This window comes from Thunnus maccoyii, chromosome 1, assembly GCF_910596095.1.
Source record: "Thunnus maccoyii chromosome 1, fThuMac1.1, whole genome shotgun sequence".
Classification (NCBI taxonomy): Eukaryota; Metazoa; Chordata; class Actinopteri; order Scombriformes; family Scombridae; genus Thunnus; species Thunnus maccoyii.
In genome coordinates this window covers 34,799,236-34,927,961 of record NC_056533.1, presented here as the reverse complement: position 1 = coordinate 34,927,961, position 128,726 = coordinate 34,799,236, and the positions used below count along the sequence as shown (strand labels likewise).

Genomic DNA, 128,726 nt, shown 5'->3' with positions numbered 1-128,726 from the left:
TTTATGGCACGTTTACTGTTTGGTTCAGTCTCAGTGTTCCAATAAACCTCATTTCCAGCAGCAGGCAAACCCGCTGTGCACCACCTGTCCACCACCAAACGACAAAGTTAGTGACTAGTGGAACATTTAGCAGCCGGATATTCATCTCAGGAGTTTGTAGAGACCAAACCAGAGCTAAAAGGAGAGTAACTATTGAATTTGAAATAGAAAATCATCACCCTTTTCCTTTAATCATACCAAAGTTGCCATGTACAGATACTGTAGAAAGCAAGAACTTTAAAAAAAAAAGATGTCACTGAATGTAATCCGGGATTTTACAGAATCGTCCAATATCGACATTCTCATCTGGCGATAGGATTGTCCTTTTTCAGTCAGGAGAAATCAGTTGCTGTTAATAAGTTCAAACTTGTGAAGTTGAACATGTTTATGAGATGAGGTTTTATGCATTTTTGACTTTTCCCAGGAAATACCAAATCATTAATGACTGCAATAGTTTTCACAGAATAAAGTTGTTATGGCTAACAAGTCCAAGAGGGAGTGATATATAGCACAACAAGTTCCCGTGCATTGCAGCTCTGTAATTATGTCACAAAATTAAAATTGCAAAGATTTAAAAGATACTGAAAACATGGACCATGAAACCCTTTTATTGATTCAGACATTTTTGAGTCGTCAAACCAGGAAAAGCACAGGTGGGATTAATAACTTAAATGTTTTTGGTCTCTGGAGAGTAGTTCTGTGTAAGGCAGGCGCCACTGAACATGTGCAGGGACACGGTTTCATTTACAGAGCTTTGCTAGCTTGTTGTGCCACATATCACAACCTCTTGACTATGTATTACATAATAACTGTAGAGTCTGACTTACACAGAACTACTCTCCAGAGAATGAAAACATGATTAGTTATTAGTCTTTGAAGCCGTTTCTAAACAAACTAACACAACCAAACTCTTCACATGTCACCCACTGCAGCTCATTGATGTGTTTTTGGAAAAACAATGGAGGAACAACAGAGGAATAAGATATATCAGAACACACACAATACTTGTAAGTAGATAAATTCATTGTTGGTTTGGCTCTGCCAATGAGATTTGTTGACAATAAGAAAAATCTAGAAAATTATCAGCCTTATCCTTTGAGATTGAGCAAATATCATGGTTATGGCAAGAACTCTGGTTTTTAGTGGGATTGCATATAGTTGCCATCAGAATAATTTGTTAAGTAAGTTAGTAATAACAGATTTATTCATACAGCACTTTTCAGTACAAAAGATACAAAGTGCTTTGCATGAAAAGCACCAAGCAAAGCATTAGCTACTGTCCAAAAATCTAATTATCAATCCAGAATACAAATGTTTAGTGAGAAAATAATGCAATAGAGCAAAGATGGAATTTCTCTCATTTGTTAGAGGGCATCAGGAAACTGTTTATTATCACTGTTTCCACTCTTGACTCACCCTCAGCTGTTTGCATCTGTCATCACAGCAGCAGCGACTTCACCATCTCTACTGCTGCTGGAGCTCAGAGTGTGTTGAGCTTGGAGGCGATTGGGATGTTTCTGGTAGCAGCAGTTTATTCTTTGACGAAACCAGGTGTCAACAAAGCTTTTATCTTTTCTCTCACGGTTCTCGTTACATTTAAAACAGTCTGGTTTCTCTGCTTTTTGGTGGCTTGATCAGCAAGAATCAAACATTTATTAAACTAAATGACCTGATCAAAAAATATATCAATAGATTACCCGAATGGACTCTAAAAAAAGCCCGTCCACTGGAAAAAAAAATTGTGTTGAAGTAATATAGTCCAATAACATTTACATATCATTATAGCTTGGAAAATATCAATGTTTATAGGGCAAATTTACCACATCCTAAAGATCATATCACATGTAATGATGCATATCACTGAGTCTGTTTTTAATTGTGTTGCAGTTTAACATTTGATCTGATGTTTTTTCACTAAATGAAGGGCTTATAGTTAAATGCAAGTTTGTAAGGACTCCTTTGTTCACTATAATATAGTATATTGCAGTATTTAGGTGTTTTGAAAATACATGCATGCTCTCCTTACATATAACATGGTCCCGAAGCTCTGTCATTTATTAAACTAAATAACCTGACCATTTTTCACTATTTAAGGCTATCACCAAGATAAAAATATATATCAAAACATTACCCAAATGTATTTGTGTAAAAGTAATATAGTCTGTGATATCCAATAACATTTACATATCATTATAGCTTGTAAAATATCAACATTTATAAGGCAAATTTACCACATCCTAAAGATCATATCACATGTAATGATGCATATCACTGAGTCTGTTTTTTCACTAAATGAAGGGCTTATAGTTAAATGCACATTTGTCAGGACTTCTTTGTTCGCTATAATATAGTATATTGTAGTATGTAGGTTAATGAAAATGCATGCATGCTCTTTGTCTTGCATATCACATGGTCCCCCACCGTGAGGATGCACACCTGATGCTCTGTCGTGCCGGTAAACTCCCCCGCTGCCATCAGCACGTCTATGAGCAGAAGCTACAAGCTGTTAATCACCACTAAAACCATTACCTATACTGTATATGTTGGCAGCAGGTGGTTATCTCCCATCTGTAATCTGCAGGCCAGTAGTCATCAGCATGTTGAAGATATAAAGAGATAGTAAGCTAGAGATGATGATTACTGTCCCCAGGTGGTAGATGTTTCAACCTTTAAAAAAATTACTATTACAGGAATGTAAAATAAGAGGGAATCAGCTTTAATGTTGTTTGATCTGATGAATTTTGTTGCCATCTGCTCAGAAAAAGGCTGGAGGTGCAGAACAGGAAGCAGGAACATTTACTTCTATTCACACAAACTTGTAAAAACAATTTTGCATATACTCCAAGAACAATATTTCCTCCTTAAAAGTTACTAAAACTGCATTGCTGGTGTCAATCCTGGATATATTTCAAGTGTTATTTCACATAAAGCCGTTACACGTGTACCATAGTGCAGGAACTGTGTTTGTTAGCTGTGTCCAGTAGATGGCAGCAGTGAGATGTGACTGAACTCTGGCTGATGAATGACACCAAAAGGTTTTTATCCTCTTAAATGCTGACAGAGTTAGATATGTGATTAGCTCTGCCCATATGTTTATTCTTTAATATACTGTCATTCGTTAAATGGCTTTAAAGACTGTTGTGTCGTGTTTTAAAGCTGCAGCTTCACAAAAATGCTTTAAAATGCACATTTTTAACATTATAATACCCACATTACAAATAATCTCATAGCATAATGCAGGATATTAAATAATCACAGGATGAAAGGAACTTTTGATTTGACATTCACTCATTCTCAAAGTCTTAAGTCTTAAATGACCCTTTTTCATCAAGGATAAAAAGGGGTAGAATAAAGAACTTTGAGGGATAAAACAAATGAATTTGATCCATAAATGACCATTAAGTGAAACATTAAATGTTGTTTATGATCATCAGTCTGCTCTTACATTAATGATTATGTCATAGGGATCCTAATTTAAGATTTATTAAAGGAACCTCTCTTCAATCTTGGAGATTAAAGGACATTACAGGCGTTAATTTCTCAGATTTTCAACATGTTGTCGTTATAAATAATTCATAAAGATGATGATAATGAGCAGTTACTGACAGCACAGAGTTAAACTGTTGAAGATAAAAACTATAAAACATCACCAAAAATGGTGCTTGCACTCTTGGCTTATTAGAGTCTTGAAAGATATGCAATAAATATTCACATTTTGGTTTATTTTTGATAAAAAAAAGAACCACATATGGTCATGCACTGTAAATCTGAACATAATTCAAACAGGAAAAGTCAGGAAACAATCATCATGCAGCCTCAGTTGCACTAGAGCGAAGCAGCTGCTGTGAAGTCATTATGCTCGTGTGCAAAACAAAGCAAAACAACTTCAAATATGTAGTTCAGCTGGTGAGAGTCTGGAAAGAGGCATCGGTTGTTGTGTATAGAAAAACCCGCCTCCCAAAAAACAGCCTCCAACTAAACTTCACACATTCACTTTTTTTGGCCACTTAGCTGCTTTACCCCCTATTTATGCACTTACAACTTCTGAAAAACAAGGGGCAATCAAAAATTCATAAGAGCTGTTTTTGTGCATAGCTAACTTAGGAAAACAACAAACAAAACGCACATTTTAAAGGATTTATGACTCTGCATGACTGTGTGGGAATACTTTGCCAGCTCTCCACCTCCACTGACCGAGAACAAACCTCACACCTACTCATAACCGAGCTGTTTCTACCAGTTTCATCATATATTCTACACTTCGACACAAAGTAAAAGTTGAAACTGGATTTGTTCATCCTGAAAAACGAGCTGCTAGGTAAAAACAACCTGTAAATGAGGTGTCAGTTACAATCGATGGAGTAATTCAGTACAGATCAAGATGGAAGCTGCTTATATTGTTCATTCATTCATCATGTTCCATTCCCATTTATTCTTTTGAACACATACAGGGGGAGTTAGAGCCAGTCCCAGCATGCAATGGGGGGGGGGGCAAGGAAGGAAAGAAAACACTTGTGCACTGCAGGGTGACCACATTGCATCTTTAAAACTCTTCAATCCACCTGCGCTGTGTGTCTTTGAAGTTTGAAAAAAAAGGCCAACAGAAGGACAAATGCCTGCAGAAAAGACCAGAATAAACTCAGTACTCTGTAAAGTGAGTAAACCACCCACAGCCTTCATGTTTATACTAAAGCCAATAATGATTGAAAATGTGTCTCTTAGTTTTTTTGCTCAGTTTTTGAAGAGAAAAAACAAATCATTAGCACACATTTTGAATTTTGGGTGCAGCAGATCTTAAACATGGGTATTTTATATTATCTGTTCGACATCCCCTGATCAAGAAATAACGCTAATAGTGCTGCATTTCTTTTCTCGTACTCTGCTGACTGCTCTGACCACAACAGCACAGCGTTACAATCAGCTTCTTCCTCATTGGTCATCTTTTAGACATCTCTATTGGGTAGTTCAGGTGCTTTTTGAGTTTATTTGGGTTTTGCTCTTTCAGTTCACGTCCAAAAACGCAGAGGCCATTAAACACCTACTTACTGTTGTTACTGTATCTAGTTTGCATTAAGATTGGTCTCACACACTGAATAAATGAATATTTATGACCAATTGATGCTATATTGTCATCTGAGTCACCTATTTGTCTGAACATTTAAAGCTAAAAACATTAGCATTTTTACATTTACATTTTTATATGAATGAATGACAACCCACAGAGAAAATTCAGATTTCTTAGCAGGCTGCAAGAAACCTCTGTTAAACCCACTACTATATTTTCCCAGCACCAAGTTAGCGATTAGCTGGTGAAGAAAACGGAGCATTTAGCAGTTTAGGAGCGAGATATTTCCCTCTATTTGACATCTTTTAACTCATCTTCATGTGGGTAGTTCAGGTGCTTTTTGAGTTTATTTGGGTTTTGATCTTTCAGTTCATGTCCAAACTACATACTGTTGTTACTGTATCTAGTTTTATATTTAGATCAGTGTCTAAACGTTAGCACGTTAGCCATATCAAAGTGTTTCATCTACTAGAAATTGGACAAATAAGCCATTGCTACATTGTCATCTGGGTCACCTATTTGTCTGGACATTTAAAGCTAAAAACATTTTTATATTTATATTTTTATATGAATGGATGACAACCCACAGAGAAATATCAATTCTTAGCATCTTTTAGCAGGCAACAAGAAAGCTCTGTTTAACCCACTATATGCTAAGTTAGCAGCTAGCTGGTGAAGAAAATGGAGCATTTAGCAGCTTAGGAGCGAGATATTTCCCTCAGGAGTTGGTGGAGACCAAAATGGAGCTAAAAGAAGAGCGATTTCTGTCCTTACATTTGTCAGATGGACATAAACAAGACTTTTAATTAATGCTCTAATGTCTCTGCTGGATGTGTAAAATGGGGAACTGTTTGCTAACACATTCACCATTTTTTATGAGGTGATAATATATTAGACGCTTGTGTTTTTCAGCTTCTTACAGCGTTTTCATCACCTTGAATCCTTTGAAATGATGACATGACTCTGACAGTTTTCTACTTCAATTAGCTGAACTACAGAAGAATTATTTTTCATGTTCCCATATAGATTATTTGAGTACAGTCTCAAATTTTCAAAGACATCCTCTTTAATAACTTCCTCTTTTCCCCTCACTCACACCTGCACTCTGCCAGTAATATTATCATTACCACCATCAGGATTATTACACTTTCTGTTGCTCGTGATTTATGCCATTATGTTTTGTTCCATTTCTCTCTCTTCTGGATCTGATGAGAGAAGTAAAAGCATTTTTATGTTTTTACTTCTCTGTAGAAATGAAAGGATTTTATTAAGTCCCATATGATTCTCAACCCAAGACGTGATTTCATGTCTTCTCTTTTCATCTTTCAAGTGTTTTTGATTTTTTTTTATCCTTTGTGAAATGAGTTTAGCATCTTGGGGGAAAAGTAACGGGCACACAGTTTTTCATTTTCTTCAAAATATTTTATCTTATCTGAATCATTCAGTTTAATTAAATAATTTCAAGGATTAAAAAGTTCATTATTTATACAAATCAACAAATAAATTATCATGATTTCACATTGTGAAGATTCTCAGGCTGCCACAAATGTTTGTATTTTTTTGTCATTGCTGGAAAATTGATCAAATCTTTACTTGAAACTCATGTGAGCTGAACATTACAAGTCGCCCTAGAGATGTTCTTTATAATGCTTTCTGTTACCAAGTTTCTGTTGATGCAAACACGTCTGGCAGCATGTTAACATGTTGTAACACAGGCCTCATATCTAACACATACAACAGTACATGCTAAAAACACTGGCAGCAAAGAACAAAAGAAGCACAGATAAATTTTCCCACCGTGGCACAGCTTCAAAAATGACATAGCTCATTTTTTTGAGTGGGATTTTTTGGATGAGATCCTATCTCATACTTTCATTTCTTGGAGATCAAATGCAATTTGCTCCTCACTAATGATCTCTATGACATCTATTAATAACCTAAAGTGTCAGGTAGACCAGTATCTCTTCCAACTTTCCCCTTTTCAGCCTCCATATGATGTATTCTCTTATGGAGGTCGATCTGGGTCACAATGTATGGATGCAATGTGTTAAAATGTTCTTGCAGCGTCACTTTTGAAATTTTTTGTGCATTGCAGAGCCCTTTGTACTTTTATTTTTGCTTGAAATAACTATACATCATCATCATATACCCATTCTCTTACCCATTGTGACTCAACTGTCAAGGAAATTGCACACAAACCTTCATTTAAAGTCATTACTGCACAGAAACTAACACATTCTTTTTAAAAACTCTCTATGAAAATGTGCATTATGAAACAAAATGCAGCCCTATAAAGCACACTGATGCTGGAGCAGCACCTACTTTATGATATCAGGGATCCAGGCTGATACTAAAAATGCTGAAAGCTCACATTCAGAGAGGAAACAGCAGCTTAGAGAGCTGAATGTGGAGGCAGTTGCCTGGTCTGCTTAAGGTGTGGTCAGACTGTTTGATTGCAGTGGATGCAAATTTTTCCTGGACTGCATCAAACGACAATCATGGTTAAACAATCATGTTTAAAGAAGCTTCATTATTCCTCCACAGAATGAAAATCAGTAGATTTTTTGGCCTCTTGGGGACAGAAAAACTCCACAACAAGCTGAAAAACACAGATCTCTGATATATGATCATCTTATAAAGGTACTACAGCTAAAGACATGAAGAAATGCATCTTTTTCATTTGGATTCAGCCAAAAAAATATGTTTTTTAGTCTGTATTGTTTTACGATGCTGTTGGTACATGTGGTATTTGGTCCATTGTCCAGTCTGAGCCATTGATTTAAGTCGGTATACTGTAAGTGGAACATCCCATTTTGTGTGGGCCGAATTGTATGCGGAGTGGAAACCATGTCCAATCGGCTGCTGGCATTGTGTCGGTCAGATTTCACAGAGTATCCAACCAGTTTGAATTAGTGTCAGTGTAAAAAATGCCACTTATGAGCTGACTTTTATTAAAAAAAGGACATTTTGAAAATACATTTGCTGTGATGAAAGACCAACTTTAACCATAAAATTCTAAATAATCATAAAAAACAGATGATATCATTGGTACATTTTTACATTTTCTGTCCCTTCGGAACTCACAAAACAATCGTTTGAAGAGAAAGTTCGTACAGAGGAGAAAAATAGGATTAATTGCAAATCATAAAGCATTTATTTGTGGATAAAAAAAAACAGCATGCAAGTCGAAAGCGTGTTCATCTTGTTGGTTTATAGTGAACTGTATTACAGAATGACTGTTTATCATAATCAGAGTGAGAAACAGGTTTGTTGAGTTGGTGTTGTGGTGCAAAACAATCAAAAAACAGAAGGTAAAAGAAAACACAAGCACCTATTCTATCCAACGTAAGAAAAAATACAACAACCACAAAAGTCAGGTGATCATAAATAATATAAATAAAATGTTTACAATAAATGAATATGTAAAAATATTTTATATATAGTAAATATATGAGTGAAAAGAGCTGTTGATGCTTCAGTATTAACAACCTAATGATGTCATACATAATAATATATCAGTCATATCTTTTACTGTAATACTTTAACTACATTTTGCTGCTAATACTTTCTAATACTAGTACTTTCATGCAGGACTTTTACTTATAATGGAGTATTTTTTTTTTTTTTTTTACATTGCTGTATTGGTACTTTAATGAAGTAAAGGATCTTCCACTACTGAATATAATAATAGAGAGTAGTGTCAGCATCAGGTGGATTATAAAGGACCCATCCTGTTGGAAGAGGCTGGCTGTGATGTAAAACTGCCACACACACACACACACACACACACACACACACACACACATATGTATATGTGTGTGTGTGTGTGTGTGTGTGTGTGTGTGTCTGCGGGGGACGGCGGACTCCCATCACAACCAAGATGGCGGCGGAGCGGACAGCCGGCTCGGCTCGATGACTGACAGAAGACGCCTCGCCTGGTTGAACAGCTAACGGTCACATTCAGAGAGAGCGAGAGAGAGACGGAGAGAGAGAAAAATAATAATAATATTAAGAAGAAATAAAAACAACAAAATCGCACACAGACAGACTGACAGGGTCACCTCACCTCCTTCTGGGCGCTGTAATGCAACAACACCGGTAGTCGAAGTTGTGTGTGTGTGTGTGAGAGAGAGGACTAATTTACCGTTCACAACCGGGGGTAAGTACGAAATGATGAACCGTTACTAGTGACTGACCGCCTGGTCGGGGAGGGATTTACCGGCTAGAACAAGCCAGAAATCCCCGTGTGTGCTAGCTCTGTCACCGTTATGTGTGCTGTCGTGTTTGTTTACATTTGTTTTGTGGTAACAAATTACCGCTAATGACAATTCTGACCTCGTCGCATTTGTTTGTTGTTTTTTTTTTTAACAGCTCATTCCTGCAGCTAAGTATGTGCTACAGGTTGTTTGCAATCAACGCTAATTTGTGTATATTTGACCACCTGTCCTGTGTGTAAATGTGTCACTAGTCACACCACATTAAAGCCTCTCGGGTCACCCGGTGATATATACATGTCTGTTTTATCCACTAGCTCTAAACTAGTCATTTAAGAGCTATAAATAACTCAAAACACTACCCTTCTCTCCGTATACAACCCCTTGCTTGCCTGAGGATATTTTAGGTTTGTTCAGTTAACCTTTCAGCAATGACACAATACATGTCTTTGTTTTGTGACTGTAAGGCTGTCAGTGCTTTTCATGGGTTTTTTTTTTTTTTTTTTTTTTTTAAAGCTGTCTGGTGGTGATGGTGGCGGTGTAGCAGCTCAGGGCAGAGAGTTCGTCACTAGGGGAGGGAAGGGGGGGGGAAGATGTTGAGTGTGTGCTAATCCAGCCTTGCATAAATGATATCCAAATTTGAAGGAATCTGTTCATGGTATTGTCATGCATCACTGCAGATATGTCTGAGAAATACTGCCAGTGCAAGGCTGAATAAGCTGAGCTGCAGGGGGGAGTTAAGGGATTGATACAGACAGTGCTTATCTGTTTTCTTATCAATATTCCTGCTTAATTTTAATGGGGTTATGTTTATAATTATGTGCAAAAGTGCTTAAAGGATAAAGGCTGGTGATTTTTCTATGTTTTTTCTTATTGTCAACTAATCTCATGTGCAGAGCCAAACCAACAATGAATTGATCTACTTGTAAGTATTGTTTGTGTATCCAAAGCCTGATATATCTTATTCCTCTGTGCTGTAATCCTCAGTTGTTGTCCAAAAACTAACGTCAGTGAACCACACAGCTGCACTGGGTGACATGTTCCTTTTGTTACAAAGAGTTTGGCTACATTAGTTTGTGTAGAAATGGCTCCAAAGATCAATAACAAACATGTTTACAGTCTCCTGAGAGTAGTTCTGTGTAAGGCAGAAATCTTAAATGTACAATGTAGTGCAAAGTTAAGAAGATGTGGCGCAACAAGCTAGCGAAGCACTGTAAACAGAACCACATTCCCACACATGCTCAGTAGAGTCTGTCTTACATAGAACTACTCTCCAGAGACTGAAAACATGATCGCTGTTAAAAGTCTTTGAAGCTGTTTCTAAACAAACTAACGTGCCTGTAATCTTCATGGAGCATGTCACTGAGTGCAGCTGTTTGGCTCATCGATGTGTTTTTAATAGTTTCTGGACAACAACAGAGGTCCACAACACAGAGGAATAAGCTGTATCAGGCTGTGGATACACACGCAATACTTAGTAGTAAGAAAGCAGGATCAAGTCATTGTTGGAGATTTGTTGTCCATAAGAAGGACATAGAAATTCGCCAGCCATTTCCTTTAATGAGCTTTTAGATTATTTATTTTTAGTAAGGTTATAATGGAATAGGCTACTGTTGATTCACCAGGAGGAAGCGAGAATAATCTAGACTCGTCTATCTTACACGTGGTTGATACAGGAAAAACAACAATCCTTCCTCCCCCAGACGGAGGCTCATGTGTTGAGAGCAGTGACTCAATAAATGTGTGCAGGGAGTTAGCTGCTTCAAAAGCAGGTATCACATCAGATGTAATAACGCATGACGCTAGTTAAAGCCAACATTTGTGTTTAAACATTTTAAGGCCGACGCGTTGCCTTATTCAGGGCACGTTCTCTAAACTCGACCACGGGTGAGTGAACTAACTACCAATGAAGCAGCAGAAAATCCAAAACACTGCCTATATATATATGTGGCATATTGTTCCAGTCGGTCAGCAGAGTCATCTCTGTTACACTCAAAAAGCTTTATCTGTGTGTTTTGTTTTGCTTTGGTACAGTTAGCCCACTCTGTAGAGCATGTCTGCTACACAGTCCCCAGAATGTAAACACACCCACGAATATAATTGCACACCACTAATGAGTGCATCATCACTAGAGGACAGCTACATGTAGGAAAAAGAGTTCATCTAACAGTAGGTGAAGTGAAAATACCTCATACGTCAAAGTAATTAATGACTTTCCTATAAAGAGAGCAGCTACAGACTGCTGCAGGAGCTCATCAGTATGCCGGTTCTGACCAATCAGGAGCCGGTACCAATTCAGTACACATTCATAGAGGGTGTGAACATACCAGCAGTCAAGCCATGGCTGCAGTGGGGAGATTTACTTTCCAAAAATTCCCCTCATATCATTTAGTGGTGTCGCACAGGACAGGCAAGTCTGGTCAAATCACACATGTGACAGAAATACTTTCAAGCCTGTCATTTGAAAAACCGCAGCTCTACATACCAGAAAGGTAACCTGCACTGTAACTTCATACATCCTCTGCCTGCTCTGTTGCTTTTTTTTTCATTCAAGTATTTCACATATCATAGAGTTTCTCATGTCCAGAGACCTGAGATGTGTTGTTGTGTACATGATGGACGGTATGTTTGTGTTTTGTCTTATTGCCTTGTCTGTTCTTGTTCGGAGGGCAGATGAGCCGCTGTGTTGGAATGCCAGAGAGGAAAAAGAGTCGAAACGAAGGCACTGTCGTCTCGCTAAATGTGAGCCAGGCTTTTGGGGAGGGTGGGGAGGGGGGGCTAGGGTTGGGATGTGTAGTCTTGTGCAGGTCCAAGAAGAGGATTTACGGCAGGGAGTAAAAGATGAAAGCACTAGACAGCTCGGTGGTGGCTGCTTAGCTGATTGAAGACTTCAGGTACACTCAGTAACCCTGGTTCCTCTTATCCCGACACCAGCCTCAGGGTTAATGCTTACAGTCCACATATAACCGAGACCGAGTGTCCCCCCTTCCCATAGCAGTGATGGTTTTAATACCTGAGGCATAAGGTGCATGGTATTCCCATCATCTTGTGTTTAGTGAGTCCCGCTTCATAGAGCCGTCACCCTTCTCATGCTTGAGGAATGATCATGTATTTCTGCAGAACATTCACTTAAACTTCTTTAATGTTTCATTGTTTCCTTCCAAAGTATTTCTCTGGTTTTTGGAGCTAACTAGGGATGATCCTGGAGATTCACTGGGCACTTCCAACTCTCAGTTAAGCTAGTCTGGTGTTCACATAACATAAAGGAAAAAAACACTGCTTAGTTCATCTCTTTTTTTGTAATGAAGCTGTAGTAAAGATGTGAAGACACTGATTTTTTTCCCTTTTTTTTTTTTTTTGCTCTCACTAGCAGTGATGCAGGTTGAAGTGTTTTGATGTGGAGGCTGCAGGCTACAGCAGCTTACAGCCTATTCCAGCTGTCATAAAGATTAGGTTACACTATAGCCAAGCTAATGATAAGGAATGTTATCACCTCATTTAAATTCTTTTTGTACCTCCGTCTCTATCTATCTCTGTGTACCTCCATTCCTCCAAGGACATGGAACAACAATTTTTACACTGATGCTTTATTCGTGTCTGCAGGTTATTAATGATTCCTTATATTTGAACATAATACTTTTCAACAACAATGTGCGCTGATTTATACAAAGGAGGGGAGTAATAGAGATGATGACAGCACAGAAAAACAACACAGCAGCAAGAGGATGTAGCTGCTGGAAATGAGTGACAGCGACGCTCTTTGGCATCTATTTCCTGCTCTCGTGAGTGATCAGATAGGTCCGTGTGTGTTTCTCTGATTTCTGTACGGTTGTTGAAAGATGCTCTATCTGTTTGAGTCTGATGGACTAATACCATTCTTTGTTTTACATCAGTGAAACATTTTTTGTTAAACTTCAATAGCTGGAGACTCTTGGACATGATGTAACATTAATTACATCGAGTCAATATACAAACAAAATATGCCCAGAACATCATCAGTACATGCTTTTATGTTGCTCTTTTTTTTCCTTTAGGGATATGAATAATAAACAACTTGGGTGTTGTTTTTCTTGTCTTTAGTTGAGATTTGTTCACATAGAAATATTTATACTGAAATGTTCGAGCCCACTTGAATCACATATTTGGATCCAGCTGACAGTTGCTTTTTTAAAGCCTTTTGGGTATATCTCCGCTCAGATACTTTGGTTTCAGTACAAACACTAAAAGAAAAAAAAAAAAAAACAACAAAAACTTTCTGTACTTAGTATGAGTTTAAATAATCTTTTCCATGAAAACCTTCTTCTCTGTTTTACAAGTCAAACTTCTCAAATGCTTCATTGTTTGATGTTTTTTTGTACACTGTGTACAGGAAACCTTGCTTAAATTAAAGTATAAATTACCAGAATTATGATACATGTCGCTACAGGCATGACTATAATGATACTAGAAGTACTGAGGCTTGATACCTAGTTCTCCTTCACTGCAGATTAAGCCATAAATTTAATATTTTAGTAGCAAGATTTGTTGGATACAGATCTGATTATGTATGGCGGCTGGAAAAGGAGAACAAAGTAAGAATTTCACTGTACAGAGCGACCGACTGTTCTCTGCGCATATGTCAATAAAGATTTAATGTTTCAGTGATGCGAAGAATTCTTCCATAAAAGCAGGACTTTGTGTCAGACTGAAGGTTACAGCACAGCGTCGTCTCTGTTTTTTATGCAAAACGCGGCCAAAAGAAGAAGAAGAAGAAGACGCTGTACTACTAGAAAAAGAAAAAGCTGCTATAGATTTGCATGCAGAACAACGGAGAACGGGATTACATGTTCCCAGGGAAGACTATCCACAAACACTAATTAGCTGTAAGCTCAGAGTATTGCCTCCAGAGAGAAAGAAAGGCAGGATGTCTCCACAGTTGGTGGGTGGCATCTGGTGTTCGAAAAAAAAAAAAAAAAGACGAATTTGGGCGTTGGGGAACTGATGTCATCATCTAAAGTGAGATTCATAGCACCTAGCAAAGTCATCTGTCAGAAGACAAAAACACATTTTGGGTTGTGTTGTTAGTGCTGCAGGGAAATAATGCAGCAGTATGCAATATGTATGAATAGAGAAAATAAAGTTTGGGGGGTAGTGGAGTAGGTTTAAGAATTGTTTGACCCTTTGGACAGTCGGACAGGCTGCTATTGGTACCATTGTTTCGGATTCAGAGGAGAATACTTAAGCAATGAAATTGGCACTATGGGTAAATAGTGCATGACTCAACAAGTGCATAATTTGATTAAAATTGCAGGAAAACTACATAGAGGACAGTCTAGCAATTTACAGTAAAACAAACAAACAAAAACACATGTTATTAATATTTAATTGGAGGTTTGGTAGCTTGGAGGTGCTCTTTTTTTGCTAACACATCAGCTAAAATTTGACCTATAAACCCGCCAGAAACACAGCAACACTGGTGCCAGACTGTCAAATGGAAGTCAGATACATTCAGGTTTGGCTCAACAATCTATGAAATAAATAAGAACCAAAACAGAACTAAAAGGAGATTGAATATTGGACATACGGTAGGTTTGTCAGGTGGTCAAAAACAAGGACTGAGTCCACTGATGTGTAAATAGGCAACTGTTGCCATGATAACTTAATTAGGTGATAATTTGTAAGTGTTGTGTTTACACTGTGTTGTTCTGCTGCCCAAAAAAAGACATGAAAAAAAGAAGTAAACCAACTAAATCAGGTTTTTGAGTGATATGGATGTAACTTCAATCATGTGCGCTGAAATATAAAAGCATTATTTCAAGGATAAATTAGACTAAAGTCTGATTTTCCGCTCTGTTCCACTTTGAGGAAACTTTAAGTACATCAGATTTAACTTAAACCCCGTTGTATATGGGCTTGCCACAGCCGAGGCTTCACTTGTAAAGGCTGTAATTGTCTGATTCTCACATCTCTCTGTTGCTGCTGCTGTGTGGTCTACCAGGTTCACAAGGGTAAAGGATAATTCCCCACCGTCTCTCCTTTCTTCTCATCGCTCAGACGGAAATTGGCTCTTTAAGACGTCACTAAATCAAAACTGCCAGACTTCAAAGTTAACAAGCTATACAGATAAAAAAAAAAAGAGGTCACACAGGAAAACAAATGTGTGTTTTGGTACAAATCACTTTGTCTGACTTGAAGGCACAACAAGCAGCCTTAAGAACATTTTTCTGCCAACGAGGGAATTAAAAGATCAGACTGGAAAGAGAAGGCAGGTCGGTTAGATCGGGTTTCCTGGAGACATGGTATTAATTCCCACAGGGCTCTGTGTTAGCACTTCTCTGCGCTAATGCACAGAGCCAGGACGGTAACATCTTATGTACTGTTGAAGACCAGGAATTATGATCCCGGTATTAACCTGGATATGTGTTTACTGAAATATGACTTAGTAACATTTTTCCACCGTGTAGCTGTTTCCTCCAATTACTTTTCTGGTGGCTCACAGTTGTCAGCATAAATATCACCGAGACGGAGGGCTAAATCTGTGAATGAAAGGTATGCAGGAGGTTAAACAAATGACTTAGTCTAGCCTTTATGCTAACATCAGACTGCAGAGGAGCGTTCAGCAGCAACATCAAGTGCAGAAAAAAAGATGTAATGTTAGCACAAACAAATAGTCTTAGGACAACACTCCTGTACCTCAAACCACCAAAACAACTGGATCAGACCACCATATTGATCTATATCAGCCTTAAAAACCCAGTATTGGTCGGGCTATGCTTTATATTTGTCTCCCTGAGTCGTGTTGTTTAAATGGAAGCTCATTTGTTTGCAAGCAGCAGCTACAACGGCTTGAGGCTGAAGCCAATACGGATGTACCTTAAAGTGTAATACCACTGACAGCTGCTACATGCTCCCGTTCAAAAAGCATCATCTTCTCTCTAGAAATACTAAGTCAGCCATTTTTTTCAAGGAGTCATTCTGGCCTCAATCGCTAAATTCAAGTCCTCTAATACGTGTGCAGGTGGTCATTTTGGGAATTATTGCTCCGCTAATAAGATTTGAAGACTTATAGTAGCTTTGATGTCTGCTGTGTGGGCGTTGATTGACAGTTCGTTGGCCTGCTGCTCTCCTTGGCTCTGGGACTCGAACTGAGTTGGACTGTTGCCCAGAGCTGCGACTAATGATTATTGTGATTATTGATTAATCTTCTTTTTGTCAAATAAACGTCAAAAAACAGTGAAAAATGTCCATCACAGTTTGCTAGAGCCCAAGGTGGCGTCATTAAATGTCTTATTTTGTCAATAATACAAAACTCAAAGATATTCCATTTACTATCATGTAAGACAAAAGAAAGAAACCGTCAGATATTTGGCATTTTTGACCTAAACAATGAATATATTATCAAAATCGTTGCTGATTAATTTTCTGTCAGTCAACTAATCGATTAATCGTTGCTTCTCTACTATTGTCGAAACATTTCTGTAAGTTTATTGATACTTGATTACGATACCTGTCGTGTTAGTACAGTTTAGCTGAAATAGCTAACGTGTGCGCTGTTTCCTGGTAAGCTAACGTTAGCTTGGGTCAGAGGTAGCGAGGCGTTTTTTCCAGAGCGTGAAAGGCAACATCCCTCACTCCTTATTGGAAGATCTTGGCCCCAAACGGCAAAGACGGTGCCAACAATCAGCAGCACCTCTGGGCTTCAAACCGGCTCCGAGGCAAACCGATAACTACGTCTCCTTGAGACGGAGGCGTCAAACGTTGGCGGTGAATATTTCCCCTTAGACTTCACCCACCTCTTCCTCTTTTTTTTATTTTTGGTTTGTTTATTTTTCTCGCTGTAATCAGAGTGATGTTAATAGGATCACTTCTGGCAGGTGAAGTCTGTCACCGCTCCGTCTCGTGCTGCTGCGTAACCATCCATCATGGTTTGTGCTTAATTAACCATAACAAACACATCACAGTCTCCCACTCGCGCCAAGAGAGGAAAAAAAAGGCTTAAACTTGAGTTGAATTTCAAAACATCTTTTGATATTTCAGTCAAGAACTCGTACAAAGTTATTCAAAGCACTTTGTATGCTCACTAATGCTTTTCTACTGAAGCACCTTACAGCGTTATTAGCATATTCATGTTTGGTATAGGTTAATCCCAGTAGGTTATTTCTACGGTCTTCCCATTGATCCTGCTTTCTGCGTGGTTAAAATCATTGTGATCTGTTACATTAGTGAGTGTTAACGGATGAAACCCTGGCGTTTGACCCTGAGCGTCCTCCTCCTGCTTTGACAAGTGCTAAACTTTGAAGCTTTAATTTGAAATCATAAATTATTCCAGAGTCAGAAATAAGTGAGCCTCTAGAGTGGAAATAGAGAGAGAAAAAATATATATATATAATGCTTCTGTGGTGTAAGATATTTGTTTCCCGAAGGCATTTTCTTAACTTTATGAAGCAGGAAACATAGTCAGTGTCAACACCCCCCCTTGAGATGTTGTTGATAATTAGTACTATCTCCAAATTCTGAAGTAAACCCTTCATCTCGCAGCATTAGTTCTCCCGTAACTTTTATGTTATATAACACCAAACATGCCTACGTTTATCCGAGCCGAGGTAAACAATCTCAGGATCTTGAAATGAATCTCTTGTAAATATAAACTGCTTACCGTAAGTCTGCTGACACCCTGCAAACAGAAAGAAAACAGCTTCTTCTTCTTTTATTTCATCATGCAGGTTGCCAGTCACACATGACTTTCTATCAGTGTTGCCAGGCGCATGATAATTATTGCATTTATATGATAATTTACCTCTTTGCCCCCTGTCTCATTTTTTTTTATACATTAATTAAAGGTTATCTCTAATGAACCTTGTTTAAACCGACTGTATTTGACAACTTTCATTCGGTAAGTGTCAAAGTGTTTTTGTTTGTTATGGTTTATGCCTGCCTGTAATCTATTAGCTGACACGCATATAACACTGCATATTTGCATATTGTCATAACAAAAGCCGGCCCGTAGTCGGAGCCCGTCGCAGTCAACCTGCTGAACTCATTCGATGTGTCGTGACCTTTAGCACAGATCCGTGTAAGTTTGAAAGCTTGTGTGCCGCAGTCCTGGGTTTAAATGTACAATAATCTGCTCTGAAATATGATAATTCTGGAGTATTTGCACAGTTATTTGGTTTTCACACCCGGTAACACTGAGGTCAAACATTATTTTCTGATGAGCAGTAAATGTGATGTTGTTTATGGGCAGGCAACTTCATTTTTCATAACGACTAAAGGACTCGCATCAACGTCCAAGTTTTAACTAATTTATTATGTGTCTGCGGATCTGGCTTCCCTTTTTTTTTGTCCATTTATCAATCTGTCTTTTATATCTGGCATCTTAGAAGGAGTCGACTGAAATTTGACATAATTGCATAATTGCATCTGAGTGCTTTGCTCTGGAATTTTACACATTGCTTTGTACCTGAAAACTAAAAAAAAAACAAAACACCAGTATACACCCACTGTACAAGTCTATTTTCTTTGTGACATTGATTGGCTGCTGTTATATAACAAGTACTGACTGACTCAGAAGAGGAATGCATGATTTTAATTTGTAGGAGACATCGTTTATATTGTTTCCCCTGTTAGAAAAAGGAAACACCAACTTAATGATGGCTGGTTGTAAGATATAATTATTATGATTATTACTCCCTGAGGGTAAATATGTCTCACACTATGAACGAGTCAAGTCAAGTCAATTTTATTTACTTTGTATAGCACCAAATCACAACAGAAGCTATCTAAGGACACTTTCCACATAGAGCAGGTCTAGACTATACCTTTTTAAAATTTACAGAGACCTAACAGTCCCCCATGAGGAAGCACTTGGCGATAGCAGCGAGGAAAAACTCCCCTTTTAATGGGAAGAAACCTCAAGCAGAACGGGGCTGTAGGGGGGGCGGCCATCTGCCTTGACCGGCTGGGTTGAGAGAGAGAGGGAGGGAGAGGGAGAGTGACACAGAGAAGCATAACAACAATAACAACAACAGTAATAATAATAGAAATATGACTAATAATAATAGCAGCGGCGGCGGCGGTGGGCGTCAAGCTGGACAGCAGTCGGTCGGCAGCTGAAGGTCTCCTGCGAGATGAGAAAGCACAAAACTAAGATGCTAAGTTAGTAACGTGTATTAATGGTACATGAATGTGTACAGATGGAGAGGAGGAGGAGGAGGAGGAGGAGGAGAAGAGAGGAGCTCAGTGCATCACAGGAAGTCCCCTGGCAGTCTAGACCTATAGGTGCATAAATAGGGGCCGGTCCAAGGCGAGCACGGGTCGGCCCTTACTATAAACTTTATTATAAAGGAAAGTTTTTAGCCTATTGTTAAATGTAGAGAGGGTGTCTGACCCCCCCTCCCTCCCCCCTCCCGGACCCAAACTGGAATGAGAGCTGATAGCTGAAGGATTTGACTCCCATTCTACTTTTAGAGACTCCAGGAACCACAAGTAAGCCTGCAGCACTGACGCCTAAGAAAGCAAACACACAAAAAAAACAAACTGACAGCAACAAATGGTCACATAACTAATTAAAAATACAAGTTCTGTTGACTAAAGTTAATGTATTCTAACTAAACCTTATGCATACTGTTTCCTGGGGACACACACACACACACATACACTGTGACTCATTTTCAAAGCAATTAAAGTACATGTTTAGTGCTCGCTGTTGTGTAATTTGGTTGGCAAATAAGTTACACAACAAAGTGGCCAAAGTGGCTGGTAGTAGATACACTGAGCTGGCAGTCTGAAGCTTGTTACCAGTTCTTCTGTGGATATTCTGTACAGCTTCCCTTCATGTCTGTGCTTATAAAAGACAAATAATCTGCAAATATTTTGAGACTCTGTTAACTTTTTTTGGTCTTTTTTTTTTTTTTTCAAGCAAAAATGCCAAACAGTCTTTGGTTCCAGCTCATTAAATTCAAGAATTTGCTACCTTTTTTTTTTTCCCCCATGTATGATAATTAACTGGATATCTTTGGTATTTGGACTGACAAGCAAAACAAGATATCACTTGGGAGAAGTTTTTCAGAACTTTTTTGACACTTTATCAACTAAAGGACTAATCAATAAATTGAGAAAATAAGCAACAGACTGATTGATTATGAAAATGATCTTTAATTGCAGCCTTCATTCTTTAGATTGTTGTTTTGGGAGCTGAGAGTTTGTAAGTCGCAGCTACAGCTCGTCAGGACCAGCAGTGACATTTCACTCAGGTGTGTTTGGCTGCAGAAACGTGAAACACCTCGACTCGAGTTTCTCTCAACATTTGGTTAGTTAAATAACAAGTCAGGTGTACAGATTCATTTCTCCGAGGGGTCATCTTTACTCCGAGATGTTATGTGACCTGACTGGTGTCGAGAGGCACCGGAGCCAAACGCCCACTCCTCTTGGCTAACTAGAAGCAGATGCTTGGCTAGTGAGGCTTCCTACTGGCTTGTGTTTATGTTCTTGAGCACATTCCTTTTCACCTCCTCCACGTGTCTGCCCTGCTGTGGCTGTCTCCCGACTTCAATGTCTATACAGCTGGAGCCCAGAGCCAACGACCGGGCCATCGGAGCCTAGGACCAGAGTCTGTTTGGTGAGTTTCGTTGGCCCCCGGTTCTCCTTAACTGGAGACAGCTGGAAGTCGTTCCCCTGTCACGTTGTCTTAAACAAGCCCCTTGTGGAAGCGACTGAGGGTCTGGACATCTTATCGAACTCCTCCCTGAGTTCCTGCTGTGGTTATAAGTCAGCGAGTTTGGGCTGGGAAGCTTTGTCTACAGCTCTGGCACCCGGCCCTTCATGTGGCCTAGTTTCAGGTTTCTGGGCCTGTGGTGCTTTTCCATCAACTCTGTTTCTTTTGCTTCTCTTGCTCCCACCCCGGCTCTCCTCTACCTATCTGTACTGTAGAGTGTCAGACAGAGCCCGGATAATCCGTGCATGTTAACCGCATCATATAATGCGCTCCATAGGCAAAAGATTTCTACTTCACAAAGACACTCTGCAAAAATCTCGGGGAAAATGATATCTTAAGGCATTTGTGCTGAATGAACACACATCATAAATGATTCAGAAACACATAAATATTTTCTGTAGTGCCTGAGGACCACTGTGAAGAGCTCCATAGTGACCTTTTAAAGAGGCTTTTGGCCCGAGCACACCCCCCCCCCCCCCCCCTCTTAAACATTCACAGCTTTTTTTTTTATGCTGAGAGGAATAAATCGTGACTCCTCTTTGGGCGTTTACCTCCAAAAACCAAGGCGAGACTTCCCTTCCAGGTCAGTCTGCCAGAGGCCGGGGGAGGTAGGGGAAGCCAGAAAATTAAGATATTTGGATTTAGACCACTTAAGATGTCATGCAGGTTTTCATTCTTATGTGTCAGGCACGGCGTGAGTCACCGCTCTGCATGTTTTGGATGCGGTTCCTAGGAGGGAATCCAGTGATGATCTGTGCTTGAAAATAGTCCTGTTGTGCCTTCTCAGCATATTTGACGCATCAAAAATTCAAGGCTGATCTGGATAAAGGATGTTTCTGCTAAATTTGTTAACTGTTAGCTGCACGGATCGAGCCTCTTTTTTTATTTACATGAAGTTAATATTTTTTAGTATCACAGCAATGCAGCATAAGCTTTTGTGGTGTGACCTATAAATCCTCACCTCGCTATCACCTTCAGATTCACCGATGGCTGTGAGCTGTGAGATATAGAATTCATTTTTCATCCTGCCAACTTGATAATGTTGAATTTTATATATACTTGAAATATAGGGCAGGCAAAGAGAGCAGCATAAAGACAAGAAAGGCGGATTGATATCAGTGGGAGTTCAGGATTGTCCTACATATACAGTTTATATATGTAATCCTTATGTAATGTGTGCCACAGTACCACCCCGGTTTGGTTTGCTTTGTATTTTTAGCAAGCTGACAGCATGGCGTGGATGAGTGTCATTCTTCGGCCTGTCATGTGACTCTGTAGCCAGCCTAACGAGGAGGAGGAGGAGGAGGAGGGGGGGTTTGAGAGAGGGTGACACTGCTTTGCTTTGCATCCGTGGGACTGCAATAAATTAGGTCAACATCTTTTTTTTGTTATGGGGTTTGTGCTAAGTGAGGAGTTAACTGTACTTACTGTGCGTCCTATGAAACAAACACCCGAGTCAGTCGAGACTCAAAATGCAAAATCCCTCTCCGGGTCAATAAAGCTGCAGTCATTTGCAAGACGGGAGATAGCCGCCAGCCGACACCCGGCGCAATTCCATCCTTCCTCTCATTATAGGTTGCATATGATATTATAGTTAATTTTAAACATAGACTCTGTGAGATTTGAGTGTTTTGCAAATGAAAAACAATAGAACATGACTTTGTCCTGGCGCTGACAAAACCACACGTGTTGACCATGTTGGTTTCTGCCTTTCATTATGTCTGTGAAATACAGGAATGTGACCTCAGGACCTTGTGCTCACTCTCTCTCTCACACACACACACACACACACACACATATACACACACACACTGTCATGCTGTCTGTCAGCCTGTCAGGCTTTTCTAGACACATGCTCACATGCAGGCTTTTAATGGCAGAGTGTTATGAGCAGACGTGAAGGTGCAATGACGGCAATGTGTGTGCATCTGTCCCACAACTTTGAGCCGGCCTTGCGTGTAATTTTCTTTCTTTTTTTTTTTTTTACACGTGCTGTTGTTTTCCACGTGCCTCAGTTGTTCGGATTGGTATGATGATGTGTTTGGACCCGTTTTTAGCTCTCTGTTGCATTTTCATATTGTGTTAAATTCCCATGTAAACATTTCTGAAAGAGAAATGAGCACGTGTCCAACATCCTGTCCTTCGGGTGTTAAACTGATGTGTTGTAATACGAGCGTCCCGGGGACGTTCATGAACCTGCTCTATGTGTTGGACAGGAAGTGGAGAGCAGGACGGTGGTCCTGGACTCAGGACGCCGTGCAGATGTGTGGCCCTCAGAACTCCCGCGGTCACTCTTAGTTTAACCAATTATCCTCCAGCTGATAACTAGAAGAGCGCTGCCAGAATCAAGGTTGATGTAAGATGTGGGATTAAGACTGAATGGCCCGGGTCCACCTCACAACTTCTGCCTTATCACAGCTGCCCAGACATCACTTGGCAAAGAGAAATAACTCAGCGAACTGAGCACCGACAGTCTTCTCATCAGTTTCTAGCAGGAAGGGAAGCGATGAGGTGAGATGCATCTGTAACCCGAGCGTAAGAGCCAGAACACGGTGAACCAGCGTTTTTCTCACCGTCTGTCAATAGCTGGAAATGACAACAGAAAGGAACACAAATTGCTGTTTATTTGTATGTAAGCTTGGCTCATTGACCTCGCAAAGATCATTTCATTATGCCACCAGGCTTTTATGTAAACAAAACCTTTTCTTTCTCCACTAAATGTTGTGTCTAAAACTGCTAATTATCACTCATTACATCACACAACAAAACTGTTAATGAAGAAATGCGGTTCTGTTACATCTGCTGAAGCCTGCAGCCTTTAAGACAGTCTGCAGGATCTTGATACTGAAGACAAACTTTGGCATCAAAGCTCCTCAAAGACAAAGACCAGAAATCCCAAATGCGCAGATGGAAGGACATTCGCTGGTACAGGTCAAAACAGAGAAATATTTAGTTCCTTTGGTGTCTTCTTGACTTACAACAGCCTCCTATAAAAGGAGGCTCTAGCAGCGGTCTGTGTAGCCTCGGTAGCAGCTGGAGTCTTGCTAGTATAGCATCACATAGACCGGAGTTGGCAGCGTCTTCACCTTCCTCCCTGAGCCAACACATTTAGCTTAGCTAACACGCCCTCCTTGTTAAACCTCTCTCCCCCACACCCTCTTACTGCATACGCTTGGAATCACAGGCCTCGTCCAGTGGAATTGTTCAGAATTAAATTGAGCAGGAACAAATCTGGTTGTAATGAAACGGCTATCCGGGTGAGAAAATTCTAGCTGACTGTGACTCGCTCGTGTTTTTCAAAGAGATAAATCAGCTTTGTCCAGAAAAGGTCTCACATCCTCTACGGTATTTACAATCTGTGCATAACTGTGTTTTATGTAAAAACCTGAAGACACGTTCGAGTCGTGCGTGTCTCTCACACTTCCTGATTTCAGCTGTAATGAACCCGACGTGTCGTTCTGCGTCTGCATGACTGACCAGGAGAAGGGCGAGAGAAGCGGTTGGGGGTGGGGGGGGGGGGGTGGGGAGGGAGGTCAAGTTTCATTTTAACTCACAGAGACACACTCATGTCTCTAAGGCTCAAGTGTCAAGAGGTTGAGTGATGAATTTGGTCACTGAGGCAGATTGACTCAACACCACCACACCCAGAGGCTGCAAAAGGATAAAAAAAAAGCAGAACTGACTTACAGTATTTCTTTGTTCTTCAGCACTTTAGCATCGAGCAAGACTGTTTAAAGTGCATATGTGAATATTATGTAACATCTCTTTACCCACACGCTGTCACATCAGGCTTAAGACAGTAATGCCTGTATATGTTATTGTAGAAGAATAATTGGGTAAAAATGGCGACAGTAATAAGGAGAAACAGTCTTTTCTTCTTGAGGTGTGACGGATACAAATGTGTTCTTGTGTGTAGGTGATCTTGTGAGCTCATTTATTTTTTTGTGCTCTTGGAGAGAAAACTTGAGCATTTCTTTGATCATGAGGGAACTGAACACACTCATAATTTAAACAAACCTCCCCTTAAAAGAAAGCAGCAACACAAATTTAGCAGCGACACTTGTTGAGCATGTTGCCACAGTTTCTCCCTCACACCATTAGTTTTGTTCACAGTTGTGTCTTTGGCCTAAATTCTTTTTTTTCATTCATCGTTTTTGTCTCAGACTCTGACCTCAGCGGTCTTCGTCTCCTCTGTTTTCTTGAAACGGCGCTGTGATCACGACACGGCAAACAATCAGTGCTGAAGTGCCGTGTCGCATCAAAGTAACGCTGATCTTGAAAAGTCACTGTTATCCTCAGAGAGCTGCCAATGTTGGGTCTCTCTCCTGTGTCTGAAACAGAAAATGTCCTCCCTGTTGTTTGGAGATTCACTAAAAAGTGACATTTCGTGTGTTTCCGTACTTTTAGCACGTTTAACCGGCCGTGTCGGTTTACCTTTCAGTGTGTGTGCCTCTCTGGTGAGTGTGTATGTGATGTTGTGCAGTCAGGACATGCCCTTCTTTGGATAGATTAAGGAAACTACTGTTTGGGTTTTATTACTCTGCTTAATAGGCTTCATGATATCACAAGCCTTCTAATCAGCAGGTTTTTATGTGGGACCGGCCTGCAATTAAGGCAGAATGTCAAGTGTGAAGAAACACCTCATTGCTCCCTTTTTAAAATGCACACTCAGGTCTGTGCAGGCAGCCGGGCTTTAACTGTGGGGTTTTTCACATTTTAGAATCAGAGAAAGGTTCAAAACCCTCAACATCAACAATGTTCTGTCCACTTCAGAGCTGCATGTTCTTTCTCAGTGTCCTTGAGCCGGGACACTGAACCTTTCTAGCTGGTCATGTGATCTGAAGCCAGTCTGGTCAAAGACTAACTGTCTAAACTGTAAATGGCTACCTGGCACATAACGGAAGCCCCTCTCCTCTTCACATTTTTACCCCCGCTTTTTAAATTTGCCCTTCTACCGGCCTCCCCTTCAGTAAGATTTATGACTGTCAGATTTTCTTATTTCACTGCCAAAGCAAAGGCGCAAGAACCGTCTGTACCTGCTTCCACAACGAAAATTAATCTCCCTTTCCCCTCTCTCTCTTTCTCTCTCTCTCTTTCTTTCTCTTCCTGTCTGTGTCTCCGTGTCTGTCTTCCTCCTTTCCTTTCCTTTCCTTTCCTCGGCTACCGTGCAGGCAGTCGGCTGGGATGGAAGATGATGGAGGACAAAGGCCCTCGTGTAGCCGACTACTTCGTGGTGGCAGGTCTGACGGACCCGTCCAAGCCGCTGGACCAGGAGATCCACTTTGACGACGTCTGCCATAAGACGGCCAAGCCTAAGGCGCCCATCACCGACGTGGCGCTGGTGATCCGCTCGATGGGCGAGGAGGTGCCGCCGGGGTTCACCTGCATAGAGACGACGCCGACAGGCCATTCGGCCGATCTGAACAACGGCGGCCTCATGGCGCCCCAGATCTTCCTGTGCTACAGGCGAGGACGCGACAAGCCGCCGCTAACTGACCTGGGGTAAGTTATGAAGGAGTCTTAAAGGTGGGCTGTTGGACTTGTTATGTTAAATCAATCCTTATAAATAAGAAGCTGAAACGAGAGAATAAAAAGTTATTGATAAGAATGTATATATTCTTTACAATCAGCTGCTGCTATCAGCAAATATTCTGGTTGCTGTTGTTTCTACTTTCATCTTTCTGCTCATGAATCTTTGTCCTGCTGTCTCTTGCTATTGTGAGTGAGGTGTACAGTTACAGTCTTAAAGGTAGTCCATACTTTGAAAAGCTAAAGTGCTCTGCTCTGCCTGAAAATTCCTCCTGTGCAGCAGTTTTCCACAGCAGCTACTTTCTGCCGGCTTTGCAGTCGTTCCCTCATTGTGATCTCTCGACAAAAAAAAAAGTGAAAAGAGTGTTGTGAAGCACGGTTACAGGTGTCCTCCTCATCTTTTGAACTGGAGGGATTCAATAGGGTTTGTTGAGTCCTCTCTCACCTCTTGGCTGGCTGAGGCAGGTGGTGACAATGCTAAGGAGGCCAATACTGGCCTCTGACACTACAGAGTGCAGTGCTTATCAGGCACTGACACAGAGGCTCTGCTTAGACCGTATCAGCAGCCTTTGCGTGCTGAAAGACCAGAGGGGTTGCACTTTTCAGACACTGGTAGGACTAATGGGAAGCTGAGTGTGTGTGTGTGTGTGTGTGTGCACACAAGTGTACCCATCATTTATATCCATTTTCCCTTATTGCTCTGTGTGATAGTGAATCGTTGCTCAGCCTGCAGAGGAAATAATTAGTATTATCTGTGACCATCTGTGATCGTATAAACAGCAATTTTGTTCAATACTGAGGACTAGAGAGGAACACAAGGAGCAGCACTGTCACTTCCACTGTTTCCACCAGGATTAAATATGGCATTTTCTGTATGAGATAGCTCCTCTGCTCTTTTTTTTTTCCTGAGGGTTTTATTTCAAATGTCTTTTAATATTTTATTATGCAATTTTCTAGCAGAAATCACCTGAAATAAAGCTCCTTTAAAAAAAATACTGTGCAAAATCTCCTCACACAACTTCAGCTGTCTGGAGAAGTAGAAGCAAAGTCTAATTTAGCTAAACAAGTGAGTAATGAGTGAAAAAGCATAAAAATGATTTACAGCATTTGCGCTGCCTCTAAATACAACACCATACAATATGTATCCACCCAGCTTTTATGTCAAACACTGGCTTTTCATAGCAAAGTCATCTTTTTTTTTTAAGGCAGTGATTACTTCACCACAAGACCTGGCTGACAGTTGTAGTTTGAAGGCAGCTGGAGCTCCTCACTCGATGACACTAGTTTCCCTGTGATGTGTGTTTATGTGCTGGCATGTTATTGTTATTTGAAGTGGAAAATGGTGCATGCGGCGCTGTCTTTCTTTAACCAGCAGGTATCATTATAATGTGTTACAAATTTTCCCTTCAGTCTTTACTTATGTCTCATAAACCTTTGCTTAATAACAACTCCAGCTCTCTGTGAGTTTAGTTTGGCTTATTTGCCACCTCCAAGGCTCATAAATCTGACTGTTTTATCATAAATTGCATAAAATATTGCTTCACAGGTCATGAGGTGCAAAGCAGACGTTTAGTTTGATCAGCTTCGTCTTGTCAACCCTTAAAAAAAAAGTTGGAGAAACGTCCAATTTTATGCTTAAACTCGGAGCTCCACCTAATTGGGCCAGTGAGATCATAACTGCATGTTGTGTTCATCACTTCTACGCTCGAATCACACGCCGATGTGGAGTTTTGTTTGGCTGACCGTTGTGCTCTGCCTCACCCCGCAGCGTTCTGTACGAGTGGAAGGAGAGGCTGAAGCAGGGCTGCCACATAATCCAGACCACACCCTCCGGTCGACCGGCCAACATCAGCGGCAATTCCTCCCAGCGCATCTACGTCACCTACCGCCGGGCGCCCGAGAGCCAGCCGCACGCCGCCCTGGCAGTCACCGACATCTGCATCATCATCCCGAGCAAGGGGGAGACGCCTCCACACACCTTCTGCAAGGTGGAGAAGAATCTCAACAGCAGCATGGTGAGAGAGTCTCTCCAACACTGAAACACTACTGACGGTGCACTTTTTACATCCCAGCTCCACGTTTAAGGTGTCAGACTATCAAAACGAGGGCTTCTCTCTCTACCGCCACCGGTTTTGCTTTGACATTCTGCAACAGTTTTCAACAATCATACAAGGAGAAATGTGTTGCAGAAGAGGTCAAGACATCAATTTCTAAACCCAAAGCAGCAGGATGGATATACGAGAGCGCAGCGCCGACACCTTGCAAACTATACTTTAGTGCCTATATGCCAAACTTGAATTGATCTTGTGGTTTCTTTTACAAGGAATTCTGGAAAATATAGGAAACTTTAGTAGTCAGGTTGAAGAGAAGTGGGAACCCCAAAAAATGTCAAATACTTCATCACGGAATAAGTCTTTGAATGTGTGGAACATAACAAGGTATTAACATAACGTATGAGGGTGGGTGTCATGACATTTTTAATTTATTGCTCGTCTCGTCAGAGAATTCAAAATGTCAAGATGTGCTTAAGTTATAAGACTCCACTCTGATGCCTCACTTCCCCCCAAATCCTTCTTCACACGTTTTAAAGGAGAGATTTTAACTTTAACTTTAACTAGTGAGCAACATGAGATGATACTGAGCCTTATTGCAATGACTATGAGGAAGCTTTTCTCAGGTAAACAATCTGAAATGATAAATTGTTTTGGAAAAAAAGTCTCAACCTTAAACATATCGTTGAGTCGTGCAGGACAGAGAGTATGAAAATAGACTCACAGCTCACATTTTTTTGAGTTAATTGTGGTTTTTTTCAGTAGCTCAGAGAGATTTCAGCTCCCAGGTGAGGTTCTCGAGCTCGCTAATGCATCCAATTATGGAAAAATTCTGTAAAACCTTCCTCTGTTGCCTCAGGAAGTTTTCTAAATGCCGTGAGTGTGTGTCTATGTGTTTTTTTTAAATTCACCATTTAGTGCAGTATGGACAAAATAACAAGTAGAGAGACGACATGAGATGATATCGGTTTACAAAACATAAAAGGACACAGACTGCTAACAGGGGACGGCATGTGAAGAAAATAAAAAAAACCAAAACAATAAAAACAAAATAATTCAAAGAAATAAAACTAAACAAGCAGAGATTGTGATCTGTTTGGGTTTGGATGCATTTCAGGCCAGTTTTTGCAGGATGCCTTTGGTTTATTAATTCTTTCTGTGCACACATACACATTCACACATACATCCTTTCCCTTCCCCCTCAGTTACATGCTTATATATTTACATTTATGCTTGTGTTGTGGCGTTAACGCGTGTGTTTATGTTATTTCAGTCTTGTTTCTTTTGGAGGAGAGAAGCAGATTCTTGAGCTTTATGGCTTCTACTCCTGTGTTTAGTTTCCTCTTCACTCTCTCTTTCTCTCTCTCTTTCTCTTTATCCACCTCTGGCCTGTCGTGTTCTCTTCATCTCTCTTCCACCCACCTACACACACACACGCACACACATACACACACAGATATATTACAATACTGTAGATATCCTCGCTCTGTCAGTTTGCTCTACATTTGTTGTTTCATAGCAGAGGCGAACCCACAACTTTTTATGTGTTTGTGTGGTTGCACATGTGTCTTAAAATCTCTGCAAGCAAGAGAGAAAGTGTGCCAGGAAGGATTTTAGAGGTTGTATATAAATCTACAGAGACTTGTGGGGCATGAAGAAGAAAATTGAGGCGCCTACAATAAAAGTGGGATTTAGCTACTAGCTGCTATTCAGCTAATTTTTCAAGCTGCCTTATGTGGGAGCTCTGAGGACCATTTTAATATATCAGTACAGCACTTGAAGCATACTTCATGTCATGTTTCTTCGTGCTGTGGAAGATTGAATGCAAATAGACCAGATTTCTCACAGTGACTTATTGTCACAAATAGGATGTGTTTATTTGATGTATCGTTGCTTCTCTAATAGTTTAGTTACTAGATGAAAATGCCTGGGGGGGAGGTGGGGTCTTGGTTGGGATCGGATACATCTTTGTGCTGTATGCTCCTGTTTATTAATTGTTACATTGACTGGCTTCAAAGGGAGGTTTATAATAGAGGTTTACATTTTCACCCCTGCTGCATTTTTGTTCAATATATTTCAAAGAAGTCATTTATTTTACTACTGTGTTTTGGTTTTTGAAGGACCACACTGGCGACTTTTTGATAATCATGTTTCAAATCAAACTTTAATTTTGTAGATTCATTTTTTTTTGTAGCTTTCAGGCAGCTGTTGGTTTCCTTTCATTCTAGTGAAGTATAGAAATGATTATGGCTGTAAGTTAGTCAACCAAAGAAAATCTTGGTCGACTGAAATCGTACATAAATTCCACTGATCGATTAGTCGCGGGGAGGTTGGATGTAACGGGACAGAGTGCACATTTCTCCGTTCTCTATTTCTCTGTTTAGCGTCTTCAGGTTAGGCTAACTCATTGTTGCTAACTTTGGAGCTAACCTTCACTTTTCCAGCACTTGGGGAAACAACAGACGTGACTTTTTTAGCATTTATTAACTGACACACTGTAGTTTGTCCTGTACATTTACTGCCAGACTGACAACTTACCGCTAACCTTTTCCTCTGCTCCGCTCGCATCCACCGTCTCTTCCCCACTCCTCACTCTCCCACTCGCTACGCAAACATACTACGCAATGACGTATTCCTTAACGAAGTTACGCTACCAACAGTTTCCCAGGCAACGACACGGAGGTTGACTCACGTACCGGAACAGCGCTGCACAGAGACTCCCAAACGCTATTGATTCCCGAATGATTGGATATTTGGCGTTATTTTTGGTATAAAAAATATTTTCTGGGCCTGGCAGGAGTTCTCATTGTTATAATTATAGGAGAAACACTGATTCAGTAAACGTTCAGTAAACATTGAGTACAGTTAGACCCAGCAGGCGCCATTAGGTTGGGCGAATTCAAAGTTGTGAAAACAACGGGGGTGTTTTGAATACACCCCCGCTTTTACAGGTAATTTGTTAGTCTGTTCCTCCCGCTGCAGGAAATAATGGATTAATCCTGGAAGGCTACTGATGTAGCACTTTTCTCCTTATGAAAGGAACACAGAGATTATTCGACCAATGAGAATTTGGTCGGACGAGAGCATATCGACTAGTTAACTAATCGACCAGTTGACCAGGAGACTACAGCCCTAGAAATGATCTCACAGTGGCCTGAAACTTGTTCTTGATACGTGGTTCATCACAGTGAACATTACATGACACTTCTGTTTTCAAAATGTCATTTTTTTGTTGCATAATAATGTTGCAAGCAGAAAAAAAAAAATCAAAATCTCTCCTTGGTGGTGCATTCAAGTTCAACCACACTTTAATAATCAAAATTTCAATGTTTGCTACTAAAAGCATTGCATTCAAACAAACATAATCAGAGATCAAGGCACAGATGACAAAAAATAAGCAAACACGGACTATAAAATGAATTTGGTTTGTTGTTGTTATGCAGCAGCTGACTCATCTCTCAAATACTCGTTCCTCCCCAAATGCATCAACAAGCAGAAATTTCAAAACAAGATTCTGCTCAACAGACTTTAACCTGGTATTAAGTCATTATTGGGCGTAAACATTTTAAAGCCACTCGACTAATCCTGTATAAACTAGTCTGATTTTGCTGCTCAAGAATTTATCTTTGTAACAAACTGGACAACTGGTCCAAGTTTAATGGAACATGGGATGATGAATTTTTCCTCTCACTGGTCCTGACAGCGGGTGTGTGCATCACTGATAGAAGACAATATGCTTACTTTTTCTATTATGCTCTTGTTTTCAGTGGGGTTCCTCTGTCTACTTGTGTTATAAGAAGTCTGTGGCCAAAACCAACACAATAGCCTACAAAGCAGGTAAGCCTTCCTAATCCCATAACTGCCGGTGCACACAGCTCCAAATACTGATGTGTATACCTCCCGTTCCCGGTGACACATGATATCAAATAACCATGTTTGTCTGTAAATACTTTCTCTCCTTCGTCAGTACTTCTCAGATCACTTTATGTGTGAGAAAAACTGAAAAGTGACAGATTTAGGGTCATTTAGATAAATTTGGAATGTTATTTGCGGTTTTCCAATCGGACCAGTTGCAGTTAAAATGATCCACAGTGGATTTTGAAGTGGTAAATATTTATTGCATTGAACTTTTTTCCTCTCTATCACATCTGTGTGGTGTTGCAGAAATGTCTCTAGAGAGGAGGGTCTGTTGCAGGCTGCAGTTGTGCTCACATGTTCAAGCTTGTTGAAGCATGTTGATGCTTCAGATTTTGAGTGATGTGATAACTGTCTCTGCAGCAATGTTCTTCCCTTTTTTAAAAAAAAAAGAAAAAGTTTAAATGGTTGCCATATTGTTAATAGTAATACAAGGCTCATTTGACATTAAATTCATTTGCCCGTTTAGTGCCAAAAAAACCGACAAGAAGATTGTCATTTTCTGATAACACTGTTGGCTCAGCGAGGCTGTCTTTGGCTCAGCCTTAGATTGGCTGGCTGATGTTTTGTTGTACATGTCTTGAATATGCAGCAGACTGTGAATGGAGCGATCCTATCTGTGTCTCACTAATGCTTTAGATGAGTCAGCTCTGCAAGCAAAGTTTATTTTCAACATTTCAGGCCAGGAAAAAAAAAATCCAGCACGCAGTTTTGAAAACAGACATGTTTTTGCAACATCTGACTTCATAGATTGATGCAGAGCTGAGTGAGTTAACTTTGTTTAGTTGGTGGATTTTTAAAAACTAAATTTTCTCTGTATTAAGGTGAAACTGACAGAAGTATATGGTATCCATTATTCTTTATTTCACATTGAATATAACTGAAACTTTGCTTTTGATTTACAACTTAACATATTATTTAATACAATAAAACAAAATAATATTGGTTCCCATAACTTATTTTCTTGTTGCACAACCTTTGGAGGCAATAACTGCAGTCAAGCACTTTCTGTAACTTTGAATAAGGTTTCTACACGTCTCCACTGGTAGTTCGACCTCTTCTTGAGCAAACTGCTCCAGTTCTCTCAGGTTTGATGGGTGCTGTCTCCCAAATGCAGGTTTCAGCTCTTTCCACAGATGTTCAATGGGATTCAGATGAGAATTCATAGCAGGCCACTTCAGAACGGTCCAACATTTTCTTCCCATCCACTCTTGGGTGCTTTCTGATGTATGTTTTGGGGTCATTATCCTGCTGGAAGACCCATGACCTGTGACTAAGACACAGCTTTCTGGCACTGGGCTGTATGTTCAGCTCCAAAATGCCTTGATAGTCTTCTGATTTCATTGCGCCCTGCACAGATTCAAGGCGCCCAGTGCCTGAGGCAGCCAAGCAACCTCATCACATCACTGAGCCTCCTCCATGTTTCATTGTGTTCTTTTCTTTGAAGGCTTCATTTTTTCTTCTGTAAACATAGAGTTGGTGTGATTTACCAAAAAAGCTCTAATTTAGTTTCATCTGTCCAAAGCACATTCTCCCAGAAGAACTGTGGCTTGTCAACATGCATTTTGGCAAAGTCCAGTCTGGCTTTTTTGTGTCTCCCTCTTAGAAGTGGGGTCCTCCTGGATCTTCTACCACGGAGCCTATTTTCAGTCAGGCAGTGACGGATGGTCCGACTTCAAACTATTGTACCTTGAACTTGAAGATCAGCTTGGATCTGTACTGAAGTTTTTCTTGGTTCTTTCTCGACCATTTGAGCAATCCTTCTGTTTAATCTCGCCAATTTTCCTCTTGTGACCACACCCAGAGATGTTGGCTGCAGTTCCATGAGCCTTAAACTTCTTAATAATATTGGCAACAGTGGCCGCAGAAACATGAAGCTCTTTGGAGATGGTCTTGTATCCTTTACATTGACCATGCTTGGCTGTTACCTTTTCTCTAATGTCTTCAGACTCTCTAGTTTTCCTTCTGTTTTCCATGTTCAGTGTGATGCACACAGTGGCACAAAACAGCAGAGTGAGTAATTTTCTCCTTTTAAACTGGCTGCATGAGTGATTATAAGATTGAAAACACCTGTGATACTAATTAAAACACACTAGTCTGCTTAAACTATCACTACAAATCAGTTACTTCTTACAACTTCTAAAGAGTACCAATAATTTTATCCAGGCATGAAAGCATGAATTCAGTCATTTTCACAACTTTTTTTGTTTTGTTCCACTGCAAACTAAACATAGACATGCATTTATCAGGGCGAATGGTGCATTATTTTCATAAAATGCAAGGGTACCAATAACTTCCATGTCGGTATGGTAATATGATAAATGTAAATTTCCTCATAGAGCAGTGTATATACAGGATATTCCCCAGTGTGTACAATATAGTAGGCTTATTTTAGTAAGGAGAATTGGCTGGGACCTTTATATACTGTAAACTCAAATTCCTACATGTAATATGAAAGGGGCCACTTGCAGTTATGAACCTACTAAGAATTATCAGCAACTCTCAGCAGCTTTATGGAGCTTTTTCACCTCTTTTAGCTCATTCACAGTCTACAGTCTCACTTCTCTCATCAGCTCCGTTTCCAGCGACAGCAGGCAGCTGTTTTTAGCAAACAAGCTCACCAGAACCGCACCAAACAGCAGACAGACAAAGATAGCAACTAGGTGGTGAAGAAAGTGGAACATCTAGCAACTAAGGAGCCAATTTTTTTTTTTTTTTCTCAGTCGTAGACCAAAACAGAGCTAAAATTAGATTGACTGTTGTACTTACATTCATTAGGTGGAAACATATTGCCTTTTCATAGCTACTTCTTACTATAGTACAACAGTTGATTGACACTTGATACTGACCCAGTGTGTTTTGGCCTACGTAATTCATTTTTCCGGAGTCGGTCAAACAAAAACAGCAAGTTGCCTCCATTTCTCACGGAGTTATTCTCACGCTATGCTCGTGACTTGCTGGTCTACTGCATTTTCAAAATAAGAACATTAAAACAATCTGGGTTGTTAAATTGCTTCAAGTCAAGTCGATTTTATTTGTATACCCCAATATGATATCATAAATAACAAATTTGCCTCCAAGGGGGGCTTTAGAGTCTGTACAGCATACAGATCTTACAACATCCTCTATCCTCAGACCTTCGGTTCGGATAAAGAAAAATCCCCAAAACAACCGTTTTAATGGGGAAAAAATGGAATAGACTTCAGGACAGATAGACATGTAGTAGATGTTGTGTGTACAGAAAAGAGCAGATAGAAATACAGCCTGGATAAACAGGATGACAAAATTATAGATGGATACATAACTAATCAGAATTGTCAAAGGTGGAACTAAAGTGTGTTAATCCCACTGGTGCTGTTAAAAAATAAAGTGCTAAAGTGGATCAAAATGATGCTGGCGAAACATTTTATGCATTTTTAATAACTCGTGTTGTGCAAAATTCAACCTCTTGACAAGATTTTCCATCACTGTCATGTATCTTATTACTGTAGCCAGTCCAACCCCCCCCCCACCCACCACCCCACCACCCCACCTCCCTCAAAAAAACAGACCAAACACATGAATCATTTTTTCCTCCCATCTAAGTCTGAACATTTGTTCTTCAACATCGGTGGAAATCACTTATCACAATGGTACAAACTATCATAGTTTGAATTGCTCGCCAAGTCTTGATGACACAGCAGTTTTTGATGAGTTATTCCCTCAGGCGAGCTATAATTTAACTGCATACTTGCAGATGATATAATGAATAATTGTGTCAGATAATTTTAGTAAAGTGTTTAACGATACAGCATCTTGGAAGAAATGTTTATCACTTATCCCCTCGGTATGTAAACGTGTACTTTAAAGTGTACATTTAACTTACATATATAGAGAACAAACCTTTTATAAAACATCATGGTTGGCTTGAAGGTAAGGTTGGAGTTTCTTTAACTGTACAAAGTATTTTCCAGAAGCTTTTCTTGTGTGCAGAAAATAAAATCACTAATTCATTGTTTCTCATTTGTGTCTATTGACAGTGACTAATTACCCAAAGGCGCGATCCTCAAGCACTGATTACTTATTACAAAGCCAAGCGTTTCTACAGAAACACTGACTCTAAATTGTGCATTATCACAGTGATTATAATAGATTTGTTTTGTTTCATTTTAAGCTTATTGGAAAGGCATCTACATTAGCTCTTAATTGCTAATCACAGGGGAGAAGTTGCACTTAGCAGCTCTCTAAATTGACTTCTCTCATTTGTTTGGTTTTTTTTTTTTTTGTTTGTTTTTTCCTGTTAGGTTTATTCAGCAGATATCCAGAGGAGGACTATGAGTCATTCCCGCTGCCAGAGTCTGTTCCTCTCTTCTGCCTTCCCATGGGGGCCACAATTGAGTGCTGGCCAGCTAACACCAAATACTCCCTCCCTGTTTTTTCTACCTTCGTCCTGACCGGAGCCTCCGGAGAGAAGGTAAGATGGATGAAGGGATAGATTCGCTCTTCTACTCCTTTTTTTCTTTCTCTTTCTCTCAAACATATCAGTAGCATCATCAGACACACACACACACACACACACAAAAAAAAAAATGCTGCCAGTGACTGTTGGAGCCCATCAACAGACTGTAACTGCCATCTACACAGCTGACACGACCACAGACCGAAGCACTACAACGGGGCACAAGGAAAACCACAATGCTCTGCACTCCAGAAGGGGAAGTGGGTCATGCATGCATGTTGCAGTTGTCAGGTGAAAACATTGTAACTCCACATTTATTGGTTTTCTGTGGTCCAACTGAATATATATGATGTAATATGGATTTAGCGAGATGCGACGTCACTTCTTTTGGTTGGCGTTGGAGCCATTTGGAGCCAGGAATAAGGAATGCAGGATGTTGTCTTTCACACTTTGGAAAAATTCCCCACCACCTCGGATCGAAGCGAACACTAGCACTTATGCTGTCGTTAGCTACTTTAGCTTAATTGTGCTCACAGGGCAGGTATTATAAGTATCAAGTAACAGCAGCAGGTGAGCCGACTGCCAATCACAGCTGTCAATCAACACCTACACTGCAGATGTCAACGCTACGCTATTAACGGAGCAATAATTTCCCAAAAAGACCACCTGCGCACTTATTAGAAGGGCCTGAGATTGGCGATTGAGACCATAATGACTCGTTGAAATAAATGATTGACTTAGTATTTCTAGAGAGAAGTTGAGGCTTTTTAGATGGGAGTCAGTCGGAGCATCTAGCACCCATCGGTGACACTGCACTTTAAGGTATTTCCACATTGGCTTCAGCTTCAAGCCTTGGTGGTAGTTTGCCGCTTGACATTAACACATTCGACCTTTGTGGTTTTCCCCAGACAACAACAATACATAATCTCTCTCTTTGCCTCTGTGTGTGTGTGTGTGTGTGTGAGAAGAATGGATGTGTGTGATTGCTGGAACAGTGTATGTTATAAAGAGAAAAATAGATACATTAATAAAAGTTAAATTAATGAGTTAAATATATAATTGGTTGTATTATAGTGATAAATATGTGATATATGCTTATATAGTATTACTACTACAACTACCTTCCATCATACATGTACTAATATTAGTAATAACATATAACACATAATGACATTAGTAATGATGATATATGTTACCACCACTACAAGAATGATGATAACAATAACAACAACAATAATTATTATGACCATCATCATCATCATCAACATCAACACAATTAGAAGTGTAATAATGACAAGGAATGACGATCTGTAAGTCCTTTATAAAGCTGAGTTAACCTCAATGTTAACAGTTACGTAGGCAGAAATGTATCTAAACATGATGCTAAGACTTTAATAAGGCTGAAAACAAACAATTTATTGGATTATGCACAAAGCAGATTTTGTTGTTTTTATTCTTTCTCCCAGTTGGATCAAACAGGAAGCAGTATCACACACTTATAAACATAATAAAGATAACTCTACAGATGATTTTTGAGTCCTGATACCAGACATGTGATGCTCAAGATGCCCTTTTGGTCTCTGACTAGATAAATGCCCTTTTTACAAGACATTTCTTTCTCTAACTTTATATTTTACTCATTAAATTCAGGCCCGTGGCATCAGTTCTTAATTAAAAGCGTGTTGTAATGCCCGACCAACCGCATTCAAATCCTAATTCTGCTAGACCGCACGAGCCCCCCCTCCCCACCCCGCGCCCCCTCCCTCTTCCACTTGTCACAGCCACCACAGTTAACGCACGCAAATCGAGCTCCCCGCAGGGCAGCACGATCCACGTCTCTCCCTTCCCCGCCTTCCATCGGTGACAGCCTGATAACAATAGTGTTTGCCCCTAAGCCCCCGGCGTTGTTTGTCACTGTTGTGAAATGAAACCACTATGAAAACATCGACAGCAGCAACAAGCAAGCTAGTCTGGTGTAAAATAGTGTCATAGTTAGTTCCTTTGTCAGGCAACTGAAACAAAAAAATATGCTTGACATGGCTGATACTCTCCTCTCCTCCACTCCTCCTGTCAGCAGCTCTTCTGTTAGCAGCAGCATCGAGGCACCGAGAGCTTTTGGGGGGGGAGAGACGGGCTTTAAGATGTCACCGGAGCAATTAACTGCAGGCTCTATTAATGTCCCGCCCCTGACTCACACACACACACCTCCCTCCTCCTTCACCTTCATGCCCTGCATTTAAATCACACCACTCTGCCAGCCGTCTTAAAGGTCTCTTCCTCTTCCTCCTCCTTCTTCTCCATCCATCTCTGTCTGCACTTTCCTCTCCGGTCCAGCAGAAGCAGGACAACAAGATTTTAAGAGACTCATTTTTTATTCTCTGGAGAGTTTCCACTGAATTTATTGGTGAACAACACTCGAAGGTGATGAACTTTTACTTCCTGAGTGTAAAAGTGTAGATTCAGATCTGGTTCAAGTTGATTTTATCCTTAAAAGAAACTGCAGGATTTTTGTTCTGATGAGATGCAGTTTGACAGTTTGATTAATTCCCTATCGACTGTAAAATTGATCATAGTTGCTCCAGTTGGTTCCTCTGCTCTGCTTACTGTGCACGTGTGTGTGTGTGCGCGCGTGTGTGTTCATACTGCAGCAGCATGGTTGTTGTGCTGCCTGCTGATCAATGAGACGACCCAACAGACGTGTAATGTGAATTCATGTGTTCAGTCATCACAGCCCCCCCCCCCTCCTTTTTTTTTTTTACGCCTGAGCACCTGCCCGAGCACGCTACCGACATCACACTCTCTGTAACTGTAGTGTGAATCAGCACATATGAAGCAACTGGCAGAAACCGTCCTGTTGTACTTCATTATCCACCATGTTTGGCTGAATGAGGCGTAAACACACGAGCCGACCCGCCGCACCGGTCTGCGGGTTTTTTTGGAAAGCGGTCCAGTTGGGACGAGGTTCGTGTTGTTGACACATATTAGTGAATTATGTGTTGAAACAATTGTGATTGAAAACAAATAACCATCCCAAAAGCCCCGCTGATGTTTAGATAGCAGCAGCTCTGCTCAACAAGGCCAGTTAGGGGTCAGGAGCGATCAACGGTGCCAAAACCTCCGCGGTCCGCTGCTGCTGAGTCAAGTTAGTGTGTGTGTACAGGTGTGTGTGTGTGTGTGTGTGTGTGTGTGTGTGTGTGTGTGTGTGAGTTTAGAAGGCCTGCTGTAGCACATGCAGAGGGATATTTGGTGAGGACAGTGTGTATGCTGACTTGTGTTTTACCGGCCAAGGTCAGAGGGAGAATCAGCAGGACTCCGGCGCTCTGCAGACTCCATGTTTAACTGAGAAGTCACCTGTTGACCCCTGTGTACACACACACACACACACACACACACACACTCACTGTCTCTCTATACTTACGAGAACCCTCCGTCGACTACATTAATTCCCATAATCCTAACTCTTTACATGCACAGCTTTAATTGACTTGAACTTCTTCAGTTTAAAGGCCGTCGAAACCGCCGCACACAAACAACACACGCAGACGAGCACACACACAGGCGTCCTTCGGTTCAGTCGTCAGCAAACAAAGACGCGCGGTTCATCGGTCCCCTTTTGGGGTGAGAATTTAAAAATCTGACCCACACAGGCGGCCCTAGCCGGTCAGCAGATAAGCCGGTTAGCTTTGATCTATGCATGAATTGGGAAAGTCTCAAATTTCCAGGAAGCAGAGGGGATTGCTTAGCTAAGCTACTGGCTTAGCTGACTGCTGTTTGTTTTGCCACAGCTGGCACTCATGGTATTGATGTTCAATAAAGGTTAAACAGTGGTGTGCTATACTTTACTTTATTTCTACGCTTATTGATATTTCCATTTATTTAAGAGTGCATGGAAGAGTCAGAGAACTGCATAGAGGTTTATCAACTCTTATTATTTGGCCGTTTCATCTGTTGAAGTGTTTTTTTAAAGAAATTATTGTTAAACAGAAATTATTGTTAATTGCACTTTGTGTGTGTGCTTGTGTGTTCTTGTACATCTGTGTTTGTGTGAACTAAGAGGAATTTTAGACCTTGAGAGTGAGGAAATTTGGGGCTGTTTGTTGGTTTTAGGGTAAAGGTTAATATAAGGAAATCCAATACATAAAATTCTGAAAAATGTATATATGTAAAGAAGAGATGCTGCATGTTTTGAGGCAGTTCATGCAGTATTTCCATCCTGACGTCTTGGTAATAATGCACTGCGACAGACGTGATACATCTGCAGGTGTTGAGCCGTGTACTGAAACATGTCTCCTGTTTCCAGGTGTACGGTGCTGCCATTCAGTTCTACGAGCCCTTCCCGCTGGAGTGTCTGACCGATCAGCAGTGTTCCCAGCTGGGTCTCCTAAACCCGGATCCCCACAAACCCTCCTCCTCCTCCAACACTACAGCTGCTGCCGCCACCACCAGCAACACCAACACCACCACCAATCCCCGCTCCGTCTACACCAACAAGTGTATCTGCCTGCTTTCCCACTGGCCCTTCTTCGACGCTTTCCGCAAGTTCCTCACATTCCTCTATCGATACTCCATCTCGGGCCCTCACGCCCTGCCCATCGAGAAGTGAGTCCCCTCTGTTTTTTTTATTTTGACCATTGTATGTTCTGTGTTAATCATTACTTTCTTACACATGGTTCTTTATTATTCAAGGCAAAATATATCCTCTTTCTCATTGAACGGCCTTTATAATACTTCCGTTGACCGAGCAGCTAACTTCCGATTAGCCTTCTGCTAATTTATGAGGTTATTGTTTAATTGTGTGGCTCTTCTAGACTTTCCTAATGTTATCAGACTGAATGGATCAAATTCTGAGTCATTTAGCGAGGGGTTGTGTGACGCTCAGAACAACGTATCCGCCGTTTTACAGCAGCAACACTAGCGACAGCATGGATGTATAAAGAGAACTAGATACAGCGTCAGAGGCGGGGCCCCGTTCATTCCTATGAAAGTTGCTCAGTGGCGCATGAAGCCAAAAAAAATCGACTTGCCAGTATGAAAGTAGCCGGATCTTCCGCCTTGTGCGGCCCATAGAGCGTGCGCACTAGTGACTTTCGCTGGCTGAGTCGGCTACTTCCTGTTTAGCCCTCCGGCTAACTTGAACGGGGATAAAACAATTCAATCATGCGGCTCTTAGAGGCTTTTGAAATGTGATCGGACCGAACGGATTTAATTCTGACAGTGAGACGAGTCATTTCGTGGGGGTTGTGACGCTCAGAAAAATGTATCCGCTGATTTACAGACGTCTCTTTCACAATGTAAGTCTATGAGGAAATGTCTTTTTGGGCCATCACGTGACGTTGCAATTACACGGTTTGGCCGCTATGTCAAATTAGCTTTAAAGCCTGGCGCTCTTCCTGTATCCAGTTCTCTTTCTACATCCATGAGCGACAGAGTAGGCTGTGGCGGACTCTATGACGTAAACACGTATCGGCAGTGTTTTTGTAATTAATCTCACCGCCAAAAGTCCTGCTCTCCAGCTTTAAGAGATGTTTTGATGTTCACTGAGTTACTGACAGCAAAATCTGATATTTTCTATAAATGTTATAGTTTGTTTCATCTGTACAATGGAAACATATTGGTGTTTTCCAGATGTCCTCTACATTTTGGAAGTTATCAAGGAAAAGAAAACGCACCATATAATAAAAGCCTTCACCAATCGTCAGAGGGTTTAGTTGCATTATTTTGGATTATTACTTGACCTGGTCAGGTGGTGTGAGACAGAACATTCATGCTTTTCATGTTTTACTGCTGCTCGCAACTCATACCCGTCTAATACGGCTGCATTGACTGATTATTCAGCCGCCCACTGCTGTTATTTTTGGCCTCACATCCTAATTCTTCTTCTTCCTCACAGGCACATCTCTCATTTTATGCACAAAGTTCCCTTCCCTTCCTCTCAGAGGCCTCGCATCCTGGTACAGGTAAGTTTAAGTTGTTCCCTGTGTTGTTTTGTCGTGTAATGGTGCATGTTAGAACTGGGTAATTATTATTTTGCAGAAAATAGTGTTGCCCGTGGGTTAGTTTAAGTCCTCCATTATAGATGAAGTACAGACATGTTTTGCTCGGTGGGGTTTTTATCTCACTTTCCAGCTTTTTTACAGCTTTCTCCTCATGACAGCCTGATGTTGAGCCAGCCGGTGTCTTCTCCTTTACCGCTCAGGTAAGAGCAGCTGTGGACACGGATTTTTCAGGTGATGTGTGACATCATCACCGCTAATTATGTGCTCAGATTTAAAGGGATTGACGCAAGGATGCAGTGTATGTCCTTTATCTTCGTTTACATTTAATGCACTGATCTGAGCTTGTTGCAGGACGTCGTAGAAATATCGTGCATAGTGTGAATATTTTGTTGAACTGTTGTTGCACATTTTGTGTTGTTTTCTGTAGCGGCGGCCGATTTTCCACGCTGCTCCAGAACCTCGGACCAGAGAACGCCGTCACCCTGCTGGTGTTTGCCGTCACCGAACATAAGATCCTGGTCCACTCGTTACGACCCGCCGTACTCACCAGCGTCACTGAAGCTCTGGTGTCTGTAAGTCACAGAATGGTTTCCTGTCTCCTTCCCTCCTTCACCGGGCTCACTTCCCTCTTCATGCTGCTACCTTGTTTTTGGCTTTTCTAAATATAATTTTCTTTCTTTTACATTTACTGAACCGCTGCACCGATAGTTATTAATGTCTTATATGTAATGCAATAATTACTGTGGTCACCATCAGTTGTGGAAACAGTGAAATTCCTACTTTGTGTGGGAAACGAGGGAATGCAAGTCAGGAAGCAGGAAGCTTTTAATTTATGTCATTACGATGTGGTTTCGACAGAATGTTTAACTCTTTAAAATAACATGAATAAAACCAGCAACATATAACATCTTGTAGTCATGGAAGCATCGCAACTTCTGGAAAGTCACTGGAACTTTAAACCTGTCTTTTTCTCATCTTCATCCTCCTCCTCCTCCTCCTCCTCCTCCTCCTCCTCCTCCTCAGATGATCTTCCCCTTCCACTGGCCGTGCCCGTATATTCCTCTGTGCCCTCTGGCGCTGGCCGATGTGTTGAGCGCCCCTTGTCCGTTCATCGTCGGAGTGGACTCTCGCTACTTTGACCTTTACGACCCCCCGCCGGATGTGAGCTGCGTGGATCTGGACACGAACACCATCTTCCAGTGAGCAACATAAACAAACAAAACCATCCCGTAGCTGTGGCGTTATTCAGCCAAGCTATTGTAGAAATTTACGTTACTATTTTATAGCGTCATCATATGAGCAGTACATATACTGTGTAGCGTTCTAGCTAAGAGCTCAACAGTGTTGCATTTGCTGCATCTTGTGTTTTTTTTGTTTTTTTTTCACCCCCAGACCACATAACTACCAGATCATGAGTTCTAAGTTTAGACATCAGGCCGTTTTCTTCCTGAAGCTCGGGTGGAAATGGTTATTTTTGTAGTGTCAGTCTTGTTTTAATATGAAGAGAATGCAATTTTCTGGTGTGTCAGGTAAAGTCAGTAATGGTTCACATCACTTTTGGCCTCATTACCATCCAGACACAGCGTTGGGGTGGTCTAAACTCCCCCTCCCCACCCCCCACCCCCCCCCCCCACCCCCACCCCCGACCCGACCGCGGTGCGTGTTGGTTTTGGCCTCTCAGCCTCTCCAGAGCTCAGAGTACTTGTATGCTTCTGCTTTTCCAGCAACGAAGATAAGCGAGCCCTCACATGGAAGATCCTGCCAAAGAAAGCCTGTAAAAACCTAATGAATGTGCTGAGCAATCTCTACCAGCAGCTGGTTGACGGTGAGTAACTGGGCTCCGTACGTGAACCGGTGGCGCATTTTAAAAAAATGTATCCGTCAGGTAACTTAGCGGTTGTTGCTTTTTTGTAGTCTTGAGTTTAATAGCAGTTGGTAGAAGTAGAATTAATCTCCTCTATCATTATGTTCTCAGACTGCATGACTACAGCACCTTTCCTGACACTCAATGTAATCAAAAGTGAAAGAAAATATGTGGCTAATTAAGGTCCTCACAGAGTGTGTTATGCTTCATTCGTCATATTTAGTTTTGGACTCAGAACTGTTTTATTCTATTGTCTTAACAATTAGTTCTCCATTCAATCCGTACCGTTCTGCTCTCCATATAACAAACTGAAAGCCAGCAATAATCCCATCATAGTATAATTTCCTAATTACCCAGTCTGCCCCGCCGCGGTGCTCATTGTATTATTGTCAACTTTTCTCTGCTATTCCTGGAGCACGCTCGCTGAGAGACCCATGAAAATTGCTGCTTATTGAGCTGGAGAAATTGAATAAATGAATTTTCTGATCCAGTGAAGTTGAAAATCTACCCAGTCGCTGCTAGAAGTGCTGAATATTGATATGTCTGCCAGAGGTTTTTAGTCCAGACCTTTAAGCCTCATGGAGCTCTGGAAACTGGAGGGGGTATCAATTTGAGTTTATTTATTCTAATCACGGAATTCTTATCCTAATCCGAATACTTACTTAAATGCCTAAAGCGGCGGATAGGACTAAAAACAAATGATCAACCTCAGTTTGAAGTGATGATTCAGCCTTAACGTACTGACAGCTGCTTCTTTACGTGTCTCCAGGTCAGTATCGGCCCGACGGGCTGCTGGAGATGAGCATGAGCGACTCGTCGGAGCTGAGCTGCGGGAAGAGCCTCCACACGGTGGAGCTGGAGATCCAGGAAGCCTTCCTGCGCTTCATGGCGGCCATTTTGAAGGGTTACCGTTCTTTCTTGCGACCTATCACCCAGGCGCCCTCTGAGAAAGCCACAGACGCTAGCTCCCTATTTGACCTGCAAGGTATGTGAACTCGGTGCCAAAACCATGGAAACTATCCGTGTCCATGTGCGGCATGTCGGCCGGATAACGAAGTCACAGAGGAAACGGGGTGAAAAGGATCAATACAGCTGTTGTTTTTCCCAGCAACCCCCTCAAACTCCTCACACTGGAACGGTATCAAATGCACTATTGACTGCAGTTACATGAGTCATTTTTTATTTTTTTTTCTACAGAAGAAATTATTTTGAACGATGATTCCCATCAAAGTGTTTACATGATCTCAGATGGTTTCCTATGATTTCCTGTTTAGTAATCAGAAAGATCAAATTCAGCTGGTCCACCATAGACTTTTAACTCCTGCTGCAGTTTTTTAAAAAAAAAAGAGAAATGAGAGATGATTTTGAAGCTCATGGAAACTGAACATAATATACTCAGAAGGAGCTTTGGCATCTTTTGATGAATAGATTGTAAAATAATGCAAAAGCTTGAATCAAGATTATTTTTTCCAAGGTCAAGACTGAACTTTACTGCAGAGGGATTGTAAAATGTTTAAACCAACCCTTTCAAACTGAATCATATTTCTTTTGGACAAAAAAAACACAACTTTTCAGGCAGATATTTTTTTTTTTGCTTGTGCTGATTTTTTGTGCATTATTCTGATTGAGCTCTTTTTCCGATCATTAGTGGAATAAAGGGCTCAGTCCATCTCAGTCAGTCAAGTTTATTGGTAGAGCCCAGTCGCACATATCGTCTAGAGTAGCTCTACTTGTCCCTGCTTGACAGCTTTAGTTCCCAACTCAGTCTGAGCTCTTTGAGAAACGTCCAGTCTTTTTCTATAAACATCTACAAATCACTTAGAGGGTGACGTCTCATCTGCTGTCAGTTCTCTAGATCACCTCTCTGTCTGTCGAGGTCCTGGAGACCAAACGTCGGGCTGATTTGTATTTAAATCATCTAATAAAGGGACTGAAAGCGGAGAAACCCAACAGTACCCTGAATACTGAGGGCGAGTGTTTGAGCACGTTGACCACCTAAACAGAAGACCATTATGATCAGATCAATATGTCATCCAAAGAAAGTTGAGTTCGAGCCGCAGTCGCACAGTTACAGCGCATGATTAACGCTAATGAGCCGATGAATATATAAACCGATACTGCGTCATCTGTAAGCGGCCTCGTCTCCACAGCTGGCCAGCTTCAAAAACAGATGGTGTTGTTTAATACATGAGGTTTCATAAGTGTCCGTCCCCACCTCTGAGTAAATATACACAGGAACAGTTTTGAGTAAGAAGGCTGGGGGTTTGAGAAGATGCTGGAGGTTCAAGGCTGTTTTTGAATTAGCGTCGCAGCTGCTAAATACTCCTGAAGCCTCGGTCCAGCCTCTGGACCGTAGCCCGTGAAAGCCGGTTCACATCGCAGCTGAAATGAGTTAGTGTGATATCACGGCGGCTCCGCTAGAGAATAGCTGTTGCCAAGGTCGTGTCCGGTGTGAATTATATGATATAGCAAACAGAAATGGCTCTCCTTAAAAAGCGCTCTAGTACATTACATAATGACTCGAGGAAAGATGTAACAGCTTGTGCATCATGTGTATGAACTCCTGGCAGCTGGAGGTTACTGGACTCAATAACCTTAATGGTACAACATTAATGTGAAATTACAGAATAACCTTAGAGACTAGACTTTATTTCTACCTGCCGCCCTGTAAAAAGGATCCTCCACTATGTGATCATGTTGTTCTCAGTTAAACATCCAATGATTACATGCAAACTGCATCTGTATTCACCTTTTCTTAGATAATCCCAAGAAAACCTCAGAAGACAGATGATAAACGAACATAAACAATTAAGCAGATGTACAAATTTTAGAGTAATTAACTGTTGGTAACTAAGTCCCTTCTAGTGTATCTGTCTGTGGTTGTGAGCTGTTGGCTAATATAATAATAATAATAGAATAATTTGGCACCTAACAGATAATGTAAGTGTTAAATATGGTTTGTGAGCTCTATTGTTGATGCACTTTAAGGACTTCTTGTCCGTGTCGGCTTCAAAGTTCAATCTCAACCTCGGAAAAAGCAAAACGATCTCACCTCAAAGGGGTCACTTAGTAGCTGTTCTGGAGCCGTTTCATACCACGACAAGTGGAAAAACTCCATCTGCTCAGGAAGGATGCTTGATTTAATTTGATTGAAAGCTCCGGAACAGCTACTAAATGGACCTTGAGGTGAGACTGTTTTGTCAACTGACACTAATTTGTTCTTGTTTGTCAGTGCAGGCTCATCTAACACACCACTATACTATTGTATTACTGTTACAATTTCGAAAATATATATATTTTCTTATTCGTTTTGACCCAGATGTTGTCAGTTGCTTATACATGCTTCATTACATGCATTTGATTTTTTTGGTTGATGACAAATTGTCTACAAATTGTCCCACATAATGATAGATCAGAGCTTCACTGTATTAAATTTGCAATGATATGAAGCCAAAAAAAGCAAGAAAATCAGAAGACATTCAGCTGGTTGCTCTGCCTTTAAAAAAAAAAAAAAAAAAAGCAGTGTCCAAACAGAACAAATTGGACAAAGGGAAAAGGCGGCAAAAAAACTAAATAAATAAGATTATAGACATAAGCAGGAAACTTTTCTGTAACCAGCAAATGTAGGAAAAGTATCACTGATTGTTTTTCTGATTGTGGATTCAGTGATGAATAAATTAACTAACCATTAAATCACTAGTTTGGAGTTTCAACAAGCCTCCTGCACCCAGACGCTGCTCTCTAGTAAGACCGTAGTATCTGTACAGCGAAGCAGATGAGAGGAGATCACTCAGAACGACGGTCCAGGTTGCACGCAGGCAGTGTCAGGATTAAAATATTTATCAGCTGTAGGAAGTGTTTCTCTGCAGGAAGTCACGCCAGTGTTTTGGCTTCCATCTGTGTGCTGTCGGACCGCTGCGATCCATCCTGCTGCTCTCAGTCTCACAACAGCAGAGGCTTATCAGTCACTTAAGCTGCTTTCAGCGTCTATTAAGGAAGCGATCCACCACGTTGTCGTACACTCTAAATTGGCCATTATACTAATAACATCTTGTTGGCTCGCATTATCCCAACCAAGACAAATGGAAGTCATGTGTGTATAGAGCTTTTTTTTTTTTATGAGATAATGGATTTTTTAACCACAATATTGCACACCTCAGGAAGAAAGTCCTTAAGTAGTTCTTGTGTGAAGGCTTAATGTCTTTCTAGTAGATGAAATGAGCTGAGCAATGTAAATAAATCTGCTATGTTTTGAACTAAATACTGATCATTCCTCCTTTTGTGTCAGATAAGAAGCTAAGATTAGCGCGCCACTTGTAACGGCTAAACATTTACGTCCTCAGGTTTCCTGAAGAGCCGCGATCGCTCGCACCAGAAGTTCTACTCGCTGATGACCAAAACCCAGATGTTCATCCGCTTCATCGAGGAGTGCTCCTTCGTCAGCGACAAAGACGCCAGCCTGGCCTTCTTCGACGACTGCGTGGACAAAGTGAGCTTGTTATTTAAATCATAGATGACATATTTTAATATTTATATATGCATTTTGATGCAGGGGACTTAAAGGATAGGTTCACAAATGAACATTGAAACAGGTTTTGCCTTATTCCCTCAGGCCATTTCTTTTAATTTTATACTCATCTCAGTCTTCCTTAATTTGGATTTGGCTCTATTTTTCTGTGTTCCACTTATATTAGTGTCGGTAGTTTCCATTCTCTCCTGTGTTACTTTAGCTGTCTTCAACCAGAACCTGCTTCTCTTCTGTCCTCTTTACATTTCTTGAGTTTTTCTCTCTTCTCTTCTTCTCTTCTGCCTCTCGTTTTGCGAGCAGCTCTACAGCTCAGAGCGGAGTGCAGACAAAGGAAGCAAGGTAAGTCTGTTCTTTTAAGTATTTGGTAGATTCTCGCCTGTTCCTGGTACATTTTGTTTTGGGGGGGGGGGGGGGGGGATTTGTGCATGGTGCATGGTACCAGAAATATTATTAAAGATCAAAATAGCTCTTAAAATATTCTCCTAGAATCCTAGAAGCACGTTCAGACAACCCTCCACCCCTGCAGCTTTTCACATTATATTTCCACTCACATAAGTATGATCTAAATGACTCTTTCCATATTAAAAGAATATCTGAGTATTCACTGTCCGCATCAGATTTGCTGCAACAGCATTTTGTCCTGAGATAGAGAAAGTACAGTTCCATATAAACACTGTGTGCACAGTTTCTCAAGATTTCTCTACTCAATTTTTCATGACTTGAGTGAGTAAGGGCTTTCAGTGCTTCAGTGATTTCTGGAGTACTAATGGAGCTTGAAGGTAGTTTTTTTTTAATATATATATATATATATATAAACATCCCCTGGGCTCATAACTCCCAGTGTGACAATATGAAGAGCCATGAAGAGGCTGCGGATGTGTCTTCCGTCCCTCCGCTGGGAGCATTTTGAGTGGTTTGACCCCCACATGCTGACGGGTTACTCAGACCGCGCCGCTGCTTGTATGTTGAAGGATTGAGTTTCTGTGTTTGCAGTCTTAAAGTCGCACACGGTCGCTCAGTTTCCCCCCGCGGTTACATCCGTGGGTCACCGGTTTCTACGTAAGAGACTCCGAAATGGACTTGGCTGTCCTTGGATTACTTGCGAATGAGTGTGTGTGTGTGTGTTCTGTCTTTAATTGAGACACGGTGGAAGTGAATCCAAAGGCCAGCATCCACACCCTCCCCCCCTCCCTCCCCCCCTGTTTTCCCAAGGCCTGTGGTGGGGCGCTGGTCTCCTCGTCCTCCGAGTGTGTCAGCTCCACGGGCGATTAAATCCTCCCGACTGTGTTTCTGCACCGTGGCTGGATTACATTATGTACTCTCTAGGAGTGAGAGAGAGAGAGAGAGAGCACACACACACACCGCACCGCTCCGCTCCGCTCTTACACACACACGTCACACTCTACTACACACACACACACACACACACACACACACACACACACACACGCAGAGCAGCAGTCCCATACAGAAAGATAAGGTTAAGATATATTAATCCCTGTGGGCAAAGTAGTTCATTGCAGCAGTAAAACTAATTGAATCCAGCAGGGGAACAAGACAAAAGACAAACTAATCATGCAAATGAAGTATAATTAAAACAATTGAAAGTGGTGAAAATTAAAAATGAAACTGTGAAATTTAAGGGTTCTATATGTGGCTGATCAGTAATTTAATAAAGATAAAAATCACAGGTGAGTGAGATGCATGTCATGTGTGTGTCTCATCTGATGATAATTGATGATTAAGGTTTGTTTTACAGCTGTTTACAATCTGAAAACATTAATAACTTTAGTTGTTGTCTATTATTAGTCCCCCTATTGAAAGAAATGCACATTTATAGACACTAATTAAAGTAATAGAAACGCAATTATGTGTTTTGGATTTTGGTGAAGGAGCTGAATAGAGCCCCCAAATCCCTGAATTTTCTCCCGGCTTCCTGGTGTTTTGACTTCACAGCTGGATTTCCAAATAATATCAAATGTGAATGAAAAGAAATATTGGGATCAGGGGCCACTATTTAGTGCCGTGACAGACAGGAAGTGTCTCTTTAAACAAGCTGTCAGTAGATGTTTTTTGGCTGAATATATTAGTGAGGAGTAAACGACCAGGTTTATATGAAACCACAGTTGTCTCTGCGTTAACTTTACAAGCTAATCTGCAGTCAAACTCTCTCTCTCTATCTCTCTCTCCTGGACTCGGCTTCTCGTAAAGTTTCCCCCCGTCTGATTCAGACGAAATGTTCATCGAGAGATGTTTTCATCTCGCTGGTCTTGTCTGGCTGATCGCTCTCAGATGTGTGAACTGACAGCAGACCTGCTTTTCAGACAGATTGCCTCCTTATAATCACAGCTGTCTGAAGTCGCTGTGGAGTAACGTAGGTCGTCTCCTACTAAACAACAAAAAAACTACTTGCTTGAATATCCACAGGTATAAATTATGTTTGAGCATGTGGGTGGAAGACTACAAAACTCTCAGCTCTTGTAAAAAAAAGATAAACAACTGAGGTTAAGGTTAAGGAAACTGGATTCATAAGAGTATAAACTAGCTGTCAGATGAAGAAGAAACAAAATATTATCTGTAAAAATCAACATTAAGTCCTTATAAGAAGTACAACACTGTAACTACTCTAGTAAACATACACAATGAGTCCAAAAGAAGTAAAAAGAGAAGCATACAGTACTTAACATTTATCCCAACAGTAATTCAGTTACAATGGTTCAGCAGTTACTTTGAATCATGGATGTATTAACGGAGCTCAGCACCGCTCCGTCTTTGCTGCCAGTTTTTCCCACCGGCCAAAAATCCCTGGCTGAAAAATCCCATTCTCCTCGTAGACTGCCATTAAAAAGAAAAAGTCCATATAAAAGTGTTGACAGGACATCTTAAACAGCAAATAAGATCAATTATTACACTTTGTATTATGAATTTTTTAATCCATGTGGGTTTAATATTTGTAAAACTTTCCTGGAGGCTTGAAAAGCGATTTTAAAATTCATCACGCCAGGTTTAAGTGTGGAGCAGGGCGCTTTAAGCCATCCTTGAGTAAAAAATTGGCTCAAGATTGCTAATAAAGTGGCTAAATTGGTTAGCAGTGAGCTGATCATGGAGGTGTACAAACTCACAAGTCAACAATCACAAAACAGCTGTAATGAAGTAGTACGCACTGATAATGCTCTAACAAGGGAATCTGCAGAGGAGATAAGAGACGCCTGCCAATATTTGCCTGGACACAGATCAGACAAAGTGGTGGGTGGATGTAATGATGTCAGTTAAGCTGTAACTGCTGTAGAAATACTACCAGCAACAAAATGTTGAACTGAAACCTGCTGGCGGTGGCAGAACTGCCAGTAATGTCTAGATCGGAATATTTTAGATTGTTTAGTTGAGTCTAAAATTTAATTTATTTGATATTATATATCAACATATAAAGGAAGTTGTCCTTTATGTAGAGACAGCAAAGATGCAGGAGTCCTGGTGACTTGGCAACATCATACTACCAATATGATAAATGTCTTTATTATCATTAATAAAATCGCTCCAAGTAGGGCCGTAACTAACAACTAAACTGTCAATTATTTTCTCAATTAATTAATTACTTTTGTGGGCCATAAAATGTCAGAAAATTGGGAAAAATGTTGATCAAGCCCAAGATGACGTCCTCGAAGGCCTTGTTTTGTCTCGACCAGCATTAGATAGTCAGATATTCAGTTTACTGTTTCATAGATGACTAAAGAAACTAGAAAATATTCACATTTAAGAGGCTGGAATCAGAGACTTTGGACATTTTTTTCCTAAAAAAAAGAGAGAAAAAGACTCAAAATGATTAATTGTTCATCAAAATAGTTGGTGATAATAGTTGGCAACTAATTGATTATTCAACTAATTGTTGCAGGTTTAACTTCAAGTACAAGATCCAAAAAATTTAAATAAATAGTAGAAAAAAAATCATGTTTCAAAGTTTCCCATGAGCCATTATTTGACCTAATATTGTCTAAGATATTAGTTATTTAACTCAGATGTTTTCAGCATCAAACAAACATTTTATAAGTAATATAATAATTGACCAACATTGATTGGTCGAGGCATCAGATGCAGATGAACTATCTCTACTGACTCCCTCGGATGCAAAGGAGCAGTGGTTCTACTTTTATCTAGATATTGTACTTTTATGGTTTAATCTGCACTCAGACAACCATCACAGAACATTATAATAATGTTTGATGTGCTGACAAAAGAGAAATAATGTCAGATTTCTGAGCCTAAAAAGCTTTTGCCTGCATCAAGAAGCAGACGTTTCAGTCTGCCGCACTTTACTGTTCTGACTGAGGTCATTATCAAACTTTAATCGCTATCAGACTAACTACACTGAATTATGAACTTTCAGCAAGTGCTTCACTTCCCTTCCATGCACTATTAATAAAATCATTGCTTGTACTGTAGTGCTAAAGCTTGTCATTAAGCACTTCTTAATTTATGATACCTCCCTCCATGACCCTTCATTTTTTATGTCCGCCATAAAGCTCCGACCTCCTGCTTCAAGATTCATTCTGGAAACTGGAAATCTTATTGACATCCACATAATTCACAGTTTCATTTTGCCTCCTAGATGTGTTTTTCTGGCACCTTTTCTTATGCAAATCAGACCACTTTTCTTCACCACATCCATCCAGAAGTAAATATTTACACCAGAAGTGAGCAGCAGAGTCCTCGTGCCATCCCCCATTTATCTTCTGACGACATTAAAACTTGTTGTTTAGAAACTGAGCTTTGCAGTAATTTAATGCTCCCACCAAGTTGTTTGCTGGCTTGTATTAAACACTTTTCCAAACTAGATTGTACTTCTGTTAAGTGTTAATTTAAACACAAAACACACTGATTTAATGACGTGGTATGATGACTTGTTGATCTTGATAGCTGGTAGCTTGATTGTGGTTATGGCATGTCTCAAAATGGTAGGGCTGTAGTCAACCAAAGAAAATCTTGGTCGATTGAAATCTTTCATAATCTTCAACAAATCGATTAGTCGCGGGGAGGTTGGATGTAACGGGACAGAGTGCACATTTCTCTGTTCTCTATTTCTCTGTTTAGCTTTTCAGGTTAGGCTAATCGATTGTTGCCAACTTTGGAGCTAACCCCCTTCACTTTTCCAGCACTTGGGAAAACAACAGACGTGACTTTTTAGAATTTCTTAACTGACACACTGTAGTCTGTACTGTACATTTACTGCCAGACTGACAACTTACCGCTAAACGTTTCCTCTGCTCCGCTCACATCCCCCGTCACTTTCCTGCCGCTCACTCTTTCCCACTCGCTACGCAAACATGCTACGCAATGACGTATTCCTTAACGGAGTTACGCTACCAATAGTTTCCCAGGCAACGACACAGAGGTTGACTCACGTACCGAAGCAGCGCTGCACAGAGACTCCCAAACGCTATTGATTTCCGAATTAATGGATATTTGACGTTATTTTTTGGCATTAAAAAATATTTTTTTGACCTGGCAGGGGTTCTCGTTGTTATAATAATAGGATAAACACTGATGCAGTAAACGTTCAGTAAACGTTGAGTACAGTTAGACCCAGCAGTCTCCGTTAGGTTGGGCGAGTTCAAAGTCGTGAAAACAACGGGGGTGTTTTGAATACACCCCCGTTTTTCACAGGTAGTTTGTTAGTCTGTTCCTCCCGCTGCAGGAAATAATGGATTAATCCTGGAAGGCTGTTGATGTAGCACTTTTTTCCTTATGAAAGGAACATGGAGACTATTCGACCAATGAGAATTTGGTCGGATGAGAGCATATCGACCGACTAATCGACCAGTTGACTGGGAGACTACAGCCCTACTAAAGTGTTTGATCAGATATTATTTATAGCTGTTTTTATAGTTACACGTACCTGCTACTCTTCTTTTTCTAGAAAGAAATGTGTGATGTTTTATTCTAGTTCAGCTGTAGATATAAAGTGGAATTTCATTGTGCTGTCAAATAGTTTAAAAAAAAGTACAAATCCACTCTGAAATTTTGGAATCTGCTCATTCTATAGTACGACGGCGATGAATACATGGATATAAGAGCCAGATGATTATTTCCATACAAATATGGGTTTTATATATTCACTCTACTATCACAGATATCTGCAGCAGAATAAACTTGCTGCTCACACACACCGACCCAACTCCCTCAAGGTGTAAATTTAGATTTATGAAGTCGACACACACTGACCGGACTTATTGATATGTCTTCCAACGATACAGTATAAATCCTCTCTGTGCCGTTAAGATTCTCACAGTTTTCAACATTTCTGCTCCGCTTGTACCTTAAATCAACCTAATGTCAGTCAAAAGCCTGTTATTTTCTCACACGGACTCATCACAGCAGCAGGACTTTGATGGAATTTAATTTCTGTTTATTCTTAAAAGCTCAACTCTAACTAATTTTACATGTCCAAAATCAAAATTGGTTTACCAGTTATGGGAACAGTTATATAAAGTCTTCTGTGGCTCTGCAAGAGATTTTTTAAGTCTGAAATAATTACCCAATTACCCAATAATGACCCACGTATCTCAGCTTGGGCTTGAACACAACAAAGTTTTACAAAAATGCTTTATTGAGATCAGTCCTCCAACTTTATATAATTCTAAATTGCTGAATATTTTACAGATCCTCCCAGATGTTGGATTATATAAACATTTTGAAGTTGTATTTATTATCAATATATTAATTTTACCCATAATTTGTACCCTGATGTCTTATAGTACAGCACAGTATGTACTGTGTTTTGTTGTTATTCTGCCTTTTAACATTTACAAATTTTATGGAAGGCAGTAAACAAAATATTGCATTATAGGAGACAAATAGAACTGAAATGGAGAATTGCTTTGCAGAGGCTCTTTGTGTGCATGTGTTGATAAATGGAGGCAGCAGAGAGGGAGAGGGAGAGGAAGCCTCAAACAAGAGAAAATAAGAAAGAAAATATGAAGCGTGTTCACTTGGGAAAAATCTAGGTCACCTGCTATCACCCTCTCTCCGCTCTCCCAGACTCATTTTGTACAAATCCTGCTATCAGAGTGACAGCTACAAAGCTGTTTCAGAATTGTGTCTCAGTAAAAAAAAAAAGAAATGTTTTTTTCAAAGGTGAATCGGCCTATGTCAGGCCACGACCTTTCCATACAAACACTGAAATATTTATTACAGGCCATAATGTCAAGTGCTGTGTTGAAGTTCCCACCTTTCTAACGGGTTAGTTACTCCCTGTTCCCATCAGCTGTGATAGATGAAGGGTCACGGCGCCACGACCCAAACATCTCCATTTGTGTTTGTGTGCTGTCTGTTCCGCAGGTGGACAGTGACAGGCCAGAGGAGACCAGGCTGATAGAGATTGATGAATCCCAGCGTAGTGAGCACACGGTCTTCATCACACCTCCAGAGATGTCTCCTCTGCCTGAGGGGGAGGAACATCCACTCTGCTACAGGTAATAAAAAAAAAAAGAAAGAAAAATTCTTCTGTGCTTTATTCTAAATACAATTTGCCGAACCATAGCATAGCATGGTGTGGATGGGAGGAGAAATGGGGAAGGTGTGACACTGAAGTAAGAGTGTGTCAAGAGAGCGTTGGAGGTGAAAAGAGTGTCGGACAGAGTGATGAGTAGGAAGCTGGAAAAATTGAAAGTGCGATGATGAGTGTTGTCAGAGCATGTGACCCGTAAGTAGGGTGCGAGACGGAAGAGAGAGAAGAATTCTGCAGTGAGTTGGATGAAGTGGTGGAGAGTGTACCCAAAGAGGAGAGACGGGTGATTGGAGCGTGTTGGTGAAGGGAACAGAGGTGATGAAGAGGTGATGGGCAGGTACGGTGTCAAGGAGAGGACAGAGAGTGGTGGATTGTGTGAAAAGGATGGAAGTGGCTGTGGTGAATACGTATTTCAAGAAGACAGAGGAGCAGAGGGTGACGTATAAGAGTGGAGGAAGGTGCACAGAGGTGAAGTATATCTTATGCAGGAGGTGCAGTCTGAAAGAGATTGGAGACTTCAAGGTGGTGACAGGGGAGAAGGTAGCGATGCAGCGTTGCATGGTGGTCTGTAGGATGAATTTGGAGACTGAGAAGAGGAAGAGAATGAAGGCAGAGTCAAGGATCAAATGGTGGAAGTTCAGTGAGGAGTTAAGACAGGCGCTGGGTGGTAGTGAACAGTTGCCAGATGGCTGGGTAACTACTGCAGACGTGGTGAGGGAGACAGCTAGGAATTTACTTGTTTTGTCATCTGGACAGAGGAAGGAAGACAAGGAGACTTGGTGGTGGAATGAGAAAGAACAGGAAAGTATATGGAGGAAGAGATTGTCGAAGAGGAAGTGGGATAGCCAGAGAGATGAAGAAAGTAGACAGGAGTACAAGGAGATGTGGGCGTAAGGTGAAGAGAGACGTGGTGAAGGCTCAGGAAAAGGCGTATGGTGAGTTGTATGAGAGGTTGAACACTCTAGAAGGAGAAAAGGACTTGTAGAGGGAGCGAGCTGGGAAGGATGTGCAGCAGGTTAGGGTGATGAAGGATAGCGATGGAAATGTGCTGACTAGTGAGGAGATTGTGTTGAGAAGTTGGAAGGAGTACTTTGAGGGGAGAGAAGGTGCGATAATGTGGGGATAGTGAATCAGGAAGTGCGGTGGATTAGCAAGGAGTAAGTGAGCTTTGAGGAGGAGAGATGCTGGTTATATTGGGAGGAGGATGCTGAAGATGGAGCTGCAAGGCAAAAGGAAAAGAGGAAGGCCAAAGAGGAGGTTTATGAAGATGATGAGGGAAGACATGCATGTGGTTGATGAGACAGAGGAAGATTCAGAGGACAGGAAGAGATGGAAATGGATGAGTCTAAAGAAGAAGATTCTAGATACATTTTTCTGTTTCAGTAACATCCTCACAACTCTTTGACATTTTACAGTGAGTCACTGTAACAGAACCATGACACCAGAAATTGCAAAAGGAATTACTTAAACTACTAGTGACATTAATCATGGGCTAAGTTGTTCCTTTAATCATCCAACAGGCTCTTAAGCTTTTTAATCTTAATGTGAAACTTGTAAACAAACAAGTTTAATAGTATTTCTAAATAGAAAAGATGTTCTACTAAGTGCCATCTTCGTACACGACATCCTCCATGAGACTAACCAACACAAGACTGACATTCCTAACAGCGGGGATAAATGGAAAAACCTGAATAATAAACCCAGATGAAAGTCGGTTAATTAATTCTTGGAATCGCTGATAGAGGACCAGCAGGAGTCCGGCTCCCTCACTGGGACCAAACCGAGCACGACTGCCTGCTGGAGTGGATGAGTGGATCAGAATATGTGCAATTTGTATTCTGCAGTCATGTTTCACTCTAAATAATTGATGCCAAGAGATTTTTTCAGTACCACTTAAGTTAAGCTCCCCTAATAATCCATAATGACCAACAGCTTTCCAGAATTTTTTTTTATAAGCTCTTTGTAGATATTTCCAAGCCAAGCGTATTTATGATCACTGTAACCTTGGAAGAAGTCAAAATTACTGCTCAGTGCTGGTTTACTCCTCATGATCTTAAACAGACATGTGCAAAGGTCTGATTTAGTTGAATATATCTGCCTTGTCTCACTGTGTGTCTATGTGTATGTTTGTCCATCAGATACGATGGCTTCCCGGTGTTAAGTCTTGACCTGTTCGACCCCGTGGAGGGCCTGCGGACCCCCTCCTCCAGACTCGCCGCTCGGCACAGCTGTCCCACCAGCCCTGCACCCATGTTTAGACGCACCAAGCAGGTCAGCGCAGCAGTAACTCACTACTGTCAAACATGGATTTGTTAATTTACCTGTTTAGGTGTTAAGCTGATGCTCTACAGTGTTGCCAAACTTGCAGCAGAATAAAAGTAGAATCTCCAAAATTGCATAAAGGAGTACATTTTTTATTATGTAATTGACAGTCTAACACATCAAAAACTGCCACATATTTAAAAAAATAACACAACTAAGGAAATAGAGTTGTATTTCTTTTGGTTATAGTAGTAAGAACATAAAAAGGGGGATGGGAAGTACATGTTTAACCCTCCTGTTGTCCTCGGGTCAAATTTGACCCGTTTTCAAATGTTTTTATATCAGAAATATTGATTTCTTTCATCTAATTGCCTGAAAATCACATGGATGGTTCCATACCACACACTTTGTAAAAGTAATGATCACTACTTTCATTGAATTTTGGGTGTTTCATTAAAATTTATGGCATCTGTGGACTTTTGTCCTCCCGAGTCAAAATTGACCCGAGAGGACAAAAAGTTGCACGGTCGATGGGAAATCAGCAGGAGGGTTAAAAGCATAGATTTCAGCCTGAAGATTTAGAGTGACTGCTGCTACTTCACACACACACACACACACATTATCTCCAACTGAAAGTCCCACGTATCCATTTGCCTGAATTTTGCATTAAATAACTTCTTTTTCCAAACCCTCCTCTTCATCCGCAGGAAATCAAATCAGCCCAGAAGATAGCCAAGAAGTACTCATCCATCCCCCAGATGTGGTCCAAGTGCCTGCTCCGTCACTGCTACGGCCTGTGGTTCATCTGTCTGCCAGCGTACGTGAAGGTGTGCCACTCCAAGGTGCGGGCGCTTCGCACCGCCTACGACGTCCTTAGAAAGATGCAGGCTAAGAAACTGCAGCCACCCGATGAGGTACATTCCCAAAAAATACCTATTTATTCAACCAAACAACCAGATGCATGCTGTGTTTGTAGATTTTAGACTATTTTGCACTAATTTTAGATCAATCAAGTGGTCGATTTCCTGCCAAAACAGTCATACATGTGCATACGCAGGTCTGCTACCGGGTGCTGATGCAGCTGTGTGGACAGTACGGCCAGCCTGTCCTGGCAGTCAGAGTCCTCTTTGAGATGAAGAAGGCTGGCGTCCACCCCAACGCCATCACTTACGGCTACTACAACAAGGTACATACACCTTTGATCACAGCGAAGCCAAACTTAGTTACAGTATGGACGGGTGATAAAGTGGTGTGATGTAAATCTGCCAGTGAAGGTCAGGGGCTTTTTTTTTTTTTTTTTATTTATGTCAGCAAATAACTTAAGAGACAGGACATTATTTCTTTTGGCAAGTCACCAGAATCCACATCTGTGATTTACACCATTGCCTATTCACAAAAAGAGGTCTCGGTCTAATGGTTAGCGTTTGGTGCAAATGGCCAGTAACTACCCAGTGCAGTGCAGTTTTATACAGGCGCTAATAAAAATATATTAGTGCTGGGAGTTCCAAGTACTAACGTGGTGCTCCGGAGGTGGATTTGTTATTAATATTCTGCTGATTCTGCCGCAATGTTTCACGAATATGTGAACACACCCATGACAGGCGAATGTCAAACAAATCTCCTGGAAGCTTGTCCAATGGGAGACTCCTTTTCCATCAACTGTGATGTATGAAAAGCGAGTTGGAACGATAAAAGCTATAAAAGCCTGGAGGATTGGCTACTATTCAAATCAAACAGTCCCTTTACTCTTATTATACTGATGGGCTACTATTGAGGGAAATACCATTACTCACTTTTGAATATAAGAGAAAGTAAGATGCTGCGAGCGGAATAGAAGACATGATGGAAAAAATAAAAGTTTGATAAAGTCACTATAAAGTCAGTAGTGTAGAGCTGCTACAGTTAGTCTGTTATTTGATTAGTTGATCGACAGAAAGTTAACCCTTTCATGCATGAATTATGAATATTATACCTCAGTCAGTGTTTTTATTCTCCTTCAAAAACTTCATTTTTCTTTTAAGTTTTTCACATGTCCACCTAGTTTTCAACTTTAGGAATATGTATTTAACAAACCAATGAATAAAATTGTATATTATTTGAAAACTATAAATATATATTTTTTCAAAGCTGTTAAACTAATGTTTTAACATATTTTAACATATTCTAATACTGTTCAATGCGATGCAAAACCACTGAACCTTGTTCCTGACTCCTCAGCCTCTTCCCGCCGACTTACTGCATTTATTAGCACATGAGCTGCAGATGACTTGAAATGCAGAAGATCCTTCTTTTCTAATCCAGACTGTCACAGCCCGGCTCATAGGCTGCGACAAAATATGGGAAACCAGACGAGTTAGGATAAGTGTTTATTTACAAAATAATAAATGAGAACGGAAAAACGTGGAAGTCAGTAATCAGTAATGTAGGCATGTGTGGGTGTGCGTGTGTGCCGCGCTGCGCTTGGGATGGAAGAGTTGTGATGAAGGAGGAGAGAGAAACTCTGTAGAAGGCCAAGCTTTATAGTCACGACCACACTGGGCCCAGGTGTGGCTCATGATGGCGATGACGATCCTCCGCCCTGCCCCGGATCCTGCAAGACAAAAGGAAACCAGCAAACGGAACGCAGGAGCACCGAGTGGAGCGGAGGGGTCGTCACACAGTCTTTAGAGGTGCCAGGCGTTCACTCAGCATCCTCAGGATCCTCAGCTCCCTAAAACTGCAAGTTACATTCTGATAATATAAATCAATTGATTTACAGCCAAAAAAGTGACTCCAGATGAACAACAAAGTCACAGTAAAAGTATAATTGTAGTTGAAATATAGCCAGCGATGCATGATATCCGATGTCATTTTCTCCCAACATACAATCAATACTTGGAAATTTTAACAATTATATTACTCTTTAGTTGTTACTTGATGTTACAAAATTTTATTTACCTGCAAGGGTCAACTACCATAGAAGGATTGGCGAGATATTCCTGAGCTGCTGAGCGTCTCCACCTGGACGGCCATCTTGGTTTTGAGAAATTTGTGTTGCACTTACAAAGGCCGGCCAATGAATGGCAGAGTATGAGATGACACACTAGAGTCCACTGTGGTGGCTGATGTGCAACTATACCATCAAAACCCCCATGCATATATACTGTCCACTGTAGTGACCACTATGGATGAGAGGGTTAAATAGTTTAGAGTCTTTTTTTTTGTTCTTCTTTGATACTAAACTGAATCTCTTTAGGTTGTTGATAGAAGACATTTGAGGACAATAAACAGTTATTTTTCACCATTTTCTGACATTTCATAAACCAAATGATCGATCTGTTAATCAAGAAAATAATCAACAGACTAATTGATAATGACAATAAACTTTAATTACAGCTCTACAATGTTGCTACAGAGAAACATCATGACTCACTGTACGATATTCTAAAAAGTTTTTCTTATATATGACATTAACGTCAAGTTAACTGACTTCCAAATGACACCTAAAGACGCTCATCAGATACAGTTTCTCAAAAAGTTAAGCTAAAATCTTAGAAAACTGTTATTTAAGTTATTTCACAGCGCAGACTGATTGCAGCCTTGTATGTTTATTGTTTATTCATGATGCACAATAGCTGCGTTAAGTACTCGGTTGCTTCATCACCAAAATTCATTCCTCTCCGGGTCGGTACTTAGCCGGCAGAGACACTACATCACCTTAATGCCTCGGCAGACACTCGGCTTTCAGATAAAAAGAAACATCGGTGGCATTTGCAGTTTTCCCCCCCAAGGTTGTTTGACGTTGTGTGTGTGTGTGTGTGTGTGTGATCACAGGTGTCAGGATGAATCGTGGCTCTGTTATCGTCACAGCCTGTCCCTGATCTGGCAACCCAGGGAGCATAAAAGTAAATTGGCTGATGTGGGACCAGCCTGTCAGGAGACAAGGCCGTAGTAAAGGTTACTCCGGTGTGTGTTTTGATGCCTCGGAGGATCTTATTTCATCTCGGTAAATAGAAAGAAGGCTCGGAGGCAGAAGGTGGTTGATTCCTCCGCTGACAAAAACAACATCCAAAGTCCAAGGATGGGTGAGCCGAATGCCTCTGAGCTTAGCTTGAATAAAATGAACTTTTATTTTCAAAAATACTACATTAAAGATAAGTCAAGATGGTCAGCATCTCCAGAAAACTGACATATAATTAATCTGACCTAAAAATCCTTCTGAAATAGTAAAGAACATAACTTGCTGTAGTTATCCGTGACTGTGGCTGCCTGTCATTCACAGTTTAAATAAACCTGTATCCCTGCAGAACAGGACTCAACGTGAGCACGACTCGATGCAAGTTCCTTCACTCCGTAGCGTTGAGAAATACTGTAAGAATGAAGAAGAAAGCTGAACAACAGTAACTTTCACTCAACATGAAAGGTTATCAAGAGACATCACAAAAAAACCCCACAAAGCTGCCAAATAACCAACCAGACATCAGCTTGTTATTATTATATGCAACTCAAGAATGTTAAAAACATAGTTAAACGTTTCCACCAGTCATTGAATCTCTTTGATATTGATGAATCAATTCCTTTTTCTCACATTAGACTGAGAAACCAGACAGTTCAGTCGTTAAGAAAAACAACCATAACAAACCAAAAAGTTGCAACATCATCAGGTCGAGCCAGCGTCGGTCTGGGAAAGTCACGGCCGTTCACATCACAGCAGGAAGCCGTAATAAAACGTCTCTGTCTCCAGCGACGTCGGGTTTCGAAAACACTACAAAAACAAACAGCGCTGCGATCTGCACTGTAATGTTTCAGTGTTATCAATGGCTCCTTTTGTGCACATTTGTGTGTGTGGAAATAAATATTCTGCACAACAGAAGGCTTCACATTTTGCTTCCTGACAAGGGAAGGAAGTCAGGCTGATACTGGCCTTTTATTAAATAGAAGGTTTAGACCAGTTTTTGAATCCACTGCTAAGATAACGGAGGTTTACTTGTGACTGAAACTGACAAACCTGCAATGAAAATCTCGTCTGTGTTTAACCCTTTCATGCACAGATATTTGGAAGCAATTTATAACCATTCAAGACCCAAATAACAGGCGTTGAACCCCCAAAGCGTTCTCTACAATTCCATCTGAATATCATTTTTGACTCTCTGTGTGATTTTGAGATATTGAATCATAAATTCATAATGGTGTAAGGTGGAGGAAATGCACCAAGTAGCTCAGGAATATCTGTTAAACACTTTTATACTCAGAGAAAAAAAGCAGATAAATAAGATGTTAGAAATACTTTTATAAAGTTTTTAATAACATTTTTCTTGTAAATCTGTCCTCTCCAGTGGACGTCATGCAACAAAGGGTATATAATCTGCCTATTGGGCCAAGGACATGTTTTTATAAACGTCCCTCTATTGTTGTTGTTATTTAATGTCCCTTAGTAGTAAAATAATATATATAAAAACATGTTTTTTTCCCTTATATTGATTTCCATGAATCACTTTTTACTTCGTTGATGCATGGTGAAAACAAAAGTTATTGGCATGATTTTTCACTTGTTTCAGAGTAAAAATAAACAACAATACTCTGTGATTTCATAATTCATGCATGAAAGGTTTAAATAAAAAAACTGCGTTTAAAGAATCGACGTCCTATCTCCGGGAGCGTCCCGTCACCAGGCTCTCGTCTTTAAGGTTGTTATCGCAACATTCGCCGGGCAACATCTTGAGGAGGTCAGCCTCGTTTCACCTGGTCCAAATCTCTGGGAGCCTTCACGGAGGAGCAGCCGGCATAATAAACCCCGTTCAGTGGCATACCAATCATGTTTTTCTCGGGAGGCTTCTGAAGTGTATTTTAGGAGCAGACAGAGACAGTCGAACGTGACTTGGCCACCAACAGCTGCAGTCTCTTTTTCCTTTTCGGATGTTGAGTGTGACTGTGGCTCTTACACCACTGCAGTTAAAGCCTTTTGATCAAAAATTCCCTCAAGATGATTTTGGTTGGGGTTTTTTTTATTCCACTGACTTCAAAATGTTAAACTGAATAAGAATATAAGAATATTTTATGGTGATCTTTGAAATACAAAAAAAAAAAAAAAATTCCATACGCTTCATGATTTGAATTATAAATTAAGTGACTCTGCTACAAAAAGTCAAGTGAAGGACTTTTAAAAGTAATTTAGCAGAAGCATTTGTCCTTCAGTCCTCTCCTCCTCCTCCTCCTCCTGCCATCCTTTCCTAATATTCTTCCTCCTCCTCCTCCTCCTCCTCCTCCTCCTCCCCGTGTTCCAGGCGGTGTTGGAGAGCACGTGGCCGTCCAGCACCAGAGGAGGATACTTCCTGTGGATGAAGCTGAGGAATGTCGTTCTGGGTGTGGCCCAGTTCAAGCGGGCGCTACGGAAACACGCCCCCCTCACTCAGAGCCCGCTGTCAGGTAGCGATGATCCATAACAAGCCTGCATGTCCTCGTTGACTTAATTAACTGTCTGTTGTTTGTTAATTAAGAGAATCTGACCCCCACAAACATGACAGGTTTACAAAGCTGTGGTTTTTATATTTGTGACCAGAAACAATTAAAAGTAAAATAAAATGACTTTACATATGATTAACTTATGTTAAGTTGCTCTTAAGTAATTTAACTTCATTTTATTGGTTTAATTAGGTTGTTAAGGTTACAACTGCGTGACCACATGTGAATTAAGATACTTCCTAATCCCAGTGCCTGTCTGTCTGCACTCTTCTCTGTAATTTGCACAAACCGGTTAAGAACAGACAACAGATTGGTGATTTTAGCAGCAGTCAAGCTTGTAGTTTGGTCTCAGTACAGTTTACTTTACTATCAGATGCAACATTTAGTCTCTGCTGACAGTTTGTAGTTGTTCAGAAAGACAAAGTCACATGTTCAGATGCTAGTAGCTGTTCTGTAATTTTGCGTAGCATCATTCTCACCTGTCAAAACTACAGGCAGAGACACAATTTTAAATAAATGCAGAATGTTTTTAGTGTGATTTGGGGTTGATGGGTTCTTAAAAAGAAATTGAACATAAGACAAGTCAGTGATGATCTTCTGGTAAAGCTTTCTTGCTAATGTCACCTGCATCTTCAGATGTTATTAGTTAACTGTGGTGAAAATTAGCAGGTAGATGTGCTTAGTCAATATGAATAAACAAATTAAGCTAGCTGCTAACGAGGATAGTCAGATCATGTGAGTGTCGAAGGGTCTAAAAGAATCAAAAGTAAGTTCTGTTGACCTCGTTTTAGCACTTAGCAATAAACCGTTCAAAGACAAAGGATCTGAAGAATCTCAAGTTCAGTCCACCGTTTCTTCAATGAAACCTGTCAGACTTGAAAAGGTAAACTACGAAACACATCTGTATGAACATGTGTGATTTAACCCCCCCGCATGCTACTGAACACCTGCACACCCAGTGCATGCTAATCCATGTCCTGCTAATCCCCCCCTGCTTTTTTAAAGATTCTCCCTCTTACCAGTCATAAGCATCGTGCTCTTAAAAAGCTCCTCAGCTGAGTTCAGAGGTGATTTCTGTTTGAACGACACAAAGGTTCCTGTAAAACACACACGCAGATAACACATCAAATACACACACACACACACAAATCACCAACAGATTCATTTTTCTCTTCAGTATTTCAGATTGCTACTGATGACATAATTTATAACGCACTCCCCCAACCTCTCACACACTTCTCCCTCCACTCCTGTTGCACACATCATATATATTGTGCTTTCACAGTGACAGTAATGGTGCAGCGTTCACCTCTAAAAAATACTGGTCAACACTCAATCTTACATGTTTTAGATCCATTTAAACCCGAGTTGATATTCATTTGTTATTGGAAACTCGATTGTATAAACTTCCCCAAATAACCGTAGACCAGTTTTCACATTTGTGCATGTTCACCTGACCTGCTGTGCACTGACACTAAAAGATCCCCAAAGTTACGAGACCAGTTGATGGGAGTTAATTAACTGGAAGTGTACCAGCTGAGTCTCTGTTTTCCCCTGTAATTAGCACCAATTTACATATAAACCTTCCTAAGTATTTACAGTTGCACATCATTTCCATTTTAGGAAATGTTATGAAACTATGAGACTCAGACATTAAGACGTGACTGTTTTTATCTTGGTGGCGGGAATTTATTTATTTTGAAGAAATTTGCAAAGTTTCTGGTGTCATATCTCATCTTCAGCTGGATTTGATCAAACTATAAAAGCAAAGCAACAACAAAACACTGTTAGACTCACTGGCACAGTTCTTATCACCTGCTGATCAACATAGAAATAAATTAGGAAATAAAAAGAACCCCCCCCCCAGCGGAGCAGAGATGGCGACCGGCTTCCTTTAACGCCTTGTTGTTTTTGGGCAGATGGCAGCGACCTGGATGCTGTGAGTCACGGCAGCCTGGATAGCTCTGCCGACACTAACCTGGCTGAGCAGGGCCCCTACGCCACTGACTCCGTCAAAGTAGACCCCACTGATGATAGATCTAGCACAGGTACACTTCATTCAAATGGCTGCTGCTTTGACTCCATCTTTTGTTTTTTTACAGGCAGCTACCTTGTTCTACATCCTTTTCTTTTCTCTCAATGACCTTTTTTTTTTTTTTTGTCCTTCCTCATTTGTCTCACTCACCGGCCGGCCTCATCCTCGTTTTTTTCCCATTTCCCATTCCGCTGTCTGTTTTTTTTTTCCGCCCTTCCTTTCATCCCTGTTGTCCATCCGTGTCTCTCCCTGGTTTTGCGGCTGTGGTTTCTGCTCTGCTCTGTCCCTAACCCTGCCTTTCACTCTGGCCCTGCCTGTGTTGCCCTTGCATGCAGTCGGCCGTGGGGGCGGCGGCAGCGTGGGCGCCAGGGGCCTGGTGGCCCGCTCACACTGGGGGGGCTCTGAGCTCAGAGAAGCCACTCTCCACCCAGGTAAACCTCTCTGTCTCAGTCTGCCTGTCTGTCTCTCACTGGTTGCATCTCTCTGTCTCGTCTTACCTGCTCTGCAGCATTTTTTATTTATTTTTTTATTATTTTCTGACTTCCTCAGCCCTTCCATCGTCACGCTTTTTCCTTTTTCTGTATCTGCCTCAGACACTTCTGTGATCTCCTCTCTCTTTTCCTCCGCTGTGCCATCTCTCTCTCTCTCTCTTCTCTCTCTCTGGCACATCAGTCCGCTGCTCCTCTCCCTCTGCTCATCTCTCTCTTTTTGCTTTTTCTCTCTCTCTCTCTCTCTCTCTCTCACTCTCGCTCCTCGCTTCACCACCAAGTGATTTGTTATTGTCAATTATGGTGAATGATTACCCAGAGGCACATTCCTTTGATTACGGAAATCATTTTAATCATGGAGATGGCACCTCGGCAGGAGACTATGCATCGTGCACGGAGAGACTGTGAGGGAACCGCAGCTCACAGCGCAGTAGGAGGGAAGGACCTCGATGTGCAGTTCATTGATTATTATAGTCCTTAAATGAGTTTTGTCACTTGCCATCAGTTGCATTGTGTTACAGCCGGAGCCGCGCAGCCTCATGCTTTATTTAGAGACGACGACCAGAGAGGTTCATGGGAAAGATGAAAGGGGAGACCGAATCAGCAGACAGCTGGTTGCCTGGAGACCCGGGGAAGTTTTAGAGACAGATGGAAGAGTCAGCCTGGAGTGATGGCAGGTCCCCCCCCTCCCCCCTCCACCTCACCCCCCCACCCCCACCCCCACCCCAACGTCAAGCCTTAACAGCCGAATTCATTAGCAGCTGTGAAACTGCAGTTAGTTTCCTTACAGTTACTGTAGATCTCTGCATGCCCTGAGAAGGATTGTTTTATCCCTTACAGCTTAGCCGCGTTTTCTTCTTCTCTCCCTGCAAACAGCGATGTGCCTCCCAGAATTGAGAAGATGAAAGGGGAAAACGTCTCACTAGTTTTCTCTTATGTTGTTTAATTTAGCTCTCCTATCACTCTGTGAGTGTAAAAAAAAAAAGGTACAATATATCCACATCCGTCCTCCCCAAAAGCTTTTTACTGTGCAGTAGATACTGTGAAAATAAAGAACCTGGCCCTCAAACCTGAACAGTTTGTACAGTAATAGGAGAGGTGTCGAGTACAGTGGTGTGCAGCTGTTTTGCAGAGAAAAGGTGCTGTCTTCTTTTTTTTTAACTTGAATCGTTCCTCTGCTGTGTTGCATATTCCTGCGATCTTGTGGTTTAATATCAGGATACTTCAGTCTTACTGTTCATCTTGTATTTCATCTTGTTCTCGTCTCATCTCGTTCTCATCTCTCTCTGTTTCTCTCTGTTCTCTAGGAGATCAGTCAGATCTGGGTTATAACTCGCTGTCCAAAGAGGAGGTTCGGAGAGGAGACACCGGCGTCCAGGACTCCGCCCCCGACAAAGACGACAAGAAGGAGAGCGACTGCAGCTCCTGTCAGTAGTCCGTCTGATCTCGTATCACCTGATATTTCTGTCTACCTTCTAAAAAATCATAACTTGGCAGCCTAGTAGCCACACGGGATTTCCCCTTCCTCTGCCTTGATCTTTCTGTCTCCTCCAGAGACGATTCATTCTCTTTTGGTTTCTCATGCACATCAAAAGCATTTCAGTCGTGCGTTTGTCCTTCAATGGATTTTTTTTTTCGAAGCACAGTGCTGTGTTTCAAGCTGTGTACAAAGTTAAAAAAAAAAAAAAGAAAAAAAGAATGATTTTAAATTATAATTTCTGTGTTTGTAGTGTCAGAGTCAGAGAGCGCCAAGGGAAGTAAAGACTGTCTCCCTCAGTTGGACATGGAGGTCCAGTCCTCCTTCAAACCTCGTGGCATCGTTCGGAGTAGCTGTCCGTATGACGATTCGACCTGTAAACCCAAGAGCTCCGCCAGCGCAGGTAAAAAAGGAGAAATGTTGGATTAACACTGGACAGATACTGATGGGTTTATGGCCAACACTTGTAATTATTTCAGCTTTGTGTCTGAGAAATCATGTTTTTCTCTCTCTCAGTTTGGTAATGAGGATCACTCTTAAGTACTACAATACCCATGAGCCTCAGCTGCTGTTGCTATGGAGATGAGGACAGTCAGAGTGAATCAGAACTGTAGCAAATTCAAATTGATTTAAGTTTCTGAAAGTATTATCAGGTTTCTACAAATCGTAATCTTTAGTTTCAGTTTGCCATTAGCAGCTCACTCTACAGAGTTTTAAACACAGTGATGAGTGTTTTCTCACTAAAACGTTCTGTGGATGTAGTTAATTTATGTACACAGGCTTGAATCTTTGACTTTTGATCATAAGACCAGAAATGTTCAAACTCAGTTGCTCATATTTGGTATTAATAATTCAGCCCAGAGAGTTTCATGTCCATCCAACAATCAAACACTTCACACTGTCTATGCAGAAAACGAGCAGGACCTTTACTTCTGGAAACCAAAATGTCAAGTCCTAACACAGATCTCCCCCGCACCCCCCTCTCTCTCTCTCTCTCTCTCTCTCTCTCTCTCTCTCAGGCCATGTTGCAGGTCTCCTCTTCACTTCCTCTCTGGAAGAGATCGGCGAGGTCCATACCAACAGTTTGCTCAGGAGACACAAGAGCGCTCTGGAGGAGGTGGTGGGCAGCGCCAGCAGCGGCTCGGCTCTCGACTGGCAGGGCGTGAGGGGCCGCCGGCTGAGCGGCGACACGGTGGGCAGCAGCGGCAGTGGCACCACCGTTCTCGGCCTGGGTATGAGCCAGGCTGAAACCGACCCAGATAAGATTGCGGGACACCTGGGCGCAGATGCAAAAATCCTCTCCAGTGCCAACTTCAGTAAGAGCAAGAGGCCTCGTTCGTTGGCTCTGGGCGGCTTAGCGGAGGCAGCTGCTCAGGACTCCAGTGATGAGGACAGAAGTAATACGGAGGCCATTTTTGATTTGGAGGACTTGGATTTGGACAAGCCTGCCCAAGAGGCTAGAATCAGCTCTCACAACACCAGCAAATCTCATAAGAAACCTGTTGAACGCAGCGCTAGCTACTGCGGCGTGAGTACTGTGACGTCCAGAGGAGCTGTCAAGCGCACGGGCATCGAGACGGGCTACGACCCTCTATCCCTGCTGGCAGCAGAGTCCCAGTCCGAGCAGCAACACGAAGATGAGGACCCCGAGGGGGATGAGGCCAGCACGCCAAGCGCCCGTAGGAACCTGGCCATGGAGATCGAGCTCTACATGAACCACATGGGAAGCCCGCTGAGAAGCCGTACACCCAGTCTGGACCTGCAGCACCCAACCAGCCCCCTCCTCCTCCACCCCTCCTCCCTCTCTGCCCCCCGTAGAGCTAGCTTGCCCCACAGCTCCCCCCTCAGGACTACCGGAGTACCACGCTCCCGCACCTACCACCCTCCGTCGCCCTCCCAACCCATCTCACGCCAACGTCTGTGGTCGTCGCCGCCCCGTCGCAGCTCTAGCACGACGCCGAGCCCCAGCCCCCGACCCAGCCCCTACAGGGAGAGAGCAGACAGGATGAGCCTGTCATCTCCTTCACCCTCCTCCTCCTCTTTCGCTCTGGACACGCTGCTCACACCGACGCTGGATGTTTTCAAGACCAGCATGGTCTCTGCCGGGAAGGGCGTGGCAGAGAAGGCTAGCCGCTGGTACTCCCGCCTGGCTACGTACACCACACCTACCAAGGTACACAGCCTTGTATCAAAGTTTTTATTCTTTGTCGTGTGGTAATGCAAGTGGAAATACAGATTAATCTGAGAAATGTGCACTGCATTACTATGCAACAGCACATTTTTATATCATACAGGAAGTGAATAGAAAGCAAGTGAGTCTGAGATGTGAATGTTACTGTTCAAATAGTAATAGTGATGTAATTTTAAACCTATACATATATCAAACACATCTCAATCTTTAAGTGTTCAATAATGCAAAGCAGACGTCAGTTGTTGCAGCTAAAACCTTAATGAGCAAATCTGTTTCAGTAGCATAAGATTTAAGAGTTTAAGCTCTCACATGAGCAGTATTTCAGGAGGAGCCTGAAGTTTGAGTGCTGCTGCCATCTTGTGGCTTTTTGTTGTATTATATTTATTGGGCCCATGAACAGTTAAACAATGTCAACATATGATGTGCTGCACCAGAATTAGCTTATAGCTAATTTGCAGTCCTTTACAATTAAAACATATAACAGCACAATAACAAACAGTACAAAGTAATAAACACACAGGACACATTTATTTTTGAGTGTCTGACAGGAAGCTTTCCTGTGGATGAGTTATAAAAGCTTCATTGATTAATAATGTTGATCAGGTTTCCTCTCTGAAAGATACAAAATCCATCATCAGCAACAACAGAAAACTCCACCAGTACCACCCAGACGGCACGTATCCTCAGTTCTTTGAGGTGGATTTTTATAGTCATTGATTAATAGTCAATGCCAGAGCTCACCTCCTGCGTTGTGTAACATGTTTTATGATGTCATAGGCCTGTCAGAGCTTTTATTCTGTACTGAAACATGTAGGTAGTTTTGAGATCTGAACCTGTCACTGTAGCTCCTGTAATGTGCTGTATTTGAGATGCTTAAATAGCCAAATACTGCACCTCCCAAGTGTCCATATTTAATATTTATCAGATCTGAATGTGTGATTAAGGTCATAGAGAAGATGCGATGGAGTTTGGGATTAACTGTGATCCGATTAAAGAGACATGAGTGCAACTTATCTTACTTGTTGCCCTTTACAATATGTTTATATATTATATGATAGTCAGTGTTGAGTTTTATAGTTTTAAGATCAGACGTCCGTGACGACATTAACCAGCCCGCTCTCCTCCGCTCGTCCAGGACGGTTACTGTGACCGCCTGAGCGTGTCCTCCCTCGGTATCGGAGATCCAGACTGCTCCTCCTTACTAGACGAGGAGGACTGCGGGGACTCAAAGAGCTCTGTGGTCTCCCCACAAAAGAACGGCCCCGTCGGACTCTTAGGTCCCCGCAGGAGCCCCAGACGCAGCCCCCTCCACAGCAGACTGGACAGCCCCACCGCAGGCTCCAGCCTGGGTAGACCCTCATCTCTGCTCCCCGGTAAGACCAAAAACTCTTATTTTACTTTTTCATCGCAGCTTGAGAAACATATTAACAACTTTTCTTGTTAGTTTCTAATATGATCAAATTTCAAACTCATTTTTACAAAGAATTTAGGCAAAAAAATGATTTGAAAGTTGTCACTGTCGATTCAGGGTTTATTTATCATCATATTTGCCTTTTGCCAAACAAGGAGACACCGAGAGAGAGAATGTCAGGAACGATTAGTAAAGGCATTAAACATAAAAGCAGCAAACAAACTGTATCTCCCACTTTTCCCAAACAATATAGACCCGTCACAGAGAGATGTCCCTAAATGTTAATTAAAGAACGCTGGTCATGTCTTCAATGTTGTTGTTGTTGTTGTTATTCAGACTTTCTGTGTCTTGTCACATGCTCTGCTGCAGGGTGTGTCCTCTCTCCTCCTGGTTTCCCTCTGCCGGATAAGTCGGACCTCGGCTCTTCACGCTACACCAGCAACACCAGTATCTTTAACAACTACGCCATGGAGGTAAAACCACAAGATGGAAAGCATTAAAGTAGAACTCAGCAGTTTGGTTATAGTACTTAAATACTGGACGCAAAAGTCAACAAACCAGGAGTTTAATACAGAACTTATGAATTACTTGGAACCAGTAATGCTGCAGCCGTTGTGTGATATGAATGATGACCTTCAGCTCTACACTTGCTCAGTTTACCAGGTTTCCTGTTGTTGTTTGAGCCATATTTATTTCTAATGATTTGTTATACATATATAAGGCTAAGTACTCCCCTGATACAAAGCCGAGATCGAGGTGTTTATTCCACCTTTTACCTTGAAAAAATTTATTTTTCTACTTTAAAAAGGGAGCATCTTTGCCATCAATGATTTTTTTGGTGTTTCTTTGTCAGCAGGAATAAACTCTTCAATAGTATTTCAATCAAATTAATAGTTTTCACAAACTGCTTTCACAGCTTTTTTTTTTTTTTTTTTTGGCAAACTACTCTGCAAGCTAAACATAAATATTCTCCCTCAGCAGAATATTTACATTTAAATTTGACCACAACAGTAAAAACTCACATTATAATGAACCTGAGGAGGTTTAGTGGTAAATAAAGCTAAGAGATGTATCCTCAGCCCTCCAACCAATCAAAGGTAATAAATTGGTAAATCTTTCAAAAGTTGTCCAAAGTGCTTTACAGACAATAACAATACTATATTAAGAATATAACTGAGAATTAGAGGTTAAATAGTTGATTATATTAAAATGTATAATGTTTCTTTTAAAGTCTCGATCACCTGTCCAGACCTATAAAAACGAGCCACGTACAGTAGCGATCTCTCTGCCTCTGTGTGCTTCTGTTTCCCAGCTGCTGATCTCCAGCTGTTCGCGCTGTAAGACGTGCGACTGCCTGGTTTACGACGAGGAGATCATGGCCGGCTGGACGGCCGACGACTCCAACCTCAACACCACCTGCCCCTTCTGCGGAAACCCCTTCCTGCCTTTCCTCAACGTGGAGATCAGAGACATGCGAGGACCCGGCAGGTAAAAGACGACACCTCAGCACAGAGCTGCTGGATGTTATAATTAAATTAAACTTTTTTTTAATATGTTTCTTTGTGTTTTCTGTTTGTTTTTGGGCGGCGTTTTGTTCTTTTCAGGAGCAGGTTTGTAGAATACATTCTCCTCTCTATCTTAACCTCTAGATATTAAGTTTTTACTGATATCAGTTGATAGCAGTGGTTACTTGTTGATTACCTTTTAGAAAAATCCCCTTTGGTAGCTTGGTTTTCCTTTAAAACAAGAGTTTTGATCTCATTGGGATCTCCTTCCTAAGAAATATTGAAAATAGAGTCACAGACACCAATAAATCAGCTATTTTGGTAAACAGGTCAGCAGTTACACTGATGTATTAATATTTAAAGTCCTCCTTCAGTGTAAAATTTCTCTCCTTTCTCCTTCAGCTTGGTGTTTGAGCTTCACTGAATGATGTATGTGCAGAGTTTGTTTATACATTCATCTGCTGAAGGAGGAAAATTTCTTTGTGCTCACCTTGAATCTGACTTTACGTACCTACAGGCATGATGGGAGTAAATGTATCTTTGAGGAATTTTTATGAAGGTAACAGATCTGGAGGCAATCATTAAAAACAAAAAACAACCCAATGTTAATGTGAACATGATTAAAATGTTGCCCCTAAATAGTTAGACTACAGGCAGAATGTATATTGACAGGGCATTTTTTTTAACTTCCAAACTTGCTGTATGATAAACCAGACCTCATCTCATAGAATAATAACCAGTCCATGTAATAAAATAAACAACCTCGACTCAAAGAAAATGGAAACATCATCTTGACTTGTCAGGATGTAAATTTAATCCCTCCTCTCTTCTTCTTCTTCTCCTCAGGTTGTTCCTGAAGGGCAGCCCGTCGGTGGACGAGGCGATGACGTCATCGTACTCCGCCTCCACGGGTTTGGACACGGGGACGTCCACGTTGTCCACGCCCTGTCCCACCACGGCCATCTCCCCTCCCTCCCCTGTGGTCGCTGTCCAGGAGTGTTCAGGAGGCGGCAGGTACTCACCGCCACATTCTTCACTTATGACTTCCTGTTCTGTATTGAGCTAAATGTATCTTATTATTTGTGGTCCAATCAGGGAAAAAAATACAAGATAATACAAGACAGAAGCTTTGGTGGCGACTCCATCAAAGAAAATAAGGATTAAGGGTTCAGTGTGTGTGAAACAAACTACATTGTATGACATGTAAAAGTGTTTAATAGGCCTCATTTACACCTGGTATTAACATGTGATCTGTATCTTGGTGCATTTTCTGCATAATGACATTTGATTAATAGGTTTTTGTATTTACACCTGGTATTAAAATCCGCCCTCGTTATCTCAATCGTGCCCACATTGCGATCGCATATCGATATGCAAATTCCCAGGTGAAGGAAAGCGATGCTGTGGATTGATGTCACTCATTCTTTGCAAGGGAAGACTTAAAACTGCCGCTGGCAGGACGAGTCGGAGCGAGGCGACCTTTCAACTTGCTGGGCCGTTATTTTCTTATAAATTGGTCACAGTGTACAGATTACATTTACACCTGGCTGAGATTCAATCACATTCAGATCACAATGTGTTCTGAGTGTATTAACATGTGTTTTTCCTCATCCAGATCACGTATATAGATACATATTGCATGTTAATGTGATCTGTATCTGATCTGCATGTTAATGCAAAATGTAAATGAGGCCGAAAACTAATACTGGATTTTTCAGACAGATATCAATATTGATATTTGACAGTTACTAAAATCTGATGATTTTTTGGCCAATATAATTGTTTCTACCTGAAGACATAACATACACAACGTTTGACAAGGCCCTAATTTAACTGAGCGGGACATTTATAGTGGAAGAAGGCGGAGAGAAAAGCCTGCCGTCTAACTGCTTTAGCATTAGAATTGCTTAAAAATATACAAATACATGCTTAAAACATGTTCTTATACTGTACATGCTTGACTATATTAGTGTGTTAGAAAATATCTTTACACGCCCCTCATGGATGCTTATAGGAGCCGACAGTACATCCTATTAATTACATTCATATGCAAGTACAAATTGGCAGGAAATTAAAGGAAAAAATGTGAATAAATGAGCAGAGATTTCTAATGAATGCAGACTCCTTCCACGCAGGGGCGCGAGGGGTCACTGAGTGGTTTGATGATTATGAAAATGATGTGAATCAGATGGTTGTGGGGATGAGAGCGCACACTCTTTCAGACGGTCTCTTCTCGAAGGCGTTCATGGTGTTATTCTCCGTCGTACACTTGAAAAATAAATGTGATGGAGGGGGGGGGGGGGGGGGCTTCATCATCAGAGGTCCTTACCAAACGTGAGCTGAAAGATGTTTGGGAGCTTTACTTTTTTACACACCTCCCACAGTCATCTTTTATTCAGGAAGAACTATACTGTGCATCATCATAAATGCACCATGTGAATATGCAGAATGTCCTTTTTTGTATAATAACCAAATGTCTTTTTGTCCCACAAACATAATATCTCAAACTTTGTTCTCAGTAAAAAGCTTAATTGTTGCAGAATACTCGCATGCACATGCTGTATTTTACAACAGTGTATTTCGTGGTCAGTGAGAGATTTCTTACTGACTTAAGCTTTGTTTTAATGGATGTAGGAAATGAGATGAACCCTTTAAACTAAAAGAATGAGACTGTTGTATGTAAACGTTTGGGAACCCCTTGACAAATAACATATTTTGTTGACTTTTTAATCGAAAAGATTTAAAAACAGCCTCTCTGAGATATGGAACATAAAACACAATATCTTCAGCAAACAATGATGCATAGATACTTTTTATGCCAAATAAAAACATCATTGTGACATTTGCAAAAGTTTGGGCACCCTAAGAGTTCCCAAGTCTCAGATTCTTCTTACAAGGTCTCAGACCTTAATTAGCTCGTTAGGCCTGCGGCATGTCAATGGATGTTATTAGGAAATGTCAGCTGGTGCCAATTTCAAAGCTTTACAAATACTCTGACTCATCAAACCTTGTGCGAACACTCAGCAGCCATGGGTTCCTTTAAGACAAGTTATTGATGCCCCCAATGTATGTTAAGGCTTCAAGAAGACAGTAAAGCTTTGTCAGCTTTCAGTTTCCACAGTACGAAATGTAATTAAGAGACGGTACTTTAGGGCAACTGTGGAGGTCATGATGAGATCTCGAGGACCGAGAAAACTTTCAGAGAGAACTGCTCGTATGCTGATCAGAAAGGCAAATCAAAACCCCCTTTTAACTGCAAAAAACCTGCAGGAAGATTAAGCAGACTCATGGGTGGTGGTGCAGCGTTCCACTGTGCAGCGATGCTTGAACAAACAAACATTCATGGAGGAGTCAGTAGAAGAAAACCTTACCTGCATCCTCATCAAATACAATGTCAGAAATATGCAGCAGAACATCTACAGAAGCTTGATGTGTTTTTGGAAACTAGTGCTGTGGACTGATGAAGTTAAAATATAAACTCTTCTGCCACAGTCAGCAAAAGTATGTTTGGAGAAAAAACTGAGCAGCAATTCAGGAAAAGAACACCTTGCCAACTGTGAGGCAGGAAGCATGGGGGGGGGGTGGATCTATCACGCTTTGGGGTCGTGATGTAGCCGGTGGCACAGGAAACATTGCACAGGTGGAGAGATGAATGGATTCCACTAAAATATCAGCAAAGTCTGGAAGCAAACATCCCACCGTCTGTGAAAAAATATAAAAGCTAAAAAGAGTATGGATACCACAACAATGATCCTAAACATACCTCGAAATCCACCTCAATTGGCCCTCACAGTCCCCTGACTTAAACATAATCTGCGGGTAGATCTTGAAAGAGCTGTGTGTGCAAGACGACGGCCCAAGAATATTGCAGAACTAGAAGCCTTTTACAAGGACGGATGGGAGAAAATCCCAAATACAAGAACTGAGAGACTTTTATCCGGCTACAAAAAGCGTTTGCAAGCTGTGATATCTGCCAGACTGACAATGTAGGGTGCCCAAACTTTTGCACATGCCACAATGATGTTATTACTTCTTTATTTTTTGCATTAATGTTTGCAGAAAATATTGTGCTTTTTTTCCTTATCCTACAGAGACTGTGTTTACATCTTTTCAATTAAATAAATCACCAAAATATGTCAAGAGGTGCCCAAACTTTTGCATACAGCTGTACATAGCTCAGTTTTGCATTACAACTTCCTTATTATCTCTACTTTCAGATGACCTTTTTAGCAATTATGGTTAAAGGTCAAACAGTACACCACATGTAAAATCTGTGTTTGGAAGGTTTTGAATATTACACCCATCACAAGCAGAATGAAACCTAAAAACTTATCTGATCTTTATCATCTTCAAATGTCAAATGCTCTTTTTTTTGTTGTGATCGGTTTTCAATTTGTCAACTAAATTGTCTTCTATGTTTTCACTTCTACACACAAACAAAAAGAAAGTTCATCTCTGTTAAAACCACCTGATGATAGATGATAAAACACAACCAGAAATCAGCTGACATGAGGCCTGAAACACAGCGCTGACAGTCATCATCGCTATTCCTTTAAGGCAGAAAATATAAAAGATAAAAACTTTTTTTGTTGGTTTATTCTCACATGAGCTGCGTGATATTTTTTACCCTCCTCCTCGACTCATCTTCATGCAGCTTCCAGTGTGTCTGATTACAGAGTGCTTTTGAAGTATGAACCTACTGTAGCTGCATCCACACGGATCCCCATCTGCATTGTAAAACAGCAATGTGACACGATCCGCAGCACCTGGTCCTAACAAAGCTGCGTTGGTGTGTGTGTGTGAGAGAGAGAGAGTGAGAGACCATGTGCTTGTATAAACACCCTCCTGAGGTTATCAGGATATCAGGCAGCACAGGATTTTATCTTTTATGATCTATTTTGTTCATCTTTTTGCTGAATTTTGTTAATATGATTCTGTTTTGTAGGATCTTTTTATGATAAAATAAAAAAAAAACATCTCTGCTGTGTCTGTCTCCTCAGGACTCGGTCGACCAGGGTTCAGGGTATCGACATCCCTGCGGATCGACGGCAGGGGACGCTGTGCCCCGGAGCGCCCATGGCCCGCAGCGTCAGCGCCTTCGGGCCTCTGGGCGAAGCGTCCCAACTCAACCGCTGCGTGCCGACCTCGGGCAGCCTGCCCAGCCGCCTCAATGAAACCACGGTATGTCCCGTCACACATCGCTGATAGCAGAGTATTACAACTATTCTTTTCAGTAGTGTTTCCTTCTTTATTCAGTGCTCAGTGACATTTAAAGGCCAGTTAGCAGATCACAGGTTTCATAAGTTTTGCACACAGTTCCACCAGTAAAGACTAGACAATATCTGCTGATATATCAGTGTAACCCAATTTTAGGACAAAAAAAACCCCCAAAAAACCTGTGTGGATTTTGAGATGAATGCAGAAGTGGAGGCAGAGACAGTTAAATATAAACACAGTCTCACTTGTTGCTGGATGTTCCCCTCAGTCGTCTGAATCGGGCTCAGCTCAGCTTTTATGTGTTGTTCTTGGCTCCGCTGCTTCCCTCTTTGTGTCTGCTTTATCTCCACAAACTGACAAGATGGGAGTGATAGTCTCCTGACTTTGTCTGCTTTCTATTCAGTCTGTGATCTGGACAACCTGTTAGACATTTTGAAGAGTTCAACAGCAGAGTATTAAACCAACTCTCACTACATCTCCTCCCTCCTCCTGAAGAAATCTCACCTCTTGTCGTTTTTTTATCTCCATCTCCCCTCTACAGGACCCACTGAATATGGACTGGCGGCTCCACAACCCCGAGCCGGTGACGGTTCCCTACCTGAGCCCTCTGGTGCTGTGGAAGGAACTGGAGAGCCTGCTGGAGAACGAGGGCGACCCGGTGATCACTGAAGCCGACATGGTGGACCATCATCCCATCATCTACTGGAACCTGGTCTGGTACTTCAGACGTCTGGATCTGCCCAGCAACCTGCCCGGACTCATCCTCACCTCCGAGCACTGCAACAGAGAATCCCAGGTGAGACGCAGACACACCTAAAACATTACATCATGATAATTATAATATCTTATTATTAATTACACGACATTTCTCTCTCTCGCTCATCCTTTCAGGTCCCTCGTCACTGGATGTCAGAGGACAGTAAACACGTGTTGATCCAGATCTTGTGGGACAACCTGAAGCTGCACCAGGACCCCCTCCAGCCTCTCTACATCCTCTGGAACACGTACAGTGAGTCACACTTTCAGAAGTTTAAAATTCATGAGGTAGCGGGATAATTTACTCCATTCTCACACGAAGAGTACCGACCGCTGCGGTAAACAGGATCCAGACCAGCGGAAAGGTTTTAGAGAGGTTTTTTTTTTCAAGAAATGATGGAATTAAACTTTAATGATCCTCGAAGCAAAAGAGCAAGAACACAAGAAAAACAGAAAAATTGGATATAAACAAAAATATAACAAATGGGAAATATATGCAGAGGGACCAGAAGGGCAGTATGTGGATTATGGCTTTATTAGTCTTTAGAAAATAACAGCAGCTGTTGACTGAGATAAGCAAAAGAAGGCAGAACGTGTGTGGAATAAAAACATGTCATCTGTGTGTTTTTTATAACTTGTTCTTCCTGTTGAAGATCTCAAGAAGCTGAAGCATCTCCCGTGCATACTAAAGTCCACCGCCGCAGTGCAAACACACACACACACACACACACAGGAAAAAACACAATCATAACTACTGCGAGGGCAGTTTGGTTCTCAAGACTAAAAATCACAACCAGCGTGAGCCGAATATGTCAAAAAATGTTGTTTTTTATTCTGATTTTAGCTTTGATAAGCAGATCAATGTAGTTAAAAGACCAGTTTCCTCCAGCTGAGCAGAATTTCCACAAATCAACTTGTTCTTCTTGTTGTTAACACCTTTTTTTTCCTGTCGCCCGGATGACTGTAACTACTAATATATCTGTCAGTCAGTCTTCTGTTTCATGTCTGCAGCTTGTTCTTAGTTCCTGTCTTTAAAGGACAGGTCCACAGTTTTTCATGTCTGTCTAAAAACATTAGCCAGTTGCCCATATGAGCGTTTTTCTGGCTGTAATCATGTTAATACTCTTAATTAGATTTATTAAAATATCTCCTCCTAGTTCAGTTCCAACTGTATGTGATGGGGGACAAAATCAACAATCCTAATTCTGTGAAAAAAATACATTCAGCTGAAGCTAACACGAGGCTTCAGCAGTCTGTGTTAGACAGATAAAGTCTTTTTTAATATAAAATTCCTTCTTTGTGTTTCCGTGGACAGTGTTTCCTTGCTGAGCTGCGATGGAGAGGTAGTAACAAAAAGAGAGAATTTTATACTAAAAAGACTGTAACCTGGGAAGATATCCACTTGATTTGTCTAAGTCAGACTGCTGAAGCCTCTTTAAGCTTTAAATAACTTTTTAAATACATTTTTGCACCGAACAAAGACTGGATTTTGTCTCCCATCAGTTACATTGGAAGGGTTTTGAAATTTGGTTAAATTGTGAATCTACCCTTTAAGATAAAAGGAAGAAAGAAAAGAAGTAAGGTTCAGTTGTGATAGCCAAGTTGGTAAAATATTCATGGTTTATTTTGGAAGTTTTATCATATTTTTCTTCTTAGATGTTCATTAAAACTCACTTAAAAACTCATTATCAGTCATTAACATTTAGCAGGCTACAGATTTTCCACTGGTTTTACATATGACAACCTGAACCTCCTGTTGAACAAGAAGACAATATCAGCAGCAGTTTTTTACATTTTGCAGGTTTAAAGTGTGAGATATAAATAATAAAACAGACACATATCAGGTGGTTAGAGTATTTAATGTTCATGAGAATCAGTAGATTTACATTTCAGTTTGTTACAAAGGTGTCAGACTGATGTTGGAACTACAGTGAATCATGAGAACATCTGCACAGCAGCTGTATTCGTCATCTCGAACAGACATGTTGCGCCGAGGCGTCTGTCGCTTCAGCTCCGCAGTTATTGATTGTTTAATCGAGGAGGTGACGCGGAGGCGGCCAGCTCCTCCTGGGAGTCGGCTAATCTTTCTGCTAACAGGCTCTGTCTGCTCTCTCTGTCTTGCAGGGCTTAATTGTACTCTGTTGTTAGAGAGTGAGTGTTCACCTCTGCTGCAGACCAGATGAGTCCTGTTGTTTGTGCTCTGACTGTACTCTTGTCTGAGGCCTGCTCGCTCTCTGTGTCGTGTGTCCCCCCCCCCCGCCGCTTGATGCATTTCGTAGTGTCGTCTGTGGAAAGTCAGCCTCTACTTTTTTCATGGTTTCGCTCCATGTTTGGAATGAAAGTCTCTGTGCAGTGTGAAATCTTATGATGGTTTTGGCAGGAGGGCTGTTGTTTTTTTTTTGTTTTGTGACACGCTGTTGAACGTGTTTGTCTATGTGAATGTGAATGTTTGTACGTTTAAAATCACCTTAATGTATAGATGTAGATGTCTTAACACGATATTTCAGTTACTTGATATGTAATGTCTTCATAATGAAAGCAAAAAGGGGGAAAAAACAATAAAAATCTGGTCATATTTGTCTCAAATACAGCTCTGCTCTGTATTTGAATGTGAGTTTGCATCTCTGGTGAATGTTCACTGTGTTATTTCACCCACTGACATGGACGTTTAGTTTTTAGCGGCAGACATTGCTGTAGTACTTAAAGGGCTGGGTACTTAATACTATCCACATCATGCTGGTACTTCTGACCACATTAAGTGTTTGTATTTTAATGGTTAATTTATCTTTCATCTAGGGCTGTAGTCTCCCAATCGACTGTTAGATTAGTTGGTCGATATGCTCTCATCTGACCAAATTCTCATTGGTCGAATAATATCCTGTTACTTTAATAAGAAGAAAAGTGCTACTTCAGTAGATTTCCAGGATTAATCCATTATTTCCTGCAGCGGGAGGAACAGAAATTACCTGTGAAAATGGGGATGTATTCAAAACACCACCCTTGTTTTCACAACTTTGAACTCGCCCAACGTAATGGAGACTAACTGTGCTCAACGTTTACCGAGCGTTCACTGAATCAGTGTTTCTCCTATAATTATAACAACAAGAACCCCTGCCAGGCCGAAAAAAATATTTTTAATGCCAAAAATAACGCTAAATATCCATTCATTCGGAAATCAATAGCGTTTGGGAGTCTCTGGGCAGCGCTGCTCCGGTACGTGAGTCAACCTCTGTGTCGTTGCCTGGGAAACTGTTGGCAGCGTAACTCCGTTAAGGAATACGTCATTGCGTAGTATGTTTACGTAGCTAGTGGGGAAAGTGAGCGGCGGGAAAGTGACAGTGGATGCGAGCGGAGCAGAGGAAAAGGTTAGCGGTAAGTTGTCAGTCTGGCAGTAAATATACAGTACAGACTACAGTGTGTTAGTTAACAAATGCTAAAAAAGTCACGTCTGTCGTTTCCCCAAGTGCTGGAAAAGTGAAGGAGGTTAGCTCCAAAGTTAGCAACAATGAGTTAGCCTAACCTGAAGACGCTGAATGAGACGAGAAATGTGTGGCTGCTGAGTTCACTATGCACTCTGACCCGTTACATCCAACCTCCCCGCGACTTAACGATTAGTCGAAGATTATGTACGATTTCAGTCGACCAAGAGTTTCTTTGGTTGACTACAGCCCTACTTTCATCCAATCACAGCTGATTGATGCGCTTGTTAGGCAACAACATCCTTGTTCGCTCACAGGAGGAACACGATGTGGCAGAAACTGTTTAAAGTCACCTCGAACCCAAAGAAGCACAAAAAACACAATGTTGGTTTGAACCAAGACTTAAATAAGATAATAAGATAACAGCATTTTAAAGGATATGTCTGGTGATTTATTTAAATGTACTGTGGATTTTTATTATGTATTTTTGATGTCATACGAAAAGATTATAGTGAAGCAATTCAAGCTATTGTTACTACATATCAGGCTTTTATTCACCACATTATTTTTTTTACTAGTGCCAATTCTTTTTTTGTTTTTTATTAGAATATTTGTACTTCTACTAGATCTTATTTAACATAAGCATCAAATAAAGCACTGCTCTTACCCAGCCCCAAGTACTTTTAATTTGAGTGAAATCCTGTTCTTACTGAGATAAAACCATCATCACTTCATCATTATCATCATTGTTGTTTGTCGTTTTGTGCACTAACAAAGAGTCCGCCGCTGACCTGTATGTGTGTGTGTGTGTGTGTGTGTGTTCCGGTAGATGTGGGTTACCCTCTGTCCCGGCCGGTCCCGGAGGAGGAGAAGCCGTTCAGTGAGGAGCTGCTGCAGAGCGTGGTGAAGAGCATCCAGAGGAATGATGTCAGCAGGCCAATGGCGCAGCTGCTGCAGCTGCTGGGCCAGACACTCGGGGTCAAAAGGCAAAGGTCGGCAGCTCCTTCATGTTTAGATGTCAGATATATTTATTTATTTAAAGGATGTGGTTTATTAAATTTGATTATATCTGTTTGATAAATTTCATGAGAAGATTAAAACAGGCAATATGTTCTTCTCCTCGTACTTTCCTTAAGACATACGCAAGGTCACAAAGACATCGTTCACTCATTCACTGCATAGTAGACACTGAATAGTTTTCTCAGTAGTGAGGAGTTCATTGACATTTCAGACACTTATCATCATCATTTAGTAAGTAGTAATAAGCAGTAATATCTGATATAAAATGTGGTTTATTACATTGTGGGATTGTTGGCCTAAAGTAGTTTACATACTATGGATGATACTGACAGCATAACATATATATTCATTTCATTGTGGAGATATTTGAGAGCGTTATATATAATTTACACACACAGATAAAATGGCAGAGGATGAATATGAGAGCTGCAACGATTAATTAATTAGTTCATTGGCAGAAAATTAATCTATAACCATTTTGATAATTGATAAATCATCAAAATGGCTTAAATATAATGTGATCCAGCTTCTCTTTCTTAGTTTTCTATGATAGAAACAGAATATCTTTGGGTTTTGGACTGTTGTTCCCGACAAAATAAGAAATTTTAACTCATTACAGGCATTTTCACCAATTTTCTGACATTTTATAGACCAATTGATTAATAGAGAAAATAATTAATAGATGACTCAATAATGAAGAGTGTAGTGTACTATATACAGTAGTAAATAGAGAGTGATTTTGGAAACAGTAATTGTTTGCAGACCTGGACACTCTAACCCTAACCTTAACCTCTGACCCAGAAACCAGTGTTTTACCAACTGGGGACACAGATGTTGTCCCCAATTAACTGGTCTTAGGTCTGAAATTTGTCCCCAAAAGTAGCCTATGACACACACACACACACACACACACACACACATACACACACACACGGTTTATTCAGTTACATACTTCAAAACAAAACTGATTTTGATCCTAGTGGTGGTGTTGTACGAATAAAAACACACATTCAGTTTCTGTTTGTAAAATGATTCAGTGAGTCAAACTGTTCTTGTGATGTTTTCACTGACTGAGACGACTCGCGTCGGCTGCTTGTTGACCTCAACTCTTCTTCTCTTCAGGAGTTTGTACAGAGACATCCTCTTCCTCTCCCTGGTGGCTCTGGGAAAAGATAATATTGATATCGGTGAGTTTCTTGTGTTTTAATTGATTACATGTTATATTATATCATGTTCCAGTGTGAAAGCAGATTTTGTTCATATCTTACCTTTATACCCTTATTTTACATGGGATACATGAGAATCCTCCCTTTTTGTTGAGTTTCATTGTAGAAACTGTAAACACATAATTGACATTATCACCTTTTATCATCGGTGACAGACTCATCAGCAAACAGCTGTTCACACATTCAGCAGATATGAAGCAACTGTTGAGGAATCGCTGCCAAACACTGAACACAAACAGAAATAAAAGCACAGACACTGGTTGATCTGTAGATTAATTAGATTATTATTGATCAATAAGGAGACAGAACTCACACAAAGCGAATCATTCACTCTGTCTTGCTATACAAACCCAAACGGACCTTTTTATAGTCTTAAGAGACAAAGAAATGATCATCGATTGGTCAAATCATACAAACTTATGGATTACAGCCACGAGATATACATTTACATGCACATGTATGTTAACTAAGAGCCAGATATGGACCTCGTCCCCTTAGCATGTCTTGCTAAGACCCAAAATGTTACTTTATTTGGACCCAAGCCAGAAGGAAAGAAGCAAGAAAACATTCCTTCCCTCAGACACACACAGTAACAGAGAAGTAATGCTCTTACCTCACATTTGTATATTAAAATGATAAGCCGATCCTTCATTACTTTTACACAACATTAATTATAGTAGATGTATTTAAATGCAGACCGATGTAGACCAGTGTTCACTCTCTGTTTAGCTCCGTTTAGCTCGTACTCAGCTCCCGAGGGAAACGTGTTTTTTTCCTCAATGCTTTGTTCACCAGCTTGTCTGCCATCTGGTGGCATTTTCACTGCAAACAGCTGCCTGTTGCCTCAGTGAGAGACACACTCGCTGAGCTTTAACCAAAACAGAAAAAGGTTTTGGGCCGTGAAGCCAAAACATTGAGCTGAAAAGCTACATAGAGCTGTGGGGAGCTGTAGAGTTGGGTGATAATTCTCTGTTGGTTCATCACTAACAAGTGAAAAAGTGAGTAAAATACACCTTTTTCACAGAAGACACTATGACATCTCACAGAAGGAAAAGGACAATAATAAAATAAACGACGGTTTGGTTTCACAGCTTATTAGGACACTTGAATAGATCGTCTTTATCACTGTTAATGTTATTAGTGACATCTGTGCTTTTCCTGCTATGACAAGTAGAAATGTCAGCTGTGAAAAGGGCCGATACTCCACCCACGTGTTTTTTGGGGGGACCGTACTAATGTGGACGACCCTCTCTTCTTCCCTCAGACGCCTTCGATCGCGAGTACAAGTTGGCGTACGACCGCCTGACGCCAAACCTGGTGAAGCTGACCCATAACTGTGACCGTCCTCCCAGCACGGGGGTCATGGAGTGTCGCAGGACGTTCGGAGAGCCTTACCTGTAAAACACTCACCTTCTTCAAACACACACACCGCCACCGCCACCACCACCATCACCAGGGGTTCAACTCTCACCACCCAAGTCATTGCTTTAAGACGAGCTCAGGAAAACCTTTCGGAAGACTGTGAATGTGCACTGCGGTTAAAAAAAAACAAAACAAAACTCTGTAAGCGATCAAAAAGGTACAGTTGACAGCCGTCAGCGTTATGTAGCCTGACAAACACACACAAAATAAACGACAGACTTTCTCTCAACTAAAAGCGGCGATATGGAAACACCACTCACAGCGTTCATAAAACACCACGTCACGCAGCGTTGTAGATCGAAGCTCATCCCGAGCAGATTATACAGATATACTGTACATACACAGCAGTAGAGGATTTTTTTTAAAAATGCTACATTTATATTGTATAGTCATACAGCATATGAAGACTAATATTAGCAATATTTTAACTTGAATTCTATTTATACAAAGTAAGCTTTATTTATTCTAGTGTCTTGTTTTGTTTTTTTTTTTGTCGTGTTCGCAGTTTAAACCAGAACGACCTGAACACTCACTGCTGCGTTTTCCCACCGAAACGTGTGGGAAGTATGTCGCCGTATGTATTTTTAGTGTCTGCTGTTAAGTGACGACTAAGTTTCAGTGCTTTAAAAAAAAAAAAAAAAAAAAAAAAAAAGTTAAAAACCACTTAGAATGTTTTTAAGCTGCCTTTTAAATGTTTAAAGTCCAGAGTCTGAAGATAAATGTCCCAAACAGTTCAACTAGTGCTCTACGTTTCATTTCATTTAAACTGTAAAGTTTACAAAACAGTACACAGAACAGTATATTTTTGGTTCTTTTTTTTTTTTTACCAGTATTTTAGCATCATATGAACAATAAGTTTCTTTTTGTTTTCTGTAGCGGTGGAACGCAGCGCTGTTAGCCACACGAGCAAATATCAGTATTACTGTTCATCGTCTTTGTATTAAACATGTGCTGACTGAAACACACACACACACACACACACACACACACCTGCGATGATAAAGGTGTAGTTTACATTAACTTGTATCATTACGAGATGAATTAAAGGTTAGACGTGAGTTCAACTACAGTACGAACAGTTTATCTTTGAAAATACAGAAGCTGCTCAAAAACAAAACAAAACCAAATCATTTTCTGGCACTTTTCTGTTCATGTTGATAAAGAACGCAGTCTGGCGGCCATAATAGCCTGATGCATCTCTTAAATCAAAATGATGTGACACTGTTTTCATAGTTTTTGCATCATTTCCGTCAGTAGTTTATAACATTAAACTCAGCAACGTAACGACATCTGAGAACAAATCGCTACGACAGAGTCAGATGAGACGAGAAACAACAGACAAGTTTATCCAGATGATCTAAATTAATTCATTTGGAGGTAAAAACTGAAAGTGAACGATCCCACGATGAAGGTAAACGTTTATGGTATTAAATCAGAATCATAATAATTGAATAAAGTTTCCCAAATAATCGAACAAATAAATAAATAAATTGAAAGTGAATAAAAATGAAGAAAAAAACCCTCAAAAACCAAACTTACACTGTATAAGAGCGCTACGTTTGATTATAATATTCTTATTTTTCAGTTTCAGGTCTGACACGAAGCTCGAATGTGAGCAGCTGAACTGAAAGTGAAAAATTCTGCAGCGAAACTGAACGAAGTGACGGCAAAAAGAGAATTCAGTGAAAGAAAAGTGAGAATATTTTAATCAAATGTAGCGTTCTTCTTTTGTTAAGATTTGTCTTTGAGTTCATTTATTTTGGTTTCAATTTATTTTTATTCACTTTCAGTTAAATTATTATTATTTTTTATTCTTGGGAGATTTTGTTAAATTATTACGACACATTTAATCCCATAATAATCCCTCATCGCACATGAAAACTGCAGGAAACAGACTTGATATTTGAGACAACAAACCGTTTCACCCCGACTGTCACTGGTTGTTCAGATAAACATGATCATATCTGTGTTTATGGTTTTTCTTTTACATCTGTGGTACAAACAGCATATCTGAATGTTTATCGCACCTGCAGCTGCAGGCGCACGTTAAGTCTGTGACGGTACTGAATCAGTTTAAATCACAGAACCTTTACTGATCGATCAGACCGATGATGTGTTACATTATTAACTGAATGATACAAACTCCGACCGTCGTGCTGATGAGCTCTTACACCAGAGGACGGTTTCTGTGAGTTCTCCAAGAATGAGAAGCAAAAATGGTAAAGCACCTGTCAGATAAGGTGGAAAAGCGCCGTATAAGTGGAGTCCATTTACCATTATAGAGTTGATGTTTGTCATTGCTTTGTTTTTTACTAACAAATACCTGCAAGTATCCGTTTAAAAGTTCTGTAAAAAGCCCAAAGTGCAGCAGAGACACCAGAGTCTGGAGGACAGTTTCAGTGTAAATGGTGGAAATATCAGCTCCTGTATTAACTTTAAACATCAGTTTTACTTACTAGAGTTTAGCAAAGGGGAGATGTTATATAAAGGAGCAATGATGGTACTGAACAGATGGTCAGTTATTATGTTAAAGTTGCCCTGTGGAGTTTTCTTCTTCTCTGACTCTGCTGGCACATTAAAGCCTCCTGTAGTTCATTGAATGTGTCTCTTCATTTGTGTCCACGAGACAAACAAAACAGGAACTGATTCATTAAAAACAAAAGTTCTCCACAGCGAGACTAGAGGTTAGAAACTCCACAGGGTAACTTAACGTTTGCTTTTTCTGCACATCTCAGTGCCTGTTAGAAGCAGAATCGAACAGAACTTATATGACCACGTTTACATGAAGTCGGTTAAATTCTAAAATGCCCTTTTCTTGCAAAAACAGCAACTGCTTCCATAAGTAAATATCTCCGTCTACATTAAAACACCAGAACACATAATTCTCCTATGTGTGGCATGTGCAGAGGACAGACGAGCAAGTTAGCCACAGAAAACCAGTGAAGAAGAAACCGTATTGTGTACTGTTTATTGTTTCTTCAGCGGCTTCCTGACATTTTGTTTATTGCAAACAAATTACAGCAATTTCAGCAAGAGAGAAAGGTGGTAGATAGCTACGTTTAACTCTAAACAAGCTCTCAAAGTAGACAATAAAGAGAACTTTTCATTTCTTCTTCTTCTTCGTTTTGTCAGCGATACCACAGTGTTTCTTTTGCCAGCGTTTCCAGGTTTACACACACTGGAAGCTGTTTTAGAAAAGCTCAATTTTTGTGGGGAGAAAAACTCTTGTTTTATTCTGGACGGAGAGAAAAAGATGCATTTAACGAATTTAACCGGCTTAGTGTGAACATGGTCTTAATCTCAGAGTCTGAAGCAAATTCAGAACCTGAAGTTCATGTCCAAACTGTGTTTTATCATCACAACAACTTCATCAAAACAGGAAGCTGTAACCACCCAACTCTTACACTTCACAATCTGACACGGTTTCAATTTTATTTTGTATCTGTGTGCGTTTTTGCCCACAACTTCTTCAAGCAGCTTTATCTCTGGAAAACCATTTCCAGGAAACAGCCTCCACCAGCGTGATGATAATAACTGTGTGGGACGCTGCTGATGAAATAAAGAGAAGATGTTTTCTATCAGCTGTGGAGGCTGTGAAAGCTTCGAGAGGTCAGATTGTGTTAAATTGTCTTCTGAGGGAACGGATGATGGTCGTTTGACGCCCTGATCCCAAAAACAAAAAACCATTTGGGGACAGAAGAGACACAGATGTTTTTATCTTAATTAAATGTTGACACTAGAGAAATCAGATTCACCCTCTATGCATTCAGTGGTTTTTATTTAACATTCACTTTGAGGCTTTTAATTGTAAAAGTACGGAAGGTAAATCAGGACTTAAAAATGTGACACAAAGGTGGGCTGAGATTTGTAAATGTGTATATTGACATGTGCAATTATTTACATACCGAGTCTCGTATGTGTACGATTGTTTTCATCCGGTGCCGTTTACAAATCTCTGCACACATCTGCACTAAAGATCTGATTTTATGAGATTCTGTGGGGGGAAAAAATAATCCTGACCAAAATATTCTGGATAGAACTGGATGTTTTGTAGGAGAACGACTACAAATAAACACATTAATTATCGCTTTCATGTGAATGTTAATCAAACATGATGACTGACAGACTGATACGACGGTTAGCGGAGGACCTCGAGTCTAAACTCAAAGGTCTTATGAATGTCAACCACATGTGAAACCAGTCCTGGAAAAGTCAGGAAGTCGCACTTTGCCCCCCCCCCCCCACACACACACACACACACACACACAAAAAGTGAACTTAACTGCTTTGAGCTTGAAATTCTCATCGACCCGGCAGGTCCAGGAGAGGACGCATCGACTTCGATGTCAGCGGCTTGAAAAAGCTGCCATTCATCTGTGGATTTATGTTGTTTAAAAAAAAAAGTTGTACAAATGAATGATTTTACAGAATCTGGGGCCCTGTACATTTTAACTCGCCCTTTGTAGAAATCACATTTTATAGCAGTTTATTCACACATGTGCAAAGGTCCTTTTAGATGTGGTGAAGGTTCTGTACAGAGATCAGATCTTCAGGACTGTTTAACTGTAAATAAAATCACCTACACTCTCACTCCAGGCTTCTTTCTTCATCGTCGGCTTCTTTATTGAACTTTTATTACTGTAGTTGTGGAACATTTTACTCTTTTTCAGACATGCTAGCAGTTTGAGACCAAAATTTCCTCTCGTCCAACTCTTCAGTTAAATTATAGTTTGCCTCTATGTGTTGCTAGCATGCTAAACTTCAGCATGTAACTCTGCATACTGTATTCATGGTCACACGTGCATGTTAGCATGCAAAGCAGCATATTAAATGTAGTGTTAACATTTTTACAGGGATCTTGTTAACAGTAGCATCACTTCTGGTTTCTTTCTTCATCGTCAGCTTCTTTATTAAACTTTTATTACTGTAGTTGTGGAACATTTTACTCTTTTTCAGACATGCTAGCAGTTTGTGGCTGTAAGGATCATGAGTGTGACCATGAGACCAAAATTTCCTCTCGTCCAACTCTCAAGTGAAATTATAGTTTGCCTCTGTGTGTTGCTAGCATGTTAAACTTAAGCATGTAACTATGCATACTGTATTCATGGTCACACGTGCATGTTAGCATGCTAAGCAGCATATTAAATATAGTGTTAACTGTTTAATTTTGTGTTAAATTTTTACAGGGATCTTGTTAACAGCATATGTTTAAAGTATAGGTTCACAGTTTTTTTTCTTTTTGTCTTAAAACATCAGTCAGGTGTCCATATGAACAGTGAAAGAGGTTTTCCTCGCTGTAATCATTCTTCCTGTTCATACTGGCTGTTAAAAGATCCTTCAAATGTGCTTTCAATGTAAGTGATGGAGGCCAAAATCCACAGTTTGTCTACATAGTCATTTTGTGCATAAATGCATTTAAAAGTTGATGTGAAGCTTATATGAGGCTTCAGCAGTCTGAGTTAGTCATATCAAGTGGATATCTGACACATTTACAGTCTTTTTAGCATCAAATTCCCTCTTTGTGTTTCCCTGTTGAGCTGTGGTGGAAGTATAGTAACAAAAAGAGGGACTTTGACACTAAAAAGACTGTAACGTTGAAAGATATCTACATGATTTGACTCTTTTGGACGCTGAAGCTTCATATTAGCCTCAGATAAACTTTTAAATACATTTTTGCACAGTAGGAGGACTGTGGATTTTGTCCTCCATCACTTCCATTGTAAGTGCATTATGAAGGGATCTTCTAATGGTCAGTATGAAAAGGAGGAATGATTACAGCAAGAAAAACATGTTTCAGTGTTCATTTGGACCAACCTGAAAAATTGTGAACCCATCCTTTAATGTTAGATGCTTAGTAGCATAATTACCATCAATGGTACACACAACACTAGCATGCTAAGCTTAGCATTTAGAGTGAAATTATTCTGTGTTTCTGTGTGTAAATAAGCATTACAGCCTCTTAGTTTTAGTTACCTTTCACTCTAGTTTTTCCAATAAACTGCACACAGCTGAAGTTCACTGTTAAAAAAATAATTTATTGCAGCATGGAATTTTAATTTTTAAATATTGATAGTTTTCCTATCAATAATACACATTTGCATCCACTTCAATCCGACAAGAGCATTTAACAAGACAGTAACATCTTTACAACATGACACCTGTCAGGTTTTTCTCACAGCTAGGACAGTCTGACACATTTACCTGACACACATACAATCACTGGTTCTCTCCACCACAGTTATGTTGACTCAATGAGATATTTTTTTTTTTTCACACATAAAACTTTCTTTACACACTGAACACGAACAAACACTAGTTTGGTTGAATACAGAACAGAGTTTTTAGGGATACGGTTCAGAAAATACTGAACGTACAAAACTGAAGTTGCATCCAGTAGTTTAGGAAGTGCTGCACAGTGAATCTGTACCGTCAATGGTTAAATGGACATAATTTATTTAACCTATTAAAAGTCACCTCACCTCCAAAAGCATTCGTGCTTTACAAGGAAAAACCCACCCTGACACACAGTTGCACGCTTTACTAAAACAGTCAGTGGTAATGGTGATGTCTCACAGTTCATGTGACATCATTACGTGACAGATGTTTCCAGCAGCTACAGTGGAGTCTGACAACTGGCAACAGGTTGGGATTCAGTGTCTTTCTAGAGCGTTCAGTCATACAAGGAGGAATTAATCATAGAAAAGGTTTAAGTACCAATTTCGACACCCACAGGAACAGGAAAAAGACAAAAGCACTGCAGCTTAATTTTAAATATAAAGGATAACGCTGGCAATTTTCTATATTTTTCTTATTGTCAACAAATCCCATGTGTAGAGCCAAACCAACAATGAACTCATGCTACTTGCAAGTATTGTGTGTGTATCCTAAGCCTGATATACAGTATATTATTCCTCCGCTGCACTGGGTGACTTGTTCCTTCGTCCGTGAAGAGAACGGTTACTTTAGTTTGTTTAGGAACAGCTCCAAAGAGTAAAAACAGCAATAAGATCGTAAACCTCAGCAGAGAGCTTCCTAGTACGGGAACACAGTTCTGTTTACAGAACTTCACCAGCTTGTTCTGCTACATAAAACAACCTCTTGACTTTCTGGTAATACAGAATGGCAAAAAACACTTCTGTAACCACTTCACAACTCTTGCTACAATCCATTGTATTCGGGAGGATGGGGGAACAACCTCTGACATGGAAAAGTGCAATGGAAAAGTAATTCAAGTTAGAATTCCAAGTTGGCAACTTGGGCGAGATCCGTCTAGCGTGGCGGCGCACACAATGAGCAGTGAGCAGAATTACTTTTTCATCAACTTTTACCTTATGTAGTGTTTGTGTAGTTGCCATTTCCATTTATTTGATTTGTGCTCGATAGAGGTCTTTGCGAGCATGTGGAACCAGCCTATCGGCGCTGTGGTGTCTGATATTGGCCCTGAGTAGATGCTTGTGAAGTTCACAGACTTGCCATGGCGTCCATGTTTTTAAGAGCAGATGCACTGGCACACAATTAGATTGGAAGTCTGGAATACCGACTCGGAACTATCGACTTCCGACTTACAATGGATTGCAGCATCTATTCAGGCCTTCCTCACAATGGATTGCATAAATGCATTCTGGGAAATGTAGGAAACCAATTACTGAAGTAGGGAACTCCCTCGCTCACTAATCTGTATTTAACTTGTCATGGACGCTACTTGTTTGGAGTTTTTTTGAGAGCACGATATAGTGATGAACTTCACACTCAGAATTCAGACACTCAAATAAAACGCTGGAGGGTAAACACAGCACAGAATACTGTAAACAGAGAAAGAAAATTAAATTACAACACATGTATCTCAAAGTAGCAGCTGGAAAACGTTGACTATCACTGACTGATTCTGTAAAGCTACGTCGAGGGTGGATTTTTCCTTTAACATCACTGTTAGTCGTTTAGTCACGTGTCTCTAGCACGTGTCTACCTGCGCCAGGTTCAGCCTTTTGACATTAGGTTTGGTTTTACTATCTAAAATATCCTACGTACAGTATCGATCCTGTCTGCACGTACTAAGTCATGTGCAGCGGTGTTGTGTGCGCTCTCTCTCCGCCGCCTCGACACAGTCCGCTCAGATGGAAATGGGGCAGGTGAGGACGCGATCCTCCAGCAGGACGCTGAGGACGAGGAACACAAAGTACAGTACGAACATGGTGAGGCCCAGCATTCGGCTCATCTTCCAGCGACAGATGGCGATGGAGATGATGACAAAGAGGAGCATGAGGAAGAGCAGCACGATGGCGCAGAACAGGCCGTTGGAGCTGACGGTCACCGGATCGCCGTTGTGTAACAGCGTGTACATGAGCCACGGGACCGGCAGACTAAAACCAGAGAAGAGAGCGAGTACAGTTCGATATAACTCCAAAGAACATGTTCTGTGTCCACCAGAAAACAAAGATCTCTAAGTATAACTAACATTTTCAATCTTAAAGTCTAAATCTCACTTGTTTCTTTATGTTTTTGAACTACGAACATCTTGCTCAGTTGTATCAGTGATTTGCGTCTCTTTATCTGCTAATAATACAGTTGGTGTTCCTCAGGGTTCAATTTTAGGTCCTATACTTTTTTACTTTTTACTTGCTCCCGCTTGCTTACAAAATGTGAAAATACATTTCTTTGCTCAACTTTAACGACCCTGTTGGCCTCGCCTCTCCTAACTTGTCTTCCTGACATTAAATGATGGAGGTCATTGCTAAGTTTCTGCAGCTAAACGAAAGCAAGATGCCATAAATTCTTGTATAAAAGCTGATATTCAAATGCTAATAATACAGTTGGTGTACCTCAGGGTTCAATTTTAGGCCCTATACTTTTTTACTTTTTACTCGCTCCCGCTTGCTTACAAAATGTGAAAATATATTTCTTTGCTCAACTTTAACGACTTTTTCTGCAGCTAAACGAAAGCAAGATGCCATAAATTCTCATATAAAAGCTGGTATTCAAATAATGGCCGAGTCTCAAATACTAGCTGAGGGCCAGTCCTAACAAATAACTGGTTGCTCATAAAGGCCAGCTAAAAAAAAATAAACAAAACATCGAGTGGGATGGAATAACCTGCAGCCTACTACAACAACAGCTCACATGATAAATTTAGTATAATGTCCGTTTCCACAGCACTAACTCCATCAGTACAACAGCTGAGTCATGTTATACTCACCTCTCTGCTGCTCCGAGTTTCTCTTTTTTTAACAGAAATAATGTTTTCATTCTTTGTTTAATTCCAGTTGTTTTGGCCTGTGCTGAACCGCTGAACCCGTCGACAGAGCTCAACACTTCCTGGTGTTTTTTCACATTAAAAAACTACTTATAAAGCTTCGAGACATTTGATGTGAAAATTCTGCAGGAAGTGTTGTTTGATGCTTAACATCATTTGGGGGGAAAAAGGCAAAGTGGAAATGGACGTTAAACTTAAATTTATCAAGACAACAGTTCAACATGGAGGACGTTTTGAGCTGATATTAACTGGGGACGTTAGTAATAAAAGCCTGTCTCTAATAGAAGTCTGTCCCATATAAAGCCATTGCCACTTTTTAAAAAATTTACTGTTGACGTCTTTGTTTTTGGACCTCCAAACTCTGATCTCAGCCTATAAAGAAGTTTAATATTTGTTAGTTAGAGTGAGATTTTGAGGCACACATACATATGGTGGCTCCGTAATGCTTTCTGCAACAGAACTATATAAATAAAATCATAACGTTTTATTTTGAAAGGAAAGGTATTGCTGTCACTCACCCTATAGTGATGTCGAAGATGTTACTGCCCACTGAGCTGGACACGGCCATGTCCCCCAGACCCTTCCGGGCCACGATCACACTGGTGATGAGGTCGGGGATGGAGGTCCCGGCCGCCAGGATCGTCAGGCCCATGATTTCCTCTGAGATGCCGACAGTCTCACCCACCTGTGAACAGGTGTAAAAACAGCTGTTAGTACAAATGAGGACGTGTCGCTACCGGTTATCTAGAATCAGTCCCAGCTGTTCATATATTCAGTGTGGTTGTAAACTGCAGTTTTTTTTATGCCACATTTTACACATTTATTACCAACTGAACTTGGAGCAAAATCAAATCTGTGACTCCTCCAGTATATCATGTTCAACCTTGTATTTATTTTCTTTCTTTTATTAAAAAAAAGAAAGAAAATATTAAAAGAAAAAGGAAAAGAAATACAAACATATATATATATATAAATATTATATACAATATATAACTCAAATAAGTTGCACAACCGACATTCTCATAAAGAAAAAAAGTACAAAAAAACAAACAATGAAAAAAAGTGTAAATTAAGGTTCTAGAAAAATGATGTTCTTGTTAAATCTGGTTTGTTTTTATTAATGAAACTATTTATTAATTAATAAAAATCGGGAAAAAAATGAATTCTGGGTGAAAGTCTTGTTTTAAATATACAATTTATGACAAACACACACACACTATAGTTAAACAGTTTGTTATGAATTACTTTTAGCAGCTGATTTGTGTTTGTTTATGTGAATATTGTTCTCTTGCAGCAGGAAATTCAACAACTTTTTGGGTGTAGGAGACATGAAACCCAGGTGATAATCAGCTGATCATTCTTTAATGTTTTAGTGAAAATAAAAAACTATAAACAATTAAACTTAAGCATATAATACTGTATGTGGAGTGCTGGAGTGTAGTGAGCACACCTGTATGTGATTGATAAAAGACACCTTAATAAGCCTTATGTAGAAGCCTTAATCATTACCTCTAAACATCAACATTCACATCACACACTGGAGAAATGTGAGATAATATGATTTACCGGTCCTCAGTTGAAGAATTAACTAAACTGCTGAATAGTTGGTGTTTAAATTCTTTGTGTTTAGTTTACTCTCAGTACAAACATCAGTGTCACTGTACTGCAGCTTCCTGTAAACACGACGTGTGTGTGCGTGAAGCGTCGACCGACCTGATGAGCCCACCACACCATCAGGTAGGAGAAAACTCCGATCCACAGGATGGAGCCGATAAACGTGGCAGCAAAGTATCTCGTGGACGTCTGGAAAACACAAACAGATGTTCATACTAATTAATATGTTGTCATATAAACATCTGACTGCAGAGATTTGGATCCAGATATATTAAGCAGTTCTCGTTAGTTCACCTCGTTAAACTTGGAGACAGTTATTTCTATCAGTATATGGTTTTATAATATTTTGTACATGTGTGAGCTCAGTTTTACAGCACAAACAGGGTCACACTTTAAACAACAGAGACAAATTTAGTTAATTTATTATTAATGTTTGGATGTTTAGCATCTGTCTGGCAATAAATTAATAAATTAAGTGCAGTAGTCTGTGTACTTTTTGTCCTAAACTGAACATCTGTATGTTTGATGAGCCACATTAAATACATTATATTGTATTATATTGTTGTGGAATAAGAATAACGGTGATTCTCAAGCGCTTTCTGTCTGATGTACATCAACAGTCTGATCACATGAGCTCAGTTAGTGCTTTAATGACACGACTTCATATTATAATCTGTTAATGTGAACTTAAACTGAATGATATTTATAGTACCACTATTAATAATATAAAGGCAGATCTTGTCAAGAGTATTATTTTCATAAAAGACATCAGATATCCTGGAATTTCTGAGGTTTAGTCTCTTTGTTTCAGTAGGTTTGGTTAAGTCTTAAGAGGTTTCAAACTGTTATTCATTACTTTTAGCTCTTAATTAAGACTTTCCTGCTTGTTTTCTAGCTAGTTTTTACACTCTCAATCACAGCGTGTTCTCAAGTATGTCTTTAAAACAATAATCAGGAGCCCAAATGAACATTGAAAGTGTTTTTCCTCGCTGTAATCGTTCCTCCTGTTCATACTGTGTTTTCAATGTAAGTCTCATTTTGTGCAAAAATATATTCAAACATTTATCTGATGCTGACATGAGGCTTCAGCAGTCTGAGTTAGTAAAGTCAGGTTGATATCTGCCACTAGTTACAGTCTTTGTGTTTCTCTGTTGAGGTGGAGTGGAGGGAAAGTAACAAAAAAAAGGGACTTTTGTACTAAAAAGACAAAGAAATCCACTTGATTTGACTCATTCAGACGACTGAAGCTTCATATTAACTTCAGATAAACATTTGAATATGTTTTTTTATGAAACAACAACTGGATTTTGTCCCCCATGGTCGGTATGAACTAGAGAAATGATTCCAGCAAGCTAAAGCTCAATTTATGGTCAATCAGAGCTGGTTCCTACGATGTGTGTACAATGTGAGGGGAGGCAATGATATTGTTTAGATACAGGGATAACATGGGGGATAATATGCATATTTTCAGTCTCTCCTGGAAGACGTTCAAAGTGTTGCACTCGATTGTTCACATAAAAAGTGACATATAGTTGTTTGACAGTAGCTGCGTCATAAATGAACACAGCTGGCGAAAATGTCGTTGCTGATGGTTTTGCTTTATTAATAACTAAATATCAGCCTCACACCAGTTTGTAATCCTATTTGTGTGAATATTTTGCTCCTTCACACAAACATATATAAATATAAAAACCCTCGGTTGGGAATTAGACAATTAGAGACACAAATTGAAACTATTTTCTATTAAGGAAATTAAAGAAAACAAACCTTTGTGGATCATCCTGATAAACCAGGAGATTGTTTCTTGACACTTTGCTGTTTTTAAAATATATACGTACATTTTAAAGCTCTGAGCAACACAAAATAAATCCCTTTTTACCTAAATTGTATCTGTGTGGCAGATAAATCTCACAAATATCAGCAGATAAACTAAATAGATAGATAAAACTATTTACATGATGAGGTTCTACCAAGAAGTAAAATGTGTTTGGGTGAAATGACCCTTTAATGTCATGTTGGAACCAGCCACTGTAGATTTATGTTAGATACCTTAAAGCCTCTGGGAATGAACCAGTTTCACTCCAAACCAGTTAAAGCTTCACCTGGATCCAGCTGAAAATCTGTGCTGGTCTTAAATTAAAGCTTCAGTTTCTATAATAGAGAAGTTTTTCATTCGGGCCTCTTTAATGACGAGGCTCTGGTTGCTATGGTTGCTACGGTGATGCTAATGACGGGTTGTTACGCACCGCGTTGCGGACGTCCGGCAGCGTGAGCCACAGCGGGAACACGATGGGCAGCAGGAAGAGATATGTGGCCTGCTTGCGTGGAGTTTCAGGCCATTCTAAAGACAACGGCTCATTCTCTTCCTCTTCCTCCTTTTCCTCTTCCTCCTTGTTTCCACCGCCATCGGTATCGCCTCCTTCGCTCTCGCCGGAGTCGCTGCTTTCCTCATCGCCGCTCTCGTCGTCGGAGCTGCCCGCCGAGCCCTCAGACGCCCCCGTTGATGCTGCCGCCTGCAGGAAAGAGAGACAGCGTGTTTGTCTCAACGTTAACGTATTAATCCTGCAGCAATCAAGTCCTCAAGCTGCGTCAACATCTGGAGAGACAGAACATTGTTTACCCCCCGCCCCGTGCACAAGAATGAAAATGACTCACACAAAATAAAACGGTTACTGCTCTTAAACTCTTCTGATTACAGTCATAAGTCTGAACGAACACCACAAGCTGAAACACACTGGTCTCGTGTTACTGGAGTTTTGACCTCTGAAGGCTCCTCATAAGAGTTTACTAGTTATTTTGTTTTAACAACCTGAGGCTCTCTGGTGAACATCAACGTTCACATCCAGCTGTGGACCTTTGTTGCTCGTCGTCACTCATCTCTTTCTCTCCTGTTGTTTCCTGTCATCTTTCTAATTTCACCATCCAGCATAAAATACCCTGAAAAGTTTAAAACTCTAAAAACAATCAGCAGAGAGTTTTGTATCTTTCCTGCAGACGTTGACTCAGACGCTGAGGTGGCGTCTGCTGGGTGCAGCTCAACTCTTTCCTGATGATTGAAGACAGTTTTAGGAGCTTCATTGATCTAATCGAATGTGTTTCGCCATTTTTGTGGCCATTAGAGGTTGTTTGTATTATTCAGTTTTGTTCTAATACTTTCTACAAGGGTGTTTATTATAGATATAATGACAAGATATACTGACAGATGAAAAACAAGGACATTTCCCTTCTTTGTGATCTGAATATCAGTTTTCTCTTCTGTGGCGGATATTTAAAATAAAGAATAAAGAAAACTGTAGTCGGTGTTTAACAAATGAGAACATAAACGTCATTTCAGACAGTGGTGGAAAGTATCTAAGTATATTTATTCAAGTACTGTACTTAAATACATTTTTGAGGTACTTGTACTTTACTTGAGTATTTCCATTTGATGTTACTTTATACTTCCACTCCACTACATTTCAGAGGGAAATATATTGTACTTTCTACTCCACTACATTTATTTAACAGCTTTAGTTACTTTTCAGATGAAGATTTGACACAATGGATAATATAACAAGCTTTTAAAATACAACACATTGTTAAAGATGAAACCAGTGGTTTCCAACCTTTTTTGTCTTTTGACGTCTTACAAAAAGCAGTGTATAGTCGGGGTCACATTTCACATGTCTATGAGCTGTTAACAGCTCCATCAAATAGTGATTTTTCCCTCTAAACTTCTCACATGCTTTCATTTCAATAAATGTTCAAATGATCCAATATTTCAGCAAAAATCAAAGATTAGAGAAAAAACTGAAAACAGATTTGTGTATCAGAACTTTGTTTTTTCTTCTTTCCTCTCCCATTAATCATCTCACGACCCCTCAGATTTATCTGGTGACCCTTTGGAGGGGCCTTGACCCCTAGGTTGGGAACCACTAGACTAAACTAGCTAACTGTATATAAAGTAGTGTAAACTAGCTCCACCTCCAGCAGCTACAACAGTAACATGCTGCTCTAACACTGATGCTTCACTATTAATAATCTAATGATGTCATATATAATAATATATCAGTCAGAGGGACGAAACCACTACTTTTACTGCAATACTTTAACTACATCAAGCTCATAATACTTATGTACTTTTACTGTTTCATGCAGGACTTTTACTTGTAATGGAGTATTTTTACATTGCTGTATTGGTACTTTTACTGAAGTAAAGGATCTGAATTCTTCTTCCACCACTGATTGCAGATTATGTGTTTAATATGTACACGAATGCATACAAACACATTTAAATCTGTTAAAATGTTAAATCTCTTTCTGTTTCTTTGCTACTGACGTATCTTGAGGTTTTTTAACTCCGCGCTGAGTCGACGGCGTCTCGAGAGGCTGATCAGAAGGCTGAACGGCATCTCGCTCCTGCTCGATTTTAATCAAGGAAGGAAAGATATGAGGAATCAGAGCAGCTTTCGTCACAGCAGTGACTCATGCCAAAGCATAAAATCGAGGGTTGGTGAGTAGGAGGTCTGCTTAGGAGGCAGTTTGTGATGGACAATCGATTTCTCTCTTTATGATTTCTACTTTTTTTTTGTCTCCACTAAATCTACTGAAACTGTTTACTGCCATCAAACTTCACTGTAGCAGCTGGAAACATCTGTGTGACGTCGTGTTGTCTACATTTCTCATTAACAAGATTCATTTTACATTTTAGGGCTGAATGTTGTGTTATTAAAAAAAAGCAAACAATAATATGAGTTAATAGCTCTCAGTAGAGATATGAATTTGCAGCTAATTCAAGCACAACATGAACTCTGCCTTCACATGTTCATCAATTTATTTCCCATCGGTGAGGTTGTTATTAAGAAACGGCTGCGTTCAAGTGCTTCAAAGCAAGAACAAGAAGGATACAGATGCTGCTGCTATTTAAAATTATCTCCAAAATCTAAACTCGTGAGGAGCTTTTGTGAGTATTTTCTCAGTTAGTGTACCTTCGACTCTTCCGGCTGAGCGGTCGTCTTCTCATCCGTCTCCTCGGGCTTCGGAGGCTGTGAGGTGGACGGCTCGACTGCAGCGCTCCCCGGTGCGGCGGCGCCGGCGGCGGCAGCACTGGGCTGCTCAGACTTTGGCTTCTGATCTTCATCTAAAGAAAGACGAAGAACAGACAGAATCACAGACATTCATCTCTCCTCAAAACACAAACGCAGCAGATATGTAGAAGTTGAGGTCATTGTGGACAATTGATTAAAATGTTTTAACTTAATCTAAATCCTCAAGTTTTTTTTTAACAGAGCTGCTGTTTATTTCACACTTTTTGTAATCTGAGCGTAAACATTGATTCGTTTTAGCACAATTATTATGCTGTGTGGGCCAGTATGAAGTACCGGTGGGAGTGATTGGAGTGTTTGGAGATAAACATGCTCTACTAATGGAGGAAAAGACACACACACACACACACACACACACACACACACACACACACAGACACACACACACACACACACAGAGTCCCATCTGCATGTTAATCCTCAGGCTGATTGATTCGGGCTCGTCGAGGCCTCTCCAGGCTCCCTGCAGCCCTACTTGGCTCTGCACCTCAGACTCTGAAGCACCTCATTACTCCACACTGTGACGCACAAACACACCGACGGAGAGGCTCTGCTGATTGTGGAGAACCTCCTCCTTAAACCCCAAACCGTCTCCCACGATCAGCAGACGACCAATGTCTTATAGTAGCTGTACCTCAGAATAAAAAAATCTTATAATATCATTTTATATATATGTAAAAATATCACCGAACCATCACAAAGCACGATATTCACTTCAGTGAACAGAAATACAGAGCAGAGCTGTTGCTTCTGAACTCTCCGGAGTTTCAGTATTATTATTATTATTATTATTATTATTATTATTATTATTTACCAGTATGTGTGGAGAGTTGTGAAACTGTATCTCAATTTGTACATGCGGATTCAGATCTGTGGATTTGTACAGTACGAGGGCTGCCACTAACATTATTTTCTTTATCAGTTAATTTTTCCAGTTATTTTTTTGATTAATCGTTTATAAAACATTAAAAAAAAAAAAAAAAAAACAGTGAAAATGCCCTTTGCAATTACCAGAATTCCGAGTTGATGTCATCAAATGTCTTATTTTGTCCGACTAAAAGTCCAAAACTCAAAGATATTTAATTCACCATCATGTAAGATGAGGAAAAGCAGCAAACGTAAATGTATATTGTATACATGTATAAGAAGTTAAAAAACTTGATGTAAATGGCGTTTTGTTAATAAGTGAGTAATCAAGTATTTACCTTAAAGAGCTGGAAAAACAGAACTCAGTTCCACTACAGGTGCGTCTCTCATTGACTGTCACCTATTGATCGTTATCTTGACATTGGTGGGCGGGATCAGTGGCAGACGGCAAATAGAGGGCGAACATGCGGCGCCTTACCGAGCTCAATAAACTACTATTAAATATTTGATCATATGATCTAGTTTTTTACTTTTTAAGCATTTTTACATTATGAAATTAACAAATGAATCTATGTTGTATTCTCTTTCCTATTGATCACCGTCCAGTCAGACAATACAAACTAATGCAACACCTCATCCTGCCTACAACTACAACCAGTAAATGGATGATTGATGAGAGAAGACAGTTCAGTAGTCGTGCTGAGCTGTTGAACGGAGTGTGTTTGCTTTTTTGATTAAATTGTTGAGTAAATATCTTCTATATTGCACCAAGCAAGACAACAATGCTAATGTTTTAGCATACAAACAGTACTTCATACAGTTCATTTACAACAGAGCTAGGCTAACAGTTTCCACCTGCTTCCAGTCTTTGTGCTAAGCTAGGCTAACACACTTCCACGTCTGTCTTAGGAAATTGATTGATATTCTCGTGTGTTTATCAAAAAGTCAGATTATTCCCTAATATTGACTGATATTGCGACTCACCTTCAGAACGGCGGTGATGTGACTTGCTCTGTAATTTGCCTGCGACCGGGACGATCAGAGGCTTTACTTTGTTCTTGGCTGTAATTAAGAGAAGGATCGCTCGTACAATGTGAGTCTTTATTACATCAGACGAGACAGACGTCCTCCACCAGCAGCCACATTGACACGCTGTCGACCTTAAATTCACACACTGGACATTTGGTAAAAGTTTGACACTGAGTGCATCAAACGAGAGTTACTTAAAAACTAACAAACCGCCCAGATGAATGATTGAATTGAGCACAAAATGAGTTAGTTTTCTGCACCTGTGCTAAAAATGTAAACCTAAATCCCTCCAGATTCTTGTGATCGATGTAATTTTTCCTCAGTTAAGAGTAAAAGGTTAAATGTTTAAACTGAATCTTGGTCCCAAATGTTTTCTCACTTCCTTGAATTTGCATTTCTGTGTTTGGAAATTGTTAAATTAGCAACAGAATAAAGTATAACTGTCTTTACATATAAACTATTCCTATTTCAAAAAGGTTTGTGTCAAAAGTTTTACTACGTTTTTACCTGCTTTAGTGCTAAAACACACAAAAATGCATGTTGTTGTTAATCAGTGTGAAAGGAAAATGAAAGATATCATGTAAGAAGCACTCGAGTGGTTCAAGAAAATTTGTGCCATCTGTCAATTTTCTCGTTTCTCTGAGGTACGAATGAATTTTCAAGTGGAATAAAGTCTTGTGTATATGACATATCATTTATTATATATGTATAATTTTAAATGTAGTATGTTGTATGGACTCTCATGTAGAGAGTTGTGCTTTTCAAGTTTCAATTTTTAAAAGCACAAAAAAACTGTGTTTAAAAAAAAAAGAAATTTAAAATACATGAGTCCAAGTCTCCCATTCCCACCCCAACAAAATGTCCATAGCAATAAATAATGTCCTAATCTGAATAATGTTGGAGTTTGTATATGATACTGAATTCATTAAAATAAAATATATAACTACAACAAACTCAATGAAAATCAACATGAAAGACTCCTCTGAGCAAATGTGAAAAAAAGAGTTTTAGGCTAAAAATACAAAAATGTTTTTGCTTAAGGCCTGTTGTTCATGTTGTTGGTTTTTAAATTTTATTGTTATGTTGTTAGCGGATGTTTTAACATATGTTTTATTGTATTGAAGACTTCAACAACATAAGATGCACTCATGAATCATTTTCCAGACTCATTTTGAAGCCTCATTAACAGCCAAATCCTCCTGGAAACCTTTTTTTTTTAAACCAGAACCAAAGAGGAGAATCTTATGATTATTATCCAAAGTTCTGCAAACAGCCAGTGTGTGAAGAAGGTCAGTGATCCTCACAATAACACCGAAAAAAACACGACACAACGGCACAGAAACAACCGGATGCAAACACAGAAACATGCGACCATCAAAAATCAGTAAATCAAAACATTTCCGGGACAGAAGCGGATCAAACTCAGCACAACAGACACTAAACAAACACTAAACCTCACCTTTCCTCTGCAGTGACCCTTCCCCTCTGACATCACCGTTAAAGGACGTCTCTGACAGAAACACACAGCGGCATTAAAACCCAACGTCATCATCCAACTCTAGTCATGTGACATATAAGCATCAAATATAATACGCAGAAATACACACACATGAATTACGATCACAAGAGGACACGACGAGAAACATGACAGCGAGGCGACGTCTTGTTACCTTGCCTGGATTTCCTCGGGCCGGGGGTTTTGAGTGCCCCTCTAAATGCTGACTCTATACATGGAAACCACAGCAATGAGTTTTCTTTCTGGTCCATCTGACTTTTATTGAATTTTTAGATTATTGCACAACATTTGCAGTCCAGTCTGTCTTAAAGCAACAGTCAGGAGCCCAAATGAACACTGAAACTTGTTTTTCTTGCTGTAATCATTCCTCCTGTTCATACTGACCATTAGAAGATCCCTTCATAATGCACTTACAATGTATGTGATGGGGGACAAAATGCACAGTCGTCCTTCTGTGCAAAAAATGTATTTAAAACTTTATCTGAAGCTAATATGAAGCTTCAGTCGTCCAAATGAGTCAAATCAAGCAGCAGTCACACGTTATTTCTGGTCTTCAGGTTATGCTAACCCATCGTTGCTAACTTTGGAGCTAACCCCCTTCACTTTTCCAGCACTTGGGGAAACAACAGACGTGACTTTTTAGCATTTATTAACTGACACACTGTAGTCTGTACTGTACATTTACTGCCAGACTGACAACTTACCGCTAACCTTTCCCTCTGCTCCGCTAGCATCCACCGTCACTTTCCTGCCGCTCACTCTTTCCCACTCGCTACGCAAACATACTACGCAATGACGTATTCCTTAACGGTGTTACGCTACCAATAGTTTCCGAGGCAACGACACAGAGGTTGACTCAGTACTGGAGCAGCGCTGCACAGAGACTCCCAAACGTTATTGATTCCCGAATGATTGGATATTTGACGTTATTTTTGGCCTTAAAAAATATTTCTTTAGGCCTAGCAGGGGTTCTCGTTGTTATAATTATAGGAGAAACACTGATTCAGTAAACACTCAGTAACCGTTGAGTACAGTTAGACCTAGCAGTCTCCATTAGGTTGGGCGAGTTCAAAGTTGTGAAAACAACGGGGATGTTTTGAATACACCCCCCGTTTTTACCGGTAATTTGTTAGTCTGTCCCTCCCGCTGCAGGAAATAATGGATTATTCCTAGAAGGTTGTTGATCATGGGTGTATTATATGAGCTGGATACTGGACTAAAAATGGCGCCCATTCAGTCCTATAGGAATTGCTCGCCTGGCGCCATGGATGTATTAGAAGAGCTCTTATTAACACATCCATGCCGTTGATGTAGCACTTTTCTTCATATGAAAGTAACACTGCGATTATTCGACCAATGAGAATTTGGTCGGATGAGAGTGTATCGACCAACTAATCGACCAGTCGACTGGGAGACTACAGCCTTAGTAAAAAACAATGAAAACTTCCATCACAGTTTCCTAGAACACAAAGTAACGTCATCAAATATCTTGTTCTGTCTGACCAAAATCCCAAAATATTCAATTTATTATAACGTAAGACAAGTAAAAGCAGCAAGTTTTACACATTTGATAAACTGGAACTCTCTAATGTTTGGCATTTCTGCTTGAAAAATTACCAAGTATCAAAATATTTACAGATTCCTTTTCTGTTGATTGACTAAGTGATGAATCGTTATGTCTGTAGTTCTAAGCAGACGTTTCTAAGTGTTTATTAATGTACAGTGTTTGTCAGCAATTAGAGCTTCTCTTATTGACCTAGACATATTTTATATTATTACAACTGTGTTTTACTATATTGTGTCATTATCTGTTTATACACCAGTGTACACTTATTATAATTATTATTAGTAGTAGTAGTAATGCATTACAAGGGACATGACTAAGAGCTGGTCTTTAACAATGTTTAATTTTAGTTGGAGCTTTGCTTTAAGGCCGGAGATAAAGAAGACGCTTACATTTAATTAAATCAAATAAAAGAAAAGATGACACTGGACTGAACTGCTTTCTAAAGTAAGACTGGAGTTTTACATTATTGTGCTGATAAAGACGCTGAAAACTAAAACCAGAACCAACAACAGGAACCAGAAGTGGACAAAGTCCTCATGCTCATGTCTGTCACTCACTGAGCACTTTATTATCTGCTGCTCCACACCTACAAGTATGTGTTTGAATAATAAACATCTTTAAAGTTTGAAACCTCCTCAGGTTCATGTTAAAAGACGCCGACAGGTTACCACGGCGATGGCATGCTGTACAGTCCAGCTGCACGGAGTCGGTGTCAGCTCCGGTCCCACCGCTCCACCGGTTCCTCAGAGATAAAGAGCTTGGTCTGCTAACACGCTGGCTCTTATCCAGCTTTTATTAGCCTGTATTGAAAAGCTGATTAAGGATCAGTGGTGGCCGAGCGCTGCGAGAGCGAGGAACACGACCTGCGGAGTTCGAGGACGGGCTGAAGGTCGCTGTGGTTCATCATGGAGGGACAGAGCTGAGTCACCACCAGCAGCACAGTGTGAACTATTAGATCCAAGTCAAGATGTCCGCAAAGACTGGGAGAGTTATGAAATTAAACTAATGCGTTTATATTGTTACGTAATTATGTAAAGTCTCAAAATGTTCTCTAAAAGTGAAGATTAATTTGTTTTGTAAGAAATAATATCATAAGGATAAGAAGTTTGCTTTTCATGAATGATTTGCCTGCTTATTCTTAATTTTAGGGGCACGTGATCATATTTAAGGACATTTATATTGTATAATTATATATAATAGTAAACCTGAGTTCAGATCATTATATAGAATTACATCTCTCCACTCGTTTCCTGTCATCTCTCAACTGTTGCTGCATAATAAAAGGCATAAAATATAATATAAAAAACATTCAACTTTACCTTTCAGACAACACAATTTTTCAGGGTAACGTTTTAGAAAACAACTTTTGCCGACATGCTGTTGTGTTTACTATAACGTCAACTTTTCTGTTGATTTGTTTTCTGAAATGTTGTGTTTTAAACCTCAGAGTCGCTGCAGTTTTATCATAAAAAAAAAAGTTGTGGCTGACAACTTGAAGGACAAAAACTTTCATCTCTGCTGGTTTGTCTCCTCATTTTAAATGTCACGATTGTAAATTCCTCCGTCATTTTTCCACAAATGCCTCTTAAATTACATCCGTAATAATCTGCCATCAGGATGCAGATGTTAACTTGTGATGGTCGTTACCTTCTCCCAGAGGGTCCAGCGTGTGGATCATCAGCTGGAAGATGGTGCTCCTCAGCGAGGTGTTGTGAAGAGAAGCCGAGCTGCCGCCTCGCTGCAGGACGGGACGCACCTGCAGACCAGCACACAGGTAGTCAGAAACCAAACAGCAGCAACAACCTTCAGGTAAAGTTGAACCGGTGCAGATCTTTGAGGGCCAAAACCGACACCAATATTTTGGTGTGAAGAGCTGATATTTTCAGCTAAAACATACTTTTAAATTTGACAGTTAAATGCTCAAAACCTACTAAGACTCAGTGTTTTCCTCCACTAAAAATCTTCTAAAACCACATTTTAAACAATTTGCAATCTGTACTTTTCATGATCAATGCTAGCTATAATAGAAATGACCAATTTCATTACTAAAAAAGTAGAAAAGTAAATAATGGACTGTTTGCTAAACCATTTCCCTAAACAGCAACTGTCTTATCATAGCTTAACAACCATAACTAAGTTTAGATTTCTCTACATGTTGAAGTGGGGAGCATGAAGTAAGAGTGATACTCTGCATTTAAAGAGTTCGGAGGGTTGTGTCTTTTTATTGAGCCTCTCCAAAACCAAAAAATGCAAAAAAACAAAAAACACAGAGTGGATTTAACAGTGTTTGACTGTTCTAACGTAAGTTGAAATTGTTAGCATGTCCAGCTAACTAGCTTACTTCCTACAGTAGTAACCTAGTGTGGAGTTAACATTAATTATCTGTTAACTCCTAGTGGAGTTATTCAGTTGGTTACAATCTTCTGCAACCTCACTGCTAGATGCCACTAAATCCTACACCTATGTAAAAACATAATGTGTGAAAAGAGGAACAAGTGTGTAAGCTAAACAGCCAAACGGTCATTTAAAAATAATAATAACAGTCAGATCTTACATTTTTTCCTTATCATACTTATGACTAACTTGCTCTACACTGCAATACAAGAACAATGTTGTTTCTTTATTTCCATGTCATGGTTTATCAAATAGTAAAGATGCAGATTATTTTTGCCTCGGACCTGTTAGCTTTAGCCTCAGTCTTTTAGCATGTATGTAGCCATCAGTTGCATGTTAAAGACTTCTACAATATTATTGATTTATTAAGTGTTAGCTGATAAAAATCTGCCTGCTACAGTTGTCATTTCAGTTGGCAAAAATCAACTGTTGCTGGCTAGAAATGAAAAGTGTGCTTTTGTCAACGTTAGTCTGAAATCAAGGTTGCAATTTTTCAAAAATTACTACAATTTTATCATTATTAACTGCGTATGTGCAAACTGAGAATGAAAAACAGCAGTAACTACGCAGGGCACGACTTAAAAACTGTAAATTACACACTGTTTCTAGGTTTGGTTTAATTTCTCACCAAAATTACAGCACAAAAAAAAACAAAAAACATACAATTTTTAAGAGTTTTTAAAGTTAATTTAACACATTTAACTGTGTACCAGACCTTCTCAGGCCTTGAACTCAATAACTGCAGAAACGACTTTCTACTTGCAGTCCAGCTGATAAAACTCTCCACTGTACAAACACACAGGTGGAAGAATTATACACGAAGAATTAAAAAAAGGGAGTCAGGAAAGAACCTTGAGTCTTGTTTTGTCATCTTGTGAGTCTGGCTGCTCCGGTTCTGGTTTGGATTTATCTTCAGTTTTCGGTGCAGGAGGAGCAGCAGGGGCAGCAGAGGGAGCAGCAGCAGGAGGAGGAGGAGGTGCAGCTTCACTCTCCTGTAAAATCAGTAACAACTTCATTAGTACGTCAGTAGTTACACATAAACAAACATCTGAATGCTTGTATATGTCACAGTTTTGTTCCCAAGCATAAACAAAAGAAACTCATTAAAAAGTCATCTGTATTAAACTAAATTAATAACATTTATAACATCTTACAACTTTTGTAGTCTCACCAAGTTGTGGTATAATTTACAATTTCCTTATTGTAGTCTGGTAGGACCACAGATGAATTAGCATTAGCCAGACATAATTTCAAGTAGACTTTTTGGAAATTTCTCCTGAATTACACAGAAGAATATACAATATATATATTTTTAGTGAAAGAGAGAAGAGTTAACTGAAATCTCGTCAAAAAGAGAAGTGAACTGAGTCAGTGGTTGAAATAAAAATCAAATCACTTGTCATCTCATGATGTGATGAGATGCAGTTGCAGAATGATGAATTCAGGACTCTTTCATCCCTGAACTGTAATCCTTAACTGCTTCAAATGAAATCTCACTGCTGTCTCATCTTCAATTATGTTTTGAAATATAAAAAAGTAGTTCAAACTGAAAACCGGCCTCCATTTTTTTTTTGACCGGACATTAAAAAAAAATGACCATGACTCAATCTAAGACATCTGGTTGAATCATATCTGCTAATGTAATCGGTGAGGAGGACAGAGGGCGACGAAGAAATCAAAAGACTCTGGTAGACAGTGTAAAGATTTCACCTCCTGATTTAGGTTAATATATTCTAGCTGCAGTGTTTTGTACTTGTGAATGTGTAACTGTGTTCCTGGGTAGACCGGACAAAAGACTATTAGGGTAATCCAATCTAGTTAACACTGTAGCATGTATGAGTTTATCGCTATCAGCTAAGTAATGTATGTCACACCTTCAGGCTTATTAGCTGATCTTGAGGTTAGTTTTACGACCTTCCTTATTTCAGCTGATGCTGTGTTTCATGGTTCGAACTGCTAAATAAAGTTGCTTTTGATCAAATTACCACACAGCAAACCCAGAGCAACCTTCCAGTAAACAGTATACAGAGAGGGGTTTAATCAGGGCCCAGCAGCTCATTTTTGTCGCATGGACCCCTTGCAGGTTAATCCGGCCGTGGCTTTAAGAAGATCTTGGTTTCACTCGATCACTTGCCTTTGGAAACCTGTGTCTGTTGCTGATTTGTCTGTGTGAACAGACCAGGTTATCTTTTATAAAACTGTTACAGATGCTTATGTGCAGGCTGGCTTTGTATTTTTAGTGTAAGTGATGCATCCAACACGTTTTTAAGGCGACCTGGTCCAGCAAGCATTAATTTTGGAGTCACGTTTCTGTCTATCTGGTGAATATAAATCCAATATTCACTCCCATAAGCTCTGTTATTGATCTCCACCAGCTCCTGAGAGAAATAATCTTTAAGCTGCTAAATGCTAATGTTCACTAGCTAGTTGCCAAGTTTGTCTGCCGTTTGGTGCTACGCAGGTAGTGCAGCAGGCTGAAAAACGATGCTATAAAAGCTGTGAGAGTGAAGCAAAACAGTAAAACTTTGAGCCATAAAACGAAATAATGTGCTGGAAGATGCTAAAAAGCTCTGTCTCTCTCTACAAGCAACTCTGTTCACATAACACAGTCATTTAATGAGTTGTTAATATAAAATATTGACTGGTGTGGCTTTAAGTGACTATTAGTGACTTTTTTACATAACAATTTATCTAATGACAGTGTGTAATGTGTTGGTCGTAGCTCATAGTGATGAACCTACAGAGTGACCTCTCGGCTTTACGGAGCTTTATAGTGAGTTTCAGCTCATTGTTTATCTGTCCAGCTGCAACTTTACAGTTTTGGTTCTCAGTGCTCTCATAGTGTCGTTTTCGGCCGCAGCAGGCAGAGAAAAAGCTGTAAAAAGCCACTGTACACTACCTGCTCAGCACCAAACAGTGAACAGACACAGTTAGCTGTAGACTAGTTGGTGAACATAGTGGAGCATTTAGCAGCTAAAGAGACAGATATTTCCCTCAGGAGTTGGTAGAAAAGCAAAAACAGAACTAAAAGAGAGTGAATATTGGACTTACATTCACCAGGTGGACAGAAACACGACTCCAGATGAATGATAATGTTGCTCCGTAACTGCTGGATGTGGAAATAAGCAACTGTTTGCTAACAAGTTCAACATATCAACATAAAAGGCGATGATATGGTCAGTTAATGCAGCTTTAAAGTTGTTTTTTTCATATTTATTGTTGTATTTCAGTAACATGTTTATAATTCTAAAGTGTTTGGAGAGAGGAAGACTATCTCTACATGACCTCTCATGATTTTTCTTTAAGTTAAAATTCTGAAAACAAAAAAATTGTGAATGCAACAAGTTCTCTTAAATTACTAGAGGGTGCCACTTAAAAACACATCTGTTTATACGGGTGGTCCCATTGACTTTGTGTCCTGTGTGCATTATTCAACAGGTATCCACAGGTTAAAGAGATAAGATTAAAAATACTGGTAAAAAAAACCCTGAAAAAAGTGTTTAATCGTGCAACATTGATATAAATAGATAATAAAATATGGATAAAACGTATATAACGGAATTTGTGTCAGAGGATATTTTGAATTCCAGTAATTATGAAGCATTAATGTGGCATCATGCCTCGTTACACTCAGTGTTATGACTGAAGGAGCACATGCAAACTGCAGACGTGCTTCAGGCTAATTGAAGAATGAGCCGGAGATACTTGAAATACTGAAACACAGCTCTGCATGTTAATTAGACTCAGACATTTACTGCTGTCCGTCAGCTGCAGAATCATGATTGCATGTCTGCTGGCGATCTGCAAAATAACCTTTTTATATATATAAAAAAATAAATTTATTTTCTTATAAATGAAGTGGAAACTCTTCATACTGGTATTTCAGGACTGTGGCGGAGACAGAGTGACATTTCCATCACTTCATCACTGTCACGCTGTCTGTGACACCTGGAGCCCTTTCTGTTCGGCATCATCAAAGGATTTTACACAAATACATGCTGTCACCTGCTCAGACGGACAAATCACTGTCCCCCCCCCCCCCCTCTTTCACTGTATCTGAGCAGGCAGCAGTCCCAACTGTGAGGAGATGAAAGGACAGAAAATATACTGTGTGTAGATAGAAGAGAAGTCGTCCGGTAACAACTGATCTGCAGAGAAACGTCTGTTCTGTCTGCAAACAGCTGATGTTACGACAACATGAGAGTTAAATCAACTCTTCTGCTCTTTGTAAACTGAAGTTGGAGCATAATTATGTATTTTCAGGGCTGCAACCAATGACTATTTGCATTTTTGATTAGTCTTGAATAATCATTTGGTTTATAAAATAAATCACAGTTTCACAGAGTCTAAGGTGATGTCATCAAACGTCTTGTTTTGACCATCAATCCAAAACCCAAAAGATATTCACTTAACAATAATATAAAAATAGTAAAAATCGAAAAATCTCACACTGGAGAAGCTGGAACTAAGAAATATTTGGCATTTCTGCTGACAAATCATTTCTTTGAATAATTTATTGATCTCCCAATTATTTTCTAGATTAATGCATTAATTGTTTAAGTCTATAATGGTGAAAAATGCTCATGACAATATCCTAAAGCCCACAAGGTGACGTGTTCAGATTTTGCACAATTAACAGTACAAAACATAAATTCAATCAATCACATAAGGCAAAGACAAACAGCAAATCCTCAACGTTGAGAAGCTGGAACCAGAGAATATTTGGCATTTCAGCTCAAAAAATTATTTTAACTATTCATTTTCTTTGACTTAATCAAAAAAAAGGATACATTTTTTTTATATGTAAGGGTTTTTTTTTGCTCCTTTTGTATTGCAGAGCTGCAGAAAATGATCTATTGCACAGAGCATAAATCAAATAATGTAATTATTCGACTTTTCTAATAATTTTCTTTATTGTGATGTATATTCTTACCATAAAATATTCTCTGATTTGAAACATATCATCCAGCCAAATTTTACCCCGACACCACAGAGCCAATTAAATAAGTTAATCTGCAACTGTTATAATAATAAATCTGTAAAATCAGAATATCTTTGGGTTTTGGACTACAGTATGAAGACATCACCTTTGATAGTCATTTGTCGCCGTTTTCTGATATAATTTCAGCTCCAGGCAACAAATGTCACTTTAAAATCGAAACCATCATCACTTGAGAATCTGCTGTGTGGTACTGATGTGATCCGATGTTGCAAATCAGTGAAGCTGCCAGTTTGTGGCTGTCATCGGTTGTTTGGAGATGCTAATGTTGAACGGAAGAGCTGATGTGACCCCGAGGCGGCAGTTTACATCTATATTTAACCATAAATTTAACTTTGATGGACACAGACGGATAGAAACACTGGCAGAGTGATGTTTTCCACCAACACTCATGATCTTCTCTCTTTCTGACTGACCTTCTCCGGCTCCTCGGCGGTCCACACTTTGACGATGTTCACGTGCTTGTTGAGCTGCGTCTTGACCACCTGCTCGATCTGACTGTTGAACTTCATGAAGCTCACGTAGCTGATGTAGCCCATCACCAGCAGGATGCTCTCCCACCACAGGATCATGTTGTCCAGGAAGAAGATGATGAGCATGATGAGGTCCAGGATGTAGAAGGTCACGTCCCGGAAGAGCGGCCACCAGGTCAGGTGCAGCATCTCCCGGGAGAAGATGGCGCACATGCCGATCACAAAAAGGATGTTGAAGACGGCCGAGCCCACGATGGTGCCGATGCCCACGTTGCTGTGGGAGATGAAGACGCCGATCAGGGAGGTGAAGAGCTCCGGAGCCGAGCCTCCGGCCGCCATGAAGGTGGCCCCAGCTACATCGTCAGAGATCTGCAGCTTGTTGGTGATGACCTCCAGCGCGGGAACAAAGAACTCATCGCAGACGATGGCCAAGGCGACAAACATGTAGGTCATGCCTATGATGTGCAGGGCCACCCAGCCTTGCCGTCGCTGCTCCACCGAGAAGAGGTCCTCTGGGTACTCGCCCTTCCTGTGGGGGGGCTGGAAAGGGGGACGTGAGGGAGCTGTGGTGGTCGGCGGCGGTTGAGTTGGAGGAGGTTTGGGAGGTTGAGGATCCACATAGACACACTGTTCGATATCTGTCCTGTTGACGATTATTACCAGAGGAGGTTTGGTGGTCTCAGGTGAGACGACCTCCTCCTGCGTCTCATTGGGTGCCATCACCTCCCGAATGTTGACCTCCACAACATCATCGCCGCCCTCCTCTTCTCTGAAAACGTCATCCGTCTGGGCGGAGGCTCGCGGCTGTGACAGCCTGGCCTTCAGAGTCAGCGTGTAGACGAAACACAGCAGCACACCTGAGATGAAGAAGAGGACGCGACTGCGCTTGAGTCTCCTCCTCGGAGGCGAGTGCACGTTCATTGCCCTCGTGTGTCTCGACTCCAGGAACAGGAAGTTATGTCAGATGCATTGCTATTCCTTGATAGTTCCAGCACCGTTGTGTGGCGAGAAGATGCCGCTGACAGAGAAGAGACACACACATGCGAGCGTAGTGTGTTTCATCTTTTACAGCGGAGCGGCTTCAACCTGTGGAAGGACTGAGAGCAGAAACAGACACACAGCTGAAAATCACACCATCATGAACGTGTGTGTATTTAAGATCCCTTCTGCTTGCATAGTTGCAGAGGCAGATCTGCTGATGTGTGTGTGTGTGTTGGGGGGGGGGGGGGGGGGGGGGGTTATGGGGGATGCAGACAACCACCTGTTACTATGGCTACATAATCACACTGGCTTTGGCTTGTCACAAAACAGGAGTCCATTTAAGACACGTTCAACATGTTTAAACGATCAGAAAAACAAAAACAGACTTGAGCGTCAAAATGAAACAATCAATGTTTAATTTATTGATGATTATATAATTAGCGCTGTTACACAGAGTGAGCGCGCGCGCACGGGAAGGACGTGATGAAATGCGCGCGTGCAGTAAACGAACGTTAATGAAACATTAATTAACCCAAACAGCAGTGCATTAACATGTGTATGTTAATAAAAACGCGTAAATGTAGGACTGAAAAGGGCGTGTTGAGGTTTAATTGTGGAGTAATTGAGCCTCAGCGCGGATTAATAACGCAAGGTCGACACAAACCTTTCATCTATATTCCTCCACGATCTAAAAATAAATAAATAAATAACGACAGAAAGATATTAAAATGCAGCTGTGTGCGGTGAGTGCTGGTGCGGGTCTTACCTGTACCGCCGGCTGCTCGGCTCCTCGCCGCTGCGGACCGTCCCTCCAGCTGTGCGTAACGGACGCAGAGATGCTGACTCCGGTTTTTGGGGAGCTACAAGGGCGCACCGCATGTCAGGGCTTGAACGAGGCTCAGCATAATGCTACTAAGAGGATTAGGAGCCAAACACCTCTCACCTTCCCTTTCAGACATAACGCTGTATCAATACACCAACATTCAAACTGTTCTTGCTGCTCGCAGCTTCCAGTTTGAGGTGAAACTGCTCCGCTGCTCCTACAGCCCGATGGATGCAGAATAATTAGCTGGTCGCAGGCTGACAGGAGGAGTTTGGTCGTTATTTTTTGGGTGTGGCAAGGTGTGGCCTCGTTTTAGGAATTGTTTTTTTTTTATTCTCCCCAAACAGAGAAATGTGATTGAATAAAACTGGAATATGAATATTTTATAATGACATAACTAGAGGTGGAAGAAGTATTGAGTTATTTTACTTTAAGATCCCATCCTGACATGTATTAAGATATATAAAAATACTCTATAATATGTTTCTATGTTTTTTTCCACAGTTACCACTTTAAAATCCTTAAAATGGCATCAACTCCCTCATTAAAAAAATCCAGAATCTATGAACATGCAAATATTTTTCATTTGAACTTTTAAATATCTCCTAATTCACTGTCAAGTCCTCAGTGTTTCTCAGTGTTTGTGAACTGGAGGCTTCAAGTTTCCACATCACACTTGTATAAGTTGATTATTGGATCAATTGGCTCCCAAACTCGTTGTGATGTCATAGATCCTGTTCATAGGCCTAAAAATCAGGTTTTTAATGAGCACACAGAAACTTTCCACTTGCAGCAGATTAATGTATAAACAACCTTCTAGTGTCAAACTGCACAGTGAAACTCAAATATAACTGTAGGAACAAGAAGAAAAACATATTTTTGGGTGGCGGGGACAGCATTAAAATACTATAAGTAAAAGTCAAAGTCTTGCATTTAAAATGCAAATATACATACATACACACACACACATACATATACAGTATATATAATAAATATAACACTGTTGGGACACTAAGCAAGCAAAATACTTACAATGGGCAAGTAGTTTTAATACTTTTTGGGACTAATTTTGACTTTTATTATATATATATATATATATATAATAAAAGTCAAAATTAAGTCAGATACACAATGCCTGTAAAAAGTATTCATCACTCTTGGAATTTGTCGTATTTTGTTGTCTTAAAACATTGAATAAAAGGGGATTTAAGGTGGATTTTTCTCTACAAATTGATCTAAATTAATTACAAATATAAAAAATAAAACACATAATCTGTTTTACATGTAAAAAAAAACTGATCTGAAAAGTAACAGCTATGAAATAAATGTAGTGGAGTAAAAAATACAATATTTTCTTCTGAAACGCAGTAGAGTGGAAGTGGAAATATTCAAGTAAACTAAATGTACCTCAACTGTATTTAAAGGACAGATTAACAATTTCTAAGTGTCTCGCTGTAATCATTCCTGACTGTTGTTTTAAGACAGACTTGAAAAATTGTGAACCTGTACCTCAATATGGAGGCACTTAAGAAAATATTAAAATAGTACCTCCAGTCAGAGTCCCAGCTGTTTTCACTTCTGGCTGATTAGACTTTTGATCAGAGTATGTTCGTCTAAATTATGAGTAACATGAGGTCACTGAAATGTCCTAATAAGGATAATGAAGGTTTAAGTTTTCCCACCCTAACAGGAGTGAGGACTGCATCAGTCTGTACACGTCCACACACACTTTTTCTCCCAAACTGCTGAAAAAAATCATTAAATAGTTGCTTTGATCTTAACTTTGTCTTGTAAAAGTTTATTACAACTCAGCTTCCTGAGCTGAGTCAGGTCACAACCCAACATTCATCATAGTGACACTTTATTTTTAATTTTATCATTTATAAAAAGCGTAAAGCTGAATAAAACACACAAGGAAAAACAATCTTCCCCTGATGTACTGACGTATAAAGTGTCATTATGCTGATTGATTTTAAAACGCGCCGACAATCAAACATACAAACTTGTGAAATGAATATGTGTTGAGATGTCCTGGTGGAAAAATACTTTTGTTTTTTGTTTTTTGATGACATTGCAGGAACAGAGATCTGAGAAAACACACCTCACCTCCAAAGTAGGAACTCTGATGTTTATTTTATTCAAGAACATTGTCAGAAAACCACACGTGTGACTTATAATCCAAACGCCAGCATTCGTCTGCCGACGGACAAAACGCACCAATAATCTGTACAGCAAACAGTCGACTGAGTGTCTGTATCAAGCTGTGTGTCCACTACAGATGTAAATCAACTGAAAACAAACAAAACATATGAAAAGCAACAACTCAGTAAACACAAATAAATATTAAAAAAAAAAATAAAGTAAAAGGCTCGAACGTGAAGTGATTAAAAAGGACAAAACATTTTTTAAAGTCATGTACAGTCAGTGACGGACGGCTCATCGGGATATTTAACAATCCCTGAAATATTCTGATATTCATTCAACATCAATAAAACTTTCTGACTTAAAAAGGTTACAGTATTGACTTCACTGTGTTAGTGTGGATGCTTCTCATATTGCAGTCTGGGCTCAAAATGGAACAAACCATCATATCAAAGATTCATAGTTAAAACTGTGAACATTTAAATCCATCCGTTCATCCACATGATTTCCCCGCTGCCGTTAATCATCAGATGTTCAGCTCGGATCCGTTTATGAAACCTTTAGAAAGCTTTGAGAAGCTGACGTGAACCATCTGAGAGAATACGAGCGGCACGTCAGATCTTAAAGCTGCAGTAAAAGATATTTAGATAAAGAAATCGGACCCATTCTGGATTTGTGACACTGATACAGATATTTTTTGAGATTTGAGAGATAAAAATACAATAATTTTTAAAACACATAAGGATCTCCTAAATTTGGTTAATATCTCTGGTGGAGTATTTTTATGATGCCGTGTCAAGTTTTTTGTTTGTATAAAAATGAAATCGGTGCAGTGTGAAGACAGACTGCAGCTTGTAGTAAACACTGAATGCAAGTAGTCAAGGCTGTGATGTGCTGGAGGGTAAAATGTGATAAAAAAAAAACTGCTGCATTTCTCAAGAAGTGACGCCTGACAGTGGCAGGATGAACACAACCAGGCTCACAAACAAAAGAGCAGGTTGTTCTGACAGCATCGTAAACGCCTTTAAGACACAGAGTCTATAACGTTAACTGGCTTCATCTACCTGTTAAAGTAAAGGCTTCTTGTTATTCAGATAAAAATGTGGTGTCTTTTATATTAAGTTCTTTTTAATCAGGCATGATCAACATGTTAAATTGCCATTATATTTATGTAACAAGGTGAATCCATGGGGGTGCTGCTGTATCTTTCAATGCTACCACTGAGGGGCACTGAAGTCATATATTTTCAAATTTTTACATCCCACCTCCTCTCTCAAAGTTCACGCATCAACAGCTGTTAGCATCTCAGTCTGTCTTCACTAATGAGAACAGGAACTTCAGAGGTTTTCATTCATGGTTTTGTTATTTCCTCGTGCAGCTTTAAATGGACAGAGCTACAATTTCACTGCAAAAAACAAAACATTTAGCTTGATGAGGTGTAAGCACAGACAGGTGCTGTTATCATAGACTAACGTACGGGTCTTTATGAAGGATTGTGTATTCGCTACAGTAATTTGCATGACCTGGTTAATATTTAAAACAGTGAATTACTCACAGCTTCGTCTGAAGCTCAGTGTTAGTGATGAAGTTCTGACACCAACCAGAATCTCAATATAACACTGACTGTTTGCAGCTCAGTGTTTTCATGCTACGGCATCTGAACTGATTCAAAATGATGAAAAAGACCAAAGAAGTGTTTTTTGAGCATTGGGGAATTTAAAAAAAAAAGACATTTATTTGTTTTATTCCTGTATTAAAAGCTCTTTCTCTCCTCCCCTCCTCAGTGTGTGTGAGATGAGCTGCAGGTGGATTTCTCTCTGATTGGCTCAGGTGACGGGATTGCTGTTAGCTGATTGGCTAACACGGATGATTTAAACACCGGCTGACGCCAACCTTCCCTTCCCTCTGTCTCCCGTTTCCAAAACATGGAGGCCTTTCTGCTGACTCTTAGAGTTGTGTGTGTTAGCCGAGAGTATCTGTGATCAGTGTTAGTGTGGTTGAACTAAGACACAGCGGCCGAGTGTGTTTAGTAACTTTCTTACCTGAAAATTTGTGCATAGAAACGTAGAAATCATTGTTCGCTGTAGATATTTAAAACTAAGGTCGCAGTCAGTAGAAGTGAGAAGCTTCCTTCTTTTTGTAAATCATTTTTCATGTTTATATTTAGGGCCAGCCAGGCTCACCTTGGACCAGCCCCTAGTTATGCTGCTGTAGGCCTAGACTGCTGGGGGACTTCCCATGATGCACTGAGCTCCTCTCCATCTGTACACATTCCTGTAGCATTAATCCTGAGTCCGGATTGGGGACGTCAAGGTCTGTGGGGATGGTGGTGTGGTCCTGTGGGTGTCTTGCCTCGACACCTTCTCCTGCTATTATTACTAGTCATATCTCTATTATTATTATTATTGTTATTATTGTTATTATTATGCTTCTCTGAGTCGCCCACCTACAGCCCGGTTCTGCTTGAGGTTTCTTCCTGTTAAAGGGGAGTTTTTCCTCGCCGCTGTCACTGAGTGCTGCTCATGGGGGAATTGTTGGATTTGTTGCTATATAAATAAAATTGAATTGAATGTTGTTATAGTCAGGAGTTAGATAAGAGCTTTTTTAAACTTTGCTTTTTGTTGGGGAAGTTTAGAGTTGGGATTAGTGGATTTTTATTTGTTGTCCTGAGTACTGCTCATCTCTGACGTTTTGGGAAATAAACTGCTATAATGTGAACTCTGATTGCTGTTCAGTTGACCATTATTGGGAGTAGGAGGAGTGTGGAACATCAACAGAAATAAACAGAGTGTGTGCCAGACAGACACCTCTAGTGTTTAGATAATAAACATTATTACAACTCAAACTCACGGTAGCAAAGAACGACCTGTACAGTGTTTTCAGGTGACGTCTGTTCAACAGTGAGTCGTTGAGCTGGTGGGATTTACATGGTTTGGGTCTGGAGAAGGTGACCAGTTCACCCAGTGGAGGAATAAAGTGACCAGTACTCCAACATCAAGTCTATCTGTGTGTGTTGTTGTGTGTGTGTGTGTGAAGGAAAAGGCAATAAGAAAAAAGAAATATCTTGAAGTGGACAGCAGTTCAGGGTGTGTGCAACGTGATGATCAGTTAGTGGACTTTCCTTTTCCTGGAGCGGTATCGTCTCCTCCTCTGCTTGTACAGGTGTCGGAAATTGATGAAAAGTCCTGAAAAACAGAAGAAACGTCTGTCAGCGTTTAGTTTATAGAGTCGTAGTCACTTTTTTCTCACTGGGCGGCTGCAGCTTTCTTTTTCTCTGCAGACTTGTTTGCATTTCACTGCTCTAAAGACGCTTCAAGTAACTCATCCCATCACTCCACATGCTGCATTTTCAGAGACATATTTGCACAAGATCATGAAAATCCAATGAAGTCACTGGTGTCCCAAATACATCCAGATTTGTTATTATCTGGTTGACAACTTCACAAGTTCACCAGTGCTTTCATGCATTTACTGCAGACTATTTTCCAAAACTTATGACTGTTTTACATTATGTAACGTGTTTGTCCTGCATTCCACGCAGCCATAGCTTTATGTTAAATTACCTACACGATGACATTCAATGTGCAGAGAATCTAAACATGCTAAAAACAAGTTTCCTTTTATTTCTTTCTGTCTTATCAAAGTTTTACTTACTCTATAACAGCATTACCATCAATAACTGTGCAAAAGTGAAGGGAAATTAAATTTTACCACTATTTTGAAAAAAAAATCCAAGTATGTTTTTGAAAATCTTCAGCAGTGATGTACACGAATTTGTAATAAATGAGGTAAAACATTGGTAAGGCACAGTCAAAAACTGCCTTTCATTATTAAGGAAAAAAAGGATAAAAACTGCAGATCCACAAAATATTTTAAATAGGCTGAATTAGAACTTAAACAAGCATTTTTAGCAGATTGAAATGATCTCATAAGATACAACTATCACAATCAGTCAATCAATATTATTTTGTTGCAGTGTTAATCAAATGAAGCTAAACTATGTCAGAAAATACTGACGGCAACTAATTATTTTTCATTTTGTTCTGTCATAAACGATCTACACACCACACACTTGTCCAAATAAATGTTCCCAACAGTTATTTTGGACAAATGAGCTTTGACTTTTTAATGTAAAAAAGTTGCTCACAAAATCAACTTTTGAATATTTGACCTGTTAAATTAACAAGCAGCATCTTTCATTACTGTTATTCAGTAACGTCATGTCTCTGTCAGTAATCGTTGCCAGTTCTTGGAGGGAAACTAAATTAATCTTTAGCCCCGAGAACATCAGATGCTGTGGAACAGTCCACGTAGGCAGGAAGGGCAACAAGTTGAGATTTCTAAAAAAGACATGTAAGTTTATTTGGTTATCTTTCCGGAGACGTGGTGGTGTGTCAGTGGATGTCTCACCCAGGAACATGAGGACCAGGTAGAGCTGCAGAGTGTACGAGAAGCTTAAAGAGTGTCCCAGCACCGCGGGGAGGGGGAGGCTGAACAGACGGGTCTCATCAAAGATCGGCAGGGACTGGATCACCGCCACCGCTGGAAATATACACAGGACGACACACACCGTCAGCAGCTGCTAGCATCATGTGTAACACATCACTAACAAACACACAACAGAAGCCACTAACCTTCAGCTACGACCCCCAGCGGGTACAGAGGGATCCAGATGCTGTATCTCAGCCACGTTAACATCTTCCACTCTGTGCCGATGCAGGCCAGCATGTAGAAAGGGTACCTGGTGTAGAGAAGGAAGGTCTGATGTTACTGCAGGCAACAACATGTGTTCACCGGGAGAGCGGAGAGAGGGGTGGTGCTGACCTGAAGATCTCGATGGTGCTCCACAGGTAGAACACGAAGAAGACGACGGGTTTGTTCTGCATGTCCTCCAAGCTGCCGAAGATGACGAAGAGAATGACGTTCCTCCCCGCCACCTGTAACATCACAGAGCAGAAGAAAGAGAGACGCCAGGTTTATCTCACTGAGAGGCAACGCACACTACCTGAACTACTTGATGGTGATGAAATCCTCTTAGATACAGTTTAAAGTTGTTGTTTTTTTGATGGACCTCCCCTGACCATGAGCCAAATATGGCGTGATTTACATCTGCACAAGTAAAGCTGAAACTATAGTTGTGAATTAGGGAGCACGTGACTACAGATCATAAGAACATACCCCTGTAGCTTAGCTGTAGGCTTCACCAGAGCTTTGGAAATATCACATACGTACAAACACTGTGATTGATTCTGCTTGTGTTTTCTCCTACAAGTTCCTGATTGATACTGTAAACAACATCAAGCAAGTTTGAGAGAGGGTCAGATTTATGCTTTTCAGGATACTTGTTTGTGAATAAGCAAAATAATTTCCATTGTGAGCCAGTCACAGTATCACAGAGTGAATCAATTAAAAAAAAACAACAATTTCATTGGGTATCAATAAATGTACAGCAACAGTTTCTCTATTTAGTAGCTAAACAAGTCGAACCTTCCTGGAAAGAACGCTATGACTTCAGGTGATGCAGGATGTGGTCTGATAATGTACGGGAACTACTGTAACACCTTTTACAGAAACATGAATCCTGTATCAATAAATAAATAAATCCAGGCAGCTGTTTGCATGTGAATAACCAATAAAATACGTCTATATACGTATGAACATAAGCTGCAACTCTGTTCTTCACTTACTGATGTAAAATATGACATCTGCTCTCAGATACAGTCCTAAACAGTGTTATAAATAAATCTTGTTCTTAAATGACTTATAGAGGTTATTAAACATATAGGGCTGTATTTCCACTGTGCTGGTTAATGGCTCACGGTTGGACATAATTATTGACCCTTAATTTACATGTTAACATTTGTGTGTGCGTATGGTCTGAGGCTAATGCTAATGCTAGCTATAAATGCTTAATACAATTATATTTAATTGCCTCCATAAGTCGGGGGGAAGGTCCTTTCCTGTTTCAACATGATGACAGCTCCATAAAGAAATGATTTTCCCAGTTTGGTGTGGACGAACTTGACTGGCCTGTACAGAGCCCCGACTGCAACCCCACCCAACACCTCTGTGATGAACTGGGACACCAACTGCAAGCCAGACCTCATCACCCAACATCAGTGTTGGACCTCACTAATGCTCTTGTGGCTGAATGTGAGCAGGTTATAAAATTGTGTTGAAAACCTGTCATAGCAGCAGATTAATGCTCATGATTTTTGCGCAATGATAATGTATAGATTTCAAGTTCAGGCATCCACATTTTTAGCCATGTAGTGTATGTATTAGGGCTGCTGGATTATGGCAAAAATCACAATCAAGATTAATTTGGTCAATATTGAAATCATGATTATTTAACACGATTACACTTTGACTCACAGAACAGGTAAACTTGCATTTTAATAAATGTATATTTCACACAGAGTCCAAGACACGCACAAGTGATGCTTATCTCACAGAGACCCCCCAGAGTCTGTTTCTGTCACCTTTAAGAGTAATCTGCACAGAAATCTGTTTAAAATCACACAAATATCCTGCTGTATATGCGTTTTGAAATTATTAACGGTATCTACATTAATTGATCACGGCTCCCAGTCTGTCTGTGAGCTCCCCAGAAGCTGCAGCTGACAGACGGCTGCTTCTGTGGACAGGGTTAGGGTTAGGGGTTAGGGGTTAGGAGTGGGGTTGAGGACTCGGTGTGGATTAAACAGTTAAAATGCTTTTATGTGCTGCTCACGTTTCACTTCAGATGTGGATTCTCAGTGAGTGAGTTTGGGTTTGATTTTCTTGTTTTCATAATCGTTTCAAGCCAAAATCGTATTTGAAAATAAAATTTGATTAATCGCCCAGTCCTAATATGTGTGAAGCCATTGTCAATTGTGTTTATCGTGTTATATATTTGAATATTATTTCTTCTCTTAACAGTAAATGTACTTTGTAAGTTTGTTTGATGACCTCAATGAACGCCACAAATTAAAATACTACAGTTGTGACAATAAAGAGCCTAAATGTTGCTTGAGTCTTCATCTTCAGGGTTGAAGAGGATAAACTCACAATAAAATGATAAGTGACTGACTCCCCCTGTTATTACCTGTATCATAGCAGGAAAAAACCCAGTCTTAACCAGACCCAACAAGGGATTAACGACCTCGATCACGGCCAACATCTGACAGAAGTACATCATATCGGCCGTGGTGTGGAAGGTATCGTAGAACGAATCTGTGGAGGACGAGAGAAACAAACAGACATAATTAAACAGCACATTGCATGAGCCACTATCCATAATCCTCATCATTTGCAAAACAAATCCCTGCTGTGTGGTCGTGTTCCTGTTTCTATTCAAATGAGCTTCGTCTGTGAATAGCTCCTCACGAACAAAAACACAGACCTCTCTCTCAGTATTTTCTGGACCTCCCGTTTGTTTTATTTTCCTGCATAGTGCTGCTAATTGTGTTCGTCTCTCTGCTGTTTTTGTGTTCCAGTAACACTCAACCCCCCCAAAAAACTGTTGTTCAGTAATGAATTATTTTGTCCATAAAATTCAAAGGCTATTGATGAGGACGATTGTTTTAGTTCTATTCTTGTCTTTATTCTTTTTTTAGTCCGTCCCTCTACAGTCTGTCACTTTTGTTTCACGTTGAGTGTTTTTGTTTTCACTGTCACAGAGATTTGTGTGATGTATTGAATGAAGCACAACAATAATGTAACTGACAAAGAGTTGATGGATTAAGTCTCTGCAAGTAGATTTTTTTTTATAGCATTATCTGAAACTAGAACTAGATACTAGTAGATTTGGAAAATGGTTTAAGTGCACAGTCTAGTTAGTGGACTAAAACATGTAAAACCACTAGTATGGTGTTTTAAAGAAACAACTCAGGCCAACAGAAGAACTCTGTTACTATCATCACAGCGTTCAGCATTTAAGATTAAAAGGAAAATTCTAGTTGATCAATATTGGGGTCTTTTTTTTTTTTTTAACTGATTAGTTTAACTGATTAGGGCGGCTGTGGCTCAGGAGGTAGAGCGGGTCGTCCACTAATCGGAAGATTGGCGGTTCGATTCCCGGCTCCTCCAGTCCACATGCCGATGTGTCCTTGGGCAAGACACTTAACCCCAAATTGCTCCTGATGGCTGTGCCATCAGTGTATGAATGTGTGTGAATGGTTAGTTTCCTCTGATGGGCAGGTTGGGACCTTGCATGGTAGCCCCTGTACCCATTCAGCGTATGAATGTGTGTGAATGGGTGAATGTGATTCGTAGTGTAAAAAAAAAGCGCTTTGAGTGGT

General features: G+C 40.3%; 3 protein-coding genes across 10 annotated transcripts in view; 1 reads left to right on the top strand and 2 right to left on the bottom strand.

Annotated features, from left to right (window-relative positions):
* The first annotated feature begins 9,004 nt into the window (after nt 1–9,004).
* On the top strand, nt 9,005–91,965 carry LOC121903750 (C-myc promoter-binding protein-like). Of its 7 annotated transcripts, none has more exons than XM_042424567.1 (33): nt 9,005–9,263; nt 26,182–26,512; nt 28,308–28,554; nt 32,358–32,427; nt 36,789–36,958; nt 41,244–41,542; nt 42,834–42,900; nt 43,081–43,139; nt 43,367–43,511; nt 43,963–44,138; nt 44,664–44,764; nt 45,573–45,788; nt 49,147–49,292; nt 49,632–49,670; nt 56,667–56,800; nt 58,974–59,106; nt 59,805–60,011; nt 60,155–60,283; nt 65,361–65,502; nt 67,458–67,586; nt 69,369–69,488; nt 69,792–69,941; nt 70,558–71,711; nt 72,865–73,102; nt 73,510–73,613; nt 74,453–74,628; nt 75,492–75,659; nt 79,646–79,826; nt 80,404–80,658; nt 80,754–80,871; nt 84,867–85,029; nt 86,180–86,244; nt 87,548–91,965. In XM_042424567.1, the coding sequence occupies exons 2-33, from the start codon at nt 26,202–26,204 to the stop codon at nt 87,682–87,684; spliced, it is 5,949 nt and encodes a 1,982-aa protein (XP_042280501.1). In that variant the 5' UTR covers nt 9,005–9,263; nt 26,182–26,201; the 3' UTR covers nt 87,685–91,965. The 7 variants fall into 7 exon arrangements, with proteins under 7 accessions (XP_042280501.1, XP_042277403.1, XP_042278182.1 ...); XM_042421469.1 differs by lacking the exon at nt 9,005–9,263 and adding an exon at nt 11,924–12,060; XM_042425325.1 differs by lacking the exon at nt 9,005–9,263 and adding an exon at nt 16,943–17,061.
* Nucleotides 91,966–94,563: 2,598 nt separating this feature from the next.
* LOC121881663 (sodium/potassium/calcium exchanger 1-like) lies at nt 94,564–118,581 on the bottom strand. Of its 2 annotated transcripts, XM_042389518.1 has the most exons (10): nt 118,423–118,581; nt 118,246–118,339; nt 116,442–117,595; nt 111,878–112,018; nt 110,280–110,388; nt 103,537–103,688; nt 100,816–101,082; nt 98,669–98,758; nt 97,474–97,640; nt 94,564–96,065 (listed from the first exon to the last, which is right to left on the bottom strand). In XM_042389518.1, the coding sequence occupies exons 3-10, from the start codon at nt 117,417–117,419 to the stop codon at nt 95,816–95,818; spliced, it is 2,154 nt and encodes a 717-aa protein (XP_042245452.1). In that variant the 5' UTR covers nt 117,420–117,595; nt 118,246–118,339; nt 118,423–118,581; the 3' UTR covers nt 94,564–95,815. The 2 variants fall into 2 exon arrangements, with proteins under 2 accessions (XP_042245452.1, XP_042245422.1); XM_042389488.1 differs by having other exon boundaries at nt 118,246–118,581.
* A 4,364-nt stretch (nt 118,582–122,945) lies between these two features.
* The window catches only part of LOC121881847 (very-long-chain (3R)-3-hydroxyacyl-CoA dehydratase-like), a 13,226-nt gene continuing 7,445 nt past the window's right edge, over nt 122,946–128,726 (bottom strand). Inside the window, exons 7-11 of the mRNA XM_042389624.1 lie at nt 127,532–127,659; nt 125,269–125,381; nt 125,079–125,185; nt 124,855–124,986; nt 122,946–123,629 (exon numbers count right to left, since the gene is read on the bottom strand). Of these exons, the coding sequence (XP_042245558.1) occupies nt 123,553–123,629; nt 124,855–124,986; nt 125,079–125,185; nt 125,269–125,381; nt 127,532–127,659 (557 nt within the window). The 3' untranslated portion in view covers nt 122,946–123,552. The remainder of the gene's footprint in view (nt 123,630–124,854; nt 124,987–125,078; nt 125,186–125,268; nt 125,382–127,531; nt 127,660–128,726) is intronic.

Bases quoted from the DNA above. Each gene is read 5' to 3' on its own strand.
- LOC121903750 (XM_042421469.1), top strand. From the start codon at position 11,931: ATGATGGACGGTATGTTTGTGTTTTGTCTTATTGCCTTGTCTGTTCTT. The intron at 26,513-28,307 runs GTAAGTTATGAA...CTCACCCCGCAG, and splicing joins CCGCCGCTAACTGACCTGGG to CGTTCTGTACGAGTGGAAGG. The intron at 80,872-84,866 runs GTGAGTCACACT...GTGTTCCGGTAG, and splicing joins CATCCTCTGGAACACGTACA to ATGTGGGTTACCCTCTGTCC.
- LOC121881663 (XM_042389488.1), bottom strand. From the start codon at position 117,419: ATGAACGTGCACTCGCCTCCGAGGAGGAGACTCAAGCGCAGTCGCGTC. The intron at 110,389-111,877 runs GTTCTTTCCTGA...GCTGGTCTGCAG, and splicing joins ATGACAAAACAAGACTCAAG to GTGCGTCCCGTCCTGCAGCG. The intron at 96,066-97,473 runs GTGAGTGACAGC...CTCTGGTTTTAG, and splicing joins ATCTTCGACATCACTATAGG to TCTGCCGGTCCCGTGGCTCA.